At 41.4% G+C, this 127,930-nt stretch overlaps 1 protein-coding gene across 7 annotated transcripts; it reads right to left on the bottom strand.

Annotated features, from left to right (window-relative positions):
* Positions 1-6,400: 6,400 nt before the first annotated feature.
* Positions 6,401-94,780, bottom strand: CHST15 (carbohydrate sulfotransferase 15). 7 transcript variants are annotated; one of them, XM_054035896.1, is made up of 8 exons: positions 94,453-94,780; positions 39,054-40,131; positions 36,083-36,422; positions 31,824-31,970; positions 27,758-27,914; positions 14,530-14,686; positions 8,533-8,680; positions 6,401-6,632 (listed from the first exon to the last, which is right to left on the bottom strand). In XM_054035896.1, exons 2-8 carry the CDS (start codon positions 39,594-39,596, stop codon positions 6,442-6,444), a joined length of 1,683 nt encoding a protein of 560 aa, XP_053891871.1. In that variant the 5' UTR covers positions 39,597-40,131; positions 94,453-94,780; the 3' UTR covers positions 6,401-6,441. The 7 variants fall into 7 exon arrangements, with proteins under 7 accessions (XP_053891871.1, XP_053891875.1, XP_053891872.1 ...); XM_054035900.1 differs by lacking the exon at positions 94,453-94,780 and adding an exon at positions 93,691-94,333; XM_054035897.1 differs by lacking the exon at positions 94,453-94,780 and adding an exon at positions 93,559-93,678.
* Positions 94,781-127,930: the final 33,150 nt, after the last annotated feature.

The raw sequence follows: 127,930 nt of genomic DNA, 5'->3' as shown, positions 1-127,930 counted from the left end.
CCTCTGATCTAGGCTGACCTCCTGCCCATCACAGGCCATAGAACCTCACCACCCACTCCTGCAAGAAGCTCATAACCAAGTCCTCAAATCTTGATTTAAAGACTTCAAGTTACAGAGAATCCACCATTTACTCAAGTTCAAACCAGCAAGTGACCTGTGCTGCACTCTACAGAGAAAGGTGAACTACCCCCTCCCCCCCCCCCCCCCCAAGAGTCTCTGATTGGGGAAAATTCCTTCTGACCCTACAAGATGGCATTGTTAGCCCCTGAGCATATGGGCAAGACTCACCAGCCAGACACCTGGAAAAAATTCTCTATAGTATCTCAGAGCCCGCCCCATCTAGTGTCCCATCTCCGGCTGCTGGAGATATTTGCTAATAGCAGTTGCAGATAGGCCATATGATATTGCAGGCAATGTCATCACAGCATCCCCTTTGTAAACTTATCAAGCTCAATCTTTAAACAAATGGAATCTTTCCATGGGCTTCAATGGGTATTGAATCAGGGCGATAAAGAACAACATAGTTTGCCAGTGGAAGTGCTGACAGGCTTCTTACCAGAGGTGGCTTTAGGATTTTGCACCACCACTCTCAGAGGCACAAGAATATTTTTGGCAACTGCTCTGCTCCATTCATTCTCCTCTGCCTGAAAGTAAGTTGGGGGTTGGACTAGATGATCTCCTGCGGTCCCTTCCAACCCTGATATTCTATGATTCTAAGTGCATCTCCAAGTATCGCTTACTATTACTAAGCAGCAGACTTCACAGTCCTATGTTGAATTAAGACTTTTGGGTCCCTGGCACAGGTTTGGCAGTTGCCAGAAGTTGGCTCTACCTTTAATTAGATCTGTGCTAATGAACCCTTTCGACATTTTATCACGGTCTATTATTTGAACTACGGTAAAAAAGGATCTTTTAGAATGAGGCAACATGGTCTACAACCTCAGTTTCCCCACTTCTAAAATGGGGATAGCAATGCTTTTCCTCTAAGAAGCATTGTGAAGAATAATTCGCTAGTGGACATAACCCCGAAAGCCACACATACACGGAACTCCCACTGACTGGACAGGGGAGCTCGGTGAGTGTCAGTTGCTGCCAATGTCAAAGCTCCCACTGACTTAACTGGCGCTGGAACAAAGTCATGGTATGCTTACGGGATCAGGTCCTATGTGTGAACAGTGCTCCATAGCTGGCTTGGCTTGGGCTCACAGTGGATTGTACCAATGGACTCTTGGGGACAAGGGCCTCTGGTGGGGGAAAGCCCACTCGGAAGGCATTTGTTGCAGCGTGATGTGCCTGCAGTGACTTCTTTGAAGGGAACCACCCATGGACAAAAACGGACTCAGCTCATCTCCTAGATAGTATCTCCTGGCAGGGTTAAGAAGCAGCCTGAACTAGAATGTAAAGCTATCTTCCCTGCGGAGGAGCCCCTGGGGAAGAGCAGCTGTGCAAATGCTGCATGTCATTCACCAGTGCATGGGTCTCCATTATTGGAGGGATGTGAAATTTGAATCTTTCTGCACCAGCAGGGCTGAATTAAATCCTTGAAATGTTAAGCATCATTATCGTATCAAAGACTGAAAATGTATCCATGGAGTGGACGTTAGCAAATTTGCATAAGACCTCATGACAGTAATTAAAAAAGGTTTAGCACTTCTTTTCCATCCCCTGCAGACACAGCGTTGAGAAATAAATTCCTGTTTTATACAGTAGGACAAATATTTGTGTAACTGAACTATTCTGATTCTACTCCTTATATTTTCTCTACGTTAGTTCATTGGACAAAATAATATTTCCCCACATTGACCACAAGGTGGCAACATAAGCATTTTTTTCCAAACTAGGAACCCTAATATTTCAAAAACATGACAAAACACAGTCACTCACACAGTACAGCATGTTAATATTAAACATGCCTGTGTTAGATTTACATGTTGTATCTACATGAATCATTTTCTGCCACACAGTTTTGTCCTGTCTGTTATAGAAGACCCTTGGCTTAGTTGGAAACTATATTAATTCTTGGCAGGGAGACATTTTCAAGCGGTAACAACGTCATTGTTTATCTCCAGTTTATTAAGCTGAAGCATACAAGCCTATATAGTGGAATCAATAGACAACAATGTATCATTTTCTATGTAAATAAGAAAGTCTGTTTATCTTGGTAAGAGGCTTTTGTTATTGTTGTGTTTTTACTTCATTTTTTCCACCTATCAAAAATTCTTGGATTTAATGCCAAGGATCTTACAGAAAACACATTTTGCATTCTTCCACCATGTTGCTGAACTACAGTGGAGACAACATTTGGAAATGGACCCTCCCTTAGTGACTCTGGGACCAGAATATCTACAGCTTTCCTGATTACTGTTATTCAAAAGGAATAAGTGAAAACAGTGGGTGAGACATATGTATTCCATGTTCTTCAGGTTGTAAAGAGCCACTGACACATTTTGGCAAGCTTTAAAACACACTATACTTAAAATATATACACATTTTAAACAAAAGTATCATTATGGGGATGCTGGATGGCTCTGTACTAGAGCAAATAGCATTAGTACTTATGGCTTCCCCAACTAGTTTACCTCTTAGAATCCAATCCACATCCAGAGTGTCCAACAGTTACCATCATTGAATTATTGTCCAGCAGAGGAACAAAGGGTCTTGGGAACTGAACTATCCATCTTCTGACCCATAGAGGGCTTCTTGCCAAGTCAGGCTTCATGTCCCTGGATAGGCAGTGCTGGGAAGCTTGCATAATGCCGCCCATACTGTACCTGTTCTCTGGCTAAAAAGAGAGGGTTTGGATCTTGAGAATGGTCAGTGTGGTATCTTTGAAGAGCACTAATTTACCAAATGCTAGTCTACTGTGAGAGACACTAGTTTGATATTTTCTTTCCAATCCTGGGAATAAATAGTGATATCTGCACATAAATGGAAAAGTCCCACTTTACCAACCTGCTCCTGCTGTTTTACCCAGTGATGTCATAATCCTGTATTATGATGCCACAATTTGTCAAATTGTGATGTCACTTTTAGGTGGCACCTGAAGAGATGGCGCAATAAAATCAGCCTCATTAGAAAGAAGGTCGCTTCCATTTTCCTAATGACTACAGTAACCTGAGAAATCAGTAATAATTGGCATTTGATAAAGTATACAGTTTGTTGGAGTGCAGCAATACCTCTTAAATGCAGCCTTAGGACACAAAATCATGAACAAATGCATGATGATAACCTTAAAACATCCTAGCTCTTCTCAGATATTTTTCTTTGTTTTTACATTAAAAAAGGCAAACTTAGACAGAGATCTAGCTTGTGTACATTTAGCAGCACTTCTTTTGAGCACAAGGGAAATATGATCTTTCCAAAACTTTATCAATAATTTTTCGGAATATACTATTTTTTTTTCCTTGTCCATTTTTGAATCAATAACCTTTGTACCAATTATCAGCTGGCATCCTTCCGATACGTTGCTGTACATGATCTGGTTGCGACCCAATAGGTCTCTGGCTGTGGTCCCATTATTGTCCAAACTTGAGTAGGTATCCTCTGACACAAAGTAAGGGTGCAGTGGGAAATAATGTTGGTGAACAGGTAGCATGTGTTCTTCTGTACTACGAGTTAGAATTGAGTAATGCCCCAGCATGGTGCTGGGGGCAAATAAGACTTAATACAAAGGTTTTGATCCCTAAAGGTTACTCTGTGATTTGGGCTATGCCCCACAGATTGGGACTAAGCCTGGAACGCAGCATTCCCCAAGGACGGACAACGGCCAGCTGGAATACAGAAGGAGGTAGGAAGTGACCCAGGGAAGTTGACTTGAGGCTGACACAAGATACCACAGGGTGAGTGAAGGTGGAACCCGGTGGAGCGGGAGGGCCCGGGTTCCTCTTCCCTCGCCAAGAACTGTATCCATTCGGTGGAGCTGCTGCCTGGAAACTGAACCCACTAGGTAGAGTTGCCACCAACAACTGTATCCATTAGGCAAAGCTGCTGTTCGTGGACTGCACCACTAGGCGAGGTTGTCACCAGAGATGAAACATTGGGTGTAACAGCCACCTGGGGCCCTAACTGCCTCCCACCCACAATCCCCTTTGCAACCACTGAATTCAATGGGACTAGTCATGGGAGCTAGCGCTGCTCAACATGGATGAATGCTGTACAATCTAGCTCAATGCAATTTGGTCACGTAGTCATTCCTGATACAAAGTGCTAACAAAAAGATCTTTAGCATTTAGCATTGGTAAATCTGTACCACCAGTTCAGGATCTGCGCTATTGACAACTGAATGGAAACCAGTGAAAATGAACCAGTACAATGAACTCCCACAGAAAAATGCTTTTGGTAGTTTTCATCCACCTTTCCTGACTACTAATTCTGGTATACAATAGGGCTGACCACAGTGTAAATAATATTTGTTGAAAATTTAGACCTTATTTCTGTTCACAGAGTGTTCGAATCAATTCTGATTTCAGCAAATATGTCAAATATTCATAAGTATTCACTGAATAGTTCTCATGAACAATTTTGAATATATGTTTGGAAACTATTTTTCCCTGACCTAAAGACGAGCTCTGTGTAAGCTTGTCTCTTTCACCAATAAAAGTTGGTCCAATAGAAGATATTACCTCTCCCAACTTGTCTCTGTAAACTATTAACATTTGCGGTGTGAGAATGGGTCACCTGAATCCCGTGGTATTGTTTCTGCTCCCAGATTGGATGACTGAATCTTTTTAAACAGGAGATTTGCAAATAGTGAATACCCAATGATGAACTTCTGACATGAATTTTCACATGAATAATTATTTGTGAAATGTTCAGAATTTGTGAACAATTTCCACACTATATGTCAGTCAAGGGAATACTGGTAAATAATAAATAATATGACCCCACAGACAGCAACGCAGTGAAGTCAGTACGATTATTTGCAAATATGTTTGCGCATCTGTTTATTATTATTATTATTCAGCCAGCTCTACTATAGACACAGGCACAAGAGCAAAATGATAGTATCCAAAACTAAGAGCACAATATACTAGTTAGAACTGGTTCTTTGGACGTTGGTGCATCAGCTGTAGTTGATCCAGTTTGGATGCATTTCAGTGAAGGTATCACCTAGCCCTTGAGAAGAAACAATACTGAAATAAGTGTCTTTATTTGGCTATAATCCACTCTAATTTAAAAAATAAGTCAATTTTACAGTTAGAACATACTGGGCCAAATTCTGCCTTCAATGAGGTTGTGTGGGTGTAACTGAAAGGTGAATGTAGCTTGCTGTATTGTAAATAAAAAGCATGAAATATTGTACAGCTGAACTTACTTCGGACTAGAGGCATACAAATTGTCCAAACAGGGAAACAAAGAATGTGTGCAACTTCATCAGTTTATCTGTACCGATCCTACTAGAATGTAAGGAATTATACTGTCATGCATGATACTGTATGGTACCAGTATATGAATTTAGTGATTAGGTTTTAAATGGTTTCAGAAATTCAACATGTTTCTTTATAATGGAAAATGACACAATAATTCATGTAGGGCCTGATCCAAATCCCACTGAAATAAAAGACTTCCACTGATATCACTGGACTTAACGTCAGACCCATTATTGGTTTCTTGGGAAAATATATAGATGAGTGGACTTTACATATGTGCGTTTAAATAAGTAAAATTAAAAAAAAATCAAATAGAAACTTGTGTATTTCTGTTATTCTATATTATGCCCCAAAATATATAGCTTTTTCTTTAACTTAATACTTTCAAATTACTCATTCTTGCACTGAATATGCAATTCTTCTTTTACTACAAACTGTAGCATATTTGGAGGAGTTAATTAGGTTTGGGAATTACTTAAATGCAGTAATACATTGAAAAGTCACTTGGTTATGTTTTTATATATCAGATTAGTTAATTAACTAAAGTAATGCATTAATCTGGGTGAACAGATTCTGCACTATGTGTTGATGCGGTGTAGTAATAAAAAAAGAATTTTGGATTAAATTCAAATAAAGATTTTAATGGCTAATGGATATTTTTTTATTACTTTGGAATGAATGAGGGGAGAACATACCTTGAAAGTGATGACGTAAGTGTGGTTTTAAGAGATCAATGCTAATTATGTATTGTACTGTTTTAGAGAAGATTAAACTTCAAAACCACAGCCAGACAGTGTAAAAGAACTCCTTCATTCCAATGCTATTTCCGTACTGCTCTGTTGCTGGGGGGGAAAGAAATGGCAAGAGATTGATAAGCAGGATGTTTTACATTCTGACAAGGAAAATGTGATCTAGCTTCAGTGAAAGATCATATGCTAAGGGAAGAGAACTCTCATCTCATTAGATTTGCTTCTCCTTGGAATGGATAAAATGTAAATGTGTGCACGCAAAAATAGACTTTAAAAAATAAAAACTCCTTAAAGTAGTGTATTTGTGGAAGTGAATTTACATATTATGTCTTTTTCCATAAAAAAGCATCATCAAAAAGAACTTGCGCCAGTTTTGTATTAAAAGGCCTATAGAAGTCTCTTAGAATTGCCTTTGTCGTTGGTAACATGGGTCCCAGATTTCGGTCTTCAGGACGTCTAGTGTTTGATGCAGGACTCTTTGTAATTAGAGCTTCTTGTTTCTCACTTATAGGCCCTGCAGTCAAAGAAAATTGTTTTAATGTATTCCTTCCCAAAATGTTAATGTTAAAGAATGTAAATGGCCAAGTAAATAGGTTTGTCAAGAAAAGATTAATGGAATTTTGCTAGCAGTGGTTATGTTCCAGAATATTGGTTACGGGTTTAGTTTAGTAAAATAAATTTCAGTTAGACAACATGGAAATATTTAGTTTTCCTTTCATATCAATTAATCATCTGTGCAATAAGCAACACAAATCATTTCTAGAGGTAGATACATGTTTTCAGAAAACAAATATGACAGTAAAAATAACCATTAATGTGCATTCTTCGGTAACAATTATTTCATTTTATTTCCTAATTTTTGTTGTTATGAAGGAGGCACCTGATACCTGTTAGGGTGAAGTTCACCCAGTCAAACAGTGCAGCACTTATATCTGACTTCAATCCTCTTTAAGGACTTCAGTGGGATATAAGTAGTGTTACGATGACTCTCAGTATAGGAGCAAACTTTACCCCTCCTGAATTGTACTTGTGCACTGACCTCTTTCAGTGTAACTTAGATGGGAGGAGCAGGGGCCAGGCTCCTTATCTGTTCAATCTGCTAAATCTAATTACCTAGGCCAATGTTTGGATTCAACCAGGTTAATAGAAGAACAGGAGTACTTGTGGCACCTTAGAGACTAACAAATTTATTAGAGCATAAGCTTTCGTGGACTACAGCCCACTTCTTCGGATGCATATAGAATGGAACATATAATGAGGAGATATATATACACACATACAGAGAGCATAAACAGGTGGGAGTTGTCTTACCAACTCTGAGAGGCCAATTAATTAAGAGAAAAAAAAAAAAAAAAAAAAAACTTTTGAAGTGATAATCAAGCTAGCCGAGTACAGACAGTGTGATAAGAAGTGTGAGAGTACTTACAAGGGGAGATAGTCAACGTTTGTAATGGCTCAGCCATTCCCAGTCCTTATTCAAACCGGAGTTGATTGTGTCTAGTTTGCATATCAATTCTAGCTCTGCAGTCTCTCTTTGGAGTCTGTTTTTGAAGTTTTTCTGTTGTACAACAGTTTTTTTTCCTCTTAATTAATTGGCCTCTCAGAGTTGGTAAGACAACTCCCACCTGTTTATGCTCTCTGTATGTGTGTATATATATCTCCTCATTATATGTTCCATTCTATATGCATCCGAAGAAGTGGGCTGTAGTCCACGAAAGCTTATGCTCTAATAAATTTGTTAGTCTCTAAGGTGCCACAAGTACTCCTGTTCTTCTTTTTGCGGATACAGACTAACACGGCTGTTACTCTGAAACCAGGTTAATGTGCAGCCACATCTCCATCCTCCTCCTCCTACTGTCTAACCAATATCAGGCATTGTTCTGTCTGTCAATGTTGTTCTGACGATTAGCAACAGATGTCTCAGTCAATGACAGTCAAAACATATTCCCCAAGACACTAGAAATGCTGCCTTTTATAATACTCAGATTCTGGATTTGCCGATTTGGCAACGAAACACATCATACCATTGAAGTATTTCACCTGGCTGTTTAGATCGCATGGGCCAGCTCTTGCTCCTGCTGCAGTCCATCACGAAAACTCCCACTGACATCAACAGAAGTAGGATCAGGCCTTACATGCTCAAACACGTGCATGAAGTGCCATGTTTCTGAATTTATAACATAGTTATTAATTCTTTGTTCACGCTCTTGCACTGTCCTTACTCAGACAAAACTCCCATTGAAAACAATGGGGGCTTTGGAGCCAATGGTAATTTTGTTTGAGTGAGGCCAGCACAATTTGCCCCTCTATCAACACAGATTCACATCTTCGATGTTGTCTCTCCATAAGTATTAATAATCCAGAATGTAAGCATGACTTTTGCACTTCACTCAAACCAGCGAGATGATGCCTACCTAAATCCAGAAACTGGAACACCATATGCATGGTGTATTTAACATTGGATGCATGATCCTCTAAGCGGAGAACTAGTATCTGACCCTTGTCGAAAACAGTCAGCCAGTCCAAAAGATACACAACATAAAGGCCAACCTGTAGCCTCACCTACAAAAAACAAACAAAAAAGTGGAGTTAATTCATTTATTCTATCTTGTATCAAAAATAATGAATATTCATCCCACTGTTCTCCACGGGAAGGAAAATCTATTTTGGATTTGATCTAGAGTAAGATTTTTAAAATATGATGCCTAGAAAAAGTTTAATCATGTAGCTCTTATGCATGGAGTAGCGCTATTGACTTCAGTGGGGCTACTTACATAGTTAAATCCTTCAGCGTTGGACCCCTATATTTGTAAATTACGTCTCAATTTAGTAAGGGCCTGAGCCCATGTGCTTAGGGCCCTGTCCTGCTAAGTGCTGAGCACTCTGACCCTCAACCACTGAACTGAATAGATATTCATGGAGATATTTAAAGCTAAACATATGTGTAAGTACATTCACCTTCATCAGGGCCAAAAGGCACAAGGCTGAGCACAATGGTTGCTGAAGGCACTCAGCACCTTTCAGAAATGTCTTACAAACCTTATGATGTATTGGGGTTAGAATTTATTCCTCTATCTTATCAAACATGCATTCTGTAAGGACACTTCATACTCACAGCATTACCAAAGAGAAAATACTTCAATAAAACCTCTTATAATCAAAATATCTGCACCATCCTTCAGCGGTTGGACTATTCCGTAGAATGGCATGAACTGCTATGGCACACACCTCGTTTTTTCAAGCCAATTAGAATGTGAGGAGATAATCTGTTAGCTTTTGCTTTACGAAGAATGAGCATTGGATAGTTCGGCCAGGCAGATTCAACTTCACAAATGTCCAGAAGGAAAAGGACACCAACGTTATCTTAAAATGAAGATGGTGGAGGACTTTGTACTATTAAACTATACTCCTGTTAGTCAATATTAGTAATTCCTAGAGAACCAAACAGATGCTCAGATGCTAAAGTTAGGAGCATGGCATAAATACCTACACAGATTTAGGAGTACACCGTCTAACTGTTCAACAGAAGACTTACACTGTAGTATACCATAGAGGAAAAGATGATCGTTCTCTTTTATGTGAAGGGACAAATTTTCAGTCTGGCGTTAACCTGGTCTCCATTTTTGCTCAATTTTGCACAACAACAGGCAACAAACATTTAAGGGTGCAGTTTAGGCTTCTTAAAACTCCAAGTTCCTGTTTGTGCCTGTGTTTGTTTCTTTTTTACCCATTCAGACATAGAAACAGAAAGGAAGACTGCCTTTGATAAGAGAAGCTTGGTACATCTTGGAGTCACATTCAGTATAGAATTGACAAAAGCAGACAACGATGTCTTGTGCTCTTTTAGTTGACTTGAGTAATTGCAGTAATGGCCTAAATACTTCTGAAAGAAGTCATGTTTTGAATCATTACTACAGCAATGGACAGATTAATTTTAATAAACTATAAAACAATCTTCCCGTCAATAAACAACATGAAGTCATTTGAAAAGAAACACTCTGCTTTCTGAATTGCCAGAAAAGCACAGAACATTAATCCTATCCTCCAACTATTGTCAGATCATTGTTATTAAATTAAAATTCCAAATCAAGAACACAAATGGAATATTTTGGTTTCTACTTTTATGAGATGACAAGTAGAGAAACTAATCTATGCAATCTGACTCAAAATCTATTCAAACTTAAAGAGCCAATTTTCCAAAGCAACCTCTGCATATGTACTTTCAAAAATGCACATCTAAATTTTTGGGCACTTAAGTTTTAATGCCTGAGTTTTTGCATGCGAAACAACTTTTGGGCTCACAGATTTAAAAACCATGATTCAAAAGTTCTCTCAACAAATTCAGTCCTTACTCTTGGCTCAGATGTTACGTGGAATATTTCCTTTCTGAGTAAACAGTTCCCACAGTTTTATTAACTCCTTGTATTATTATTATTATTTCTTTGTACCATAGTAGTGCCCAGAGGCACAATCACGATCATTATGACCCATTATGCCAGGTACTGAACAAACATACAATAAAAGACAGTTCCTTTCCCAAAAATCTTACCATCTAATAATTATGGTTATCTTAGAAACTGTGACCTGACATTGGTCTTGGGCTGCTTGTCAGTTACAGGGTAACCTATGTAGCAAAATTCCTTATGTACATATTGAATATAACGCTATAAGCTCTAAATACTTTCTTTTAATTATTAACCTAACATATGATAGTATTACACAGGGCCACCCAGAGGATTCAGGGGGCTTGGGGCAAAGCAATTTCGGGGGCCCCTTCCATAAAAAAAAGTTGCGATACTATAGAATACTATATTCTTGTGGGGGCCCCTGCGGGGCCCGGGGCAAATTGCCCCACTTGCCCCTGCCTCTGGGCAGCCCTGGTATTACAGGATCAGAGCCACATTATGCCATGCACTGTACAATCTTACAGCAAATCATCTATGTGTATTTCTCAACTTTATTCCTCTTTCTCCCACCAGGATGGTACTGGGGCAAGTAAGAAACCAGTATCAGTTGTATAATGTAGGTTGGGATACAGTATTTTATAGCATTACTGAGCTTCTACCCAAACAGAGAATTCTGAGATAGAATCAACACTCACTTCATCCACACTCACTTCATCCAGCAAGAACTTCAAATGTAAAAACCCTTTGTTGCCCAGGATAGTCACCTTCACTTCTCTTGGGACGTCTGAAAAATGGCACGATATACAGGCCTGTGTTTTGCCACTGTTGTTCAAAACAAAATCCCCTTTTCAGGAAAGTCATTTGCTTCCCCCCTATAAATTATGTAATGCAACTGAGCATTTCCCAAAGAATCCTCCTTGACTGCAGTCTCTCCAATGTTAGTTTGACACCCCTGGCTCTCCTTCCCTTTCTTTGGTTAATACACTTTCTATTGATGGTAAGTGAAGATAAATGGATGAACGCCCCTTCTCTGTACAGAGGGTTACCTATCAGCAGTGGCAATCTCTATTCTACTTGTTTTTCTTGTCTCTTAGGAGTACTTTTTTCTGCTGTAGTCACACTAACCTAACGTCCAAGGTCACAGAAAAAAATCTACTCTTTCAATATATAACAAATTACACATATATAGACTTTGTCAGCTATGCTTGAGAGGAAGCTGAAAAGTCCATTCAGGAGCCTGGATAGAGCTCCATGCTTTATTAAGGATACCCACTGGTAGCTTTCTGGAAATATAAGTGATCTCAAAAGAAAGAACAATGAGTTAATTTTCAGAAGTACCTTCTTCAAAATGCTGTCTAAGAAGAGGAATAAACTGTGGGACAAATGACGACAGGCTAGGCACCTGGGGGAATACAAGGGTCTGAGCAAGTGTATTCATGCCACAATGCAACTGCGTTTGTGCAAGGGAGACAGTTGGCAAGCACTGCATTATAGTGTGCAATTCCCAGAGTGGGCATGACTGGAGATGCTCAGAGCATGATAGTCGGGTCTCTGAGGAGGGAGGAGACTGTTGTAGCCAATGATTTTAGTTTTTTGTTCATTTATTGTGTGATGTTATGATTAACTAATATGTTAGGTCATATATAATCACTGTATGCTAAACAGAGTTAAGTTGTAGGATTATAGAAGTATAAGATGGATCAGTAGTTAGAAGTGATAATTATGTATTAGGTATCTAAATAAGTAGGGCTGAAACACAAGGCCTACAGGCTGAGACCTGTAAGATGTCATTTTAGCCATACTAGGCCATAGGCTTAAGAAATGCTTGACATAAGTAAGTGACCAAAGGTACTGTGATACTGTGAAAAATTAACAGCAAAAGTAATTTTTTGCTTACGAGATACCCGGTAGTCACATTTTTCTAACACATGCCTTAGCTGCAGGCTACACTATGTGCATAAATGCTAATGAGGTTTAGTCAGCATCACATTATAAAAAGAGGGTGTCCAGATTAGGAAAACTGAGCTCCCTATGGGAAAACTCCAGCAGGAACCATCCCTATACCAATGATCAACTGGCAAGGCAGCCATCAGACCTTAAGGATATCATTAAGGATGTGAGTATAACTATATTTGCAACTTGTGCAGACGTCTTCATATGCATGGGTGTAGCAGGGTGCTGGTGCAAAAGCACCTACTTAGCCCCTGCCCAGTCAGCTCCAATCAAGGGAAGCAGATTGGGGCTGATGGAAAAGGCCTGATGCCGGCCTGAGCATTGGCAACACCTGCTGGCCTGACAAGCCAAGGGCTATAAAGGCTGGGAGGGAGCCAGAAGGTGGGGGGCAGCCAGAGAGAAGTCAGTCAGGGAGGGAACTGGAGGCCTCCTAGCTGAAGGCTGACTCTGCCTGTAAAAGAGGTTGAATAATCCTGTAAAGCTTGTAAATAGACAGACATTGGTGGTGGGATAACTGTAGGTAAATAAAGACACGGGTGTTGCACAACCCTGAAGCCTCTCTCAGCCTTATTGGGGCAGCCAGTGGGCCCCAGGAAGGGGGCGGGTTGTGGGTAATCGTAACTTTAATTGTAACTTTAATAAAACTTGTAAAACAGACTAGACCTTGTACTTGTAAATGTGGGAGTGGTCCAGATCCTTGGTCTTTGTGGTCCTAGAGACTCTAAATCTGAAACAAGTAGCAGAGGTGACTTTCACTCTGTTGAGCTTGAAACTGTCACCACTAGAGCCAAACCCCTGCTGGCATAATACCACATTACAAAATTCATTTTAAATAAAATAAAAGGAGACACTGTCTCTCTTTCAACTTCCATTTCTGGATGATCAGTATAGCAACGCTCAGGAACACGGGGCTTGAATCCCATTCCCAGTACGGGAAAGACTCCCACTGACTTCAAATGGCTTTGACTTGGGCCTATGATGCATGATTTCCTCTGAGATTACTTTAGTAACTGGAGGAAATTATGATGAGATGAAATTTACTTCAATCTGGAGAGAGAGGAGGAGGAAAGTGTCCTTCCACCCAAATCAAGAAAATGGGAGGTAAAGGGCTAGATCACAGAGACCTGGTACTTTACAAGTGCATCCAACAGTAAACATGAGATACTGCTACGTATCTCCTGAACATATAATAATTTTAAAAACCCTTTTATCACCCTCAAACAAAATATAAAAACAAATCAACACTAAAGGGAGGTCTAGGTTGGACATTAGGAAAAAGTTCCTAACTGTCAGGGTGGTTAAACACTGGAACAAATTGCCTAGGGAGGTTGTGGAATCTCCGTCTCTGGAGATATTTAAGAGTAGGTTAGATAAATGTCTATTAGGGATGGTCTAGGCAGTATTTGGTCCTGCCATGCGGGCAGGGGACTGGACTCGATGACCTCTCGAGGTCCCTTCCAGTCCTATAATCTATGAATCTATGAATAAAAATGTGAATTTTGGAACAATCACACTGAGATTTAGCTCTGTGTTCTTTGCCAATATCTTATGTAATAGAATTCTCCCTTTTCTGCTGTGTACGGCTTAAAAAAGTGAGAGAGAGCATTTAATCTACCTATCAATAGCCTTTTCTTGAGGAAAAAAAACCAGCATAAATGGTGTATTCTTACGTGCAGTTCGGAAATTGCCTTATCTTTGCCAGAGCTATTTTTTGGATAGGTTTGCAAGTAAAGATTAAACTGTAATCTTTGCTAAATGTGCTCTTCATGCTCCTGAACACTAGAAAGAATGTATTATTACTGTTGGCATTCATCAGGGAACAGACTGAAGAGACAGCTGAGCCAGCACATCAGTTTTTACATGCATGAATATATTTTTATATCACCAACTTAAAAAAAAAAAAAAAAAAAAAGGAAGAAAGCTTATTGGGAGTCACAAACTAAACCATGTCTTGATTATAATTATTATTGCGAAGGAGCCTGGCATTTTAATAATCCTGACAAAATAGTCTGTTTTTTAAGCAAGGAATCAAATGTTATTGGAAATACATACAGGCATGGCATTGTTAAGGGTGTTGTTGTAGACACAGGCTCTCAGTGAGTAATCCAGCATGCAATTTTCAAACAGCTGCAGGGATTCTGCCACTTTTTCATGAAAGTCTTCGGCGGATTTATTCGCACTTGCAAAGTACAGATAATCTGAATACAATCTGTGAACAAAATACACGTGTAAATGATAAATAAAATTAAAGAAAATCAACTTAAATGATAATGAAAATAAGATAGCAACACTACTTGAGAAAACAGGGTGTGAATATAACCTTTATCCATTAGCAGCTGATCCAATACCTGCTGAAGTTGATTTCAGCGGGCTTTGGCTCAGACTTTACGGGTCCAATTAGGGTGACCAGATGTCCCGATTTTATCGGGACTGTCCCGATATTTACTTGTTTGTCCCGCGTCCTGACAGATGTTCGGTCGGGACGTGAATTGTCCCGATACTTTGCGCTCTGGCGCACAGGCAGAGGGGGCTCGCACCCCCCCGCCCCAACTCCGCCCTCTTCCTCCCCCATTGGATCCCTCCCCAAATTCCCACCCTGGCCCCGCCTCTTCCCCAAGCACGCCGCATTCCTCCTCCTCACCCCTCCCACCCAGGCTTGCGCTAATCAGCTGTATGGCGGCGCAAGTGCTTGAGGAGGGGGGAGAAGCAGGATGCGGCAGCCAGCTCAGGGGAGGTGGAGGCGGAGCGGAGGTGAGCTGGTGTGGGGGCGTGGAGCTGCCAGTGTTTGCTCAGCCCCCACCAATTTTTCCTATGCTCCGTCTTTTCTTTCTTTTCTTTTTTTCCCCCTCCGCCGCCGGCTCTTGAGTTTTTTTGGTTTTTTCTTTTTCTCTCTGCCGGCACCCCCGCATCCCAAAATTTCAGATCTCTCATCTGGTCACCCTAGGTCCAATCCTGTGAATTGTTAAGCATTCTCCACTCTTATTAAGGTCAGCATCTAACAGGATTAGGCCCCAAGTAGTTAGGAGCCAATCCTTTTCTGAAGAGAAATTCTTGAAATATTTGTTTTTTGTTCATTCTGTATTAATTATTATTATTATTATTATTCTGTATTGCAGTAATGCCTAGAAGCCCCAACCAAAAAGACCCCCATTGTGCTAGGCCCTGAATGTACCCATTGTAAGAGACAGACCCTCCCTTAAACAACTTACCGTCTAAACAGACAAGATGGACAAGGAGTGGGAGAAGAAACTGAGGCACAGAAAAGTGGAGTGGACTTTTCCAAGACAGCCCGTAGGAGAGCTGGAAATAGAAACCAGGTTTCCTGAGTCCTAGTCCACACTGCCTCTCTGTATGCTTGGTATGCAGCGTGGTGAGGAGCTGTATCATGGCAAAATCTGTGGTCTCACTCCTGCTGTCTCTATTCAGGCAAAGTTTCCATTTAGTTCAACAGGAGTTTTGTCTGAGTAAGAACTACAGGACCTACGGTCCACATATATATGCAATACCAATATTATAAGCAACCATGCTGCACTATCTTTCTCTGCAGCTATTTCCTAGCCATCTCAGCCATACAAATCTGAATTACAGTGCAAATGGCAGGGCACACTCTCATTTCAAATATGAAATATTTGTGCAAATCATTTCAAACATTTATAGTTGCTTAAATATTACAAGACAAAGATGACTTAAATTCTGGTTCATTTGGATGGAAATAAAAGTGTAAAATGAAATATTTATTTTATTTATTTTTAATCCCTGGGACTCTGATTAGAATCTCTACATGTCGACATCATTTTAAAACAGAACATAAGGGAAATGCCAGGATGTGACATAAACAGAAGATAGTGTGTCATCCCTGGAATGAGATACATAAGTAATTTTCACTTGTTTGGGGCTCATGAGATATATCCAGAGTCCTGAAAATTCTGCAGCACTTCAGAGCCAATTTCTGCAGCAAGGGTGAAAGTGCAGAAGTATTATGAGCCCAAAGAATCCATTTTTGGACACACCATTCCAGAGACCCTGAATACACTTCATTCTCCATAAGTGCATATGTTTATGTAAATCATTATCTAAATGTAAAAGTGGGCTTTATTTCACAGCTATAATGCCGTAGGAACACTGAATCCACTTCCATCTTCAATGCCCTTCCCATTTTTATTATACCAAAAATATCAGGCTGGCCATAGATTTCCACAGAAGCTTTTAAAAAAAGAAAGCTTTAAAATACTACTATTTATTTAGAGAGGTTAGGCTCTGCTTCAGCAAAGCACTCCGCACGTGAGCAGTTCCACTGGAGTCAAGCATGTGGATCAGGGCATTTATTACAATACGAGTATCAGAGGGGTAGCCGTGTTAGTCTGAATCTGTAAAAAGCAACAGAGGGTCCTGTGGCACCTTTAAGTCTAACAGAAGTATTGGGAGCATAAGCTGTCATGGGTAAGAACCTCACTTCTTCAGATGCAAGTAATGGAAATCTCCAAAGGCAGGTATAAATCAAGTATGGAGATAACGAGGTTAGTTCCATCAGGGAGGGTGAGGTGCTCTGCTAGCAGTTGAGGTGTGAACACCAAGGGAGGAAAAACTGTGAATGGCTTTCCAACTACAGAAGCAGTCTTTGTTTAATCCTGATCTGATGGAGCTCAGCAGTTTCTCTTTGGAGTCTGGTCCTGAAGTTTTTTTGCTGTAAGATGGCTACCTTTACATCTGCTATTGTGTGGCCAGGGAGGTTGAAGTGTTCTCCTACAGGTTTTTGTATATTGCCATTCCTGATATCTGACTTGTGTCCATTTATCCTCTTGCGTAGTGACTGTCCAGTTTGGCCAATGTACATAGCAAAGGGGCATTGCTGGCATATGATGGCATATATAACATTGGTGGACGTGCAGGTGAATGAGCTGGTGATGTTGTAGCTGATCTGGTTAGGTCCTGTGATGGTGTTGCTGGTGTAGATATGTGGGCAGAGTTGGCATCGAGGTTTGTTGCATGGGTTGGTTCCTGAGTTAGAGATGTTATGGTGCAGTGCGTGGTTGCTGGTGAGAATATGCTTAAGGTTGGCGGGTTGTCTGTGGGCAAGGACTGGCCTGCCTCCCAAGGTTTGTGAAAGTGAGGGATCATTGTCCAGGATGGGTTGTAGATCACTGATGATGCGTTGGAGAGGTTTAAGCTGAGGACTGTAGGTGATGGCCAGTGGAGTTCTGTTGGTTTCTTTTTTGGGGCTGTCTTGTAGCAGGAGGCTTCTGGGTACACGTCTGTCTCTGTTGATTTGTTTCTTTATTTCCTTGTGTGGGTATCGTAGTTTTGAGAATGCTTGGTGAAGATCTTGTAGGTGTTGGTCTCTGTCTGAGGGGTTGGAGCAGATGCGATTGTACCTCAGTGCTTGGCTGTAGATGATGGATCGTGTGGTGTGACCGGGGTGGAAGCTGGAGGCATGAAGGTAGGCGTAGCGGTCAGTGGGTTTTCAGTATAGGGTGGTGTTAATGTGGCCATCGCTTATTTGTACGGTGATGTCTAGGAAGTGGACCTCCCATGTAGATTGGTCCAGGCTGAGGTTGATGGTGGGGTGGATGCTGTTGAAATCATGGTGGAATTCTTCCAGGGTCTCCTTCCCATGGGTCCAGATGATGAAGATGTCATCAATGTAGCGTAGGTAGAGAAGGGGCATGAGTGGACGAGAGCTGAGGAAGCGTTGTTCCAGGTCAGCCATAAAAACGTTGGCATACTGTGGGGCCATGCGGGTCCCCATAGCGGTGCCACTGGTCTGGAGGTATATACTGTCACCAAATTTGAAATAATTGTGCGTGAGGATAAAGTCACAGAGCTCAGCAATAAGTTGTGCTGTGTCATCATCAGGGATACTGTTCCTGACAGCTTGTATTCCATCTGTGTGTGGGATGTTTGTGTAGAGAGCCTCGACATCCATGGTGGCTAGGATGGTGTTTTCTGGGAGGTCACCAATGCATTGTTGTTTTCTCAGGAAATCTGTGGTATCACGAAGATAGCAGGGAGTGCTGGTGGCGTACGGTCTGAGTAGGGAGTCCACATATCCAGACAGTCCTTCAGTGAGAGTGCCAATGCCCGAGATGATGGGGCGTCCACGATTTCCAGGTTTGTGGATCTTAGGTAGTAGATAGAATAACCCCGGTCGGGGCTCTAAGGGTATGTTGATTTGTTCCTGTGTTAGTGTAGGGAGTGTCCTGAGTAGATGGTGCAGTTTCTTAGTGTATTCCTCAGTGGGATCTGAGGAAAGTGGCCTGTAGAATTTGGTATTGGAGAGTTGTCTGGCAGCCTCCTTCTGGTAGTCAGACCTGTTCATGATGACAACAGCACCTCCTTTATCAGCCTCTTTGATGATAATGTCAGGGTGGTTTCCGAGGCTGTGGATGGCATTGTGTTCTGCACGACTTAGGTTATGAGGCAAGCGATGTTGTTTTTCCACAATTTCTGCCTGTGCACGTCGGCGGAAGCATTCTATGTATAGGTCCAGGCTGTCATTTCGACCCCCAGGAGGAGTCCATGTGGAGTTCTTCTTCCTGTGTTGCTGGTGGGAGGGTATCTGTGTATCAGTGCACTGTTCAGTGTTATCTTTAAAGTATTCTTTGAGTCGGAGGCGGCGAAAGTAGGCTTCCAGATCACCGCAGAACTGTATCATGTTCGTGGGGGTGCTGGGGCAAAAAAGAGTCCCCGAGATAGGACAGACTCTTCTGCTGGGTTGAGTGTGTAGCTGGATAAATTGACAATATTGCTGGGTGAGTTAGGGGTACCCCTGTTGTGGCCCCATGTGGCAGGTAGGATTTTAGACAGCTTACAGTCCTTTTTCCTTTGTAGAGAGGTGAAGTGTGTAATGTAGATCTTCTGTCTTATTTTAGTAAAGTCCATTTGTGTGGAGGGTTGGTTATTCATGAAAGTCTCCAGGTTGGAGAGCTCTTTCTTGATGTTTTTCTGTTTGCTGTATAGGATGCTGATCAGGTGGTTCCTCAGTTTCTTTGATAGTGTATGGCATAATCTCTCACTGTGGTCTGTGCAGTATGTAGATAGCAATGGATTTTTCACCTTCAGTCCATTTGGTAAATTTGACACCATCATATCAGGATTAAACAAAGACTGTGAATGGCTTTCCAACTACAGAAGCAGTTTCTCCTCCCTTGGTGTTCACACCTCAACTGCTAGCAGAGCACCTCACCCTCCCTGATTGAACTAACCTCGTTATCTCCATACTGATTTATACCTGCCTCTGGAGATTTCCATTACTTGCATCTGAAGAAGTGAGGTTCTTACCCACGAAAGCTTATGCTCCCAATACTTCTGTTAGTCTTAAAGGTGCCACAGGACCCAATGTTGCTTATTACAATACGAGTTTATGAACTCCTGCCTCATCTAAAAAATGGAAAGACAGAAAAGACAAATAAAAGGGTGAGACTGAGTAGAGGAGAGAGAAGTTGGAGGAATAAAAGGTTAGTGTTTCATATAGACAGAAACTTAATTACTGAACTTTTATGTTTATTTTTAATTTCATTTTTACATATTCCAAAAATATTACTGAAAACTGTTGAGAAACTGATGATGAGACACTAAGAGCTTTGTGCAACCTTTACTCAAACGAGTGAATATGGACTCATGCAAATAGCCCTCTTGACTTCAAAGAGTATGTCTACACTGCAGCTGGAAGCGCGCCTCCCAGCCCAATTAGACGGACTTGCGCTCGGTCCGCTTGAGCTAGAGTGCAAAAAATAGCAGTGTGGACTTTGCATTGGCAGCGGCTCAGGTTAGCCACCCGAGTCCAAGCCCACCCGACACCCTGGATCTGAGCTCCGGTGGCTAACCCAAGCCACTGCCCATCCCACAATGTCCACATTGCTATTTTTAGTGTGCTAGCTGGAGCAGAGCTAGTGCAGGTCTGTCTATCTGGACTGGGAGGCTCTCTCCTAGCTGCATTGCAGACCTACATACCCAGTGCTCGCCTAAATAAGAGTTCACCAGCATGAATAAGGCTTGCACAATCAGATCCTTAGCTAGCAATGTCAGGAGGAAGGACATGATTTGTATTTATTTCAAAATAATAGCCAAGCAAAAGATAACCTGTAGCTGTCTGTCACAGAGACCCAATTAAGAGCCTGGTCCTGTATGGTTTCTAATTTTTGGCCACTTCCCAGCCCAGCAATTCTGTTAGCAGATCGCAGAGAATTTCCATAGAGAAATATAGGTCTTGTTTGGAAAATTTAACTAGTAGGCAGTCAGAGCTTTCTGCTATTACATTTCTGCTCCTTGGCAAAATTTCAAGTGTGCATCAATTCCTCTAGATTTATCTGCAGAAGTGGTCTGGGAGTGGGCCTACATTACTTGCATCTTTCTGTTTATGTACTGAAACAAAATTGGTTCATGTGTGTCGTTGAAGTTAAGTGTTTAGCAATATTCTACTACAACAGGAGGGAGGATTAGAATTCAAAATGATCTTAATAAACTGGAGAATTAATCTGAAAACAATAATATGAAATTCAATAATGACATGTGTAAAGATCTGCACTTAGGAAGGAAAAATCAAATATACAAATACAACATGGAGTATGCCTAGTTAGGCAGCGGTACTGCGGAAAAGGGGCTTTTGGTGGATTACAAATTAAATGAGAGTCAACAGTGTGATGCTGCTGTAAAAAGAGCAAATGTCACTCTGGGTTGTATAACAGGAGTGCTATATGTAAGCCATGGGAAGTAACTGTTCTACTCTACTCGGCACTAGTGAGGCCTTAGCTGGAATGTCCAGATGTGGGCACTATACTTTCAGAAAGATGTGGACAAACTGGAGACAGTCCAAAGGAGAGCAATAAAAATAGTAAGAAAACATGACCTATAAGGAAAATTTGAAAAAATTGGGCTTGTTTAGTCTAGAGAAGAGAAGACCGACAACGGATGTAACATCTTCAAATATGTAAAAGGTTGTTATAAAGAGGACAGAGATTAATCACTGTTCATGTCCAAAGGGGGTAGGAAACGAAGTAATCAGTTTAGTTTGCAGCAAGGGAGATTTAAGTTAGATACACCTCTACCCCAATATAACATGACCCAACATAACACGAATTCGGATAGAACGTGGTAAAGCACTGCTCTGGGGGGGGCGGGGCTGCGCACTCCAGTGGATCAAAGCAAGTTAGATATAATGCAGTTTCACCTATAACATGGTGAGATTTTTTGGCTCCCGAGGACAGCGTTATATCGAGGTAGAGGTGTATTAGGAAAAACTTTCAAACCATAAGGATAGTTAACCACTGGACCAGCTTACCTAGGGAAGTTGAGGAATCCTTCTTGGAGCTTTTTAAGAACAGGTTAGATACACATCTGTCAGGAATGATCTAGGTATACTTAACTCTGCCTTGACGTAGAGGGACAGACTAGATGGCCTCGTTAGGTCTCTTCTTGCCTTACATTTTTGATTGTACACAGTCATAGACACATTTCAATGCTCTGTTTAAGGACTGCTTATAAAATTTCTCATGGCCACCAATGGATTTAGTCCTGCTATTTTTGATTATAGGAAATACTGACACTTTTTAAAGTATCAAGCTCCTCAGCCTCTCTACTTCAAAATCATTCTTCTCTTTAAGGAGAAGGCCATAGAGTTAAACGTGAGCAATAATTGTAACTGTATGATTCTCAGGCACATTATTCCAATCCAGTTGTGGAAACACCAGGTCTCTTCTAAGGAATGTGTTGACAAGATTCCATCATGAGAAGTGAAGGGAACAGGCTTCTGGCAGGAAAAATCCTACTATCCATCCTGAAATGGCTCAATTCCCCCTCCTAGCACCTGAGAGAGAGAGAGAACCAAGGCTCTACATATTTCCCATCCATCTGCACAGGTGAGGAGGGAAATACCAGTTGAGCAGCCAAATGTTAGAGATGGGTTGTAGGAAAGCCATGAGGATGTAGCGGGGTGGGGGATCTTACTCTCTCACAGGCCTCCATGCAGTCCTGTAGGGTCAGGCCACAACCTGCTCCTAAATAAACTGATTAGTGTAATCTGGTTTTCTTAAAAAAAGAAGTGCGGTAATTGTCAGAGTAGAAGGTACCAGCTCTTAGTGTTTGGCTGATGAAAGCAGGCAGGGAAATGTAAGCCCCTGTAAGCCCCTATTCACCTACAAGAAACAGCCACAAAGTATTTGGCTGCCCCTAATATTTTGCTGCCTCAGGCATCTGTCTGTTCTGGTGTCTGTGGAATATCTGGCTGCAGAGTGGAGGATATGAGAAAAAGATGGGGGATAAGCTGAGGGACAGAAACAGCAGAGTTTAGTTAAATGTGGTAGGCATTAAGCACACAGCAGTATCTTGTCCTTGCAGAAATACAACATGTGCGTGTTAAGACCGCTGTTTGCTAATGGCACGTTAACAAAAACCTAAATGAGAATCAGGCTGGAAGTATTTCTCTCCAGGAGAATAGGATCGAGCTGACAGCTCTTGCCATCCAGGGTATGGAGGACAGGCACTCGCAGGAGGAACTGAGAGAGCAAGAATCATTTTGAAGATGAGCCATAACTGCAGTTTGTTTAAAATGTTTAATTTTTCTGATAATTTGTTCTAATCAACCAATTTAAAAAAATATTATTTTAAAGAGCTGCTGACACCTTATGGAAAGCATCTCTCTCTCTCTACTCGACTGCCTCCATCTTCTGTATTTGTTTTCCATCTGTTTTTCAATTCTAGGGACATCTGCATGAAAATAAAATCTTTGTTGATTAGGATTTCAGCTGCTCCTGGTACTTATTGCTCACTTGAAGTCATTATCCTCAATCATAATCTAACACAATTAAATAATGTGGCGATGACCATCATATCACCCACAAAGGATTATGAAACAAGTCAACCCTGATATAAGCAGGTGCGACTCCTATTGAAGTTAGTGGGACAGTTTCTGATCTCAATTACACTGGGAATTTACACAACTGATGTCACTGGGAGTTTTCCCATTGACTTCATTGGAAGCAGAATCAGGCCCTAAATGCAGAATGACTGAATTGAGCCAAACTCCCCGCCTTCCGTCTCCCCCACCCTCCCCCCCCAGCCAAAGGACAGAATAAGGGGCTCGTGTGCTGGAGTAGCCCTAAATTGTACTGGTTGTCCAAGGCCCATATGAGCCTTGCAGCAGCTGAAGACAAGCCTGGCCATACCCCTTCCTGTGACCCTGACTGCACCAACATATTCCAGAATGCCCTCTGTATCCGCAGTCTCTTAATGTAATTGACAGCAGAATCTGGACCAATGAGAGTTGCAGCCATTTATGACAAGGCTTAAACTTGCTCCTATGATTTCAGATGAGGCACAAGCAAAAAGGGCAAATGAAATCCTAAATATACAGAATCTAGTTCCCTGTAAATACAGAGTTAGTGAAATGGAACTCACTTTTTGTCTCACCCATATTACAACTGGGAAAGTGAAACACCCATATTACAGAGGGTGATTAAAGTAATGAGAGAATTGTGGATAATTTACCTGAGGGAGGTACTTCAATGAGCTCTCTTGCATAAAATTACCATGTCTTAAACCTAAAGGTCAGGAGGCACATTTAACAGTTGGGAAATGCATTTCCCAACACAAAGGATAGGAAGATCTGGCATGGCTCTTTATCGCTGACAAACAGGGAGGGGCCACTCTGGCGGTTCCTGTTATGCAAAGCCCTGATGTCAGGAAATCTAGTCAAGAAGAAACCACAGCAGATGACCTGCCACCTAATACCCATGCAACCTGACTGGATATGCCAGCATCAGGGGTGGAGCTCATGTGGTGCTCCTGGGTTAAACATTTCAGTGCCAACTCCCACTCTCCTCCACAAGAGAAAGTGGAAGGGATGTGCCCTGCTTTATTATGAAACATGTTCAGAATGCCTGCCTGGGATGACTTCTTATTAAATATTTATATGTCGATTGATGTAAATCAAAGCAATTTAAATAACTGATTTTAACCATGATTTCAAATCAGCAAGCAGGAAACCTTGATTTAAGTCATGCTTTGCATTTGTACTTTAGTTATTTTTCTAAAGAGAGTTTGATTCTTATTGGTTGATACCAATAAACCATATTGTTTTGCAATTAAATATAGGCTTCACACTAATTTGGGTGCTTCATTTAGCTAACAAGAAGGACGCACACAGAGACATACATATACCCCCACACACAATTATTTAAGTAGTTATCTCACTTATTTATTCAAATTCCTAAATATTTAATTTGTTATAAAATGGTGAATGATGCATTCTTTAGTTACTAGAAGGTGATTAATTTTTAATTAATTTTGGTATTTCTGTCAAGTTATATTTAGATGGAAATTCAATTAAATATGCACAACAGCAGTATTTAATGTTTTTTTATTAAATAAAAATCTTGTAAAAGAGCTGGATAAATAAGGGGGGGGGAAATTATCTAGAAGCTTATCAAAACATGTTTTGCATTTAAAACTAACTGATTTATTACACAAAAGGAAGTATTATCAGTAGTTAGTGAACTGAACGGATTGTTCTGATTAACATGTCCTTCAAGATGTTAGAACTAGTAGATCTCATCCTCTCACAACTAGTTTTTATTCATATGCTGGGAAAAGGAAGCAAGCATTCCTGCTTTTTCAACTCCCAATTGGTCTCTTAACTTTTAATGAACTAGTCATTGAACTCAGCTTGTTGAATAAACTGAAATAAAAAAAATATTCTCTCTGCAGCTGCAAGAGGCTACTGTTGTGAAAAGCCGGTTTTGCATTTCAACTAACTTTGGTTCCAAGTGCTTATCTAGTGGCTTCCACCAGTTCAGTAGTTCGATAATTATTTTATCAACATTGTGCTAGGAACCATGCACTAAACTAGATGTGGAGGAAGGAGGTGATGGGTGAAGACTAGCTCTTTAAAAATTGGCAGCACACATGTGTTGCTTAATATTTTTTGTATTTAAATGACTTTAATAGATTATAATAAAGTTTAGGCCTTAGCATAGGTTGTCAATTTCCAATTGCATTTTAATTGAATTGTATTATGTTAGCACCCAAATATCCCAATGGGGACCCATTGTGCTGGGTGCTACACAAACATACAAGAGACATTCCTGCCCTGAAGGGCTAGTCTTCACCTATCACCTCCTTCCTCCAGATCTAGTTTAGTGCATGGTTCCTAGCACAATGTTGATAAAATAATTATCAAAATTTACAGGACAGGAGAGAAGTTGAGGTTTGCTCTTCCCGCTGTTGATTAACTGGAATTTCACTGTTGAGGTTTATCTATGACTTAGTTAAAATGGAAGAAAACTCTGCAAGGGTAATAACAGGATCCCACCCAGTAATCACCTAATAACATTTAGCTAGTTCATGTAGATACAGGAACTGATTAAGACATACCCATAGTGACTATGTCTACAATGCAATTAAACAGGCACGGCTGGCTCATATCACCGACTCAGGCTCGTGTTTAATTGTGGTGTAGACATTCAGGCTCAGGCCCCTAATTAAACAGCTCCTTAGTCCAAGCCACACAAGCCTGTCAGCTTGCACAGGCCAGCCATAGGTTTTTAATTGCAGTGTAGACATATCCTATGGGGCCAATCCAATGCCAACTGAAGTCAATGGCAGTCTTCCCACTGGTTCAATGGGTGTTGGATCAGACCTCAGAGGCACAAGCCTAGTGTCTCAGCTCAAGAGTTATGTGATGACATCAGCTGATGAGCCTCAAAACGTGACCCAAGTGATATCAGTGCCTGAATCTGTAGACAGCCTTGAACTATAGTTCTTCCTCTTAAATGGGAGAACTGCCCCATGCATTTTAATGGGTTATTAATTCAGTATTCTGCTGTTCGGGGGGGCTCTGCCAACACTCATCCAGAGGGACAGTATGCATGGGTAGCCCTTGCTGCCATCACCCTATAATGTTGTTTCTGGGGTGATAGCCTGCCCAAACAAACATGTTTGTGGGACCCCACCAGCATAGTACATGCCTTTTATGTGGGTGAGCCATGGCAGTGTGGCAGGACACACTGTAACCCATGAAGCAAGCGTCAAGGGCTGGAATGACTTGGTGCAGCCCTGTTTTGGATAGCCTCTTTAGAATTATGTGCTTCCCCTAACCCCTATTTTTACAGCCCTCAGTATATTGCCTTTATCTTTAGTGCTACGTATCTGGCCAGATGTGTCTAAATCAGTAGTAAAGGAGAACGAACGTCAAAAGTTCTCCAGTGCTATAGAAAATGGAGAAAGTACACCACTGTAGAGTCTCTCCACTTGTGTGTGGCATTAGAGGCTGCCCAGAGAGGCATGGCCCACAACCACAAGCTACAGCATACATGGGAAACTCTGGCCCAAACTGTGTGGTTCTTATAGCACCAGTGAAGACTGTCTACTCTTTCACTAACCTCTCAGGTCCCCTCACCACTTTCCTGGGCAACTTAGGGACCTTGTCCTTGAAGGATGGTGAAGCCCTAGCCTGCAGATGGTTGAACTGCCCTGAAAATGTATATTTGACAAAATGTGTTGTTGCCATGAAGGGACTGTTAGCAAGAGGATCATGCGGCACAGCTTCAGATCTGATACCCAGGGCCTCTGTTCTTTGCTTTTGCTACCCTCTGAACCACACAGAAAACGGGAGCACACTTCATAGACATCCCCCTCTACTGACAGCCTGCTAGGGCATAGCTGTCCTGGGAAGAGCTAAAACATAAATGGAAAAAAAGACTGTTTGTATCTAATACACAGGAAAAATAGTTCAAGAACAGTTTATCTTTGTAAAAGTTCAACCCCATACCACTGCCAAAATCAGCAAGACCGAGGATGACCTGTTAAGTAAGTGTTAGCTATGGAACTTAAATATGCCCCAGACATTTTAGCTTAGTACTGTACCAAGTCTTTCCAAGATTTTAAAAAACAAAAGAAACAAAGAAACGTATTTAATTTGCTTAGTTGTGGGCCATTCCCAATCTTCCTTTTAAATATTCTGCCCCTTTGGAGATGTAAACCCTACTATCCATTGTTCCTTATTTGAAGTGAAGCACTACACAATGCCAGTAATATTTTTTTCAAATGTTATTAAAATTGAAAATTCCAAAACACTTGGAATGAAGCCATAAATATTTACAAAATCTAAAGTTAATTATAAATCAATAAAGCTACAAGGGTATTACAAGTATTAACACTTATACCAGAAAAGAACTAGACATCAGGCATATAAACAGTATAAGTACATTTATTACATCTTAAAAAAAAAAAAAAAAAAACACCCTTGTTTCTAGTGAGAAAGAATTCCATGCACTGCTTTATTGCTAACCTTTCAACAGGATCCCTCAGCATGACGATAAGTTTGGCATGGGGCTGGAAAGCATGGATGAAATCCTGGATTAAAAATGGAGGTTCTCCATCAGTACTGTTGTCATAGAAGAAAACCCAGGCATTGTTATCCCACATTGTAGAAGCACTGGCCTCTCCTAGAAATGACAAGTATTTACAATGAGTATCTTTGAGTAATTTTTTTTTCTTTACATTGGCACAAAAGATGTAGATCCTGATCCTCAGATGGTGTAAATCAGTCTGGCTCCATTGACTTTCATGGCCTTATGCTGATTTACACTGCCTGAAAATCTGGCCCATATTTCTGCAGAATCAGGAAGCTCTTAGTTAAAGACACGTTTATATAATTACACAAATTATCACTGTCATTATGCTGTACTTCTGAAAATGGTTGATGAATATGCAAATATATTTAACTTTAAAAGGGTGTGACCAATTATGTAATGGACAGAATTTGTACTCTAGTGGTAGTAGAGCTATTTCCTACCGTCCAGACAGGACGAACTTATATCCATCCCATAGAGATTTTCAATTCCACCTTATCTTTAAGGTACTTTCTGAGAGTTACTTTTAACACTTCCCTAATTGCAGGGAAGTAAGCCCTAAGTGAATGACATCATTTGTAATGGCCAGCCTGATAAAAAATGTAAAGAACCACTCCAAATAATCAGTATTGCTTAGACCAGTGGTTCTTAGCCCCTGGTGGGCCGGGCCGGTTTGTTTACCTGCCACGTCCTCAGGTTCCGCCGATCGCGGCTCCCACTGGCCGCGGTTTGCCGCTCTGGGCCAAGGGGGGCTGCAGGAAGGGCGGCCAGCACGTCCCTTGGCTCGCGCCACTTCCTGCAGCCCCCACTGGCCTGCAGTGGCGAACCGCGGCCAGTGGGAGCTGTGATCAGCCGAACCTGCTGTTGCGGCAGGTAAACAAACCGGCCCGGCCCGCCAGGGGCTTTCCCTGAACAAGCGGCAGCCCAAGTTTGAGAACCACTGGCTTAGACCATGAACTGAGGATTTGAGAGATACAGAGGCAATGTGGGAATAAAAGCATCAGTCAGCTTGTCTGTGTCACAGTGTATTGAATCTTTCCTTCTCTTCAGTTATTATTGGAACTTTATTATACACCATCAGAGATACTGTACCATAGCATCATGTCCCATTGTCTCAAGTACAGATATGCACTTAAAAGAAAGACAAAATCAACTGATTTCAGAATGAATAATAAAATACAGTTAAAGACCAGATTCTGATGTCTTTAGGTCAAGAAAAACCTTACTCTGAAAGTAGTATTATTTTAATAGGACTACTCCTGGAGTAAATTACTACTCAGTAACTACTCAACTGAGTAAAGGATATCAGAATCTAGCCAATAGTATCACATACTGCATCTATCTTTTAAACTGTACTGTCTCCTTCTGCTGAGTAACACTAAAACTAATGAGACAAAATTTGCTTCAACAAAATGTATGCTTTAGCCTTTTTCAAGCTCTCTTTTTGCCAATGTGGGAGGCACTAATTTCTGTTAATGAGTTTTTGAACCAAAAGGGATGAGAAAAAAAAACCCTTGTAATTGATAGTTCTGTGATTTAATCATGTACAAGTACATATATGCAAATATATTCTTATTGTAGGGAATTTTCTTTTTCTCTTTCTTTGCCTCCTCCTCTTCTTTGTATTTGAATCCTCATTTTGGAAAAATCCAATCAAGTTTTTAAATTTAAAATAAAAATTGCCAAAGCCTTCATACTAAATAAGCATTTATCAATTCCTTTAGGCTCCACTTTTACCTACTGTACTTCACTAAAAGAACCTGGAAGCCATTAGAGACCAGAATTATTTACTGATATTCTCATTGTCACTGTCTTGAAAGGAGAAATTGGGGCTCTACAGTCTAAGACTGGAAGTCCAGAAGATCTGTGGTTTCTCTTTCCAAATCAATTATAAACACCATTACATGACCTTGAGCAGAGCATTTGACATGTTAGTTCAGTACAGGTCAGTTCAGCTCAAAAGCTGGGTAAAGTGGAACCGCAAAAGACTAAATGTAGCATTGGAGCAAAATCCCCACACCAAAACAGGAGTGAGAGTCTGTATTTGTATTACCGGTGTAACAAACAAGATCCAGTGCTGTAAATATGTGTGAAGGCATGTGTGGAATATAAATCTTGCATGGACTGAATAAGAGCAATGCATTTAGATATATGAGTACTCTGACAGTCCAGATTGGCACAGCTCCACTGAAGTCTATGGAATTACACCAATTTACACTAGAGAATTTGCCCCACAGCCTGCATCCAATTTAAGAGCCGTGTTAGGCCCCAGATGCATCGGAACCAGTGTTGTCCTGCTGTGTGGGAAGAGGGCAGGAAATGAGGAACCCAGACAGACAGTGGGCTCCATCCATCCTATTGCACAGAGGTGTTTGGGGGGCCAAGCAGCTGTCTAGGGCATGGGCGCAGGCACAGGCATGAGTCCATATATTCATGAATCTACCCACCAAGGAAGCAGTTGACAGCAGCTACAGAAGCTACAGTAACTGCGACAGAAAGCCTCTGAAAATAATCTGCAGCCTTTCATCTATCTAGGCAGCCAGCTATCCTGCAGACCTAAGCATGGTGTCTGAACAATTAAGATATTCCTTCTCGCCTTTGCTCCTTTGGAACTCCTCTGAACAACAACCCATATAGGACCAGATTCTACCATCCTTACCTACAAGAATAAGAATAGTGGAGTCTAGTCCTTACTTTGGCTGTGGATTTGGATCCACATGTTTACTTTTGTATACATGCTCTCAGTTTCCTCATTCAGGAGAGTGAACTTTAAGCTAAAGATGCTGGTTTTGTGCAGTTAATTTAGTATAGCTTGTGTTCGGAACCAAAACAGGATGACTGTGAGGAACTAAAAGGAAAAAGAAATTAATTCCTACCCATTTGACAGTGTCTCTTTACACATAATACAGATTTAATATCTGTAAAGAGGGTACCCTATTCAACACATGTTGAATTAATCACTGTTATATCCACTGCATTTATATATCAAATTATCATAGCACAATCAAATATGTACTAATTTTTCATATGGACTTAAAGCACATACTTCATGATTAAACTGCCTACTTTCATTAAAAGAATAAATTTACAATGTCCTTATCCTGAGATTAATGGAATAAAATCATGTCACGTTTTCATAAAACATTCTTGTGAATTTATCAGATTAATGATCGTAAATAAAAAAGTCCTGCTTAGAATGCCTGAAGCTAGAACAGCAGTGTACTCTACAGGTCTTCTAAAGATCTACTGTTTTATTTGCGAAAATATATTACCTAATAAAGATATGACTCAAAGATTGTTAGAATTTGAAAATACTGTTACATGACAAAGTTAAAGGAAGGTTTATAGTTTTAATTAAATTTCCCTTTTTAATAATCTGAAGTTTAACAATGCAGCATTCTAAGGAAACCTGATTTTCATACATAATGTAGACTGTCTCTAGACTAGATTGTTTTTTACTGAGGTCATAAAAAACTGATTTAATGAGCATAATAATTCAGAAATTTTCCTGCAAACTTAATAAGGGCCAAAGTAACCTTGGCGATAAGGGAACTGAGACTACAGAAAAAACATGAACTCTAGAAAAAGCTATAACAAGAGGTAAAAGTATTAAAAATGTACTCTGCTAATTTAAATAAGTGAACTGGGTTTATCTAAGCATTTCACCTGTGAAAGTATTGTAATACTGTAATATACTGTAGTACTGTAATATAAATAGCAGGAATATCTGCAGATGTCTCTGATGGCAGAACTTCACAGGACCCAGTACTGCAATCTTGCCAGGCACAGAACATCCATTTAGGTAAAGGAAAGCAACCTGCCTCCAGAGGAAAACAAATAATGCACCTATCTGTAGACAGGGGCCTTACCGGACATCAAATGGCCCTCTGCTATGATTAACTTACCGCAGACATAAAACACTTTGATTAAGCTTATTTTACCATTGCTATAAATGTTACAACTAATTTAGGACCATATTTTCGTAAGTAGTATTTGCAGTACCAACGATGATGTGGTTCATCTTGCTGCGCCCTTTTGTTACATCACTCTGTAACACACCCTGAATCTGATATGCAGCCAAGTCAAACAGATCAAGGTAATCTTCCACTGGGTAGCGATCATGAAATCCATCCCTCAGACGAATTATTCCTAAAAACAAAACCCTAATGAGTAAAAAAGAAGCTAGAAAATTAAACTCAAGAGCCAGATCCACAGTTGGAGTTAATCAGCAAAACTCCATTGACATCAATAAATCTACAGCATTTTACACCAGCAGAGAATTAAGTCAAGGAGCACAACGTTAAGATAAAATGGCAATTATGAAGTAGTTGTGATTCAAGATACTAGAATACTAAAATATAAATTCATGTCGAGAGGAAATATTTTAAAGTGCCATATTTTATAGAACCTGAATGAATAGCTTGAACTTTCCTCTAAGTTTAGCTTTTGAAATGAACATAGAAGGCCAGATTCTGCTCATTTACACCAGTGTAAACTGGAGTGACTTCACTTTGGATTTACACTAGTCCTGAATCTGTCAATTACACCCACACTTAACAAATCAGAAAATCAGCAGATTAACAACACTGTCTTCCAAATTTGAAGAAAACAGCACCTTTCTGCAATTCTTGGCTTTGACAACAATTGTGCCTGAGGGTGAATGGATTTCACAGACACTTTCAAACAAGATGGGAAGGGGGAATTAAAAAATTTGGAGGAGATGTTTTGTTTATTAATGCTTTTCACCTACCAATCTAATTAACAGTAATAGTAAATTGAACTGGTAACAAAATGATATCAAGGTATAATTCCTATTTTATTCTTTTGGGGTGGATCCAATTTCTGTGAAAGCCAATAGCAAAACACTGTAATCCCTATGCTACATTTTCCTCTACATGCACCTTGCAGTATCACCAGCCCTCATTCTTCATCTCCAGCAACACCAGCTGCTCTTAGGTATCCTCTGCTCCTTTTTCTTTTTTGTGCCTGCTCTCTCCACTTGCTCCTGATCCTCTTCCCATTTCCCTATTCCATCTTGTGTGTTCCCCCCATTCTCTGCATTCCTGTTCTTACTCTAGAGATTAGTAAGGCCCAGCTCTGAGAAGCTGCCCTTAGCTTACTTTGATTTATACATCCTGGCTCTTCAATTGCAAATTACGCCAATTTAGATCTATGGGAGTCTGAGTGCAAGGGAGTCTGTTAATGTAAGGAAATCTAACGTTACACTTCACCTCTGAATTTGGCCCTGTCTCTCCCATATGCGCCATCCTGGCAGACACAATCAGCCAAGATGCTTTGGCTGACAAGCCCTACATTTAAACATCTGGAGATTAGAAGCAGGGTATTCTCTGTGGAAGGTTCTAGGAACTGAAATTCACTCCCTCCATTGATCTGACAGAACTTGAGCCTATTAACCATCAGGTCATGATATAAGGCTTATCATTTATTTCCAGGCTTTTACCTGAGGGGCTGACTGTGAAGGATGAATTTGATTTTAATAGATTTTTAAGACTAGGAAAGAATGCATTATGATCATCTACTCTGACTTTCTGCTTTGTACAGCCCATAGAATTTCACCCAGTGATTCCTGAAGTAGAAGGAATTGTTTCTTTCCTATTATGTCTAATTTGGTGGGGAAATCTATTTGAGGGTGACATTGTACTTGTGCTATACTGTGTGATTCCTAAATTATGACTGTGCACTCAAAATATCTGATGAGCACATTTTAGAAATCTAAATATAATAATAAATTAAATACATTATTTATGGTAACAGACAAGAAAAACTAATGTGGAAAAGGAGATATCTACCTATCCTTTTCTTCATTTGTTTTGTGTGTGTGTGTGTGTGTGTGTGAATACACACAAATATAAAAGGTGTGTGTAAACAGATATAGATACCTCCTTTTCCACGTATGGGTGGGGTCAATATTTATATGTCTAGCCAGAGAAATGCAGAGCGTCTCCAATCTCCATTCAGCCAAATACTGAAATCCTAACTCAGGTTTTACTCAGTCGTCACTCAAGGATATTTATATAAATAAACCATCTGTGGTATATATATGAACATTAAACAAAATATCACAGATGTTATTAGAAGTGAATCAGGAAAGTTGGGCTTTTCTAAGGTCTAGTCTACACTACAGAGTCAGGGCCACGCAAAACAGCTTACATCGACCTAACTATGGAAGTTTCTACACTTAATCTCACTCCTGCTGACGTAACTGCCCTGTTATGCCGTCTTAATAACTCCACTTCCATGAGTGGCGTAGAGTCAAGGTCAATGTAGTTAGGGCAACGCACTGTCAGTGTAGACACTGTGTTGCTTATGTTGATTGTTACTAGCTTTCAGGAGCTGTCCCACAATGCCCCACACTGACAGTACAATTGATACAAGTGCTCCTGGTGAGGACGTGCACTGCTGACACAAGGAGCAAACTGCAGACATGCACAAGCGATGTAATTACTGTGGTGACTGTACGCCAATATATGTTAAGGCAACTTAATTTTGTAGTGTAGGTATGGCCTAAGTCTGAGCCAACTTTCTACTGAGCTGCTGCTCCACAAATGAAACACTTATGTGTTCACTAAGGGCTACTTTTCCAAGGAGTTTAAAGAAGAAAACAAGTAAAATCTAAAAAGGGCTCATAACCATTTCCCTGTGCAGGATATAGAACCCCAGCAAAATAAAAAGATAAATACATTAGCAGAAAAAGGATATGCTTTTAAACCAAACTAAGGAATACAATCATAGAATCATAGAAATGTAGGACTGGAAAGGACCTTCATAGGTCATTTGGTCCTTCCCCTGCATTGAGGCAGGACATAGTACTATGTAGACCATCCCTGGCAGCTGTTTGTCTAACTTGTTCTTAAAAACCTCCAATGACAGAGACTCCACAACCTTCCTAAGTAATTTATTCCCATGCTTAACTACCCTTACATTTAGGAAGGTTTTCTAATTTCCAACCTAAATCTCCTTGTCTGCAATTTAAGCCCACTGCTTCTTGCCCTGTCCTCAGTGGTTACAAAGAACAATTAATCACCCTATTCTTTATAACAATTTTCACATACTTGAAGATTTATGCCCCCCCCCCCAGTCTTCTCTTCTGTAGACTAAACAAAACCAGTTTTTCCCTCGTAGGTCATGTTTTCTAGGCGTTTAATCATTTTTGTTGATCTCTTCTAGATTTTCTTCAATTTAGCTACATCTTTCCTGAAGTGTGGTGCCCAAAACTGGACACAATACACCAGCTGATGCCTTGTCAGTGCTTTTCTTGCAACAGTATTAAGTTGTTGATCCATATTTAGTTTGTGATCCACTATAACCCCCAGACCTGTTTCTGCAGTACTTCTTCCTAGGCAGTCATTTCCCATGTGGTATTTGTGCAGTTGACATTCCTTCCTAAGTGGAGTATTTCAAATTTGTACTTATTGAATTTCATCCCATTAAATTCAGACCATGTCTCCAGTTTGTCAAAATCATATTGCATTCTAATCCTGTCCTCTGAAGCACTTACAACCCCTCCCAGCTTAATATCATACACAAACTTTATGAGCGTACTCTCTATGCCATTATCCAAATCATTGATGAAGATAATGAATAGAACCAGACCCAGGACAGACCTCTGTGGGATACCACTCGATATGCACTTCCAGCGGGATTGTGAACAATTGATAACTACTCTCTGACTATAGTTTTCCAGTTAGTTGTGCACCCACCTTGTAGTAGGTTCATCTAGGCTATATTTCTCTAGTTTGTTTATGAGAAGGTTATGTGAGACAGTACCAAAAGCCTTACTAAAGTCAAGATATAACACATCTACTGCTTCTCCCCCCCTCTGCCTCCCAGCATACACAAGTCTTGTTATCCTGTCAAAGGATATTAGGTTTGTTTGACAGGATTTGTTCTTGACAAATCCATATTAACTGTTGCTTATTACCTTATTTTCTTCTAGGTGCTTGCAAATTGATTGTTTTGATTATTTGCTCGATGATCTTTCTGGGTACTGAAATTAAGCTGACTAGTCTATAATTTCCTGAGTTGTCCTTATTCCCCCTTTTTTAGATGGGTACTATATTTGCCCTTTTCCAGTCCTTTGGTATCTCTCTCCTCCTCCACAGATATACTCCTCTATCATTTTATCAAAAGTTAATGAGGGACTTACTTATAACTTGAAGAAGGCACTACTCTCTGAAGAGTTATGCTTCCATTTCAGTAACTGCGGTTCTTTTGAAATGTTAGAATCTATGTTTACTCACCAAATCGCTTCCTTGTCCACCAGTGTGGTTCTTTAATTGCTGAGAATCTAACATCTGGGTGTAACCTGAGCCTGTCATAAAGATCGGTCGTTCCACATTTTGGCTGGCCTATTATGTAGAAATGAGGAAGACAGCGCAGCCGATAGTGCTTATCCTTATAATGATACAAGTGGTTCCAAAATACTTTTCTGAGGTAATCAAATATGGTCCGAAAACGCTTTGAATACAGTGCATATGAGTTTGTTGTGTAAGGATCTGTTGTAGTATTTCCTCTATATTCTTCATACCAACAAGGATTCTTGCTATTTGGAAGGAATTTATTAGGAATTATAGAAAACATCTGCAACATAAAGAACAATAATTTCAGTCAAGCAAGGTTTATAATGACACTTTCTTATTTAACACAATTAGTGAGAACAACGCAACCACCATCATTTTTCTACATTTTTTTTTTTTGCCAATTGCACAACTCTGTTATTGACCAAACTGGAGCCAGACCCTGCACAGCTGCATGAGGTGGAGAGAGGGTGCCGAGCCAGATGGAGAAGGGAGAATATTCATACACTCATCAATTTTAAGGCCAGAAGGGACAACTATGATCATCTAGTCTGATTTCCTACATAACACAAGCCATAGCATTTCACTCAGTAATTCCTACAGTGGAGGAATACTTCCTCCTGAATCCATAAGCGAATGTGATAAATCCCAGCAATTTATGGTCAAAGTACTACACTTAAGCAAGAGTCATACAATGCCTCTCAGCTCCCCTCTGGAATATGCACCTCTGTACCAACCCAATGGCTGCTGGCACTTTTAGAGTCCAGCCCAATTCCTGTCAAAGACAATGGAAAGGCTTCCAGTGACATCAATGGGGATTGGCTTAGGACCTAAAGAAACAACTGAGCCAAGAAATATTTAAGAATAAAACTGAACATATTTTCCATTGTATCACTTAATACCAGAAGTATTTTTGGGGAGGGTGCTGGGGGGGGGGTTAATGAAGGAAAAGATTGAGGACAAAATCAACACAGTAAAAAAACACCTTCTGCTGTTAGCTCTATTAGGGCTATCCAGAAGCACTGTATGACTCTTGCTTAAGTGCTGTACTTCAACTACAAATTGAGCGCCTCTAGCCTCCATTTAGCCAAATCCTGAAATCCTGTCTCAAGTTTTACTCAATCTTCACTCAGGGATAAATCCCATTTCTGACTTTAGTGAAAGACTTCCCAATTTAGCCCATTGACTTCAATGGGAGTGGAGATGTTCAGCCTTCTCAGAATCAGGCCTTATCTTTATGCTGCAAGCATCACTAAACTCTATGAAGCCTGCTGGAATTTGTAGTACTACTTAATTTAAGGAATCCTTAAAATAAGCTTGCAAAGAATAATAATTAGTAGCACTGAAAAAAAAAAAAGCCAAAGATAAAATAATCAGATGAAATTAACTTCCAGTTTTTAATTCTGAAATACAAGATTTGCATGAGTGTTTGGAATACCAATTACTAGATTTCTGGGAAGGCACACTAGCAATCAGTTATTAAGGGAGGCTGTTTTTTATTTATCAGTTAAATGTTTTGGCACATCTGACTAACTCCTCTGAATTATTTTGTATAAAACGACAAGGAATAAGATCAATATAATTGTACTACTCATGCAAGATTGTCAGACTTCTTTTCTCAGATGTTCAGATCATTTATATAATTCATCTGTTTTGCCTATGGCTCAAATACAAATCACACCCACACACAGAGAAACGTGCATGGAATAACAACAAATTATTGACTAAGGTGAAGATGCAAATTTACGAGACTTGTGAGCGGTCATCCCTGCTTTATGGTTCAGAAACGTGGACTATATATGCTAGGCACATCAGGAAACTGAATAGTTTCCACATGAGATGCCTGCACAAGATCCTGAAAATAAAGTGGGAAGACAAAATACCAAACACAAGAGGTGCTGGAGCGTGCAGACTGACACACTTAGAATCCACTATCCAAAAGAAGAGGTTGCAATGGATTGCTCATGTCAAGAGAATGGGAGAAGACTGTATTCCCAAGAATATTTTGTACATCAAGTTTCGAGACGGCTCTAGAAAGCGGGGTCACCCTTTATGTGGTACCACGATATGTGCAAAAATGACATGAAGTTGTTCAGCATCAATGTAGAAAGCTGGGAGGAGCGCGCAGAATCCCAGTGCAGAACATCTGGCACTGGGTGCAGCTCAACATGAAGCAGCTTTGATCTAGAGCAGGAATTGGCAACCTTTGGCATACGGCTCGCCAGGGTAAGCACCCTGACAGACCGGGCCGGTTTGTTTACCTGCCGCGTCCGCAGGTTCGGCTGATCGCCACTCCCACTGGCCACAGTTCACCGGCCCAGGCCAATGGGGGCGGCGGGAAGCAGTGGCCAGCACATCCGTCGGCTTGCGCCACTTCCCACAGCCCCCATTGGCCTGGGACTGTGAACTGCGGCCAGTGAGAGCCGCGATCGGCCGAACCTGCGGACGCGGCAGGTAATCAAACCGGCCCAGACCGCCAGGGTGCTTACCCTGGCGAGCCGTGTGCCAAAGGTTGCCAACCCCTGATTTAGTGGATGGAAGCAAAACAAGAAAGAAGAAAGCAGCGTGCAGTAATCTTAGACTACAACTCAGACAACACATGGAACTGTGACATTTGTAACAAGCTGTGTCACTCTCGTTTTGGGCTTGTCAGCCATAAGTGGATTCATCAGGCACTTGATTAGACCTCTTATGCATACACCATGGTCCAGTGGATCGACAGTTGCATATTATACATATACAGATAAATATATTTATCTGTAGGGAAAAGACTGCAGCAGTTGGTGTTCCAGATCCATATCGACTTCAATTAGCTATACTGTTTTACCTCATCTGAAGATCCGGCCCAGAATACTTGAAATAAACAAACATACATGCATACATCAGTTTCAGGGGGAGTTTAGTTTATACTTACATGCAGTTCTTGTTTCTTCAGATCTTCTAAATCTGGACGTTGTCTGTTTATAAACTCAATCTTTGAAGTAATAGTGTCAATAATTAATTTAATGCTTGGATAATCCCTTACATATGAAATATTAATTTTAGAAGACTGGTAATGGTCTTTCGTCTCACTAAGGCTTTCATTGTCCATTAAGTTTGGGTTGCCAGTAAAAGCTCCATAATGGAATGGCGAAGGTATTAGTAATAGGCCATGTTTGGCTCCAGTCAGTATGTATGATGCCATCACTAAAGTCATTATTATCAACCCAAATATCAAGCTGCATAGCTTCCCTTTCCTCAAGCAAAAAAATCCATTCCAGCTTTCATTATGATCAGTCCTTACTTCCAAAACCGCTAGCAAGTTCATCTGCTTACTATCCACATACAAAGGAATTATATTTCCTTGTTTGCACACAGGACACTTCTGGTTAATATGATTAGACCCACGGCATCTGAAACACTGTTTGTGCAAGTCATTTGGTAATAACTGTATGCAACAATTAATGCAATGCCTCATATTAGTACCGTTAAACTGCTATATTAATGAGCCATGAATAGCCATAAAATATTTCTGATACATACAAATTATTTTCTGAAAACTTGAAATAATTTAATTCCTTGCATTATGATATATGCTGTAATTCAGAAAGCCAGGTTCAAACCAAAACAGCTAAAATATGCTGAAATTAATATACTGTCTCAGTCACAAATGAAAAAAATACAAATAAAGCTATGGTGGACATGTTTCATAAAGACTTGGCTCCTTAAGGGAAATCTAGTAAAATAAAAAGCAACCGCAAGTCTTGCTCAAGTTTTTCCCATTGAACAAAATGAGATGGAAGAAACTTCACTATATAGTGTGAAAATACACAAAAAATAAAAAGACCTCATTGTCCTCTGATGTACTTAGGAGTAAGCAATATATGTAGCCCAGACAGAAGGTGCCTTGGAAAGTCCAATATGCTCTCAAAAAAGGTAGGTTCCAAAATGGAGTGCTGCTTCTGAAAGTTTCATCTACATAAAGGTAGCTTCAAAGATCTGTGTTGCATAACCTAAAAAAAAATAAAAAACAAAAAATATATATGGGTATATGCCAATAGATAAGCCATTACATTAATCAGCTGCAATACAAGTACGAGCTATCACTCACAAACACATTCTTAGTTAATTTAGCAACCTTAATTGAAAGGTATCTTCTACTTAAAAACAAAAAAATTATAGTTACAAAATTTAAACACACTGAAAATTTGGAAACTCAGCTAAAAGCTCTCTAACCCATAATTAGACTCAGTTTGAGAGCCCTTTGCTCACACTCTTAACCTGTTACGCGCGCACAAGTTGCACAATTTTCTTCAGTAATTACAAACTGTTTATTTACATTGGTGAGCCAGCTGGCCCTTTCTTCGGTGACTTCTTCGATTGAATACATGAAGGCCCTTAGGCATTGCAAAGCAAAGTGTTCGGGCACCTAAGGTGTGGAGATTAATGGAAGGAGGTGGCACACGTCAGGACCCTAATGGGTCTCTGGGTGATCGCTACTTCCCACCACAGATGTAATGAGGTTGAGTAGTGTCCGCAAAAGAGAAACTAAACAACGAATTATTTCTCAAGAAAGGTTTTTACTGACTTATGACTATAAAGGCAACACAGACAGAATGTGCCTAGCGACTTCACGTATACTGTAACCATCTCCAACCAACACAAATTCATATGCAATACTGATACATTAATCAACTATAGTTTACTAATTTTAACCTACCTATTAACTAATTTAACAATTTATAAACTTTTACAGACTTTTATGATAAACTTGATGGTAACTTTTACTGAAGATGGGCACAGCGACATGCAAAGCTATTATTGTTTACAAACTACTAGCTTCACCAACGCTGTACCAGTTCCCAGCAAGGCACAAAAACATATACAGTTATTATATATTGATTAACTATTGACTACTACTATCTCTAAACAACTTAAACAATTTACTAATATAATTAAACTATAGTATTAATACAGACTTAAGATTAACTAGCTCGAGCACAACCAGACCTCTTCACTTCAAAACCTTACCCTGCATTCTTCCAAAGATACATTACCTTCAGTTGACCATTTTCTGCACTGGCCAGGCACAGATAGTCAGTGAGGCGCAAGTCCCTTTGGTTCAGGGGGTGTATGTGAGCCTGACAAAGAGCGATCTCCTTTAGGTTAACACACACACACACACACACACACACACACACACTTGCGTCTTTACACCTATTTTATACGGTATTTGCTGGCCGTGTTTCAAAACAGGTCAACCAATCAAGGTGGCCAAATGTTCTAGGGTGGTATTTGCAGTTGTTTTGATCTTATGAACTGTGCACCTGTACTCAGCTCATCTCTTCTCTATGCGGCTAATGGTGGTCAATTTGCTAGACTCAAAAATGCTTGAGTTAGCTTAAAGAGATATTTGGTTGCAGAGCATAGTAACCACAGGTCTGTATTTATCTTTACAGAGTTTCCTTTTTAGTTTATAAAGCTTCCTAGCTAGATTATGCTTATGCTTGCAGGATTCAACTGTACTCGCTTCTTACAACTTCCAGAAGTTTTAGGCCTAACACTGCTTAGTCTGACACTACTTGACAAGGCTTATGCACATTAATCACATAAGGTACCTAGAAAATCATAGGAACAACACTGATCCACAAACCTAGGCTCCCTGTACGATGAATGGGAAGAGATAAGTGCCTTAGAATATGATTCACAAAAGACAGCATGGTAGAGGGCTCCCTACCTAAAATAGCCAATAGGAGATGCTGATGTGCTAAGGCCACCACTTTCTCAGAGATAAGTGCCTAAGTCCAGGCTGCAGGGAGGTGCCTACCTCTAATCACTATCCATGTATGGGAACTCCTCTCCTGGCTTAGGTCCCTCATCATTTCTTGTAGGAACGAATTAGGTGCCTGACTCACTCCATATGAAACAGCCAGAGCCACAGATAGTAGTGGTTTTTCATAGATTCCAAGGACAAAAGGGACCACTGTGGTCATCTAGGTTGACCTCTTATATAACACAGGTCATAGAACTTCCCCAAAATAATTCCTACAGTATATCATTTTGAAAATCGTTCAATCTTGATTTCCAGGATGTCAGTGATGGAGAATCCACCATGACCCTTGGTAAATTGTTCCAGTGGTTATTCTCTGGTAAAAACGTATGCCTTATCTCCAGTTTGAATTTGGCTAGCTTCAACTTTCTGCCATTGGATCATGCTATACCTTTCTCTGCTAGAATAAACAGCCCCTTATTAAATATTTGTTTCCCAGGTATGAACCTATAGGCTTAATCCAGTTACACCTTAACCTTTTCTTTGTTAAAATAAACAGATAGAGTTCCTTGAGTTTATCAGTATAAGGCACATTTTCTAATCCTTTTATCTTTCTGTGGTTCTCCTCTGAGCCCTCTCCAATTTATCAACATCCTTTTCGAATTGTAAGCACCAGAACTGGAACAGTATTCCAGCAGGGTTTACACCAGTGCCATCATGTCAGTGGTGATGACCTAATAACTTTTAGCCAAGGGGTTAGAGTACTCACCTGGGAAGTAGGAAATCCAGGTTCAATTCCCCCTTGCCTGGCAGAGGGGAGAAAAGATTTGAACATGGTTCTCCCACCTCTCAGGAGAAGTCTCTAACATCTGAGACTATGGGATATTCTTATGGGGGTTCCCTCAACCTGTCCTGTTGAATCTGTTTCACTGCAGAATAATACTTAAACAGTCACTGGGATGGATGGACGGACACACACAGGTTAGGGCAGCCACCTGGGGGGCAGGAAACCCTGGGCCAAATCCCCCTGTTCCAATCACTCTTTATTTATTCACAGTGGTACAGCTTCAACAGGATCATAATGAGGGACTTAGGCACCCAAAAAACAGAACTTATTTGCCTAAATCTGGGTTTAGGCACTAAGTAGCATCCTGGATTCCACCATTCTGTTCCGTCCTCAAGAGTCTATTATGTGAACACCCAACCCTCTTCCTGCTCACGGAAACTGCCTCTGCTATATTCCCAGACCAGAGACCGCATAAAACAAAAAGCAAACACACACAACTTGCACAAGCCCTTGTGCTGCTCAGTCCTTTCACAGGGCACTCACTGCAACCAGAGCCACGGCCGGCTCCAGGCACAAGCCCTCCAAGCATGTGCGTGGGCGGCATCTGGAGGGGGGCAGCGCTCACCCGGGGAGAACGGGGCCCCAGCCGGGCTCGCCGCCCTCCCCTCAGCGCTCCGGCCGGCTGGGGAGAGCGGGGCTGCGGCCGGGCTCGCCGCCCTCCTCCCGGCACTCCAGCCGGCCGGGGAAAGTGGGGTCGCGGCCGGGCTCGCCACCTTCCCCTGCCGCGCTCCCCGCTGGGGGGCGGGGGGCGGCGGGAGGCTTTTTTGCCTGGGGCGGCAAAAAAGCCAGAGCCGGCCCTGACCAGAACTGTCCCCTTTGACCTCCTCAGCAGCCTGTCAATCCTTAAAGGAACAGAGCAGAGGTAAATCTAACCCTGATATTCCCTTACCAGTGCTACACATCCATTTAACTTGGGGGGGGAGGGGTAATAGAAGCAGTGGTTCAAAAGGTTGGATAGGGGTGTTTCTGACAGTTTCTTTCAATGCTGCAGGGCCTTCTAAAGACAGAGTGAAGTGTCCAGTTGAGTGAAGGTTGTGGATGTGCTGGTAGTCGAGAGCAAGAACTCAAGATAGGAGCTCTGATGGTTGGACTGGGTAGCTCTGGGATGTTGTGGGGGGCTACAGATGGCCCATGATATACAGAAAAATCACTCAAAAAGAACAGGAGTACTTGTGGCACCTTAGAGACTAACAAATTTATTAGAGCATAAGCTTTCGTGGACTACAGCCCACTTCTTCGGATGCGTGCAGCGTGGGCTGTAGTCCACGAAAGCTTATGCTCTAATAAATTTGTTAATCTCTAAGGTGCCACAAGTACTCCTGTTCTTTTTGCGGATACAGACTAACATGGCTGCTACTCAGAAAAATCACTGAGAAACTTACCATTAGCAGTCAGTTTACATTTTGGAAGGGCACTTTTGCAATGAAATGGTTAGGAATGTTGTGTTTCTTTAATAAAAATATATATTAGCGGTGCCATTTGACAGCTAAGGCCCCAGCAAAAGCACTTAAGCATGTACATATCTTTAAGTATGGGAGTAGTCCCACTGAAGTCATGGTAGACTGAGTTCCTTTGATCAGGGTTAAAGGCTGCATACAGTATCTCATGCAAAGACTTCCAAGCACTGAGAAGACTTCAATGACACTACTCACAAGCTTAAGTTTATACAGGTGCTTAAGTGTTTATCTAGACTGGGGCCTAAATCATTCTCAATTAAATACTTCACCACACAGTTGCTCATGTAGAACCAGGAGGCAAAGTCATTAATAAACTTCTTTATTTAAAACCAGTTTTGTTTGAAATTACCCTATTACAGGAAGAATTCAGAGCAGGGAAATCAGAAGTGATAAATCCAAACATTAGCTTCCCAAAAAGAGTTAGATTCTTTGAACTAAGGTCAGAAACTTAAATTTTTAGTGTCTTAACTCAAAATCAGATATGCTGATTTGCTTCAAAGTTTTTATTTTATTTATTCATTTAGTTAATATCTTCTTTTAAGCTAGGCTGACCAGATAGCAAGTATGAAAACTCTGGACAGGGGATGGGGGGGTAATAGGAGCCTATATAAGAAAAAGCCCCAAATATCGGGACTGTCCCTATAAAATCGGAACATCTGGTCACCCTATTTTAAGCTTCCACATAATCAGGGGGAAAAAATTAATTTGATTTGTTTTGTTTTTGAAAAAGTTCAGAGGGCAGAGGTGTCCAACATAGAGCTTTTGGGGTAACAAACAAAATATACCAGCCTCCAGTATCTTTAACATCTAATAATCCTTTGGTTTGGGCAAAGTAAGCCAGAAAAGCTTTTAAAATAATTTGGAAAAAAAATTGAACATAACAGTGAATGTAAGGTGAGAGGGATAGCAAAATGATGAAGGAAGCCAAGATGGAAAACAGCTGGGATACATCATTATCAATGGATAATGTTTAATTTTGTTTTTAATATACCAGTAAACTGTGTAAACATCTCTTTACAAAGTGAAGGGGATCTTACTGAAGTCCATCCCTTTCCCACAGACTTCAGAAAAAAGATACTTATTGGTATTTGATTCTTATTTAGAGCTCAGTGCAAAGCCTACTGAAGACATTGGCAAGACCCCCATTGATTTCAATGGGCTTTGGATCAGGACACCATGTGGTGGAGATGTGGACACTGAAAGAGTTATCACTCTGTAGTATGAAACAATACCAAAATTACTGCTTTGATTAAATATATTTTGACATACAGCATGAAGCCAATTATGGCTTCACCACTTCTTAAAGAGCTGAAGATTAAAACCTATTTAAATACTCAGTCTCCCTGCAAAGTGATACCATGACAAGGATGTGTACAACCTGGATACAGTACTCCAAAGTAATCCGATGCTGGGCAAGAACAAAGATGCCTACTTCCAGGGGATGAATATGCTTGGTCTGACCTAAGTGCTCTATGAAGGTGAATACAAAGTAACAATTGAAGACCTAATACCTCTCTACAAATCTCTGCTACTGAAGTATTTCTCCCTTGAGCCACTGTCTCCATTGTCAGACAGGGGAATAACGTGACTCACATAAATCAAAAAGTTGCACGCTTAAGTAGGTAAAATGTGATCGATGAAGGAGAAATAGTCTATTTGACTGAATCTGTGACAGTGCTTAAAAAGCATATTTCCTATACAGGATTCTCAAAAAGAATTACACATCAAGAGCCAAATGGTCTAAACAATGAGCAGTGAGGTCCATCCTGTCCCATAGCGAGCTTGGGAGGCAAGAGGTTGTCCTTATTTAGGAGGGTGCAACCTACTCCCCCGCAGGTGACTTGGGAAACTATAGTTCTCAATACACACACACACACACACACACACACATGCTCACAATGAAAATAACTCTTCAGCTAAGCAAGTAAAATGAGGAGGAAGGGGCATATGAAATGGGAAGTACTGAATGCCTTATGGTTCTGAAATACAAGCCAAAACATCCTTATCTTGGTCCCTGTTTTCTATTTCCCTCTTCTTGGCACATATGAAAAAAGATGGCATTTACTCTGCATTGCTCTAGCACTAAGCCATACTGCATCGCCAAGCATCGTGCACCCGTCATATATAGTTTTTATTTCAAAATCAGGGAGTTACGTTCCAAAATAGGAGTTGCAAGGAGAAAATGGAAACTGGAGGCTGAACCACAATGGTGGGTTGTGCTGGAGATGAGATAACTTCCCCATAAATAAAAGAGCATTCTATTTTCTAGTCCCTGCATGGGCAGCCTCAGTATTAACCGGAGCAACAGAAGGATCATTAGCAAACCATTTATAAAAAAATTGTAATTGAGAAACCCTGCAGGTTAGATAATTGAATGTCCCTTCCGTGCAAGATCGATAAAGGGCATCCAGTTTCCCCATAAGAATCATATCAAATTATTGCAGATAAAAGCTGAGATGGCAGAGAAGAGAGCGCCTGAAGAATTCAAGAGAACATTAACTTTAATCCAGCAGAGAGAGAGAGAGAGAAACACTAGGTAATTAAATTATTGTTTTAATGAAATTAATCTAAGGCCTTGACTAAGACAGAGAACCTTCTGCCAGCTTTTATGGTATCCCTAAAGGCTCAATACCATTGCCGGGGACTTTTTAACCCAGACGGCATGGTTCGTTGTCTGACCGCAGAGTGAGAGACAGGCAACACCAGCAAGGTCCAATACAAGCTCTTTATTGAAGAGTGCACACAACAATAGAGAGCGGCCCGTCTCCTGAGAGAACCAGCCCCGATTACAATAACTAGTAAGGTTATATAGACAGTTCCGTCGCGTCATAGTTAAAACAACCTAATCCCCCCCCCTTACTAGTTAAAACTTCTAATATTCATGCATATCTATGTTTTTTGACAGTACAAACAGTTCATGATGCCTTAGCAGCTTCTTATTAGCTTTTTCGTTATGCACCAGAAACTAGGAGAAAGGAGGGAGTTAAGAACAGAAACAGGGAGTGGAGACTGCAAGTCTTCATATGTCGAAACAAACCGTTCCTAGTACATTTGGTACAAGAATACGGCCTCCGCCCCTTATCTCATTCTTTGAAGCCCAAGCAAGCATGTCCTCATGATTCACAGAGAGACAGGAATGGCCCAGCAACTACAGTTAGCCTAACTTTGGCTAAACTGGCTAAACAACCTGTTCTATGCTTCATTTTTTTTGGACCTAACAGTCCCCCCTTTGTCCTTGGAGTACCTCGAAGGGACTCCTGGGACAACTAACTACTGTGAGTGGTAAACTTGGGAGTTTGTTACCTTTGGACAGAACACACCTTGGCGCCCATCCAACGTCCAACTTTTATCATAACATACAAGGCCAGTAAGCCGCATATAATTACAACTGCGCTTCGGAGTACATTATGGAGCCAACCACCTATATCTGGAATTCAATTGAACAGGTTACTCCACCAGGATTCAATTTGCTTCCCTCCGTGGTCTTTTGCTACTTCTATAAGGTGGTTTTCTCTTTCCCAAGTGGCATTATAAACATCTGGGACATACACACAGCATTCTTGTTTAATTAATGCACATGTTCCTCTCTGAGAGGCCAGTAAAATATCTAGAGCCAAGTGGTTCTGGAGAACCATTTGCCTTAGTTTTCTCTGTGCGGTTGCCAAGTCCACCAGGGCATCAGCGTTAGTCTAATTTCCCAGATGTCTCGGTGAATTACCCAATCCTACATGCTTCCTCTCTATGGACCCGGCAGGATTCGGTATGTGGGAGCCCACACCTCCCTAACCGGTCCATATGCTTGGAAGGAGCATTGAGAATGTCCGCACTTCCACTAGGAAAGTCTCCAAGTATTTCTTTATGGCCACAGATCAGATGGTACTCCTGATGTGTCTGTAAGGGCAGTGGGCCAAGCCTGAACATGCTAGATCCCACTGCAATGCCTTCCCAGCCTCAGTGATATTCAATACCATCTCTGTCAGCAACTTCTGGGTCATAGAACTAAGGGCGGAGATAACATGTAACTTACCAATTCTAGCCTGTACCTGGGTTAGCTGTGCTCCACAAATAAGGCTTGTGGCCTTCTTTAGTTGCCCTAATTTCTTATTATGTTTTTGGTTCTTAAAAATATTTTGAACTGCTGCTGTACTATTGGCCTTATTTTATAGGGATCCGGTTAAGTCTCTTTTCTTTTTAGAGGAAATAACTTAAGCACTTTGTTGTGCTAATCTAATAGCAGCCCTTTTTGCATTTAAAATTCAATTAGGGAGGGCAATACATGCTGAAGGACTCATTCAAAACACAGGGCGCAGCCTGTAGAATAAACTCCAAAATCCAATTAAAACTACATTTCTAAGCATGGGTCCCACAAGTTTTTTCCTGCCAGTGTATAATTCTTTGTTTCTTTACTAGGGTCAGTTCTTAATGTTTTTTTTTTAGTCAGGAATTCCTGGACTTTGGTGGTTTTAATGGAGCGAGTGTTTCTACTTCTCTTTTTCTGAAACAGTGTGGTTCAGCATCATACAGGGGAGAGGTTACTAGCACATTACTTTGTAATGGGTTTTGCTTCTTTTAGAAAAAAATCCAAAGGCACAGTAGGTCTGTCAGTGGACAAGGGAGAGGTTACTAGCACTTCACCTTGTCTTTTTTTTCCCTCTACCCTGCTGTCCAGAAGGCACAGCAGAGTTAGGAGGAGGAATAGGCTGATCATCAGTCGGAGAGTCCTCCCGTGGTGGAGGGGTCTTTTTGCAGTGAGAAGCATGAGTCCAGGTAGGCAGTCCTTGGCACTTCACAGCAGTGTTGGTGGTTAACAGGACTTGGAAAGGGCCTTTTCAGCATGGAGTCAAAGCAGTCTTTCGTTGATGGACTTTACGTAGACTCAGTCTCCTGGTTTCAATGAATGGCAGGGCTGCTATGGTCTTTAGGTAGCACTTCTTTACTTGTGAGAAAAACTTAACACATTTCATTAATGCCTGGCAGTGTTTTGCAGATTTTACAGCTGCTTGGGCACATTAAGGCCCCCCTTTTCTTGGCTGTCAGCCAAGTCTTAGCTGTGGACAGTGCCCTTGGATGGGCCAGCATCTTATCTTTAGACTGAGCTTGCTAGCTATTTTTTTTCCAGTTAACTTGTTCTGTTCTTTTTTCTTCTTTCCTTTTTGGCTTCTTTTAACCTACAAAGGAAACTTCCACTTTTCACTTATACACTTTTTTCCAACAATGAACACATACACATTGCCATTATACAGTACATTAGTCTTATTATTTAATGTATGCCATATACACCTTTCCAGTAAAATAACTTCTATACAGAGCTTTGGAGCAACAAACCAGGACAAGCACACCCACCTTTGAGGAGTCCACTCAGTACAACCTCTTGTGTCCAATAGCTTTCTTCCCTCCCCAGCCCTCTGGCTAGAAATCTGAGGTAGCCAGAAGGATCCCATGTACAATATGGGGAGTGGGTTAACTTTCTATGTCCTTGCTTCTAAAGACTGTTGATATGCAAATTTTAACAACATTTTTTTAATTAAAAGATTTGACTAATGAAGCCTTTTTTTTTTTACTTAAGCAAATGTATTAGACTTTAGTATATCACATTTTTTTTTATTTATTTAAACACTTTGTATTTTAAGTTGAATAAAACAAGTATCTGCTTTTTTATTTAACTCTTTTATTTAATTTTGAACTAGACTGTCTTATGAAAATATTAAACACAACAATTCTGGCCACAAAACAAACACCACAAGACAGGACATAGAACACAAAAATAATTCCTATTGTACCAGTAAATGCATGGTACGTTGAATGCTGTTCAGCTGGCATGCATTTTCTTTGATGATTTGAAAGACATTATTTACTTAAAATATTTTTTTTATATACACATACTCTTGTTGATTTTAGGCAAAACAGAGGAATTACTCCATATTTTTTTGTATTTGTTTTATAGGCAGCCCAGGTTTCAGTGGCTTCTACCTTATTAGTAAGATAATTTGCATTAATACAAATGTTTTTTGGCTTGCTTCTAGATCCAAAGCTATCTACAGCTTAAAGATTTACTTTTAAAAAAAGGACACAATTAACTTTCCCAAACTTTTGATTGCCTTTTACTTCTAACTCCTGCTTTCAAACACCCAGTGATCTGAAAAAGACAACACAACCTATATTGGTAGGCTTGCATTTCTTTTACTTTTACTACAATATACACTGCACATGTTTTGGGGAAAATGCACATCCTCTTCAAAATTCAATTTCCACAACGCTAGCCACATCAATTTCTACACAAGGTGTAACTGTTTCTTTTATGCTTACAAAATCTCCATGCACCCACAGCAAAGTGACAGCTCGACCACACAGAGCCAGGGGCACTGTCTTTCTCTCTCTTTACTAGATCTTTTATCGGCTATTTTGTTACCCAAAAACAAAATTTAAATCTTTTATTCTTCTGGCTTTGACTACCCTGCTGCAGCCACAACCTTTGGTCTTTATTTAAAACATTTCAAATCTTGTAGCATTAAGTCACTTTAAGGATTAAATGCTAAATACTTTAAACAACACTAGTTTCCTGTGCCTGGCAAAAGTATTCTCGGTTTTGCAACTTTAAACAATACCAATTCATCTTAAACTTATAAAATACAGATTGTACACAGCAGGAGTGTTCTTCAGCAAATTAGACTAAGGTATTCATAGTCGAATAATTCCACTTAAATAACTTCTTTCCTGGATTACTTACAGACATTTTTACTAAGTTTTACTGCTTAACTCCCTCTAGCAACTATAAAGTTAACATTTCACTCTTGGGGGGGCTGTTCTTTTACCCCCTGGGGTCTCCTGCGACGTCTCTTTCAGAGATTCCAGTCCAGGCCGGCTGCCTGTGGCTTCTTCAGCGTCCCCAAACCACACCAGCTCCAGGGTCTCAAAGGCAGACTGTTGGATCTCACTGGATAGTTAAGCTTTGCAAATGTAATCTCAGCACTGTAACTTGTACTGCCTTTGGTTTGCCTCTGTCTATATTTTTTCACAGCCAGCTGGGGCCGAAAGCAATTTTTCTTTTGTTTTATAGTTATACCATACAAATAAATAATCCATTTGTCCCGGTCTAAGATCAACCAGGATATTCCTGAGGGAATCCATCCTGTCAACAGAAAAGGTTCCGCACCTTGGCCAGTCTTTAGTCGGGGACAAATGAGTAGTAAAGGAAGGCCATTGAATTTGGCATAAGTTTCTCATTTAGATTTAGTCAAACCGGTTGTTCTAGAGATTTCTTTCCAATCTTTAAGTACCAGAGACAACGGGGTGTCCTCCAGGCACTTGCTGCCAAACTGTCCCATTTAGCCTGTAGGGACTCTAACCCTACTCCGGGGACTCCAACCCCTCACTGGGGACTCTAACCCCTCTCCGGGGACTTTAACCCCTTTCTCGGGGACTCTAACCCCTTTATGGCGATCGCTTACCTTATTCAGGGACTCGAACCCCGAAGACCTGACCTCCCCAGGGACTCAAACCCCGAAGACCTGGATCCTACTCAACGGGTAGGTGGACATTGCTGGGTTTCTACGGGCTTCAGCTGGTTCACAGAACTCGCCTTATCGCCGGTGCAGGGATCAGGTTACCGGGCAAGGCTCCTCGAAGCCAGAGAATGCGCGCTGCGTTGCTTCGGAGTCTGATCCCGCACCAGAGAGTCAGACGTGTCCCGGCGGAGTCGCCAAATTTGTCGGGGACTTTTTAACCCAGACGGCATGGTTCGTTGTCTGACCGCAGAGTGAGAGACAGGCAACACCAGCAAGGTCCAATACAAGCTCTTTATTGAAGAGTGCATACAACAATAGAGAGCGGCCCGTCTCCTGAGAGAACCAGCCCCGATTACAATAACTAGTAAGGTTATATAGACAGTTCCGTCGCGTCATAGTTAAAACAACCCAATCCCCCCCCTTACTAGTTAAAACTTCTAATATTCATGCATATCTATGTTCTTTGACAGTACAAACAGTTCATGATGCCTTAGCAGCTTCTTATCAGCTTTTTCGTCATGCACCAGAAACTAGGAGAAAGGAGGGAGTTAAGAACAGAAACAGGGAGTGGAGACTGCAAGTCTTCATATATCCAAACAAACCGTTCCTAGTACATTTGGTACAAGAATACGGCCTCCCCTGTCTCATTCTTTGAAGCCCAAGCAAGCATGTCCTCATGATTCACAGAGAGACAGGAATGGCCCAGCAACTACAGTTAGCCTAACTTTGGCTAAACTGGCCAAACAACCTGTTCTATACTCCATTTTCCTTGGACCTAACACCATCTTCTGACTATTTAAATGGAAATACATTTTTCAAGGAGCCTTAATCAAAATATGAAATAAAATACATGTTTGGCTATTCATATTTAAGATAAAATGATTCAATAATATCAGTGTGGCACAGAAAATGTACTAAGGAATCGCTACAATAAAGAGCAACATGTCACCTGCAAATAGGTCCAATTTATAAACAATGTCCCCAATACAGACATGCCTTGGTGAGCTCTGACTTCAACTACTGTGATGGTCTCTCTGGCCTCCCTGCTTCCCGACTTGCCATGATCCATCTATCCAAAAAGCTGTTCCTACGATCATCTTCCTTGCCTGCTGCTGCTATCACTACCCTTCTCTAGTTTCTTTTACTACCAAGATCTCATCCTCACTTTAAAGGCCCTGTACAACTTTTTCTGCCTGACTTCCAAACATCTTTGTTCTCTCTTCTTCCTCCTAATACCTCTGGCTTCCTTCATTCCATCCAAGATTCCAGCCTAATTCTTTTGTTTCCTTCTCTCACTATTGCCTTCCTCCATGCTAACCATTATGACCAGGAATAACTCCCTCTGCTGACACATCAAGGAACCACCATGTCTTTCAAATCCCAGCATAATACACTTTTCCCACAAAGTTTATTACTGTTAATCCACCAAGGAAAGAAAGGTCACAGAAAAAAAATATTGCTATATTTTAAATCTACATAAATATATATGTACACATGCATTTATAAAGTGCACATTTTGCACTACTTTAAGATAAACCTACCTTCTGATCATCTAGTCTAGTGCAGTGGTTCTCAAACTAGGGCCGCTGCTTGCTCAGGGAAAGCCCCTGGCAGGCCGGGCTGGTTTGTTACCTGCCGGGGCTGCAGATTTGGCCAATCGCGGCTCCCACTGGCCATGGTTCACCACTCCAGGCCAATGGGGGCTTCAGGAAGGGTGGCCAGCATGTCCCTCGGCCTGCGCCACTTCCTGCAGCCCCCATTGGCCTGGAGCGGCAAACCACGGCCAGTGGGAGCCGCGATCGGCCGAACCTGGATACGCGGCAGGTAAACAAACTGGCCCGGCCCGCCAGGGGCTTTCCTTGAATAAGTGGTGGCCCTAGTTTGAGAACCACTGATCTAGTGTCTTATTTATTATTACTGAAGTGTCATAATCTACGAGTCCTGGCACTTAAAAATAACAGGTCCCTACCTTGAGGAATTTGAAATTTAACTAAAAATATTCAACAGCAAGGAATGACAATATACAAAGGTTGGAGAAAAAGGTAAGAGAGGACAAGGATGAAAGAGCTGAGATATACTTGCTTTCAAGTATGTTCTTGAAAAATTTATTTTTTTCTGATTTTAAAAAACTGTATATATTTATCTTAAACAATACATACTGAAACTCAAAGCCGTGTCCAAAATGAAGTCTAAGGTGAAGATCAGTGATGAAAGTAAGTTCTGAAGAGGGTTATGTCTACACTGCAATGAAAGACCCATGGCAGCGAGTCTCAGAGACTGGGTCAACTAACTTGGACTTGTGGGGATAAAAACAGCAGTGAAGATGTTTGGGCTCAGGCTGAAGCACAGGCTCTGAAACCCAGGGAGGGAAGTGGGTCTCAGAGCCCAGCATCCATCTGGGACTGAACATCTAGACTGCTGGTTTTAGCTCTGCAGCCGCGGGCCCGAATCAACTGATCTGGACTATAAGACTCACTTCCACCTGTTTTTTATTGCAGTGTAGACATACACTCTGATGTTGCATGTTATGTAGGGTTAGGAGGAGGTGTTTCAGGCGTAGGAGCAACATATGAAAACAATAATTAACAGGAGCTTTAAAACCCCAAACTCAGAATGATGTCACAGATGAAAAAGTGCACCTTGGGATGAATAAAGAATCAAAATACTACTAAATTGTGACTGAAGGGACAGCAGTGGTGTACTTGAAAAAAAGATAGTCTTAGTGGCTTGAATAGACTTGATCTCATCTAACTATACTGCTTCTTTGATGGCTGAGGAAAATGCTTTAATAGGAAGTTGAGATATGCAAAAAAAACTAAGCTAATGCCACTATAAGATTGAGATTTAATCAAACAAGTAATGAAATTGAGAGTTGAAGGTTCCATCATCAACCATAATTGCCAATTTGTGCATATACATTACAATAGAGCCTTTTATTACATGATCAATTTGAAGACCCACCCCTGGGCAACAGGAAAGACTACTCAGCAAACACAATAAAAATAAACTGATCTTTTTTTTTATAACTGTTAGATGCATTTTATATTATTACACATTTGTCATGTTCATGTAATGAAATACCCATCTGTAGTGCACACATAAAAGGGTGGAGGTAATTCCTAAATATAATTCTCTCCTCTTTTCTTGCCAAACAATGATCTCAAATTTAATTAAGTTCATACTACAATCTTTCACTACCCAAGACAGGAAAAAAAAAAAAGTCAGAACAAATGTTACAACTAATCGAGCAGCTCCATGTTATACAATAAGCCTTGGACTATTTTCCTTATGTGACTTCACTATGTTTTCCTGCTACATATGGATGCCTTCCTTCACAATATGTATCTTATATTCTGCGATCTAACATTTAGCACTTCCAGTACACAGCCTTGATCACAGATATACTTTCATCTTTTACGTTTGCTATATTTCAGGAATGAAAGTAGGATATGACTCAAAGAAGGATGTGAATTTTAACCAGAAGAAAGACCATGAAACATTGGAGTTAAATCAAATAATATTCTGGCTGAAGTTTTAGAACTGGGGACATAGAAAAAAAAACTATTTTGTGGGGGTTTTTTTGTTTTGTTTTTTAATGTAAGGAGCAGTTTATATGGATATTCTTGAATAATAGCATGTAATTTCCTGCTGTTGAAATTAATGGTACATTATTTATGGCCACCCCCATACAGTGTTTGACAATTGTATATAAACGTTTACCCGTCTTAACCTAGTCCACCAGTCTTTGGGATTCAGCATCGAACTTTTGCAGTCCCCTTGGCCAGCAAATGGTCCTCTTCATAAAATGAAGGAGGAGCTGAGACTCTAGAGCAGTGGTTCCCAAACTTGTACCGTCACTTGTGCAGGGAAAGCCCCTGACGGGCTGGGCCGGTTTGTTTACCTGCCGCGTCCGCAGGTTCGGCCGATCATGGCTCCCAGTGGCTACGGTTCGCTGCTCCCAATGGCCACGGTTCACTGCTCCAGGTCAATGGGACTGCTGGAAGCGGCGGTCAGTACGTCCCTCGGCCCACGCCACTTCCAGCAGCTCCCATTGGCCTGGAGCAGCAAACCGCGGCCACTGGGATTGGCCGAACCTGCGGATGCAGCCCGGCCCACCAGGGGCTTTCCCTGCACAAGCGGCAGAACACGTTTGGGAACCACTGCATGGATTGGGTATAAGGAATGATACGGAGGAGCAGAAAGGGGGGAAAAAGAACTAGGTATTAAGACTCCCAACCCAATCTCACAGAAGTCTATGGGAATTGCTCCACTGATTTCAGTAGAAGGATCATGCTCATGAACACAATTGTTGGTAATGGGAGAGCTTTCTCAAATTTCCCTTTTTATATTGCTTTCGCTGGCCTGTCATCCAGGGATGAATTGGGCAGAACAGGTAGCAGATACCAGAGAGACAAATGTGACAGGTAATACTTATCTGAGGCAAGAAGCTAACAATGTATGGCAGATCTGCTGTGTCTAAGAACTTTGAGAGAAACATAGTAATAATCCTGGAATATCCACCAGCTTCTGCTCCAAAGCTATTTAATATAAAACAAATGAGATCTTCTATAATTCCTATATTTTTGTATTCTGATATTTAGAAGGAAGATATTACAAGTTTCTATTTTTTTTAATTAAAAATCAGAATAGCTCAAATAATCCCCCCCCCATTTTTTTCCTTCTTCCATCAATGTAAAGGAAGCAGAATACAATAAATATATGGCTACTAAAAATTGCTTCCATATGCTAATAACTAAATCACTCCTCATCTATAGAATGGCAGGAGATAAAAACAGATGGAGTAGTTCCCATTTTTCAAAACATGATAATATATTTCTTTTATTTTTCAGTTCTCTAGTCTTAATATTTGGTTTTATCTCTTTCATATAACTCTGTAAAATACACCAATAGGGAGTGAGATGCCCCTCCCAGGGAGTTCAGGAGAGGGGAGAATCCATTTTGGAGAGGCTGGAGCCAGCCAGGGCAAGGGCAGGACTGACTCATAGACTCATAGACTTTAAGGTCAGAAGGGACCATTATGATCATCTGGTCTGACCCCCTGCATGCTGCAGGCCACATGACCCTTCCCTGGACTCTGCCATTGAAGTCCCCAATCCTGTGTTTTAGTGACCTCAATCGGCAGAGACCCTCCTGCTAGTGATCCCTGCCCCATGCTGCGGAGGAAGGCGAAAAACCTCCAGAGGCTCAGCCAATCTACCCTGGAGGAAAATTCCTTCCCGACCCCAAATATGGAGATCAGTACTACCCCAAGCATGTAGGCAAGAGTCTCTAGCCTGGCCCTTGTTGGCCATTATGCTATTTACGTACCATTGCTTGGTTTTCCTTGGCTACTATGTTTTACCATTAAACCATTCCCTCCATAAACTTATCTAACTTAATCTTAAAACCAGACAGGTCCGTCGCCCCCACCGTTTCCCTCGGAAGGCCGTTCCAATATTTCACCCCTCTGACGGTCAGAAACCTTCATCTAATTTCAAGCCTGAACTTCCCCACGGCCAGTTTATATCCATTCGTTCTCGTGTCCACATTAGTACTAAGCTGGAATAATTCCTCTCCCTCCCTTGTATTTATCCCTCTGATATATTTAAAGATAGCAATCATATCCCCCCTCAGCCTTCGTTTTGTCAGACTAAACAACCCAAGCTCCTCTAATCTCTTTTCATACGACAGGTTTTCCATTCCTCTGATCATCCTAGTCGCCCAGAGAGACTGGTTGTGTGGGGAGCTGGTGAGTCCCAGGCCTGCAAACAGGGTTCCCCCTGAGAACTGGCCTCTAGTCGATCCCTCACCTGGGTTTTCTTTCCCCACAGATGAGTCCCAATTGGTAGAGTTTGCTGAGAAATTTCCCCAGCCAGGCTGAGTTCACCTCCAGCCCCCTAGGTGAGACTAGTCACCACATGGTCAGCTCTGCTAGTCCAGGGAAGCTGCCTGCTGAGTGTGTGACTGGAGGCTGGGCTAGGAGACTACAGTCTGGATTCATAGATTCTAGGACTGGAAGGGACATCGAGAGGTCATCGAGTCCAGTCCTCTGCCCACATGGCAGGACCAAATACTGTCTAGACTATCCCTGATAGACATTTATCTAACCTACTCTTAAATATCTCCAGAGATGGAGATTCCACAACCTCCCTAGGCAATTTATTCCAGTGTTTAACCACCCTGGCAGTTAGGAACTTTTTCCTAATGTCCAACCTAGACCTCCCTTGCTGCAGTTTAAACCCATTGCTTCTTGTTCTATCCTTAGAGGCTAAGGTGAACAAGTTTTCTCCCTCCTCCTTATGACACCCTTTTAAATACCTGAATGTTAGGGTAGTTGTATAATTTACACCTTCCGCCTTGCACCCCTTTGTGGTGAGGGGAAATCCTGGGACCAACGCAGCCAGATTCCTGCTTGAGGAGGATCCCTGACAGCAGACAGCAGCCCCTCTGCAGTGACTGAAGAGTCCAGCGTCATCTTCAAACCTGATGATCATTCATGGAGTTCGTGAGTGCACCGTCTTTTAGTCAGTCAGTCAGGGAATTTGTTTTGGGGACCCCCTACTCCCTGAACTGTGTCCTCAGGCCAGGGAGTAAGGGTTTGAGGATTTTATAACCTGCTGCTTATTATACCTGTGGAGGGATTCACCACCTTCTCCCACTTGTGGATCCTTTGGGCTGTACTGAACCCAGTCAGCCACACTGCCAAACCACTGCAGAGAATTTTATAGGTCATCAAGGGCCCAGCAAAGTACGCGTACCAACAGGACACTCATTTTACATTTGTTACATCAAGTCACGGGTATTTTCAGTGTGGGCACCGATGACCCTAAAAATAGTGTTTCACCCTGTTATGTTGTATTTGTTGCCTGTTAAAAATATATTCAACACAATAATTATATTAATGTGTTGTGTTATTTCTTGGAAGTCTCCAACTATCTGGCAAGTAAGTGGGGATTACTCTGTAGTTAGAATTTTCCGCCCAAGCTTCCCTGGTGACCCTGCCAGGAAGGCGCGAGGAGGGTAGAGGCACCGCTAAATAATTTCATAGGAAAAAAAAAAAGAAAAAAGATTCACCCTGCTGAGTGGGTGGCGGGATCCAAAAGAACCCAGACCTGTCCATCAAAACCTGTAAGCGGATTGCCATTAAAGGAGGTAACCAGGTGGAGAGGGGCGCTACATTAGTACCGCATGAAAGAGCAGCATGCTTTTAACCTATTTTAAACATATTTAAAATATACCAAATATATAGTTGGCCAGTCATCAACTGGCATAAATTAGGATAGCTCTTTTGATGTCAATGGAGCTACCTCACTTGACACCTCAGTGTCAGTCTAAATGACGATCTGGCCCCAAGACCTTTTAATAAGAAGGATCTCTTTTTGTGCATTTTAGGGCCAAAAACTTACCTGTCATGGAGAAGAGAACACACAAATTTAAAATAAGCTAAAATCTAAATATGAAAGACAGAATTGTAGATGCACTCCACTTACAAACACCATGTAGCAGATCTTGTTTAAAATCCAGCCTCAACTCTGTGGCCAGAGATCCTATCAGCAGTGGAAACAATGTGGTGCTGCTGTGTAAGGGAGTGGCCTGGATTTGGATTGAGGATATACAGAGAATGGGCAACCCAACTGCAGTGGGCTCCTGCTACAGAGTTAGGGGCTTCACAGGACTACTCCAGCCACAGAGCTTAAGAATGGTTGAGGAAGGGCTCTGTGGACTTGGGGAAATGATGCCTTGTCCTTTCTCCCTGGATCCTGGGCTTGTGCATTAGAGGTTGAGGATTTGGCATTTGATATTGTTACTAAAGCTGTTTGGAAAATGGGCTCTTTTCCAAGGAAAATTTTGATTTTTTTTCAGGGAAAAAAATGGAAACTGAAATATTTCCATATGGAAATACTGCCACAGTGCCTCATACTCCCATTCTCCTCTACGGGACAGGCTCTCTCACCAGACTTCTCCCATGATGCTCCATGGTCTCTGCTCAAGGTAAGGTGAGATGTCCCTGGCCATGGTACATTGCAGAAGATGTAGTCCAGCTGGGAAGTACTGCCAATAGAAGAGAATGGGGACATGGGGAAACCAAACTACACCTCCATGTGGCACCATGCCATGTATATGAATAGAAATATTTAGATCTTCAGGCTTTTGGTTTTCTGATGAAAAAAAAATCAAAAATTTCAACAGAAAGCTGATAGTACCATGAAAAATTTCCTTGAATCAAAAAATACTTTTGATGGACAATTTTTTACGAGAACCAGTGTTTACATTTTATTCCACAGCTGCACTTTCTAGGCATGATAGGCCTGATCCAACTGTCACAGAAGACAAGAGAAAGATTCTGACTGACATCAGTGGGAATTAGATTAGGTCCCTTACTCCTTAGCCATACTTAGCCATTAGTATATCCTGTGTGAGATGTAACATTCCTATTTCAGTCTGCTCAGTAGTTTCTATGGGAACAAATGGCCTCTAATATAATAAACCTAATGCCCTTCTTCAGGCCTAAAATATGTTGTTTTTATCAATAGTTTCATAATTGTTTTAAGCGATCTGGACAAATGTTTTCAATACCTGCTTGCTTTCCATGACAAATCAGGAAGATTTATGCAATTCTCAACTTGGGCTAGTGTTAACGTTTGTTTTGTCAAAGTCTTAAAAGTAAAGCAGACTTAACATATTCCACTACAGCAACTCAAAAATGTACCTCTTTTTTATTAATATTTTACCCTCAAGCTACTGTGAATTCAATGTTGTAAGCAGTTTATAAAAAAGCTGTGGGTAGCCCTAAGTGAAAAAGCTATCTACAGCTATATCAGGATAAACTCTCTATTAGTGTGAAGGCAAAAAAGGAAGTAAGTTGGTTTTTTTTAATTGAGATCTTTTAAACAATTGAAAATGTTATAAAGAATTTCAGTATCCGTGCAGAACATCAATAATAATAATATAATTCCACCTTCCACCCACTGCACTGCATTTCCAATTTACTACATGCAACCAGGTCCAGGTTAGTAGCAACTTGCCTTGTCGTTGTCTGGTCATAATTCAGTGGCATTTTTAAAATGAGTTGATGGACTCAGTTCTGCTAACAAGTGTAGTAAGACAAGTGTTAATAAGAAAATCCAGAACACCATCATCACTGGCCCTTATTAGCTAATGATTTCAGCAGAAAGTGAAAGGATTGAATGGGAGTGGACACTGAATTATGTTTTTTCTAGAACAGGTTAAGTCATTTTGGCAGGGCAGTATGAGGAAATTTACACTACTGCTGCACATGCTGTACTTGCTCAGTGAATAAACATATAAGCAATTAAAAATCACTTTAAAGAGGAAAAATGGGGGCAGGGGGAACAGAGGAGAACTAATTCTCCTTCTGCTGGATGATGAACATTTTTGGCTTCTCATGTTAACATTCTGATAATAATAGGGTTACCATACGTCTGGATTATCACAGACATGTCCAGATTTTGGGGTTTTAAATAGCTGTCCGGGAGGACTTTGTAAAAATCTAAAAAGGTCCAGGATTTCCCTCCCAATGCAGAGCGTGGCGTGACTGACAGAGCGGCCGGGCCAGATTGTGCCACTCGCATCGGAGCCTCCAGCAGCCAGAGCCCCTCCCCTGCTCCCCGTTCCCCGCAGCCTCAGTGCGCCACGCGAGGAAGCGTGTCTGTGGCAGCGTGTCTGGCTCCACATGGAGCCAGTCACGTTGGTCTGAGCGTCACGGTAAGGGGGTTGGAGAAGGGGGAAGGGGCCCTGGGGGGCAGTTAGGGGACAGGGAGCAGGGAGGGTTGGATGGGTCAGGGGTTCCTGGAGGGGGCTGTCAGGGGGCGGGAGTGTGGAGAGGGGATGAAGTAGTCAAGGGACAAGGAGCAGGGGGGGTTGGATGTTCTGGGGGGGCCTGTCAGGGGGCGGGAAGTGGGAGGGAGTGGATAGGGGGCATGGCTACCCTCCCCCCATGGAGTGTCCTCTTTTTTGAAAGTTCAAATATGGTAACCCTAGATAATAAAACTTTGCCTGAACTCACAACTATTTACTTCTGAGTAATCTACTATCTGCTCCTCTCCCAGGTGCAAAAAATTAAATGATATGAGAAATTGTTGATATCTGTAATTTCACCACAAAAACTTCTTGTAATGGTTTTGAGAGCCAACGTAACTCATTATGAAGGTCAGCACCCTTCTGCAGAAAGCTTACTTCCTCACCTGCTAAAAAAAGTCTCGAAACTCAATCCACAGGAAAAAAAATACTGTAAAAAAATGCTTGTCAAATGATTTCCTTAAGGGAAGCACTAACATATTCCTTTTGTCAAAAGCTAGAACATTTGGTAACAGTCAAAAGATTATATACACAGCTTGCATAACAGTTGTTCAAATCTAAACTTGCCATAACTGTTTTAGAGCCCAATCTTGAAGTCTTTAGTAAAGCCAGAAAACTCCTACTGAAGTCAGTAGTTTTGACAGTAATAATGACTTCAGGATTGTTTAGGGTGACCAGATGTCCTGATTTTATAGGGACAGTCCCGATTTTTGGGTCTTTTTCTTATATAGGCTCCTATTACCCCCCACCCCTGTCCCGATTTTTCACATTTGCTGTCTGGTCACCTTAGGATTGTTCTCTAACACTTAAAATTTGCCCTACCAGATTGAATCCAAACATGTTCTAATTCCTACTCATCAGCATACTTATATAAAAAGTGCACACACTGAGCCACATCCTTATTTTGTGCAAATAAAGTAAAGTAAATGGATCTACAGCAACTTAAACCAGAGGATTGAACCCAGACTTTTTGTATTTATTTCTTGAAAGAACCTTGACAATTTTTGAGCCTGGTTCTCTTTTCACTTACACTGGATTTTAGAGCTGGTCAAAATCTGTGGGGGAAGGATCCCCACAATTATATTTTATTCTGAAATTTCCCATCGAAAATTATGGTTACAGAGGACATTCACATGAAAATTTAAAAAAAAAAACACCTCCATTTTTAAGTGGGAAATATTTCTGGTCAAAAAACGTTGCCCAGCTCTAGAGGTTTTACACCTGTGCTGCTCCAATTTACTCCCATGTAGAAGTAGACTGTCCATTTCTATATTTTATTTTCAGAATAAAATTATTTCTAGTCAGAAAATACAGTAGAAATCTTGTGAACTGATGGGAATCAGGCCAATGGCTTCTATGGTATTGACACTGAAGATAGGCCAAGAAAGATTTTAAGGCTTGCCTGGGAGCAAGACTCCCTTGATGCTTTGCAATTAGATAAAGAAGTCTAACGAAGAATGAAATTTTACTGAACAGTAATCCTTAACCTATTTTGACAGCTGTTTTAAGACATATATTTTTATAATGTGCTAACCACAAGATGTATAACCAATGAAATTATCCAAAAAAGGACAAACACTGACTAACCATCAGGTGCTAAGACAATTGGAAAGTTGCAATGGAACAGGGAACCTTGGAAATAATTTAAGTATGCATCAGAAAGAGGAAATAGATAAGGATCAGAATGATACATAACAAGGGTAACAAGATCACAACAGCCCCTAAATTATAGGGGAACTAAAATTATCAGCATACTTTGGATGCAAGCTGTCAGAAACTACAGGGAAGGTCTTCCATAGCTGTTGGCAATTGTATGCTTCTCTATGTGCTGTCTTTTCTAACTGTTTGATTAATAAATCCAATCAACTTATCGGTGTTCTGTTATTATTAAACTAAGCTGAACTGGAGAGAACATTCTCACTAAATGTATAATCACAGTTAAAATGCCTATCAATTCTTGATTTACAAATGATTGATAATTGATTGATTATCCACACAGGTAAACACCGTGCTACATCAGAGCATCACCACGCTACAGTAGAACCAGCTCCTTAAACTACCATTAGCATTTAGACTACATTGTTATTGATCTGTATTTGGGGTAGATAGATTGTGTGTTTGGCTAACAACAAAAAAGACCCACACAAGAGCCTTTCCCAAAACTGAATCCCATTTAATATTCACATCAAAGATTTTAGTAGGGTTTAAGTCGGGCAACAGAGCCTTGGGCAAGGGCTCTGCCCTGAAGTGAATTGGACCATAGACTATTTCCAAAGAAAGGGAGGAAAAAAAAAAAAGGCATTGACAGTTACCTGGCCCATGAATATATCTCAGATGACGAGAATGCTTTGACATACGTCAATTCAGAGCCCATTGCCAAGCTAGTATACCTGAGTCCTTTACCTCAAAAACACACGGTGAAATTCTGTTCCCACTCACACTTTTAAAAAACATTGTGGCCCCCGATGTGTAACATCTCCAGACATTCATATTTTAATATAATTTAGTTTCTATGCATCTCATAGATTTTCACTCCAGAAACACTGACTCACATTTATACTGAATAAGAAACAAATTGCACTGTAGTAAAACTTCATCTTTACATAAATTACTCCAGCACAAGGTTCCACAGAAGGAGGTGCACAAAAGTGGCCACACTTAGTACAAAGTTGCCAAAATTGTTACGTGTGGTCAAAACTTAATATAGCTTTTTCATTCTCACAGCTACTCTTAGCAAACCTTCCTATATGGTCCTTGAGGTCATACCACAAAACTAGAGATGGTTTAAAGGATGCATTCCATTTGGATCCCAGTCAGTCATTCTTTTCTCAAAAAAGCAACTTGGAAACATATTTAAAACCTCAGGTATTCAGAATAAAACTAGAAATCAAAGCAGTGCATGATGCATCCACAATTCCTCATTAGCAGTGAGGATTAGGGCCAATCAAGAAATGTCACAAATGCTACAAAATGCCACTGTTTATAGTAATTAAGTTTCATCCCTAATCAACAGAAAGGATATAGTATTCTCTTGATGATCCAGAATGACAGCCAGCTTTCCTAGTTAGAGTAAAGGGACCACCTAAAAAGAAACTATACTCACATCAATTTAATTTGCACATTCACTGACATATTACTACTATTGAGGAATTTTCAAGTTAAATTTACCATATTTATTTTTCTTTGGTTATATTACTAAAGGAAAAGAATCAGCTTTTCCCATGATAAGGACAAAAGGAGTCTCCAAAATGCAAGTCCAGTTGGGGCTAAGAGAAATAGTGTGACAAGTCCAACCCCTATGCAATTTATTTTAATTAATTTTAAAAGGGTCTAATAATCAATATGCTTTTCTAAAGAATAAATCACACTATCATCCCATGTTAAAAGGAATACAATAAAGGGGTGATTTAAAGTCTCAGTAAACATGAAAACTGATTCTGTTATGGAGCTCTTCCACTCAGGGTATTTTTACCATCACAGTCTATGGGGTTTTGGGGTTGGCAGGCAGGAAAGACTATTGTATCTAAATACAGCTCCCCTATGTCCTGCAGGCATGCTATAGTCAAAAATGAATAATGAGTACTTATCCTGAGAAAACTCCAAAGGCAAAGAATTGGTCTAGTATTAACAGAGTTCCCTTATCAAATACAGACTGCTTTTCATCATACGTTTCTTTCTGACAGCTGAATGTCCCACTTTATTTTCAAGCTTCCAAGTCTCCTTCCTCATCTGAGTTTCTGGACAGATATTGCTTGTAATCAGCTAAAGTAGCTCTTCTGCAGCACCTATTTCAAAAGAGGAGCAGCTTCCCTCCCACCCCCACCCCCACCCATGTAAAACTTAGTTTGGTAGGAGAGATGATGTATTTGTTCCCATTCCTTTATCTGAATATAGGGAAATACACCTTCCTTATTTGTTCTGCATGGCTGGATTGCTTAGGTCTGCAGAAAAACAACATGCCAATCAACATTAATGTCCTTGATATTTGCAGTTGACTGCAGCATTCAATACCTGCCTTGGGAATCTGGAAAGGATATAGCAACTGTGTTCCCTTCCCCTTGTGCCACACTGGTTTGCTGCTGGGAAGTTCTACTCATGTTCCTAAATGTTCTCTTTAAGACACATGAAGTCTTCTTGAATAATTAGAGCCTAATTTTCAGAAGTTCTGAGCTCCCAAAACTACAACTGAAGTCAATGGGAACACCAGGTGCTCAATATCTCTCAATACCAGCCCCTTAGTTTCAAAAAGTTTGGCACCTCTTCCTCTGCAAAAGGAACTGAGAATTTAACTTTGCTTTCAAATATATACATGCAATTCTCATTTGAGACAGATGTAGTACTGGACACATATTTAACTGGTTGGGGCCAGATTGTGAGCCCCTTACCTACAGTGGCAAGCAATTACTCATACGAGTAGTTCTAGTGACCAATAACAGGCTCACAACCTGGTCTTTGTTACTACAGTAATAAGCATGATAGAACACTCATGGAAAGAGTTCTCAAGGGAAAATTTGGCCTTGAATCTTTTTTTGTTTTTAAATCAAGAGAGTGCAAATTACAACTGTGTCCAGATCCCCTAATTCCCTGGTGATGAGCATGTTGCAATAGCCTAGACAGGCTTCTTGTTCATCCCTTGAGTGAATGTTGCAGAGGCTAAACACAATCTGGCCCTACAATGTGTAGAGATTAAAAAAAAAAAAAAAAAGTCTCGAAACAAAAGAAAAGATGCCATTTTCCCTGTCATTACCACTCCTGAGATGAATTAACATATTTTCCTACTTCTTTTTATGAATTTACTAGAAGATCCATCCTTCCTCTCAATTCACAGCAGATGTGAAAACATAACTATTCGACCCTTAACTTTTCAATGCCGAAATGTTATAGAAAACAAAGGCTCCTTAACTACAGAGGTACACGAGCACAGATCATGATGCAATGTAATCTTCTACGATCTACTAAAACTGCACTTAAACTCAAGAATATGATTAATGTAGCAAGGGTAATAGAAACCGCATCTCTATCAAATTAACTTTTTGAATTGCAAACAGGAGAGTAATTACAATTCTTCTTAAGTGGCACGTTGCTTCTGTAGCCTAATTTTCAATTGATATTCTTGTATCTGCCTGCATCAATCTAGAGTTATTCAACCAGACGTGTTCAGATTTCTTGGATCTGTTCAACTAAACTAGATTGACATCCAATCCAACATATTTGTAATATTTTGACTGGATATAAGGTTATTAAAACTCACATTCCAGGAACTTGTTTTGCAAGCAAAAAAATCACATGAATTCAATGCCAGTAAAGCTTTTAAAATCTCAGTGTGAAAAACAAGGGAGAAACAGGAAAATACTGAAGAATTTACATCCCGGGTGCTATGTTGGATTAAGGGCTTCTGCATCTGGCCTTTAAAGAAAATAAGGACCTGAACCAGTGAATGTTGAAATTAATGGAAAGACTCCCCCTTGACTTCAGTGGGCCTCAAGTGCTTGTAGTTAATTCACTAATACAGCTATAATTTCCACTACACTCTGTCTCCCTTCTTTGTTAACGGCAAAAAAAATTCCCTTCATCCAGTCCTCCAGCCAATTCCCAGTTATCCACACATAATTACAAATTGTCCAAATAAGATCACTACTGAACTTTTTAACAATTCTGCAGGCACATTATCTATCCCTGATGCTTTCTCAGGCTTCATTTTCATAATAGCATACACCACTTCCTCTCAGAGGATCGATGGCTCCGGCTCCCATGCTCTCTTTTCTGTCATCCTGCATTATGAGTGGCTCTGGTAAGGCATAGAGATTGGCACAATAATTACTCCACCTGAGTTTAATATCATCAGCGAGCATTCTGCCATCATGATCTCTTATTATATCTGATCACAGGGAAAACCTTACGGTAAGAAATCTTACCACTGTGAACATACCTTTTGGATTATTATTCTACTTTAAAATTCTCAAATTCCATACATTTTCGCTTCATATTTGCTCATCTCACCTAGAGTGCCTCTGACTCTGTGTGTTCACTTTCTTACATTCTTCTATCTCCAAGGCATTCTCTTTCACTCTGTCACTTTTTTTGCCAGTTCAAACAGCTTCTCAGTTAACCATGATGCAGTCTGATGCTGACCTTTCAAAAAGTGTGTTTTGGTGGTTTCAACAACAACAGTTTTTATTTTATTCCACAGTTTGTAATCACGTCAGCAAAGTTCTGCTCTACATAATTCAGGATCCCAAGAAACAACAAATACAAACAGAACTATCACTGCAACAAACTGGTTTCAAAGACGCTAAGGCATGCATGACCAAATCATGAATACCCATCACATGACTGAAGAACGCAGAGAGAACAATCACCCACTGATCATGTGCTTTATTGACTACTCAAAAACATTTGATATTGTCCAATATGTCTATTTTGGGAGGATACCGGCAGACATGAAGTTTCCAAAGCATCTCAGTGAACTCATGACAAGTCTCTGCCGCCACCAACAGACCACAGTAAGAACAGCAGTTGGAGACAGCAAGTGGTTTTCCACCAGTCAGGGTGTGAGACAAGAGCATACTTTGTCACCAAGTCAGTAAATTCCGCATACATGTTAAAGAGAGAGACAAGCCTTGAAAGGTTTTGACAAAGTGGAAGGAGTTGGGATTTCTATGGTGGACACCTCTTAACCGACCTCAGACATGCTGATAACATGACATTCTTTATTACAACCACCAATACAATACAACATATATTGGAATCTGTAAAAACAGTTAGTGAGGAACACTGACTATTCCTGACCATGAAGAAATCAAAATGCATGTATGTCAACATGACTACCAAAACAGAATGCAAGAAGACATCACGATAAATAGACAAACTTAGAGGCAGTGGGTTAATTTAAATTATCTGCGATCATATATATCCAAACAAGGAGGCTGTTCCAAAGAAATCAGAAGACGACTAGGAATGGCTCATTCAGCTATGGCCTCCCCTAAGAAAGTGTGAAAAAAGTAGTATCTGGAAATGTACAAAGGTGCAACTGGTGAAAAGCCTAATTTTTTTCCATTCATGGATGTGAATCCTGGAAAGTTAAAGCTGCTGACAAAAAAAACTGAAGTTTTTGAAATGTGGTGCTGGTGAAGACTTTTGCATATCTCCTGGATGGACAAAAAGGTGAATGCTTATGTGAGAAATATTATTGGACAGAAGCAGACCCTGATGCTGGAAATTGACACAAGCTTATGTACTTTAGTCACATTAGGAGTAGAGATGGAAATAACCTAGAGATAGTCATAATGGAAGGAATGGTGGTGCGTCATTGTTGTAGGTGTGGCTAGCAAGGAGATGGATGGATGGTGTGCGGCAATCACTGGTAGATCAGCTGCTGAGTGCTCAAAGTTAGCGATGGATCATGAGGGCTTCTGAAAAGTCTGCTGCAATGTCACTGATATTCCGACATGAATAACTGGATTTACCTACTTAATTTCCATTAAAAACTGCCTTTGATATATTGCACAATATTATAGCCTAATATTCGGCCCTCAGTTAAATCCATGCAAAACCACTGAAGTCATAAGAAGCTGTCATAGGTGTAACACAGCAGTGTTTGGCCCACTATATTAATAAGCAATGTAAAGGGAAAATGTTAAAGAGTTTTATAAAAGGTTTATCTTTAGCACCATAGTTTAGAATCAAAGTGCTGTAATTTCATGGCATGAATAATCTTTGCTTGTCTATTTCTCACCCAAATTATTGTAAGAATATTGCACTAGCACTACTGGGGCAGCACCTTGTTTAGAAACTGGCAACAGTTAAATGTCAGGAGAGGTAGCTTCTTTAATAATATACATTTACAGGAAAGAGAGAACACCCTGTACCTTGTTGTCAGTGCTTCATTAACTGGGTAATGAAAAGAGTACAGGAATACACCCATGAAGATGCCAGGTTAAACATGGCTCTAAACCACATGTGACCACAAGACTACTTCAGTTACATCTGCAATAGACACAAGATGGAAGTTAAGCCAATTATACAGTGATAGTAAGGTTTAATGAGTATGCTAGTAAAACAGAATAAAACTCTCACTGACTGATATCCTGTCTGCAGGATTAAAGATGTAGGCTGAATTACTGTTTACCGAAGGTGTATAACAGTAATGAGGATTGGAGTATGCTGACCTCAGAAAGATACAGGAATCAGTCTTCTGGGACAGGAGAGCATGGCTTACGGCAGCTAACTAGCAATGAGTCACACCTTGATATTGCACCAAGAAAGAGTAGTATCCTCCCTCTGTCCCCCCCACACACTTTATTGCACACTGCCAACTTCAGCCTATTCTCAGCAATGCGCAGCCTAAACTCAAGGTCAGACTGTCACCTTTCACTCCCTTTGGCTGCAATATGTAAGGGCAAAGAACAGTGGCAGGTCCCCCAGTCTAGCACTATTTTGAGTGCCAGATTGCCATTCAGCCCTGCTATTTCAGCAATGAGAAGGTGAAGGTGTCTTTAATCTTAAAAATTGAGTAGTCAGTAAATGTTCCTAGTTTGTGCAAGACAAAAATCATTCCATTACTCTTCATTACATGAGACATCAACTCATCTTAGATATTAATTCACTTCTGTTCTACAGAGATATAAAAATGCAGCATAACATAGCTGAGATTATAGAAAATGTTAACACTAAATGAATCAATCCTTCAGTCACTTTAAAAAGAGATTTATTTCTCTCTATTGACTATCAATATAGGGCCAGTGCTTGGAAAAATTTTGTCCTAAAGGTATTTGCACAGCCCTTGCCAAGCGTTTCTAGCTTTGGCTTATTGCAAAATGATGGACATTAAAAAAAAAAAATCACATTATTTTGATTACCATGTTGCTCTTTTTCCACTTCATGTCTTACATGATTTTACCAGCTGCTATCTCAAGAAAATTTAGAGCTGGAAACTAATTCTTTACACCATCTGAAAACTAACGCTTTATGCCATCTTTTAAATGGCATAAAGCATTAATCGCTAACTGTAGAGGTTTTTGAGTCATCAGCTGCTAACTTAAGGATTCTTTAGATGGATGAATACAGTTATGAGTAAAAGGAATAAATGGAATGTGAACAACATAACATTGCCATTGCCTGTTTATTCTGTGCTTTGGTAAAACATGTTTTTTTCATACAGCCACATGTTCCACTGAAATAATGCAACAAAATGCTATCTACTAGAATTTATTTGATAATACTTTCCACTCTGCAATAAATCAGTGTTCTTGGCGTAGAGGGCTGTTTTAAGGTAGATTCTTAATATTGGTATAATGTAGTTGTGACCGGAATCCCAGGGGAGCCAGTTGAGGTCACTCAATTAGGGTGCACTGCAAAGAATGGGGCAGGCAATCCCCAAAGCTGGTGGATATTCCAATACTTACATTTACCAAGCCAGCACAAAGCAGCTTCTATTATACCTCACTGGTTACTCAGAAGTCAACAACACAATTCCCTTAAAGTAACACAAGCTCAGGCCTCCACCTAGACACCCCAGTCAAAATGATGAGGTTTACTGAAAATCTTATTCATCGTATTAAAAAGGTTCTAACCAATCCCAAAGGATCGGACACATCACCTCCCAGGTTAATGAATATTCCAGACCTTTCCCAAATACACACTTACAGCCAATTCTTATTAAGAAAACTAAAATTTATTTCAAAAGAAAAAAGAGAGAGAGAATTGATTAAAAGATCAGTGTATATACAGACATGAGTCAATCTTGAGATTCAGATTCATAGCAGAGATGGAGAGCTTTGTAGATGCAAAGAGTTCTTTCAGAAATAGTTCATAGGTTATAATCCAATGTTTGTATTCAGGGTGGTCCAGTCAGAACTGGGACCTCAGTCCTTGTGGTTTAGGCTTCCCCTGCATGAAGCCTCAAGCAGATCTGAGATACACAGGAGGAGGAGGACCCAAGCCATTTTTTACATAGTTTCAGGCTCTCTTTGACAGGTTGGAGTCCCTTAGCAAACAACAGACACATTTCCTAAGCATCACTGGTAATTATTCACACAGATCAACATAAGGCAATTGCCTGTTTTTCCACCATTCACAGGTGATTTGCTATACATTTCAAAGAAAGATGAATACAGCAATATCCTATGTTTACAGTTCATTTAAATGTTAAGATGTTCTGTTGATCTCTGAATTAACAGGATACAGCATAGACAGGGACTGTTTGATTACATTGTTGACTTCTACCAATATATATGTAAATACACAAAAACACAAACATTATCTCCCCATATGTTTTTAAGGGTTGAATTTGAGTCATTTATCCTGCAGGATGCTTAACACTTTCTGGTCATGAGTCACAGTAGCATGTGTGTGTGACAATTCTAAATCCACATGTATTTTAACAGCTGCCTACCTGATCATTACACCTCAAGAAAAGGGGTTTTCTCCACATCCTGAATTGATTTCTCTTAATAAATCTCTGTTTGCCTAAACCACACATCTAAATTAGATTTATCTTTATGAATCAAGTATGGTATCTTCTCCAAAAGACATGCGTTAAAAATGGGTGGAAAAAATGTCTCTAGACTATACACGACTACTGTGTAAGTATTTTTTTCATGAATAGGGCACTTCATCTTTCATCTACTGCTGAGTGGGTGAAAGGAAACATACACAGCTGCATCCTGAAAAGACAAACTATTAGAGTCTATCATTAAAGTTTCTTGTAAATTCAAACAAAAATTAGTCTACCAAAACTAATCATTGATAACAAATGACAACTTTATATTTTTTGCTTTAATAATTTAAAAGAGTGTTCCATGCTCAGCAACAACTTTTACAAATTTTCAACAACTTACGTTTTTAAAATATTAACACAAGGTACAAAAATCCATCTAATTAAAACAGTGGATAACACACTCATTCCATAGATAGATAGTTGATTAGTAAATTACAGTCCAAGGATTGGACTAAAGCAAGATCTAAATATTCATAAGAAATCACAATAGGGAAGCTCCTATTTTGGAATGTAAAAGTAATGTGGCATCACTGGATGAAACCCAAACAGCCTGCAAATAACTTCTGGCTACAACCAGAAGCAAACCTTTCCTATGGAATATGTGGCTTGCAAAATCCAGACAAAGTGTTTCTATTCCAGCAGTCATATGACATTTATTTCCAATGTCTCCTTCGTCATTCAACAACTACACACCAATGAATCTAAGGCTTGAACTCTACCACTTTTCTCTTATTCTTTCACCCATCCCTTAACAAGTGTAATGACTTTATTGACGACTTTATAAAATACTACTACTCTCAATTGTCTCCATATGGATATGCTTAATTCGTGTCACAATTAGTACTTTTCTATGCAGCTTATGCAAGAACAAAGTGTCACTCACACTTGATATAGTACCTACGACACATTCATAAAAACAAAATCACAGTTGAAAAACTAATCACTACCTACATCATCCACTTCCACCAACACACACATGCACTACAATATACAACTCATCCTTTCACCAGCCTGTCAGCATTCGGGATTCTCCAACATAGGACTTAAATCACTATGGATATGTCTACACTGTAGCTGGGAGCAAGCCTCCCAGGCCAGGTAGACAGACTCGCACTAGCAGGGCTCAAGCAGTGTGCTAAAAATAGCAGTGTGACCTTTGTGGCTCAGGTTGCAGCTCGGGTTCAAGCCCACTCAACCAGGGCTGGCTCTACCATTTTTGCCGCCCCGAGCAAAAAAAAAAAAAAAAAAAAAAAGTTGCCCGGACTCTGCCGCCCCAAGAATGGACGGAATGCCGCCCCTTAGCATGTGCCGCCCCAGGCACGTGCTTGCTCTGCTGGTGCCTGGAGCCGGCCCTGCACTCAAGCCCCAAGACTTAAGAGCCCAAGCTGAAGCCCAAGCCGCAGCATCCACACTGCTATTTTTAGTGTAATATCAAACCTTGCTAGCATGAGTGTGTCTACCCAGACTGCTCCCAGCTGCAATGTAGACATACCCTATGAGACCTGGTCTATCATACCTATAACTTGGTCAGGGGACCCATTTATAACACAGCAAAATGTTCTAGCATACATGGGCCCTAACCAGGCCCCAGTAAATAGGGTAAAACTCAGAGAAGCACAGGATAGTCCATACTACAACTGTGTGATAAACTAAGACCCTTGACTTTAACTGTATGTTTAGTACAGACATGTCCTCTCCTCAATATAACTGTGTGTGTGCTTAGTATCAAACTCCTAACTTTGCATGTGGAAAGAATACAACCAAAGATATCTGAACATAAATTATGATGTACATAACATGGACTGCACATCAAACAAATAAGATAAAAACCTCACACCTTTCCCCACCAAAAATTCACATGGAAAGAAATCAGGAAAAAACACCAATTTTGCATAATGATTAATGAGCCAAGAAGAATCTGGCATGCACTCTCTCTGCTGAAAAGGCAACATTTGCCAAAGCACAGCAGACAGTGTTAATTTGTAGTCAAGAGCCAAGCCAAAGCAAGCGCTTCAGTCGATTTTTATTATTGTTATTTTTCAACACAGGTGTTAACTACTTAATTCTTATTGTATTAGAAATAGAGACTGGCTCAAACTAAACCCAATTTAAATTATAAAGGGCTCAAGTGTGCTTTTAAGGCCCAGTCATGTATTGAAGGGGCGGAGAATGCCCCCCACCCCAAGAAGCAGAATGCTTTCTGAAGCACCATAGGGTGCAAAGGAGCATGCCTGATACTACGCTTCTTCAGGGCGTTTTGTCTACTCCTCCAACATGCTAACTGGTGAGCAGTAGGGAATGGGGCTGTGTCCCTGCCGACTCCCTGTTCCCTTTGGGGTGTGTCTTGTGTCTCAGAGGAAGAAGTCACTGTGGGAATGGGGACTGCAATTTTCCCCCAGTATCCCGTAGAAACACAGGACACAAATCTTTCTGCCCTCTACAAACCCCACCTGCCCTGCAGAGCAGCAGTACACGCTATGGCCCAAAGTGAGCAGAGGAAATGGAATGATCTCAGCCATAGGTGCTTATTTTTATATAATAGTTAACTGATCATCAGCTGTAGACATTCAGTTCTGTACAAACATATTAAGACACAGACTCTTCCCCTCAGAGGTCACAATTGAAATCAGACAGACACATATAATACGGAGTGTTTTCGTTCAACTAACAGAGAGATCATTTGCTGAAATGTTTCTCACGGGGAAATGTGTTTTTAGGAAAATGGAAAGAAAAAAAGATGATCATATTGTGAGCAGTTAAACATTTACATTTAATGAAATGACCCAAATTCTATCAATTACTGTAGGCAGCTAGCCTCTCTCACAAACACAGGCATAAACCTGTCTGTTGGTGAGCATTCAGAAACTGAGTAAGCTATGGTTGTTCTGTTGAAAAGGATTCCAATTACAAACAAATATAGGATCAATTCTACAACAATTTACCCGGTTAAGGGCAGCTTGTTTCCAGACATCCCTAAATTTAGTTGTTACATTTTCTTTGGAGATTTTGCTTCAACAGCAAAACACCAAAATATATGGAATGGGTTTAGTTTGTTGTAGCCACCCATGATTTCAGTCTTCACCCTATGGCATCAGCATGAGCAATCAAGGCCCACTGTCATCACAGTTCTATGAAAATCATCAGGGACTCTCAAAGATGCAAGGAACTTCCCCTCGGAGAACATAGTTTCACTTCTAATCAACTCCCTCAGCATTCACTGAAGGAGACATGGGACCCTTTCATGAAATATTTAATAGAGGAGAAACCAACAAAACAACCCCAAAACTTCAGTCCCTGATGCCAGAGTAATTGAGTTAGAGCATTTGACTTAAAAGATTCTATAGAGAACTAAATAAAAATCTCCAGCAAAATTCCAAAAACCACTCAAGGTCCTGTAAACCCAAACTTTAGTATTGTGAAAGTGTTTAATACAAGAACCATCTTTGTTTAATGGAATTCTTAAGTATTGCAATACATTTATCGACTCTAGCTCATCTTTTTCAATGTGCCAATATTATTCATTATGTCCCAAATCAAAGACATAAATCTTTAATTGCTTGAAATTTAATTTAATAACTTGGCTTTGGCTGCAAACACATTCTAGGCACTTAGAAGCACATGAGAGTAGAATGCACCACGAGCATACAAAAGTATTCAGAGAATCACTCTTGAAATAAAATGCGAAAAATAAGTTGCAGTTTGAAGACTTTTTATGAATTCTTTAATTTACACATGTAACAGGAAAGACACCAAAATAAAACCTTATCAGAAGTCTCTTAGGCCTGGTCTACACTACAGGGTTAGGTCGAATTTAGCTGCGTTAGGTCAATTTAAAAATGAATGCGTCCACACAACCAACCCCGTTCCATCGACCTAAAGGGCTCTTAAAATCAACTTCTGTCCCCGGGAAGGGGAGTAACACTAATATCGACTTTGCTGGGTCAAATTTGGGGTAGTGCGGACACAAATCAATGGTACTGGCCTCCGGGAGCTATCCCAGAGTGCTCCATTGTGACCGCTCTGGGCAGCACTTTGACTCCGATGCACTAGCCAGATACACAGGAAAAGCCCCGGGAACTTTTGAATTTCATTTCCTGTTTGGTCAGCGTGGCGAACACAGCAGCACAGGTGACCACGCAGTCCCCCCAGAATCGTATCATCTCCGTCCCTGAGGTTATCGCAGATTAGAAGGCAAAAAAAAACACACTCATGATGACATGATTTCCAAGCTCATGCAGTTCTCCCACACTGATAGGGCACAGCTTAATGCATGGAGGCAGTCAGTGGCAGAGGCCAGGAAAGAATTAAGTGAGTGCGAAGAGCAGAGACAGGACATGATGCTGAGGCTAATGGAGGAGCAAACGGACACGATGAAGTGTCTGTTGGGGGAGCAAACGGACATGACAAAGTATCTGTTGCAGCTGCAGGAAAGCCAACAAGAGCACAGACCCCCGCTGCATCCACTGTATAACCGCCTACCCTCCTCCATGTTCCATAGCCTCCTCACCCAAGAACGCAGTTTGGGGGGCCTCCGGGCACCCAGCCAACTCCACTCCAGAGGATGGATAAGTGAAAAGTGATATAAATATATGGAGATATACCTATCTCATAGAACTGGAAGGGACCCTGAAAGGTCATTGAGTCCAGCCCCCTGCCTTCACTAGCAGGACCAAGTACTGATTTTGCCCCAGATCCCTAAGTGGCCCTCTCAAGGATTGAACTCACAACCCTGGGTTTAGCAGGCCACTGCTCAAACCACTGAGCTATCCCTCCCCCCATGATACTTGTATGTTTGTTAATATCACTTTTCAAAACAGACTTATTAGCTAGCAATAAATAAATTACAATGATTTGGACGTGTATATGTGCATCTTTATTTGTTTTTCCTAAAACACTTAATTAGCTTTAGGAAAAAGTGTGAGAGCAGCCACCAGCATGAGTGGGTGGTCGCACTCTGAGGTCACCAAATAATTTATCCGAAGAATCCCTACTGTTGCACATATACATAGTAAGAGACTCTCCCCGCCCCGAAGAGCTTATATTCTAAATTGATGACACAAAGGGTGAGGGAAAGGAAGTATTATTAATCCTATTTTACAGATGGGAAACTAAGATACAGAGAAATTAAGTGTCTTGTCAAAGGTTACAAAAAGCCTGCGGCAGAGCAAGAAACTGAAGCCAGGTCTCCTGTATTTCAGTTCAACGTCTTAATTGCAAGCTTATTCTTCTCTTTTAAAAAATGTATATGGCAGCCAGATAAAGATGACAAAAACAGCTATAAATAAAATATCTGTTTTTTCATGCAGACAATGCTATAAAAATGAACATGATATATTTACCAGTACTAATAAGAGTCCAGATAATTAGTCACATTGCAGTTCTAGAGATGTTAGAAATATGTTATTTTGGTAAGTGCCTCACAAGAGTAGACAGGTTTGAAAAATGGATTCCATGTTCATTTGTTTCATAAGCAATACCACGATGATGTATGTGCCAATGTTTTTATGTGATATGAAGAGCAGCCTTACAGTCACAGAAATATCTCTTCCCGCATCATGATAAAAGCTCAACTTCTTTTTATACTTTTTGCTTTCCTTCCCAGGAATGCTCTTGTCCCTTTGACTATGTATTTTATTGCATAACACAATGACTTTCATAGCAGCCTTACTTAACTGTTAGTTTCAACAGGGGGTCAACATGGAATACCTTCAAAGCTAATGGCTGTTGAGCCAATTATAGTCCCAAGTGCCTCTGGCATGCTTCTTCATAAAACTGATCCTTGTAGCCCTTGAGAAACTTTAAAACAAACAAACTTTTCCTGCAACTTTACATAAACAAATTTCTCAGGGCTGTAAGGAACATTTTCTTTAAAAAAAAAAAAAAAAAAAAAAACAGAAGCATTTGGGTAGATGAGGAGCTTAAGATAACAAACAACTTGTAAAGTAGCTCACTTTGAGGCCAAATGAAGTTGACAGTGTCTCTTTTACCAAGCTTGTTGAAGCTCTTAGGGATAGCAGCCATTGCTGCAGGGATGTTGATGTCTCCACAAACATGCTCCCTTTACCTGCAGAGGCAAGGAGGTAGTTCTTTTCCTCTCCTATTTTCTGTAAATAATAGATATAAATATATTTTTTTTAAATATGTTTGCACAAACACCATAGCAAACTACTATCATTCCCTCTGTGATGCGAACTATGATCTAGACAGAGAGCAAAGAAAATCTGTATTGGACAAAGCAGCACCAATTCCCAGACAGATTTTTGCCCCAAAGGATTGAGCTCATAACCCTGGGTTTAGCAGGCCAATGCTCAAACCACTGAGCTATCCCTCCCTCAAAGGAGCCCTCCCCCAATCTCTTTTATCTGTGAGAATTAAGTGGTGTACACTCTGGTATGAATGAAAAACTCTGATTTACTATATTGCTAGTGCCTCCATCTTGGCCATTTGGTCATTTTATTTATCAAGATTAACCCCATTTATTTATCAAGATTAACCCCATTTTCCCTACTCTATAGTACACTGTGAAACAGATTACTTAGAAAGACCCATGATAAATTAAAGAGATGTTCAAAAAGTAAAATAGATTAGCAGTGTCCTGATCTGGATTGCTTGGTAAACTGGGTGCAAGCAAACAATGTCTGTTTTAATATGGCTAAACATAAATGTATGCATCTGGGAACAAAGAAGGTAAGTCATACTTACAGGATGGTGACCTCTATCCTGGAAAGCAATGACTCTGAGAAATATTTGGGGGGTCAGGGTTGATAATGTGCAGAACATGAGTCCCCATTGTGAAGCGGTTGCCAAAAGAGCTAATACAATCCTGATGTGCATAAACAAGGGTATCTTCAGTAGGAATAGAGAGGTTATTTTACCTCTGTATTTGGTACTGGCGAACCAATACTGGAATACTGTGTCTATTTCTGGTGCCCACAATTCAAGAAGGATGTTGATAAATTGGAGAGGGTTCAGAATAGAGCCACAAGAATGATTAAAGAATTAGAAAACATGCCTTATAGGGATAGATTCAAGGAGCTCAATCTATTTAGCTTAACAAAAGAGAAGGTTATGGGAGACTTGATTACAGTCCATCAGTGTCTACATGGGGAACAAATATTTAATAACAGGCTCTTCAGTCTAGCAGAGAAAGGTATAACATGAGCCAGCGGCTGGAAATAAGACATACATTTTTAACAGTGAGCATAATTAACCATTGGAACAATTTACCAACGGTCATGGTGGAGTCTCCATCACTGACAATTTCCAAATCAAGATTGGATGTATTTTCTAAAAGATATGCTTGAGGAATTATTTTGGGGAAATTCTATGGCCTGTGTTATACAGTAGGTCAGATTAGATAATCACAATGGTCCCTTCTGTCCCTAGAATCTATCAATATACGTAATCACAGTTTATCTTAACAAAAACTACTACAAATTATAGACTAACAAGTTGCCACACAGATTGAGTTTCAACTTTGAGTCCTTTGTTTACCAAGGGCACACACTGCATGGAGTTCTATATACCACACAGAAACATCAAGTGGATGAATAATATACTGCTAATAAAGAAGTAGTTTCAAACCTAAACTTCAGACTACCTTTTTCTCTGGTTATTTTTAATTTGTTGTTTCTTAATAGAGATTTGTATATTTATATTTATTTTATTATTAAGTACCATGATCTATGAGAATGGTGCCATCTAAAGCATACAATAGATATGGGAGTGAAATATGCACATCAGGGGGAAAATATGCTTCAGGTACACTTTCAAAGCACTACACAGGTTTAGCCAGGCAACTCCGATGAAAGTCAGTCAATGAGAGCAAAGAAAATTTTGAAAATTTACCCCTGAATAGTGCTATTCAGGGGTAAATTTTCAAAATTTTCTTCCCTCGGTGGACAAGAACAATTGATCGCCCTCCTGTTATATAGCTGTGACTGCGTAAGAGGATAACCTTTGTAAAGTGGGGGGAATCAGCCAGGGATGCTGCCCCAGCTGTAGGGTGAGGTCATGCTCAAAGAGATGGACTTATTGATGTGTGGAGGAATATGATGAAATTGGCCTTGTAATGAAAGTACAAAATAAAAACCACAGAACTGCCCTGCTGACAAACTCCTTGATGTGTGTTCTCAACTAGCCATACCTTCATGCAGAAGGGCACTTACTGTGTAAGTGACTTTTGGAGAGGCTAGGTTAGCTTTCTACTTGGCAGAGCAACGTCTTCTGCTCTTCTCCAAAAAACAGGAAACTACTCTCTCGCAGACATTCGGTGCCTAACAATACTGAGCAAAGTAATTATATACCACCCAAAGAAAGGATGGATACGGTCTCATTTTCACCAGTGCAAATTCAGAGTAACTCTAGTGACTTCAGCTGAGCTAAACCTGATTTACCGAAGTGCAACAGAGATCCAAACTTGACTTAAAAGATGCCAATATATATCCATTTCTCAGACTAAATATTCTCAGTTTTTGCTGCTATACTTAGTAAAGTACAAAGTCTATTCTGCAAAGAACATAAGTATTTAAAATAGTCTGGTAGTGTGCAAGTGAATGTTTTCCCTTTCTGATAATGGGACTCATTTAGCCTAGGTTCACCTTCTCACATCTAGTTTCTTGTTAAAACTATTTTAAAGCTGGTATAAATAGCCTTGCAAAGTAATTCTAACACTAAATGTCAAAAGTGATTGTGGTTTCATCTTGATTTATTCTTCTATATCCCCTAGGCAGGTCAATCCTCAATCTGAGATACTGAACTGTTTTATAGCATTATTATTTATAAAATTTCTCATTTTTTTTAACTTCAGGAAAGGCTCCAACGAGACACTCACAACCTCGACCAGAAATACTCAACCTTGACTAACTGCTTTGATAGGAAGAGAGTTGCAAAAAAATAATAATAATAATAATAAAAAAATCACACAGTAATTGTGAAGTAATCCTTGTATTACTGTTCTTTCACACTGAAGTTGAGTCATTGTGACCGATCATTACATATGCAATAAATAGAATGCCACGACACAAACATCACCATGTAATCTCAGCCAATCTATCAAGGATTTATTGGCTTTCTAAAGCCCCAATGCCAAAGTAGGGTCTGCTGGCATAGATCCATGCTCCTGTGCAGAGTCCAATTGACATCAACGATGCAAGGGTCCAGCTGCTGATCCCAATGCACAAAGAAAAGGTTACTTACCCTATGCAGTAACTGAGGTTCTTCAAGACAGTTGTCCCTGTGGGTTTAGTTGAACCTGCATCCCCGTGCCTGCAATCAGAGAATTTCAGTTGCAGTGCCTGTTTTGGTCACACATGTGCTGTCCCCGTCTCGTGCCACCTGTCGGTTATGTAGCACTGTGCGAACAAACCCCACTCAATTCCTTTCCTACCACAGAGTCCCTAGCAGAAAAACTTCTGAAGTAAAGGGGAGGAAGGTGGGTAGTGGAGCACCCACCGAGACAACCATCCCAAAGAACCTCAGTTACTGCACAGGGTGAGTAACCTTCTCTTCTTCAAGGGATCTGCCTGGTGGTGTTCCACTTTAGGTGACTGTAGAACAATGCCCTTCATTGGATGGGAGGGACTTGGGAATTGAATTTGTGAAGGATGATAAGACAATAAGTCTTAAAGAGGTAAACAGTGAGGTGGAAAGTTTGCAAATAGTAAAGTCCAAAACTGACTGTAAAGAATTACCAAGGGATCTCACAAAACTGGGTGACTAGGCAACAAAATGGCAGATGAAATTCACTGTTGATAAGTACAAAGTAATTCACATTGGAAAAAATAATCCCAACTATATATACAAAATGATGGGTTCTAAATTAGTTCTTACCACACAAGAAAAAGATCTTGAAGTCATCATAGATCGTTCTCTACAACATCTACTCAATGTGCAGCAGCAGTCAAAAAAGCTAACAATGTTAGGAACCATTAGGAAAGGTACAGGTAATAAGGCAAAAATAGCATAATGCCACTATATAAATCCATGATATGCCCACACTTTGCATACTCTGTGAAGTTCTGGTCACCCCATCTCAAAAAAATATACATTAGAAATGAAAAAAGTATAGAGAAGGGCAACAAAAATCATTGTTAAAAAAACAAAGTACTTGTGGCACCTTAGAAACTAACAAATTTATTTGAGCATAAGCTTTCATGAGATACAGCCCACTTCTTCAGTCAGTTCAAAAACAGACTCCAAGGAGAAACTGCTTGTCAGGGCTGTATCCCCACTTTGAACTTTAGGGTACAAATGTAGGGGCCTGCATGAAAACTTCTAAGCTTAACTACCAGCTTAGCTCTGGTCCGCTGCCACCATCCCAATGGATTCCCTCCCTGGGAAGCCTTGAGAGACCTTCACCAATTCCCTGGTGAATACAGATCCAAACCCCTTGGATCTTAAAACAAGGAGAAATTAACCATTCCCCTCCTTCCTCCCACCAACTCCGGGTGAATACAGTTCCAATCCCCCTGGGATCTAAAACAAGGAAAAATCAATCAGGTTCTTAAAAAGAAGGTTTTTAATTAAAGAAAAAGGTAAAAATCATCTCTGTAAAATCAGTATGGAAAATTACTTTACAGGGTAATCAAACTTAAAGAGCTCAGAGGACTCCGCTCTAGTCTTAGGTTCAAAGTACAGCAAACAAAGATAAACACTCTAGTAAAAGGTACATTTACAAGTTGAGAAAACAAAGTAAAACTAAGACGCCTTGCCTGGCTTTTTACTTACAAGTTTGAAATAGGAGAGACTTGTTTAGAAAGATGGGGAGAACCCGGATTGATGTCTGGTCCCTCTCAGTCCCAAGAGCGAACGAACTCCCAAACAAAAAGCACAAACAAAAGCTTTCGTCCCTCTTCCCCCCCCCCCCAACCTCCAAGATTTGAAAGTAGCTTGTCCCCTTATTGGTCCTTTGGTCAGATGCCAGCCAGGTTACCTGAGCTTCTTAACCCTTTACAGGGAAAAGGATTTTGGAGTCTCTGGCCAGGAGGGATTTTATAGTACTGTACACAGGACAGCTGTTACCCTTCCCTTTACAGTTATGACACTGCTGAACTTGAATTAATATGCAAACTAGATGCTATTAACTTAGGCTTGAATAGAGACTGGGAATGGCTGAGTCATTACACAGATTGAATCTATTTCCCCATGTTAAGTATCCTCACATCTCATCAACTGTCTGAAATGGGCCATCTTGATTATCACTACAGAAGTTTTTTTTCCTCCTGCTGATAATTGCTCATCTTAATTAATTAGCCTCTTAGAGTTGATATTGCTACTTCCACCTTTTCATATTCTGTACGTATATATCTCCTTATTATATGTTCCATTCTATGCATCTGAAGAAGTGGGCTGTAGCCCACGAAAACTTATGCTCAAATAAATGTGTTAGTCTCTAAGGTGCCACAAACACTCCTGTTCTTTTTGCGGATACAGACTAACACGGCTGCTACTCTGAAACCAAAAATTATTGTGTGCAAGTGTATGGAACAGCTTCCTTTGGAGGAGATACTAAAAAGACTGGGACTGTTCATCTTAGAAAAGAGATGACAGGGAGGGGAATATGACAGAGGTCTATAAAATCATGAATGGTATGGAGAAAGTGAATATGGAAGTGTTATTTCCCCCTTCATATAACACAAGAACCAAGGGTCACCCAATGAAATCAATAGGCAGCAGGTTTAGAACAAACAAAAGGAAGTACTATTTCACACAATGCACAGTCAGCCTGTAGTACTCATTGCCAGGGGATGTTGTGAAGGCCAAAAGTATAACTTGGTTCAAAAAAGCATTGGATAAGTTCGTGGAGGATAGGTCCATCAAAGGCTCTTAGCCAAGATAGTCATGGACACACCTCTATTCTCTGCATGTCCTTACACCTATGACTGTCAGAAGCTGTGACTGGAGGACAGGGGATGGCTCACTCAATAATTGCCATGTTCTATTCATTCCCTCTTAAGCATCTGGCACTGGCCACTGTTGGAAAATAGAATACTGGGCTAGATGGACCATTGGTCTGACCCAATATGACCGTTCTTATGTTGTTTTACAGACACAGTCTACTTGGAATTTACATCAATTTCACTCAACAACTTCTGAGGAGGACACATCAACTATGTATGAGAAACACTGAGCGGGGGACCCAATAATGTATTGTTCGTTTTTATTAACATTCACAATACCATTTTTATTAATATTCACAATAATATCTTGGATCCCTGGCCTCTGGCCACAGTGGAATGAGCACAACTACACTGTTTCTTTCCTCATCGGCAATCATTATGATTTGGCATCTTAATTCTGTTTGTTCTTATTAAGAATCATGCGTTAGAACAGGGGTCGGCAACCTATGGCACGAACCCTGGCAGTGGGCTGAGCCAGACCCCAGCAGGCAGCAGCGTGCCATTAAAAATCCTGCCCGACCCAGCCTGCTCTTCTCCACCCCCTGCCTACCGCTCTCCCTGGCGGGAGCGGGGGCCAGAAGCAAGCTTGCTCCTGCCGGCTGCTGCTGTAGGGCAGGCTCTGCCGGCAGCCAAGCTTCCCCCTCCCCCGCCTCTTCCCCCAGCGTGCTGCGTGGAGCCCCGCCTCCTCTCCCTCCCTGCCGCCGATGGCCCTTGCGAGGGAGGGGAGAAGAGCAGCCCCAGCACCCTCGCTGCTCAGACCGGTAAGGAGGCGAGGAAGGGGGGTAGGAGCACCCCCCTGATCCCAGCCCACCCCCCTAGCCCTCTGCCCTGACCCCTGCATCCCAGCTCCCTGCATCCCCCCACGACCCCATTCCTGTCTCCTACACCCTCCACATATACTCAGTCCCCCGACACCCCATGCTCTGACTCCTGCACCCCCTCACATGCCCCCAGCTCTCTGCCCTGACTCCTGCACTCCCCACACTCCCTGACCTGACTCCTGCAACTCCCCACACATACCCAGCCCCCCCACACCCCATGCCCTGACTCTTGCACCCCCCACATCCCCACCCTCCACCCTGAGCACCAGGTTGGCAGCAGGCTGAGCAGGGCCGGCGGCTGGGACCCCAGCTGGCAAGGGGTCGGCAGCCAGAACCCCAGACCGACAGTGTGCTGAGCGGGGCCGACAGCCGGGACCCTGGCTGGTAGGAACCAGTGGATGGAACCCCAGACTGGCAGCGGGCTGAGCCGCTCAGCCCACCGCCAGTCTAGGGTCCCGGCCCCGCTCAGCCCGCCGCCGGTCTAGGGTCCCGGCCCCGCTCAGCCCGCCGCTGGTCTAGGGTTCTGGCTGCCGGCCCCTTGCCAGCTGGGGTCCCAGCCGCCGGCCCCGCTCAGCCCGCTGCCAACCTGGGATTCTGGCTGCCAGCCCCTTGCCAGCCGGGTTCCAGCTGCCAGCCTCGGTGAATGGAATCCCAGGCCCTCAGCGGGCTGAGCAGGCCAGCGGCTTAAGATCAGCATTTTAATTTAATTTTAAATGAAGCTTCTTAAACATTTTGAAACCCTTGTTTACTTTACATACAACAGTAGTTTAATTATTTTATATCTAGACTTATAGAGAGAGACCTTCTAAAAAACGTTAAAATGTATTACTGGCATACGAAACCTTAAATTAAAGTGAATAAATGAAGACTCGGCACACCACTTCTGAAAGGTTGCCGACCCCTGTGTTAGAAGTTCTTCATTTTATGATCATTATCTAAACTATGATGAAGGATGGTGGGTTCCTTAAAGCTAGCATTTATAAGCAGTGTTCAACAGTGGCTAGAAACTAGGCATAATATAAATGAATATTCCATGCAAAAGCTACATTAACCCTTTGCCCCTAAAGCGCTATTCATTGCCTACAATGGCCGTGTAATCAAAGACTTGCAGTGCTCTCATTGCACTCAAGTTCCCAGATAGCCTGCCTCTCCTGCTCATTATGTAAAAATCAGATCAAGCAACCAGTCCAGAATCATGATCATATTTTCAGTTATTTGGTCAAAAACACACAAGTGAAATGGTCATAAGGACAAATAACTAGTGTGACTGTAAAACATACCCTTAATTAAATAGAAACATTACATTCTGCCATACATACACTAGACTGAATTAACAATCTGTACATAACTGTGCAATACTGATAAGTGTTCAATCTTATGGACACATCAGCGGAATCTCTACACTTCAGGTTGCATGGAGATTTGCACTTTAAAGCACTATTAAAATCTCTCCGTTTCACACTTTAATTGTTGAATTTAATTTCCAGTTTTGCCACAATGACCTTTCAGACGACAATGGAATTTTAGTTTTTATTTAGTAAAGTATAAAATTTAGTATATTTTTTGTAAAATAAATTAAATTTGGACAGGATATATTTTTAAATGCTCCCTCTTGAAAACCAGAGTCCCCATCAAGGAACATGATGGGACTCAAAGTCATTCGTCAGCTGTTCGGGATGAGAGGAAAATAGTCCATCTATGTGGGTGGTGGAGGGAGGCACTGAAGGCTGAGAAGGGGAACCGATGAGTGCCATATAAATGGGAGACAAACCCTCAGCTGGTGTACATTGTTGTATTTATGACAAATTACACCAAAGAATCTGCCCTGGGAGTGTTGAATCACTTAACTGCATATTTCCTCGCAGTTTCTGATCTGTAGGCTATAAAGTCTAGTAACCTTATTGTTAATGAAATTCTTGTGTGAGAATGTAATGGCACATATTTTAGGTCTGGTTCTTTTCTACTGAGTTGAAGTATCTGTACAAAGGACTAAAACATTTGGATGTTCTAACTTCCTAAATCAATATATCATTAAACAAGTACAGACCATTAGAGTTAGTTTAAATCTAAAGAAAGCACATCTGACATTATTAAAGCTAACAATGTAATTGCAATGGAAACCTAAATACATTGCTAAGTACAAGAGCTACAACTTTGTTTTTTTTATTTGATTAATACACAAATGTGAGGAAGCATTAAATAATGCATGGTTTGTTTAAGACATAATAGGCTATGTTTACACCTGTTGTTTAGCAGAGAAATTTTGGTAAGATCTCCAGTTATTTTTTAATTTTTGTGTATTATTATTTTTTCAATGTGGAATGACTAACACTCCATCCACTTAACAAACAGGCCCTAGATATAAATAAATAAATAAATCCTTAGAGAAATGTATGAGTGTTGTTAGGAACGTCGATCATCATTGGAAAAAAAACCCTGCATATATACTGCAAATGTCATTTTCAGAAACAGAGGTGCATTTCTCCCCCTTCCTCCCCCTCCCTCTCCCCCCCAGTTTCTGCCATATGCTGCCTAGTGGCATCAGTATTTAAAAAAATCCCCAATATTTCACAGTATTTATGGCCATTTAAAGGACACTGTGGTTATTGTGGGGTAGAGATTAAATGACTTGTCAATTGATTTTGAAACTGTCTACATATGTCAAACTGATTGGTTTCGCAACTGGTTTTGAACTCTGAATAATATAAAGTGACATTTTCTGTCTACCTTGCGGATTTTGTTTCTCAACAAAAAATGTATCTCCAGCTTTGATTACGCTTCAGACATTACTTTTACGTAGTGTTCCGCATTTTCAGTTTCCTTTTATCAATCCACTCAGTATTTTTGGGGTACTTATTTTTGTTAGACACTAAAGCTTTATGTGATTGTTCTGTCCTTCAGCTCTGACACTGAAGCAGTTCCACAATGTAAAACACAGAACACATACACAGTGGAGGTCAGAAAACCAAACAACATTAATATTGCGCTATGATTGGCTCACAAGCAGACGCTGCCTGCCTATCTCTTTGCATCCGTTTAGTTTGGCACTGAATTTAAACAATCAATCCTCCACAGATAAAGATATGTAATGCCCTCATCCACCCGGTTACCTCCTTTGGGTGCCAATCTCCTTTCAGGTTTGGATGGATGGGCATGGGTTCTTCTGGATCCCCACACAGCTAGTCCTGCCCTTTCTTTGGCTGGGTCCAGATTTCTCCCAAAATGGCTTCTCCCGCCTCCAGGGCTCCCAGGGAAGGGCTTCTCACTCCCTATTGATCAGGCTAGCTCTTCTTCCTGGGCTTTCCCTTGTCAGAGATGCGACTCTGCCCCTTCGTCTGAGCTGGCACACCTGCAATCCTTCCCCAAACCAACAGAGGCCCCATTGTTCTACACAGTGTTTCTCCTCTCTTCCTCTCGGTTGCCTAGCAGACTGAGTCTGCCTTTGGCTCCCCATTCCTACCTGGGACTGTGTGCCTCTCCCAAACTACCAGCACACAGAGCCCCCGGAACTCAGGTAAGCTTCTTGGGGTTACAGATAGATAAGGTAAAACGGTAAACATGGGGCAAAAACGCAAATCTATCAAGAAAATCAGCGGTTAGAAATTTTCAAGAAAAATAAAAGACAGGAGCGATGCATTGTGCTGCAAATACTGCAGCATTGAGGTCAGTGCTCGCACTGACAGAATAAAGGAGCATGTTGAAAGCAAGCAACACAAGAAGCTTAAGGAAGAAAGTGGGCTTCAGGATAAACAGTCAATATAAGGAGCTTTCACCAGAGCTTTAATGAAAGAGAGGACATAGCACAACTGTATCAATGAATTTGTGCATGCTCTTTGTTTCACCAGACAACCACTGTTAATAGTAGAGGGACCTATTGGTGACTTTGTGCATCAATAATGTCCAGCAGCAAAAACCCTTCCTAATCCAGACAACCTCACTAGTAAGTATCTGAAAGAAAAAGACAATGCTTTAATATCTAAGCTGATGGAATGAACTGAGGGAAACGTGGTGTCTAGTCTGATTTTTTATGAGTTTCCTGATGCTTTGGACCGTCCAATTCTTGGCCTTTTGTTTTCATTTTTTTTTTTTATTTCAAAGCGAATAAACCCACATTGTTTTGTGCTGATATGACAGTCATCCCCTCTGCTGACAGACATTTTCTTGACACAGCAGTAACTGACATGTTGGAGATGTACCAACTAACTTGGGAAAATGTGGCCATAACTAACACATATTCTGCTTCCTACGAGGCTAAGTTTTCCCAGGAGATTAAACTCAATCAGAAACCAGCGCTGCTGTGTATTACCTGTCCTGCTCATCTAACTAACTCTGCATTGTCAGCAGCTACTGCTACAGAAGAAATGAAAGACAAGAAATCTTTATCATTGGATTTGGGGCCATTTTCAAGCATGCGAACAAGTCGAAGGCTTTGTTTAACACAGTGCAAGATGAGTGCAGAGCCAACTGCCAATTACCTACCCCTGTTGAGCCACATCTGTGGATGAGCTTGTATTTCACGGCCTGTCATGTAAATAATGCGCGGACTATGCTAATATGTCTCCTAGATCATCCAGAGTTTGTTGGTTCTAAAGCAGAAACTCTAAAGGGACTGGTGAATCCAAAATAACTGCCAGATTCTAAGCACCAAGGTAATGTTAATTGCTGAAAACTTGGAATCACTGTGTGACATGCAGAAAACACTGGAGTTTTCGCTAACTACTGCCCACATGTTTGCCAATACAGATGTTTACCGGATCCTGACAACCAAAATCTCAGCTGAACTAAGCACAAAAGCTGAAGGAGAAACACACAGCAAGAAAACTCATCTGTTTCTGGAAATCTTTCACACCCCGGAACATGTTGTTGGGGTTACTAGGCCTGCCTGAGCCAGAGTTCTTCCATGTTTAATCTCTGTCCTTCCATATTTAACTCTAATCGACCTCAAAAGCCAAGGATAGGAATTGGAAAGTGTAAATAGCCAGTTAGCAATTACGACCTTGCTCATGCCAGGTACCAAACGATAATGATGAGGTTTGCATGTTTCTAGCTGGGGAAGGGGTAATAAACTAAGGGTAAACAGGACCAAATAACAGTTTAGGGAGAAGTTACTAACAAGCTCGATTTATAGCCCTAGAATGATTTAGTTGCTTAAATGTATAAACATGTCTTCGGTAGAGAGGGGAGGGGGGAGGGGGGTAATAGAGAGGGGGAGAGGGGGGGGCTTAGTTGTAAAGTGTATAAAGAAGAGAGAAACTGTTTTTGCTGGTGTGCTTGATTTGAGACTTGCCTGTCTCCTTGCACCACTTTGAGATCTCAAATAAACTTTGATTGTTTCTCCACCCCAGTATGTTTATTGGCGCGAAGCACTCCGGGCAACGAACCCCACTGTTGCTGTCCTCGGACCCCTGTGCCGGCAACAATGTGAAAACCAAAAAAGCGTTCAAAACCTTTAACACAAAACTCAGTGAGAAATGGGAAACAACCATGGCCCATAATATGAATCCCCAATATCCAAAATATTTTTTTGAATGTCATCCACCTCTTCCTCAAGGTGAAATTTACAGCAGACTATGGTCTTTATGCCAGAGTGTTTCAACCATTTGCCACTAAAGAAATTTCAAATCTGAAAGGGGAATTTACTACATACATGAACTTGCCTAATCCTGACAATACAAAACTGGATGTGCTGGTTTTCTGGAACAATCATCAAGACACACTTCTCAACTTCAACAAAGCAGCACAGCAAGCTTTGAGTGTACCCCCTGGATCTGTTGATGCAGAGTGCTTATTTTCAAAGTTGGACTACCTTCAAGCAGCAAGAGGCTCAACACGAGTAAGGATACTTCGAAGAAAATTATGCGAGCGTACGCAAACTAGGATTTCTGGAAAAACTACCAGCTCTGAGAGAGACAAAATATACCTTTGTACATTAAAAAAAGTTTCAATTATACTGTAGTAAAATGTATATATTTAAAAAGTTTTTGTTTTCCTTTGCCCCCTCCCTTCACCTAATTTTTCCCGTTTTTTTAATTTTTAACCGATTTCATCCCAGTTTTAATGTTTGGAAAGTAAACACTGAAAAAATCCCAGATTTTTTTTTCTTACAAATAAAAACTGAAAATGTGAAACAGTAGTTTTATTTTAAAATTACCAGCCTGTCTCAAGCAAAGAAATTAAGATCTGAGCAGCTTCCAATTTCTATCTTGACAGTAATTTTAGGAAAAACTCACGTCAAAAATTAACAGGTAAGAAAAGCAAGAGTAAAATTTGGCTGCACTAAACTGTTTAAGCAAATTGCCTGTATTGATTAAATGAACTGAAAAAAGTATCAATAATATATGATGCATATATACAGTACTAGACTATGCATCTATAACAAGAGTCTTGTTAGTACTGGTGATGGATTGTCTAGACCAATCCTTGTATTCTAAGTACATGAAATAAAAGCAGAATGTTGATATTTCAGTTATCTTTTCCTTTGTACACTTTCCAACCATTGTAGTTTTAGCTTAGTAAAGACAATTAAGTCCATTATAGCATCTTCAGTTATAACAGCACAATTATAAGTATTTTGTAATGCAAATTTCAACTGGTTAGTCACATTCCTATTATAAACCCTCATGTAAAACATTTTGCATTTGTAACTGGACTTTCTATCACAATTCTTGAACCATAAAATCAATTTGTGGTTGACTTCAGAATATAGCACTGGGCTCCATGTTGACTAGATTTACAAACACAAGTATGTTGTTCTGGCTCCCCCAGGTTCCAGTGTCATCAGAAATCTGGTAGTTCACTGACCTTTCATACAAGTTGTTCCTTCTTTTCAGCATTTAAATTAATTTTCTTTTTCTTAGCATGTGAAGAGCTAATTGACTACTTTGACTCAATGCCCAGGAGTGTGAAGTGGCACCAGCAGCAGAGAATACAAAAGGAGCAATCATGGCATCAGAGGTGACACCATTTGCATCACTAACATGAACAAAACATGTTAAGACAGTTATACCATAGTATAGGGTGAAAAATACCAATTTTTATGATTAGTGGTTCAAGGAGATGTTCCCTTTTTGGCAAAAATCAAAAGTAGTCTATAGTCAGCATTAACCTAGTACTATTCAATTACTCATTTGCGTCAACAAATGTCTAAACGAGGGCATTTTTCAGGTACTCCTTCAAAATATTTACTCTTCATGAGTAATTCCAATGAATACAGGGCTTTGAATTTCAGCCTATAACTTGTTCTTTTGATTACTCTGGTTTTATAAGTAGATGATCATTTTCTGGACACAAAACAAAAGGTATGTTTGAGCGGCCATCAGATGATAAAGATCTTCCAGGGCTAATCATTCCAACTGATTCTATTTTAATTCACATTTACAAGCAAACTAAAGCACTGTCTCCAAAGCAAGGGTTACAGAATGAAATCTATATCTGAAGGTTTCATAACTATGTAGACGGTACCATCCTAAAATACTGTCCTGTTATATTCAAACTGGAATCCCTGCAGAGCAAGGCTGTAGTATTATGATAAAACAAGGAGTACAACAAAAGGAAGATCACATGCGACTTCTCCAAAGTTCCAACTGATTCATAGCATAAAAGAGTCAACCATAATAAGCAGTCACTAAACCTTGATTACATTCTCAATAAATGCATACTATGAAGCTATTTTGAATTGTCAACCACTTGCCCTTAAAAAACATCTTTCATCATCTAAAAATATGCATCACTGAATGAGAATAGCCATCCACAATTTTATTCAAGGTACGTGCACACTGTCTGAGTTAACTGAAGGAAAATGCTCCAGATAAAAACAGTTTTACAAATGTCTTCTCTTACAAATCACTGTAAAACTACTGTAATTAGCCAATTGGCAGTTCTCAGGCAGACAGGCATCAACCCAATAGGCAGCCCAGCACAATGACAGCAAAAATTGCATTATTGTAGTAATTATGCATTTTTCCAAGGCCTCGCTACAGCTGGCTAACATTTTCACATTTTTAAAAAGTCAAGTACCCCTGATCTGTTTATAGGGTGGAAATGCTGAATAGCTCAACATCTAGGCTAAATCCCTGAGCATGCATATTAAGAAATGACTAACCAAGAATGTACATAAAGAAGAGTAGACAACACACCTTAACACATTACCTAGTATTTGTCCAGAGGGAGTTTAAACACTTCACTGTTAAGACTTGCTCAATCAAGGATGCTGGTCCTCCTGTCTTTGATACATAGATATTGAAAGATATTCTGGGCAGTTACTGTCATACTTCACTTTGCAATGGGGGGGAGGGAGAGATAAGTTAAAGCATCTTGCCATCACCAGCAGTTGCTACTGAAAATTGTCAGCAAGAACCACCAGCACATGACAAAATCTCTTTTTTTCCTTCTGTACGGAGACTGTGACCAACACAAAGAGCATCAAAACCAACAAGGATGGATATTTGCAGATGTCTCTCAAAGCAAATAACACACAAACTCTTTCTAGCAAGAAATCTGATCACACAAATCTACATACCTGCACACAGAAACCCAACTCCCCTACAAGTACCGCTTTAGCCCTCTCTGTTATAGACATAGCCCATAGAGATCCTCCCTAACTCCTGTATATATACACATCGCAACACACATTCACATACACACCCCTGTACGAGCACACACTCTCAACCCCCCTATGCATACACACCTTTAACCCCACCCCCAGCAGATCTTATTACAATACATAAAGTAATAGCTAAGCTTATCAAGCTGATCTTAATGTAAAGGTTGAAATATCACAGTATCAGCAAGTCATTACTGCAACAAAGCAAAAAAACCTACTACCTCACAGCTGTGTGTGGTTTCACGTCCTTAGGGCAGTAAACAGGAAACACAGATCTCGAAATAGCTAATGCAGTAATGAAACAGATGTGCAGAAACGTGTGGATGGTTATGTTAAATGCCTGCTTTACACACCTTATTGTGTATGTTCGACAAGTAAAATTCCTGCTCAGCCCTCATGAGTCCCGTGTGTGTGTGGTGAGGCTGCAATGCCTGTTCTGCACTCCTCAGAGTGTGTGTGTGTTGTGTAGGTATAATGACAGCTCTGCGCTCCTCTGAGTGTGTGTTGTGCAGGTACAATACCTGCTCTGCGCTCCTCAGTGTGTGTGTGTGTTATGCAGGCACAATACCTGCTCTGCAGTCAGTGTGTGTGTTGTGCCGGTAGGATGCTGGGTCTGCACTCTGTGTTGTGCAAGTAAAAGACCTGCTTTGCAGTTAGTGTGTGTGTTGTGCGGGTAGGATGCTGAGTCTGCACTCAGTGTGTGTGTTGTGCGGGTAGGATGCTGAGTCTGCACTCAGTGTGTGTGTTGTGCGGGTAGGATGCTGAGTCTGCACTCAGTGTGTGTGTGTGTGGTGCAGGTAGTGCGATGCCTGCTCTAGCACGCCGGATGCGAGGACAGCGGCAGCCCTTCTGCAGAAGTTCCCCGGCGCCTCCCGTGAGGCGAAACTTGGGGCGCTCCTCTGCTGTTCGCTGAGAAATGCACGTCGGGTCCCTGCCTCCCCCCTGCCCTGCCCGCAATCCCTGAGGCAGCAACTTCTCCAAGCGGAGCCGGCCAGAGACGTGAGCCGCTGCCGCCGCATCCCTCCTACCGCCCGCTACACCTTTCCGAGCTCCCCGGGCTGCAGCCTCCCGCCCCGCTCCGCTCGGGCGGGCAGAGCGCGGCACGCGGCACTCACCGCTTCTCGCCACACTTCCCCCCAGAGGGCGGCGCCGAAGACGCTCCGCCGCCCGGCTCCGCTCTGCCTCCAGCCCCGCAGCCGCTAGGCTGGACGCTGGGCAATGGGGTGGGTCCGACCTGCCCCCGCTCGGCGTAGCGACTGGTCTGCAGAGCCAGCCCGCTCCGGTCAGCCAGACACCGCCGCCCGCCCGTCCCCAGCAGCGGCGGCGGCGAGCCCAGCCGGCGCTGAGGAGCCAGGCAGCAGCGGCCACGTGAAGCTGCGGGCGGCGGCAGGCAGGGGCTTGCCAAGCGTGCTGCTGCCGCCGCTGTTCCACGAGGAATGGGCGCTCCCCCCGCCGTGCCCCTTCCCCCGGCCCGGGCTAGGGCAGGGGGCGGAAGTTTGCGCTTGGAGAGGAGCTGCGAAGCCCCGGCCTGCGGGTTGCCGCCCACGCGTGAACCTCTCGCCTTGGCCTGGGCATGGCGTCTTGCATGTGCAGCGCCAGGCGCAATGGGACTCCCAGCTCTGAGCTCAGGAGCAGGCACCCCCGCGCCCAGCCAGAGCTAGCAGCTCGCCTGCAAGAAGCGTCTGCTACAGAGCTAGGTGGGAAAGCAGCCTCTGAGGGGCTGCCCCAACCACTGCAGCTGCTGGCTCTTCCAGGGGACCTCCTCTCCTCTCCCCTCCCCTCCCCCAACACGCACCCACACCCAACAGAATGTGCTTTCCCAACAGGGCCCCTCCGCACAGCCGTTTGTACTGTGCTCTTCCATGGGGCAGACTGAGTGAGGTTAGGAGAAGAATGGTCTAGAACCGGCCCCTTGCCCATCTTTTTTCTGGGGGAGGAAAGCCTCAGCCCTGCTGCCCCCTCAGCTTCCATCCCCATCACTGTGCTTGTTCAGGTGGGGCTGGGAAGGCCCCAGTTCCATTGCACAGGCCCAGGTGGGCTAGGGAGGACCAGAAGCCTCGCTGCTGCCACCCACTTTAAGTCCAGGGAAGGCAAAAGGCAGTATCTGTAGCTCATCCAACCAGTCCTCTTCCTCTCCAGGATTAGAAAGGTCCCAACCTCACTGCCTGGTCTAGAGACCAGAGAGGTAACACAGCTTTCGTTGTCAGCTCAGCTTTCGTTGCCAGTATCTCAGAACCGGGCCAATCACATAGTCCAGGGGATGGATAGGCCAGGAAGGACCTTCAAACCAGCAACAACATCAGCCCCTGAGGAAGGCTCTATTACCCTTTTAAACAGATAGGCCTTTCCCAGAAAATGGGCAGAAAGCTGCCTGAGCAATTTATGGAGCACAAGTGTAATATGCTCCTGAGAAGAGGCTCTACTCCCCAAGCAAGCAACCACCTTTTACAATTGCTTCCAAATGATGTTGGATGTAGACTCTGTAGTAAGATGACCTCTTGTGTCAGAGGCCCAGTCTGAGGCCTGAAGCCTGAACCAAAGTACTTCCAGGCATTGCCAAGCAAAAACTGGGCTGTGAGCCAGAGGCAGGCCCCACTCACAGAAGTTGGCAAGAAGAGGGTTGTTTGAAGCAGGTGCATCCACACATAAGTGCTAATAAGAAGAACTTGTGCCAAGATGACATCAGAACACTCCACAGACATAACAAGGAACAGGCAGGTGCATCTTAAAGACAGGGTCAAAAGGACAGCCTGATGGATAGATCTGTTTGAAACAACATGATCAAAGGAGGAAACAGCACCCAATAAGTCAGTAGGGATGAGTAATCTGTCCTGTAACTGTATAAAAGTAGGTCCTGGAGTGCGCATCTTTGTCCAGTCTAGGGGGCAGTGGAGTGTCCTGCCACTGACTGAGCTGTGTCCGTTGCCAGGGGGCACATATTCGTAGTATGTCCTGTAGAGTCTATAGGAAACTATTACTGTGCTTCATTTGACAATAAACCTGGCCTGGGTTCCTTTGTACCTTACTAGAGTCTGTGGTCTTTGGGGGTTCTCTCAGGGTTTGCTGTGTCAGGTATCTGCGCAGAGCTGGGGCAGCACACAGAGGGAACACGCATGCAGCCGATGGTTATCGTCATCGACCAAGAGCAGAACACCACACCGGTAGCTACTGACAACAGACTCACACCAAAGGGAACATTGCAATGGTTTAATGTTGAAGTCACAAAGGCTGGTAGCGAGCTCTGTGTCCAAACTAAAAGGCTGTATCCCTCCAGTCAAGTGTAGATGGGGTGGGGGGAAGCCATTTTGGCCATAGCTTCTCTTTAGTCATCCAAATTTAGCTGTTAATCCAGCCAGGCACTTAGATTGTGAACTGGTCAGTAATGGCAGGCACACCTTCCATCATGGGATTCAATATAATCTTTCACAACTTTATTCTCCCAGCCCACCAACATCACCTCTTTTTTATCATTTTGCTCTCACCCATGTTTCAGTTTCCATCAAACCCTAACTCAGTTGCTCTTGCTCATCAGTCAAGGTGAAGAGACAAAGCTATGTGTCATCAGCAAACAGAAAATAACTAAACTTCTGCAGCTTAATCTCCCTGCATATTCCTGAAGGCATCAAACCACACACAGATATAGCACAGCAGCAGAAGATGGAGACAACTCAAATGACAAAAGGCTCTTTGTGCATCTAACAAGAGATAATTCTATCCCTTCTGGCAAATCTTTCCTAAAAAGAAGATTCCCGTGTTCTTATATCAGATAATTTGTAATATTTTAGAGAAAGACTCTTTGCAGTTATGTCCTTTTGAGGGAAGAAGGTCATTTCCCTCATTCTTGAATATATGAATGACCTTTATTAACATCTTTTAAGACATGTTTAGGTTCAGAGGATGGACAACTTTACTCCTTTCCTAAATCCTGCCACAAGTACTCCTGTTCTTTTTGCGAATACAGACTAATATGGCTGCTACTCTGAGACCCACAAACTTACTTTCTCTTGGAACATGACCAGCTGAAAGAGCAAAACTAACATTAAGGCACCTGCAGTATGACGCTTACGTTGGAGAGGAAAAATACGAACTGCATGATAGGATTCACAGCAGCCTGAATGAGAGCTGAATGCCTTCAGCAGCACCAGTCCAATCAGGTAGATTTGCCTGCACTCCTAGGATTGGGGCCCCAGAAAAAGGTTTAGCAGCCAATTTAAATTCTGCCTGATGTGAGGAAGAGGGAGATGTCTTCCCAGCTTCTGTGGAGATCCCAGATTTATCCAGTAAGGCCCACCACATAGAAGGATTTGGGCTCTGTAGGTGCGGCACAATCTCAGCCATCACTAATTTAGTAAAACCAATTATTCTCAGTCATCATGATTAGAATGTTCAAACTCAGATTGGGGCACTCATCTTTCGGTTCATGTGCATTTTTCTCTTCTACTGTGGGCTACATGCTGGGCCAGTCTTATTTGAGCAGCAAAAGAAAAGGAAGTTATGCCCATACTGCTGTGCTTTATAGGGAAAGAAATTTCATAGCTCGTAGACCAGAGATTGACAGACTGGATGAGGATGGGATGGTTATATTGTATGTAATATATATATAAAATATATATATATGCACTGCTGGTACATACACCAGGGGAAAAATAAATGTTGAGAACATTTTTTTATTCTGCTGAGCAATAAAGGCAAGAATAGCTCTCAGTCCAAAGCCTCTGCCTTGATTTACAAATCACAGTGGAGGAGAGGCTTGTTACTGGATTATTCATGCAGTGTAACCAGGCACATTGTCTGTTGTAGACAGTAGAGTTACCTTTAAAAAGTGATGATCACCAAAAGTTGTGGTGTTGCTGTGAGTTGCATGTGCTTTGCAGAGGCTGCATGTTACCATGTAGCCCTTTGCATTTCTTTCCCAACAGTGAATGTGCTCAGTGATTAGCTTCAATGTACATGTTACTTTTAGCTAAGTGCAAAGCTGGTGAATAATACATCCTAGGGATATCTAAATTTGTGGGGGTTTCTTTTGAAGTGAAATCATTTTTGGTATAATAAGAGAAACATTCTGCTTTGCATTTTATTATTATGGAATCATCACTGGGAGCCAAGCAGTTTAAGTATTTCAAAAGAATGATTATTCACCCACAAGACTAAATTTAAGTAACTCTAAAGGGCTGATTTAAACCCATAGCTGCCTACAAATTCAGCTTTAAGGCCATCCCTGTGCCACAGCACATATGGCTCTGGTTGTATCAGACAGGCTCATTCCATGTCAGATGTGAATTTCTCCTAACCCTGGGATTAAAAAAACGTTTAAATAACAGATTCCAATTCACAGTTTACCACAACTGATTTTACCACAACTGGGTAAAACACCTGGGTAGATACATGATGAAGCCTGTAATTTTAAAAAGTTACATATTCTATGTTCCTATTCTGGGTTAAATATGACCTGCTTATGTCTCAAGGACTCTGAACAGCATTCTGCTTAGCAAGAATTTTGCATACTTATATTTTCAGACTTTTTTCTGTCTTTTTTATTGGTGTTTTAATATCTAAGACATTGCCATGAAAACAGGATTCATCTGCTCACATGGCTTACTCCCCACGAAAGTCATAGGGGCAGATCCTCACCTGGTATAAATTAGCATAGCTCCACTGACTTCATATTTACACTAACTGAGGATCTGTCCTGTAATCTATGTAGGGGCCTGATTCTGTTCCCCCTGAAGTCAATAGGAGTTGGATAAGTTCGTAGGTTCTAATGGTACTAGCAAATAGGTACTCCATAATGGTAGTCTTATCACTCCACAAATGTGAATGAATTTATGTTTGCAATACCCCAGTCAGGTAGAGGAGAAAAAATATAAACCTTCTGTGACATAATAAATCACCTCTGTAGCAACTAATTGTGATGTCACAGAATCTTAGGGCTTCAGAAGGGAAATAAACACCAGGAGCAAATGAATTCTTTAAAACCAAGATCCTGTTTTCACACAAATGAATCTAGTTATTAAAAGAAGGAAGAGAGAAGAGATTTATACTGAGTATCAGTAAAACGGTCTCTAACTAGATTGATTTTTATAAGACATCACCTCCTGGCTCCTCTCTTTGTAAATATAATGCATCGGTAGTTCCCATGTGCACCTTCCCCAGCACACAAAGAATGAAGTCACTTTTCAAACAAGTTTGTTCATATTGCTTGGCTCTGGGCAAGTTTATCTGCTGAGAAAAGTGATGTTTACCAACATCTTTAGTGATGTTGGTAAAAAGAAGGCATGTAACTGGCAGCATCAGTGTGTGGGTTCTAAAGGGGGTTTTATACACATGTAGTTCCCATTTATATTAATTGGACTTAAGTGTGCACATCTGGAGAAGAAAATAGACCCCTCGGCCAGGCAATCGGCAGTACTGATTTGTCGATTTTAAAATTAAGCTCAGTGTTAGTGCGCAACTGTAATGGGATTCTGATTTTGGGGGTGGGAGTGAAGGTCTGTTGTTCTGCGTGTCTATTATATTGTTCAGGTCTCCCTGTTATTCCCACACATGCGGATAGAAATTTGGGAGTTTCTGCCTTGTCATTTTTTTCAGGAGATGGAGCTTCAGAGAGACAATTTCAATCTCTCAAACGTGCACTACTCAGGAGATCCACTGAAGCTCTGGACCATCCATGCTTTGACCCTGTGCTTCTTTATACATCACGTCCCAATCTCACCCGCCTCAATGGTAGTACTGGCCACTGTCTCACAAAACCTTACTCATGGGATTTGCTGTAGGATAGGAGGACCAGCATAAGTTAACGCAGATAAAGGCAACACTTATTTATTTACACCAAAGAAGCCTTATGGTGTGTGTAGAGAGGAAGGGGACATAATGCCCCCAAAGCATCTGAGTCCTCTGGCCTGTCCCCTCCCCACAACACAGAGCCCATTGTCTTTGGAGCACCTCTGTGGATGGAGGAAAATTGGGGGAGGGGTATATTGTCAATGAGGCTGTACTTTCCCTCCTGAGAGTCCTTGAGTAGTATCTACCTGAACAAGCATGTCACAGCTCATGGAAGCAAAGAGATAACTGGGGGCAAAATAAAGTTAACACTAAACAGTAGTTCCTTCCAACAGGTGGAGATCTCTGAATGGGGAATGGGAGTTTTCATGTGGTGGATCCAAAAACTGCAATGTACTGTAAATTAAATTACACTCCTGAGATTCCCACTACACCACTGATCTATACCCCCCCAGCAGAAGGTGTGCATGCCCCCGGTGTCCAGCAAAGCTCAGCTTCATGGGGGCTGTCAAGGCTGGATCCCCACTTTGAACTTTAGGGTACAAATGTAGGGGCCTGCATGAAAACTTCTAAGCTTAACTACCAGCTTAGCTCTGGTTCCGCTGCCACCATTTCAATGGATTCCATTCCTGGGAAGCCTTGAAAAACCTTCACCAATTCCCTGGTGAATACAGATCCAAACCCCTTGGATTTTAAAACAAGGAGAAATTAACCATTCCCCCTCCTTCCTCCCACCAACTCCTGGTGAATCAAGATCCAAACCCCTTGGATCTTAAAACAAGGAAAAATCAATCAGGTTCTTAAAAAGAAGGTTTTTAATTAAAGAAAAAGGTAAAAATCATCTCTGTAAAATCAGTATGGAAATTAACCTTACAGGGTAATCAAACTTAAAGAGCTCAGAGGACTCCCCTCTAGTCTTAGGTTCAAAGTACTGCAAACAAAGATAAACACTCTAGTAAAAGGTACATTTACAAGTTGAGAAAACAAAGGAAAACTAACACGCCTTGCCTGGCTATTTACTTACAAGTTTGAAATAGGAGAGACTTGTTTAGAAAGATGTGGAGAACCTGGATTGATGTCTGGTCCCTCTCAGTCCCGAGAACGAACACACTCCCAAAAAAAGAACACAAACAAAAGCCTTCCCCTCCCAAGATTTGAAAGTATCTTGTCCCCTTATTGGTCCTTTAGGTCAGATGCCAGCCAGGTTACCTGAGCTTCTTAACCCTTTACAGGGAAAAGGATTTTGGAGTCTCTGGCCAGGAGGGATTTTATAGTACTGTACACAGGACAGCTATTACCCTTCCCTTTATAGTTATGACAGGGGCACTCACTGCTGCTGCACATAGCATCTCTTTTGGGCAAGCAGGGGTTGGGAACACCAGCAGCCCAATAACCACAGAGGATACTCCAGCCCTTAGTCTGCGTTATCAAGCTGGGCTCTGAGGCAGGATTTAGTGCTGTGGAAAGGGAAAGGATAGTCTCCTTAATAGTCTGTTCTCCCCTTAGTACTATTGCATAAGTCTCATTTAAAATAATGGGAGAGATGTGTGCTGCTGAGGATAAACTGTTGATTTTATTATTGCCATGGTACCATGGTGACAAGCACACTCCTGACAGATAGACCACTCACTTCAATTCTGGGGAACAAGAAGATGATCTCTTAAAGCTTGAAAATATATTTTGCTGTTTTCCTTACAAAGTTGCCCTTGGGAATGATGCTTATAGGCACATAAACTCCTGGACCATACCAGGAGTCCTTTACTTTGTCTGAATTCTCATTGAAAATAATGGGAGTTTCGCCTCAATAAAAACGGAGTGAGAATTGAGTAAACATGTCAGCATTTGGCCTATCTGAAAATACACCCCCAGATTTTAAATGTTCAGGTTCAGTTTTTTATTCCTAGTGGTACATCCTTGTAATACCCTTCAAGAAATACTTGAAGGACATAAACATCAATGAGGCAAAGGAATTATTTAGGGTATCATTTGTCTTAGTCGTGTTTTAGGCAACTTATACATATTTCGTTCCTTTAATCTTTCCTAATAAGTCAATCTCTTAATCATTTTTATTGCTGTTCTATGAATTCTCTTCCATTTGTCTATAGTTCTCTGGTGCCCAGAACTGAATGCAGAATTGTATATGTGATCTCACCACAGCGGCACAGAGAGGGGATATTACCTCCCTGCTACCTTTAGCTATCACTAGTTTAATAACTTATTGGAATCATGGAGAGCAAGAAATTGATTCAAATAGCTTTAAATGGATAGAGGGTTCAGAAATATTGTAATGCTTTTGTGGCACTGCTTACATCAAGAAAAACATCAAGCCAAGCCAAGTTTAGCATGCTAATCTACTACAAATGTACAACATTTTAAATGCTTGGGGAAATTAAGGCATTAAAACCTGACTCAAGCACAACCATGTGATTCTCTAAAGGAATATGAATAAAGAGTGACACAATTTAGAAGACAAATGAATAGGGTTCAAATTAGTACTACAAATAGCTCACACATGCCCATGTCCTTAGGGTTTCATTACTGCACATTCTATAATTCACAGGTATATGACAGAACAATCAAAGATGACTCAGAATAACAGACCAGCTGGAGCAGAAGGACAAGACTATGTCTATTAGGAACTAGGCCCTGCATTGGGGCTGGTGCAGAGCTGCTCTCCCTGAAGAAGGGCACCTGTATCTCAGGATGGCAGAGTTTCCAAGAGTGCAGGAGGCAGGGGTGCACACAACGCCTCAGCCCATATTAGGGTACACCATGCCTCCCATGATCTCGCTCTTTAAGCACCTCTGGCTAACTGGGTAGGGGCAAGCAAGGCCATTGCCTCATCTCCTGCCCAACCTTTTGGGGTGACTAGCACTCGGAGGGAGCAGTCCCTGTGCAGTATGCACAGTACCCAGTTAGTCTGATGCCAAAGAAAGGGGTGGGCACGGAACTCTGAATTCTAAGAGAGCTAGAGGGAATTAGAGAACTACTTATCTTCCTAATGAGGAGGAACCCCCATAACAGTGAGACCAAGAAGCTTGCAGATATTCTATGAGCCAGCAGCCAGAAGGGTTACATTTGATTGGCTCAAGCCCTTATTTGCATTGAACTTTTTAACATGGCAGAAAAGTCTGCAGAAAAGTTCCTGTTAAATGCATGAAATATCATAAGTATTTAATATGGCTGGATCTAGTCACTTTGAAAATAGTCTAAAGGAGGAAATTATGGTCTCATGCTAGATGCTGAAGAATAGAGTGGATCCCTTATCCATGTTGCATTCATATTCTGATAATAGGATATTAGGTTGGCATTCTTTTGCAATTATTTTGAGTCTAATTCTTGATTAGGAACCAAGAATCCCTTTCTGCTGTCATTGACGTCAAATGGTAATAGCACTACTGGTTTCATCTTACACACATGAGTAGCCCCATTGTCTTCTACTACTTAGATGAGTAAGGAGGGAAGGGCTTTTTTCCCCTCCTTGGAGGCATATAGTTTCTTGTTAACTGTTATAGAATAATCTATTCCACTCTACCTTGAATGGTCCCTTCGAATATGTGCTAACTACTTATGCTAAAACTACGAGGAGTCCTTGTGGCACCTTAGGGACTAACACATTTATTTTCATGGGCTTTATATTTATACCTGTTTACTGTATTTTCCACTCCATGCATCTGATGAAGTAGGTTTTAGCCCATGAAAGCTTATGCCTAAATAAATTTGTTAGTCTCTAAGGTGCCACAAGGACTCCTCATTGTTTTTACTGATACAGACGAACATGGCTACCCCTCTGATACTTACGCTAAGCAATCTGTTCCACTTTGCATTTAGCTGTGAGCCTTGGAGTACCTTTCCCAGATCGGAAGAAGAGTTCTGTGTGGCTCAAAAGCTTGTTTCTATCAACAGAAGTTGGTCCAATAAAAGATATTACTTCATACACACACACACACTTGTCTCTCTAATATCCTGGGACCGATATGGCTACAACTACACTACAAATTCCACTCTGTTATACACACAAAGAATATCACCTCCCAGAAACATTACATATGCTAATATATTTCATTGCTGTGCCACAGATAAGGAATTGTAGGTCACTGGGCCATTTTGTATGCACTTCAGTGCTCAGCATAGCTTTTCTTTTCATGTCATTTATTATTCCTCCCCCAGCTCCTGACTACAAAATGCAGTGTTTAAAATTTGATCAGTGATGTATCCTAACTCGTCCTTGAATTATACAGGTTTCTTATTTCTCTTTCCTTAACCCTCTTTTCACCTTAATTATCTCAAGAGAAATCAGAATGAAGTTTATTTTACAAGCTGCATTCCCCTCATACAGTACTTTTCTATCCCTTATCTCTGTAACTCCTCATTCAGAACCTGACCATGTGTTTCTTGCACACCCAAAGCCACCATTTACTTCGATGGGAGCTGTGGATGTTCAAGAAGCACAGATCAGGCCCTTTATACACATACACAATCTCTATCTTTTCAAGTGACTCATAAGAATTATTTATATTCTGGACAAATATTTTCAAGCTGCTGGACAAAAATTATGTCTCCTTAAGCCATAAATTGAAGATATTTTCAACTGTCAAGACCATTTGGTTAATATTGATTCAGCTGCTATCAGTGCACAGTTTATGGAACTTACATTGACTTCACTGGGAATTCTGTACATGAAGGGAGAGATTCATCCCTATGTAAAGAGCAAGCTTAAGGCCTGCTCAAAATGGGACTTAAATAGTCTTACGCAGTGCCTCTGTATGGGGTGAATTTTCCCTGGAGCACTTAACGGATCAAGCTCTGTATTATATTCCGGGGGGTGGGAGTTGCTCACTTTTAGGATATAAAAATACAATCATTTGATTTACCAGACACCATATGGAAATGTGGTTATGGAGTACCTCTTGTTTCATTAAAAAAAGAGATATAGATATAGATATCTATCTATCTATATCTATATATATATGAAAATCTCCCTGATACATACAAGCTCATCTCTTTCCTGAACCAATAAACTGAAGGGGGAGGGGGGGAGGGATGGGACAAGGGGAATGGCTAACTCAGCCTTCATCAGATAGTTGCGTCAGTTTACAACAGTTTTAAATACATTTTAAAGGTAATGATTAAAAATATGTATCAACATTATCATTTTCAATTACTACCATAGTTGCAATGAAATTCTGGCTTCAGGAATATTAAAAGAAACATTGGAAAGTAGACACAATAAAAGTTTTAGGCCAAATTCACTCCATTGAGAAATAGGCCAGGAAAATAGAGCTTAATCAATGCAGAACATTTGGGCCAGCATTCTGTATAAGGGTGAATTTCATGCTAAGTGCACAATCTTTGTTGTTACCCCATCATCAGTACATATTCTTCCTGGTATGTTTCTGTTCACATGGTTAAAATATTGGCATACTTGCATTTGCATGAAGTCTCATCTTACCAGTAACTTTCTGCAGCTTGGTTCCTCAAAAACAGGAGTATAATAGAAGAGCTTCTTCACACAATCTAATTTCTTGCTGACTCAGACAGTTTGGTGTGGAGCCAATTTCTCCAACTTCTGTGGCTTTGCATTGGAAATTACTATTGTTGAATAGATCTTTGCTTGTGATTTATAACAGTGGTCCCCAACGAGGTGCCCACGGGCGCCATAGCGCCCGCCGGAACATCTATGTGCACCCGCGTACTGGCCAGCGGATGAGCATCCACCGAAATGCCGCTGACAAGCAGCGTCATCCAGAGGCTGAAATTTAGACATGTTTTCCTTCTCTTATTCTCACTACTAGTGGTCTTAGGGCAGGAAGGAATTTAGAGGTAGTGTCTGTGAGTAACCTCACGCAGCTCATTTAACTTCTCTTTCTCTTAACTTCCTAGTTCACCCATTTGTACAATGGGAGTGATAAATAATAGTCATCATAATAAGCACTTAGTCCCTGACTTCACACTCAAATACTCCCATTGATTCCAGTGGGACTACTCACTTGTGTAGAGTTCAGCAGGTCTGTAAATGGTTGCAGGATCAGGGCCTTACCACCCATCCAATGATTTTTGTGAGGATGAACTAGTCATTTAGTGTTTGAACAGTGCTTTGAATGTGTAAAACACTATACAAGTGTTATTAATTATTAATATTGTTAGTCATTTATTAGTGGTTAGATCAAGGAACTATGAGTCAGAATCCCTGCTTCTGAGCCACGAATAAGAGCTCTGTGTAGCCTGAAAGCTTTTCTCTTTGACGAAACGGAAGTTGGTCCAATAAAAGATATTACCCCACCCACCTTGTCTCTCTAATATCCTGGGACCAAACGAAACTACAACACTGATACTGAACAAGTCATTTAATTTCTCTGTGCCTCATTTTTCCTGTTAGTGCCTACCTCTGTGTGATGAGAAGTTTAATTATGTTTGGAAAGTGCTTTGAGAACCTTGTATGAAAGGTGATATATAGATGCAAAACATTATTATACAACAGAGACAAACAGGTTATTTCACTTCTGTACAAAGGGTTAGCACTAGTCCTATGCACCATTTCATTGATAGTGGGGCTTTGTACTAGGCCTCTGTAGAGGGGTGAATTTCATCCACTAAGTAATGAGATACATACTGAGCCAGAATTTCTCACAGTGAGAGTCAAGGTCCATGCACTTTTGCATTTCATTTGGAAACCTTCTTTATGCCACTGCAGGAACTTCAGGACACTGGTTTGCACAAATGGGTATTTAAGCAGAATAAAAGTGGAATTTGTATGTTAACTACAAAAGAATGTTGACATAGAATATCAGGGTTGGAAGGGTCTTCAGGAGGTTATCTAGTCGAACTCCCTGCTCAAAGCAGGACTAATCCCCAGACAGATTTTTACCCCAGTTCCCTAAATGGCCCCCTCAAGGATTGAACTCACAACCCTGGGTTTAGCAGGCCAATGCTCAAAAAACTAAGCTATCCCTGCCCCACTCATAAAAATGAGCCTCTGTTCTAGAAAATCTCATGTACGGTATTCAATGTTACAGGTAGTCTCCGTGATGATTATATGAATAAATCCATGTTCAGGATGATTTTAGTGTCCCCCTCTGAAAATGAATGTGCTGCATGCATAAATATATGGACCCAATAAGTTCCAGGTTCCATCATCAAGGTGTTTGCTACTATTTCAGGTTTTCTGACAATTATCAGATAATATATTTATTTTAATTGCATATTTCTGGAGACCAAAAGTTATGATTTTGGTTCTGGACACTTAATACTCTAGTAGCTTGACACAGTTGTTTTCCCAGTGCCATATTTGATCACACTGTTTTGGAACCTAACTACCTTTTTTTCACAACTTTGGTTGCCGTGATAACCCATGGAAGTTTTTAATCTATTCAGCTCACTTTTTGTGCTTGAGAAACTGGCTGCTTGTTTCTGTCTGTTGGAAAAAGTTGCAACTGGACAAAATAAAGAATGCTGCCAGCATAAACCCCAGTATAATCTGATTTTAAGGACTGCTGTAAATCAGAATGATTGATGAAGCTGCAACAGCACATCTAGAAAGTTGAGAGTACAAATATCTTTAATAATATTTATTATCTCACATCATATGTATACATATAGGATATAAAATGCATCTATTTATCATTGCAATAATAGATACTAATAGTGATGCAAAGCAAAGTTGACAAGTGGCCATTCTGAGAGCTACATAAAAGCCCTCAGGGCATATGTGACAATCCAACTGAGGTCACCGATCTAGTGAGAACACATTCAAATCCTCTTGATCCTTCCCACATAAACACTCCAAAGAGAGACATGTATAACTATTTGCAGCTGTCAGAACTTCCCAGCCCCATGGACAAGTCTTCTTCCAACTTTAGGAGCTCTCAACTTTCATCCTCAAGAAAACTGTCCTTTCCCAATGTAAAACCCATCTGGCTTCCTTTAGTGACATCCATACCCCAAATGTGTGAACATGCTACCCTTAGATAATACAGTACCATGCTCATGTATTTCATCATTTGTTTAGTCCCTTCTTGTCACATTCAATAGTTATGAATAATCCAGTGGCATAATCTTCTATAGAATCTCAGGGAATTTGACCCACAGTGTTTCCCTGGAAGTTGCTGGGAGATATTAAAATGCTGAATGCTTCTCACTTCCCCCCCCCCCCCCCACTTCCTTCTTTCTTTACAAACACAATGGCCCTAGGACAATGAAATGCAGAAACATACTGTAATGCAATGTCATGGCTGAGCTTTTCACTGTGTTAAATGGGGAAATTTTAAAGATCCTCACTACAACCGTAGCTTGGCTACTTTTGCACATACTGTATGAATTATTTTCTAGTACCATTTATGCTGTTAAATTTATGCATTAGTATATAAAATGTCTTTGAACTATAAAAAAAATATATGAGCAGTGTGACAGAGTTCAGTGTGGTAGGTACAATAACTTTAAAATACCTGACTTCTGTATGTTGAAAAGAAACAGTGCCTATCCTTGATTAACTAAGTTTTTGCATTTAAAATATCTGTGCTTGACAACAGAAACCTGGAAATATCCTTTGATTGCACTTTCAGTAGTATGGCTTAACTTCCATATTAGGCTAATAGAGTAGCCTATTTTTGATAGCTCTTTTTCATAACGGATTATGGTGTCATAATAGATTATGGAACATACTACTTGAGTGTAATTGCTCACGTAAGAGATTTTAGCTCAACGGGGTTTATAATAAACCTAAGCAAAAAGCATGCATGCCATTTCACACACTCATAAATCTGAATTTGGCCTTCAGATGAATATACTGTAAATATTTTGGACATATGCTTAATTCTCTTATGCTTTAATATTTTAAGTATTTATTTGGATGTGACATTCTCTTTTGTTTAAAATAGACGTGTGAAGGGGCCTGTGACAGGGCTTTCTACTCACCGCTAGGATGGCTCCTCCTGCTGGCAACAATGGGGATTAGCATCGTAAGGTCAACACCCCCTCCCAAAGTTGCATGCTGACTCTCTGCCTTTCTCTCCCCCTAACTCCTTCAGGACAAGTGTGGAGTGAACACCCTACCACAGGGTCTCTAATATCACACCCTTACCACAAGGTTGCCCCATTTCCCCATCCCTGGACACAGCATTGCAAGGGGTCTTCATCGCTGGTGCCCCCTCACAGCCACCACTTTGGCTTTGCAATGGCCTGTCTCTCTCTGTCTTCTCCCAACCATCTATCTGGGTACTCCAGGACTTGGTCCTTTGGCCAAGTCACATAAAAGTTCAGACCCCTTCCATGGTAACAGAGATCCAAGCATAAATTGGAATATTATCCAATTAATAATGTTTTAGCTCCTCTTGGGCTACTCTGAAATTCTCCACTTATTGGCCCCTGCAGAGCTTCCCCTATGCTACTTACCCCAGCAGGTTTTTCCCCACTGCCTCCCCTCCCCAAGGCCTCTAGCAGCTTCCCTTCAGGGCTTTCCCTGCTCCTTGTAGGACCTAGCTCAAGGATCCCCCACAAAAACCTACACAGATCCCTGTGGGTCTTTGAGGCTGGTTTCCCCAGGTCTTTCCCCAAGAGATAGAGAGCTCTCCTTATTCCTTTCTCCTGAGTATTTTCACCCAGACCAAGTTCATAGCTCTATCTAAGTAGTCCTGACTCTGATCCATGGCAGCTGGGATCTCTTCTTATAATTAAGTTACATCACACCCAGCGGGGATCACTACTGACCATTCCATTAACACCTCACCAGTGAGGGTGAGGGATAGCTTCTAGGTCACAGGCAAGGCTGAGCCTTAAAGGGCCACCAGCCTGTGACAGGGCCCAATACAAGAAGGGAAATGCTGCTGTTAGATGCAGTGATACTGTGAGATACATGCAGCAGAGGTACATGATTCATCATCTTTGACTCTGTTTTCTTATAAAAATTAGGACCAAATTCACTACTAGTGTAAGCTGGAATAGTAAAGTCAACAGATTTGTGCCTTCTTATGCCGGTGGTGAATCTGGCCTGCAATGTTTGGATTATACCTCCTATAGCTGTATGTTAGCATATAAATTGCGAGGCAAATTTCTGCATGAAGAAACGCTGTTAACATAAGAAAACTCAGGACTTCATAGAACGGTACATATTGTCGCTCAGGCATGGATAGCATATGTAGATTCTTTTTACTCCTGAATCAAAAAGAAATATTAGCATGACCCATGTACCAAAATTGTTATGGATCCATTACAAGGCAAGAATTTACATTTTAAAACAGCTACACTGGAATAAATTCATCCTTAGTGTAACTCCATTAAATTCAATATTGAAAGGCAATGGAATTACCCCAGGGAAGAATTTGGCCCAAGGCCAATAAAAGATTGAAGTGATCTATCAGTGAATATGCACTGTATCTTTTTCACAAATGCAGAAATTCCTCTCCCCTTGTATTTTCATTTGCAATGCTGGCAGCAAATAGGTAGGGGAAAAAGGGTTTCCTGTACTAATAGAGTATGAAAATCTTCCCAGCTTTCTATCATATCAAGGTGACTGTTAACTTTATTAGTATTCATTTTCATTTACACTATTGAAAAGTCATTAATGTGATAAGAGTCTTATTATCTTTATAACAATGAGTGTTTATTAAAAGCATGTACAGTGAAAATCAGTACTATGATGCAGCATTGCAAAGTACAATGCAATGGATCATCTTAAGAAAAATAATATAGATTTCTAGTTCTTTTTTTCAACAACTTCACAGAAGAAAAAGCAAGATAACAATGATGAGTTGAACTTATGTAACAGAATTTGCAAGTGCTTTGAATGCTTATACTGCATGCAGAGAGAGACCTGGAGGAATCATTTCCAGGAGATGATAATTGTCTGCCCTTTTAGCCAGAAACTGTCTAGCTGTTTAGTTTAATTAAAAATGACACTGTCAATTACTACCTGCAAATAACAGAAAAAAGTTGAATAATTAATTTTATGGGATAATCTATCCAGTATGCAGTCACAAACTGGATATGCCTCATCTTATAATCAGTCCACACTTACTGCAAGTGGCAGGTCTCTTATGTATGTATTTTGCAGTTTTTACTTAAACAAAAGTGATCCATAAATGAGGCATGTGAGAAATTCCTAGATTTTGAAATTTGGTTCATCCCGAATCAGGATGAAAAATTGAAATCTCAGAATTTTTCACAAAACAAAATATTCCAAAATATTTCATTTCAACCTTATGAAAACATTTTGCTTGGATAAGGTTGAAATGTTTAGGCTTTTTATGTTATATAACAGTTTATATTATAGATTCTATTATGTTATAACCACAGTTGTGAACTTTCACGTGGTAAATAAGCACCCTGACTTTCACAATAAGCCAAAAATCAAGCTTATCCCATTTCAAAACAAGCCAATCCCTAAAAACCCCAACACTATGTGACTAGATCCCCCCAGCATGTGGTGGGCCGGTGTGCACCCCTGACTCACTCCCCTGCTTGCCCCTTGCCTTTGCTTGCCAGGAGCCAATCAAAAAAATAACAAAAGAAGCAACAAGCTACAAGCCAAAAACTAGCCAACAAGCAACTCACAAGCCAATTAAGCCAAAAACAAGCCCAATTTCTGCATTTTTTTTTCCGCATGTTTGGTTATAACACATTTCATTTTGATAAGTTTGAAATGTTTAGTCTTTTATGTTATATTATGTAACCATTTATATATATTATTGTTATGTTATAATATAAAAGCTGGTTTCAGCTATTATAAGAGTTGAAATAAACAAGTTAAAACAAAATGTTTCAATCATTTTTTGTCAAAAATCTCAATGAAATCGATACATTAGTGTGAAACATTTCAACTTCGTTGAATAAGCATTTTCTGACACCAAACTGATCCACTGGGAAATTTTCTACCAGTTGTACATGTGACTAATACACAGGGATGTTCTGTGTCCAGCCCCGTATAGATATGTAAAGTAAAATGTGGGTTCAAGGATACCATCCGGATATTGCACTATGTGTGCAGAAGAAGACAAAATGGGAGCCTTTTCACTCAGGGAGCACAAGATCTTTGCAATGAAGGCAGGTAGGAGGCAGGGAGATTTGCTCACACATCTCTCTGACTCTCTGTGGAGGAGAGCATATGCAACACTGGAAAGTATTATGGTTATATTAGGTACATTGCCTTCAAGATCTCATGTTGCAGAGATTCACTTCTACAATGTCCCTTCTCTTATCCCCCAACCTACAGGGCTTTAGCTAACTGCTACATGCCACTATGATTTGCTTACTTCCTCAAGTCACATCTACAGCATATAGAAAAACAGAATTTCCATGGACACTCATGATGCACCACAGTAGCTCAGCAACAGGGAAGATCATGGTGCCTCATGGGAAATGGAGACCTGTTGAGGAGAACAGCCCATAGGGCAGAATGGGTTATAATGTACCCAGAACTACAATTTCCATGAGGCACCATGGTGGCTCAGGCAAACATTTTGTCATGTATTTTGTCATTCTATTTGGGTTGTGCAACACCCAGGTGATCTTCCAACACATTTTATAAATTACATCTTTAGGGACATGCTGGCTTAATTTGTCATCTTTAACTGGATCACATCATATTTTTTTCCAAAAGTCAGGCCCTCCACAATCATCACTCTGCCAAAACCATCTATGCAAAACTTGAGAAATGTGAGCTCAATAAAGACAAAGTGCAATTCTTGGGATATACCATCTCACCTAAGGGACTTCCCATTGATCCATACAAGGCGGTGGCAATATCTGACTTGGCCACACCCAAGAACATGCCTACCCCTCAGAAACTGGGGTTTGCCAGTTTCTGCAGGTGATTTACTCCCAGTTCCCAGTTCCTTCTTTCCTCCAGGCTCCTGCTCTTCTGCCTTACCCTGGATGCTATCTCCAGCTCTGACCCCTGACCTGGCACCCAACTTTGTCTCCAGCTCTGACCTTCGGCGTGGTGCTTGATGTTGGCTTTGGTTTTGACCTCTGCTCTGACCACTAGGCCTGACCACCCATTGCCCAGTCATTGCATTGGGCATGGCTGCTGTGTGTCTGTAGGCCTTTAGCACTAAGGCTATTGGTCAAGAACAGTGAGTCAGCGTACAGTCATGGTGCAGCAGCAAAGGATACTGCCTAGAGACCTGGCAGGCCTGGGTTCAATAGCAAGGTCCTGACAAAAATGTCTTCCATTACTATGGCTTACTGACAGGCATTGTATTGGACTGGGGACCACAATCCTGGTGGGAATTTCTCAGACTACTTGGTGTTGAGTCTCTCACTTTGTCTGCCTATCACCCACAGACTAATGGGCAAACAGAGGCAGTCAAGTCTTGGAGCAGTATCTTCACTGCTTTCTGAGTTACCACCAGGATGACTGCCTCTCCCTGCTGTGCTACGCCAAATTAACATAGAACAATGCAATCCATGCCTCAACCCACCATCGTCCATTCTTTGCAAACTATGGCTTTCACCCCTGCCTCCACTCAGATTTACTGGAAGTTCAGCAGCAACAGCTGCTGAGAATTTAACCTTCCACATGCACTGGGAGCTCACGAAACTCTTGCTGGCCATCAAAGAAACCTATAAATACCATGCGAACCAAGACTGTCAGGCTGCCCACAATTTGACCATAGGGGATAAGGTGTGGCTCTCTGCCCAGAACCTTAAATTAAGCCTCCCAACTGCCAGGCTAAACTAACAATAATGGGCCCCTTCAAGATTATAAAATGTGTAAAGCCGGTGACCTTCTGATTGCAGCTGTCTGAATCCTTGATGTACCTCATCTTTCATATCTCTCTTTTAAATCACTACACTGAGCACACATACCCAAAGCACTACCCATAACAATCTGTGGACAGGAGAAGTACTTGGTCCACAGAATCTTCAACTCTTAATGAGTTAAGGAAAGCCTCCAGTACTTTGTGGACTGGGAAGGCTACAGTCCAGACCTATTGCAAGAGTGCCACTGGAAGTATCCTGAGAAACTGGGATCTGAGGCCTAGGAGATGCCTTCAACTGGGGGGTACTGTCAGGAATCAGGGCCTGCAGCAAAGCCAGTCTCCGGGCCACCAGATAAGTACAGCTGGTGTGTAGTAGACTGCCTGATTGGATACAGCTCCTGACTGGTGGGCAAAGTCAACAGAACAGCTCCTAAGCCCACAAGCAATAGCTTCTGGATGGCTGCTCATAGCATTTGTTCATGGCTATAATAGCTTCTGAACCTGCTTGTTCCCAGCCCTGATCCTGCCTTGTCTCACTCCAGGTAACCCAGCTTTGACCTTTGGCTCCAATTCCTCACTTCAGACTTCATATCTGACCCTGGTTCTGATTCCTGATGGCTGACTCCTGCCCCAACCACTAGGCATGACCGCCCACATCCTGGTCTGTGACAGGTTGGGTTTGATGACATCCCAAGGTCCCTTCCGGCCCTACATTTCTATGATTCTATGATTTTGGGGAATAACAAATTACCTATATTCCATGCATGTATATCTAAAGTCCAGCAAGAGAGAATCCAGTAGCATAACAGTAGAAATAATAGACCAATGCATTTATACTAGCAAGTTGCTATGAAACATTCTGCCCATGGATATATTGGCCTCAGTTCTCTACTCAGTGACACAATCTTTATGCCTGCGTAACTCCTCTAAGCCAAGGCTATCGAGTTTTCCCCTGGTGCATTTTGATACTTCTAAACCATAGTTTCAGAAGCCTTCTTCAAATATCTGGGAGATGAAAAATCATGGCATTCTATTTTCTTTACAGCTGCATCAGTCATTTTGCATCATATTATGTTTGCTCCTTGAACAGGCTTATAAATTCTCTAGCCAGTTCCTTAAATATGTTTGTGTGATCCTTTGGAAACTACAGACATATCATTACAAAACATATTGTGATATGACAAATATGGCTTTCCATCTGCACATAAAATTGAATTTTCCTCTTCTACTTGCAAAGATTTGTTGAGATAGTTTCAGATAAGGTGCATCAGGGTTTATAGGATCAATGACTACATTGTCCTAATATAGTAAGACACTGGCTGATGCACAAACAGGTTATAAATGCATGGTCTGAATGTATTATAATTACACTCTATGGGCCAGATCCTCAACTAGTGTAAATTATGGGCTCCCTTGATCTGGCCCATTATTTCTGTAGTACCAAATGAAAGAAGGAATAGTCACAATTACCATTCTCACACACTTAAAGTTAGGCACACATTTAAATAGATTGCTGATCTGGGCCATAAATCTCCCTTTCAGACCTACACTTGCTGCGATGCCTAGAAATTGCTACCATCTGGACTTAATTTGGCTGATGACCCTTTGTCATGGCTACCACCTGTGGCCACTATGCACTCCTCTGAGAATATGTACTAATGGAAATGCTCCTGTTCCTGCTGTTATTTGTTGTGCCACCGGCTTCCACCTCATTTGTCTGTTTATTCACTAGTTGCAAATTGTCTAAATCCTAGATAGTGAGCTGTCTGGGGCAGGGACTGTCTTTGTTATTTGTGCAGAGCCTAGCACAACGGACCCTGCTCCCCGTCTGAGAACAATAGGTGTCACCACACTTTAAATGATTATTAAAAGAGACTGCAAGACTGGAATTTATTGATCTCATCATGATCACCTTAGGTACTTACATGGTCCCCTTTACTATAGTGTCTGAGCTGAGTGTCTTTCTCCTAAAAATCTTCTAACCTGAGGTGGAACCCCAAACTCATTCTCAAAAATGCAAAAGTAGCTTCTAAAAGACAAGAACTAATAATACTAATAATACTTAACATTTATATAGTTCTTTTCATCTTCAGTGTACAACCACTGACTGGTATATATGTCCCATCCATCGTGTAACCATAGTGTGTGGTGGTAATGTCTGTGTTCACTATTAAGGGTGCACAAGCCATGATTCTGGTACGTATGTGCCCTTTTTTATTATGCTGCTTTTAATTGCTCATTATTCCATGAGGTCAACGCTTTTAGCTTCTGTTCTTTGTTGACAATGCTCCTGATGGGTTTTTTTCCTATCCTGCCCTGCCACTTTACAAGACGATCCAACTTACCTGCCTGTATCCTTTCTTTTCCATTTCCTCAAAAACACCATTCTTGCCACCCTTGTTGGCTCTCAGTTTGCACTGACTCCTAACTCAATAACAGCCCCTGCACTGTCCGCCTCTTTGGCAGCACTGACACACCTGTTGGTCTCAATAGATTGGAATCCATTTACAAAGATTTCTCTAGGGACCATTCTGTGTGTTTTGCAGTATTGTGCTTCCTGAATTATACGGCACAATGGGAAACACTGGCTGGCTGATGCTGTGATATCATCCCAGAAAATCTGCTTCCCTTGTAGGTTTGCACCGAGTGCTGCATTCCAAGTTCTGAAGGAAGATTTTAAGTGCCTTTATGACAGTGGACAGGTATTTTTTCTTTATGTCTTTTTCCACCCTAAAAATGTTCTTCTGTGCCCAGCCCCTACTTAGGAGTCTAATTAGTGACATGATGTAATTTAATTACCATCACTATGTTGTGCCCTGACTGACCTTTATCTGGCTCTCTCACTCTCTCGCTCTCTCTTTGCCAGTGTATTTTGATGTCATAGGTCTGCAAGGTCGATGCTTCTTCCGCTGTGCATTGAAACTTCTCTGCATCTAGATGACAATTTTCTTGATCCTTTACTGAAACAAAATTGAACCATGGAAGGACTGTGAATTTTCAGCCCTAAGTGGCTCTTCATTAGGCAAATTTAAGCAACAGATACCATTCTACCTACTTTATATTATCCGCCTATTAGTTGCTATGGCATATAAGTTCCACTCAGCTTGCATACCTGATGCATACTAGATCGGCGTAAATTATATTAGTTTATTATTTACACCTGTTTTTTGATGATCTTCCACTGAACATATAAGCTACACCACCATTTATGTCACGGCTGAATTTGGCCCAAGAACTTGCATCATTTTTTCATAGCTCTGAATGTTTCCTGTGTGTATGTATTTTGATTTTAAAGGATGTGCCGATCCCTCACTCTAGAAGTATGTACTGTAAATAAAACCTCTTTGCTGCAGATTTTACCAAATATATCAGTGGGTCCAGATTCAGATCCCCTCCCCTCATTCATGTTGAATGGCACCTTACAGTATAAACAGTACCCCTGAAGTTAATGGGACTACAGATGGAGCAAGGTGCTATTCAACGTAAGTAAGGGCATCAGAATGTGGCACTTAACTACAGTTATGGGTGTTCTTGTTTTCTAACCCAAACTAAGCTGGTCCATGAAATAAATCTTTATTGTCTCAAAGATCAAGAGACTGATGTTGCTCTGAGATACATTCATGTAAATCCAGAATAACTCCATTGGCTCTAGTGCAGTAACTATGGATTAACACAGATGTAAACTGAGACCAGATTTTGACCTCACATAGTACTTGCGGGGAGGAGAAAGCTGCTTTTATACATTGGTTTGTGTAAGTATTCTTGCATATTCAGGTATACTTTTGTAATAATTTTATTCCCATCAGAAAACAGAGGTGCTTCTATCCACAAACAGTTTCAGATCACGGGCCAAATTTATCCTTAATGTAACTCCACTGAGAGCAATATCATTTCAGTAGATTGAATCTGGCCAGCTGGTAGCATGATGGGTTGGTCTTAAGAAAGTATTTCTAGCTATTTTTGGTTACCTTCTGTAGCAAATATATGGGTCCTTCCATATTGTATTTTTAATTTTCAAGGTGCAACCTGTAAATACAAGCCCAGCACCAGGAAGTGTGCTGTAAAACAACTCTCTCTTTGCCACTGAAGTGTATTATTAAAACTGCTGCCCCATAAATCTGAAATAGATAACTCTCTCCATGTCATCTTGTAAAATAAGCAATTTTCTGCTACTAAGGAAACATTATTTTCCCTCAATCACATCTAAACTCAGCCGCGATATTGACAGACACAACATTACACCTAAGCTTGTTTCTGAGCACTTCGTACACTTCTAACAGTCAAAAATCATGAATTTGTGAGGCTTTTCATTTTAGAAAGATAGAGTAAAATGTGCTTTCTAGGGACGTATGAAGGCCATGTCTATACTACACTTTGTTCCCTAAAACTTCCCACGATTGCTACCCCTGATTTAATCCAGATGCCCAGAACTGGTGTGTGTGCGAATCAGGTGGAAGATGCTGACGATTAAAGGGATAGATCTCCTAAGCTCCCATGAGGCAGCACAGAGTTGTCAGTCAGCATGAAGTAGCTCATATTGCATACATCACACAGTGTTGGAGCACAAGCAGACAACTTCATGATAGCATATCAAACTGTCCCTGCTGAGATGGGACATCGTGAGCCAAGGACTTCCCATGACTGCTAGTTCGACAGCATTCGCTGAAATAGTCATCAGAATAGTCTAAAGGACACATTCAAGTCCGTATGTACCATGGCAATCGCACTCCATACTCGATAATAGAGCAGGTCGAAAATTTTTCAACTCAGTTTTCTGGCAGGACATGGCAGTTTTGTCAAAATTGAAACGTTTCATGGGAACTTCTCAATTTTCAACAACATTTTCTTATTTCATTTCAATAATGTTGGAACATTTTGTTTTATTGTGGTAAAAATGTTTCATTTTGACTTTATCATTTCAATGTTTTGTTTTTACTTTGATAATATAATGAATATAATAACATATATATTGTAATGTTTTGAAATTATCAAAATGAAATATTTCAGTGGTTCCAAATCAATTTTTTTTAAATTTCTGTTCTGCAGGAAATTTTTGAAGTTTCAACTTTTCATTCCGATTTGAAAACAACATTTGAAACGTTGGAATATCCTGCAGAATGGAAATTCCATTTTCTAACCCACTTTACTTGATAGCCAATAAGCGTGAAAATAATATCCCATTTTCACCTGTTGCAAATGTATATATGTATGTATGCAGATCTCTCTCTCTTTTAGAATAATATATGGTTGTTCTATGTATTTATTTATCTCAAGGAGCTATTTAATTTCTCTCGCTCCTCTTGATTTCTAGGACAATTGCAGCCTGGGAGATAAACTTAATTGCTAAGTGTTATTTTTATGCATTTCTTTGCATACAATGTATCTTTTGTATCGTGAGCACTTGCCAACAAAGTATTCAGCATCAACAGAGTTTACCAGATCCATAGTTGACCATAAATTTCAAACACAGGCATGTCCTTTTTTAACTATATAAAGTCAAATAAACTTTATATTATTGATCCTTCAAGAAGCAGCCTCCCCCCTTAGATAGTGTTAACATAACTTAGTTACTGTTTAACATTAAACAGTGTTAAATAAGGTTTGGTATACAGAGACTTTAGCCTACTTAATACTATGGTAAACACACAAACATTTTTAACTGTGTATTAAAGACTCAGAACAGAAGAAAAAACAGTTAAAGTGTTTGAAATGTCAAACATGAAATAAGGCTTTTCTTTTAATCACAGTTTTTATTTTCTTTTTTGTAGCTGAAGAGTTTTGAAGGAAGACAGTCTCTAAAATGGTATTAAACATGGTAATAACTGTCCTTTTGGGGAAAAGAGAAGAAGTTAGTTGAGATGGGCTGGAGCTGTTGTTGCTGTAAGTCTCATTTTATTTCATTCCAGGTAATGTTTGGGATTCAGCTGGAGCCAGTAGACGTGGGGATGTCATCTCAGTCCCTCTCTTTGAACCACTGACAGTCAATGGGATTTAGACTCCCAAGTGCCTAAATCAGTTTGAAAATGAGATCTGTGGTCCTAAGTTATTTAGGCTTACAACACTAAGTGCAGCAATACCTAAATACAATTAAAAATCTGGGCCTTTACTCAGGCAAATTCTTATTGACTTCAGTGGGGGGTTACCCATGCAAGAACTAAGTAAATGCTGGATAATGACCTCAGTGAATAGTTCTAGGCTAAAAGTAAAATAAAACATTTGCATAGTGAGTATTATTGTTAATTATAATTTATCCTGCAGTAGTGCCTAGGAGTCTCAGTCATGGATCAGAACCTTGTTGTGCAAGGTTCTGTACAAATCGTGATATTGAAAGGTTTTTGCATCTGGTGCTCTACATTGAAAACTAGTTAGAGGGAGGCCTTAAAGCTTGGGAGACCTCAGATCTAATCTCCCTTCATTGTTGATTTTGGTTTATAAAGTTTGCTGTATGCTATTTTCCTTGTATCTTAAAATAAATGATTTCGTGTTCCATTGTCCTCCCAGGAAGAACTCCCACAGGCCAGTGTACATGAGAAAAGGCCTCGGTGTCACCAAACCCTGAAAGGACAAGCAATTAAAACTCTTTAAGGAGACAGAGTTAACTTTTCCAAAGGGTTATTATAAATAATGAGTAACAACAATGTTTTTAATCTGTGGGAAATACTTTGACAATGTCCTCTTCATCTTGATATAAATATTGTTCCTGTCTTGCTGCCAAGGAACAGTGTTGGACCATATCAGGAAATTTCTGTATTGCAGATACAGACTAACACGGCAGCTACTCTGAAACCATAAAGTGTATGTGTATAACCAGTCTGAGGCCAAAAGAGACAAGGGGTAAGATTGAATTCAGTTGAATTCCCCACAGCTTAGGCCTCTTGCTTTTTCCATTTCTGTGTCTCTCTCTCTCTGTGAGAAACATGCAAGGCCAAACTGCTAATTGTGTTAACGCATCCTAAGACAGTAGGGTTACCATTCGTCCGGATTTACCCGGACATGTCCTTCTTTTTGTGCTAAAAATAGCATCTGGGGGGAATTTGTAAATCACTCAAAATGTCCGGGATTTCCCCCCTCCCCGGCAGAGCAGAGCGAGCGGCTGGGAGGGCTGCAGGGAAGTCCCGGGCTGGACTCCGGAGCAGCTGTAGAGGAGCTCCACCCCCCCTGCATTCTGAGCCGGCAGCTCTCCCCTGCAGCCCGGTCTGGCAGCACTGTGCAGGGCCAGGGACCGGGTTTTGTTGTGCTGGGGAGCGCAGCCACGTGTCCGGCTCGCACAGAGCCCAACACCCTGTTCTGAGCAGCAGGGTAAGGGGGCCAGGGGGCAGGAGAAGGGGCAGGGAGGTTCTGGAGGGGGCAGTCAAGAAACGGGGGAGGGGGTCGGGAGTTCAGGCGGGGGCTTTTGGGGGGGAGTGGAGAAAGTTTTGGGCAGTCAGGGTACAGGTAGGGGGTAGGGTCCTGGGGGGCAGTTGGGGGGGTCTTAGGAGGGGGCAGTTAGGGGACAAGGCACAGGGAGTCTTAGGTAGGGGGTGGGGTTCTGGAGGGCAGTTAGGAGCAGGGGTCCCAGGAGGGGGCAGTCAGGGGACAAGGAGCAGGGGGGTGGGGGGCTGGGAGTTCTGGGGGGGAGCTGTCAGGGGGCAGGAGTGGGGAGAGGGATTGGAGCAGTCAGGGGACAGGGAGCAGAGGGGTTTAGATGGGTTGGGAGTTCTGGGGGGGGCTGTCAGGGGGTGGGGAGTGGTTGGATGGGGCGTGGGAGTCCCAGGGGTCTGTCTGGGGGTGGGGGTGTGGATAAGGGTTGGGGCAGTCAGGGGACAAGAGGCAGGGAGGCTTAGATAGGGAGTGGAGTCCTGGGGGGCAGTTAGGGGCAGGGGTCCCAGGAGGGGGCAGTCAGGGGACAAGGAACGGGGGGAGGGTTGGGGGTTCTGGGGGGGCGGGAAGTGGGAGGGGCAGGGCTAGGGCGGGGCTCCTCCCGTCCTCTTTTTTGCTTGCTGAAATATGGTAACCCTATAAGACAGAAAGTCTGTTCTCAAAAACAACTGAGGGTCCTGTGGCACCTTTAAGACTAACAGAAGTATTGGGAGCATAAGGGTAAGAACCTGCTCCCAATACTTCTGTTAGTCTTAAAGGTGCCACAGGACCCTCTGTTGCTTTTTACAGATTCAGACTAACACGGCTACCCCTCTGATACTCAAAAACAACTGTAATTGTTCTTCCAAACAGAACACAGTTTAGTAGCTTTTAACTTCTTTGTTATGTATGTTAAAAGTAAGTAAATTTGCAACATCCTGAGAGTTGCTCGAAGTTAAGAAATAGTAAAGTAATAAGTGATAAATGTATGTTAAAATAGAGGATGTATGTGAATGGATGCTTCATTTAGATCAAGGATAAATTGACTTAGATAAAGAATGAATGGTCAGGGAAGTGCCAGCCTAAGAATTACAACTTCAATCTCGATTGGCCAAAGAATGCGCAGACTAGAGATAACTGGATGACCCCCGGAGGGCAGGCCGGAATCCACCCAATTCCCCTCCCTTCCTCCCCCTCCCCCCATGGAGGGCTGAAGACTCCGAAGAACAAGATAACACTCAGACATTCAGCCATCAGGGATGTGCCACCTGATTGATAATCACCTCAAACAAACATCAGCAGGATGAAGCAATTCCCATAGACTTGTATAAGGATAAAATCCTATAAGAACAGACTCTAAAGACTAAAAACTTTGAGTCTAGTTCTGCAACCACCCTCCAGGAGCATCAGATGCGCATCTGACAAGGACTCGGCTCCACCCTCATGTGCAGGCTACCTGGCCAGTACTCTGCCATGAGCAACCTCTAGGCTGGTAACTATAACAACTCTGAAGAACTTGTATGAATGAGTGTGTGAATGAATAAGGAATGGCAGTGAAATAATATTGAATTGCATATCCTGATTTCTCGCTCTCTCTCTGTATTTACAATAAACCTGGCATTTTTGCCTCATCCCTCTTATAAGATCCTGTTGGTATTATTTTATTAGTGTAACAACAGCCTAAGCTGTTTACTGCTTGTACAAGGGCTAGCCAGGGTTCAACCCTCTCCAGGGCGTTGGGGAGCCACACCGGCTCACTACATACAGTTGTCGTTCGGAGGAATTAGTCTGTCCGCAGGGGTCTCCCTCGGCAGCCCTTGCAGTAACTGAAATAAATACCGTAAGCCCAGGCTCTCAGGCAGGGCTGAGCAGTGACAGTACAAGCAATAGGAAGCCCAGGCCCGGGTCCAGGCAGGGCAACAATGAGTCAAGGGCTCAGGCCCTCAGGCAGGGCTGAGCAGTGACAATAGGCCCAAGCCTCCTCAGACCTGGGAGAGGGGGAGACTGTCACCCACGAATTGGGTGGCAGGGGGGACGCAGGCCCGCCCACTCCACTGCGTTCCAGCCCGGGGCCCTAGCAGCAGCAGAAGACCTGTTGCTTAGTCAGTGCGGATCCTGGTCGCAACACACTGACATGGGCTCTGGCAGTGCTGCAGCCAGACTAGGGTTGGCTGCCCCTGGGCTACTTCCAAACTCCCCCTCGGGTCATACCTGGATCAGGGTGTTGTCCTCTGGGGGGGCCAGGACCATGGGTTCTTTGGGGCAGTGGGCAGGCCCGGCAGCTCCTCCGGGTAGCGAGCGCAGGGCAGGCCCAGCAACTCCTCCAGGTAGCAGGCGCAGGGCAGGCCCGGCTAGTCCTGGCGGCCACTTTGAGCCACGGGGGTTTCCCAGTTGCGGGCTAGGCTAGAGACCTCTGGCCTCTCCAGCAGCTGGGCCTTACTGAGCTCTGAGGGCAAGCCTTTATACTTCCAGGTCGCCACCTGACCCTCTGAGGGGCGGGCTCAGAGCTCCCTAGTTCCGCCCACTCCGGCCTCCGGACGGGCTCTTCCCTCTCCAAGGCGGCAGGGAGTCACACGGCCTCACTACACTGCTGAAAAACCCATTCCTGTTCATGTCAATGGGCCTTAAGTATTAAGACTCTTTCCCTTGAATGCTGTAGAAAAAGCCAGGAGCACGGAACTGCTAGCTTTCCATCCTAGGAGACAGATTATTTAAAGTGAACTGTTGATTTAAGAACAGTGAGCTGATGAACCAAGTGGGAAATTTGGCCTGAATCACAGATGCTTATCCATCTACAAATACCATTTGTACTTCTTGATGTATAAGGGACTTAACTTGGACCTAAAGGATAGATATCCATACGTATGACTAATTGAAATAGTTAAACTATTCTGGTTTCACAGTTCTATTATTGCAGGAAAACATATTTTACATTCTAAATCCTGCAAACCAAACATTCTGAGATTGGCCTAAAAGAGACCAGTATCTCTCATCCCATTCCAAGGGAATCTAGAAACACACATATTTAAACTCTGTAAGAAATAACCATCCCTTCATGTCTCTTTCCTCTCCTTCCTATCTACTGTTCTCTCCCCACACTATTATTTCCTGTTTGTTAGTGTCTTATGTTAAAAGCCATAAAGAGAGAGACTTAGCTCTGTTTCTCTCTCTGCATGGACTGCTTGGTTAATGGCGAAATTAACAGCAAGGTTAAAATGAGAATATCAGTATCTGTGTGACATTTCTTCTCTCCATTATGGTGAGGTACCTGCTAAACCTGTGAGTCACATGGCTAACCAAGGAAAAAGCATGATTTCATTAAATCATTAATAATATGTTGTAATATTGGCAATACAGGCAAGTCTCATCTTATGCAGGGGTTCTGTTCCGCGGTTAGCGCGTAAAGGGAAAACCACGTATAGTGAAACACTCATTGAGTTGAATGGCGGGCAGAATTGCCTGCACTACAGATGCAGTTTTTATATTGTTGTTTTTCTTTTTTTTCCCTGTTTTTGCCAACCGCGCAAAGCTGAATTTGCGCATGTTAAATGCACCTAAGGTGCGACTTGCCTGTAATTTTAACAGTTATATGGACACTTTGCATCTACAAAGTGGTTTACTCTAACTACTTAATCTTCTTACCAACAAAACAAAGGAAATAAGTATTATTACTCCCAATTTACATGGGGAGGAAGAGATAAAGCGCTAGATTCTGTGGCATGTCTTGTTTTTCTCTAGTGGTGTAAAAGGGGTGGAGCCAGCTGCTGGGGAAAGCCAGAGCTAAAACAATGGGTCTCCACTTTCCCCATTCTCAGCTGCCAGCCTCCTATAAATTCTATAGCTATAACTGATCAGAACTTAACAAACAATCCTGTGGTGATGTACAAAATGGGATCGAATCCAGCATCTTCTCTTTTAGGCTAACCAGAGTGAACAGCCATGAAAACAAAGAAGGAAGAAGAATATCATTCACAGTAGCACAAAGTAACTGATACCAAATGTGATGGGGTGTATACCTGGCTCTGAAAGGGTTAATGTTGGCCTGAGAGGCCAATTAACTAACCTGACTGCACCTGGAGGAGGGTGGCAGTCTTAATGAAAGCTGAAGTCCAGGGAGGGAAGGAGCTGGATAGTGACTGTAAGGAAAAGAAGCACAAGAGAAGGAACTTGTTACAGCTGATCTTTTGGCACTAGAGAATGGAGAGTCTGGCAGGGTCCAGGAGAGAGCTGGTCCTAGGATCCTCTCCTGAGAAGAGAAGTCTGGTAAGAGGCCAGGAGAGATGCAGAATAGCCAGAAGGCAGAGCAGGCTTTAGTAATGAGACATAAAGAAAAGGTTTCTAGGAACAAAGTCCTGGGAGGTGTCTGAGGAACAGACCAAGGGAAACTTCAGAGGCATGGAAGGCCAAGCCCTGAGCAGGGTGGGAGTGGGGTTTTGTTTATATTTTGGTTTGCGATTTGTTGGGGGATTCCAGGTGTTGCCGGCACAGAGTGCCCGAGGACAGCAACAGCGGGGTTCGTTGCCCGGTGTGCTTCGCGCCAATAAACACAGCAAGGGTGGAGAAACAAAAAAAGTTTATTTGGGATCCCAAAGCGGTGCAAGGAGACTGGCAAGTCTCAAATCAAGCACACTAACAGGAACAGTTTTTCTTCTTTTATACATTTTGCAGTTAAGCCTCACCCCACCCCTTTCCCCTCTAGCCCTCCCTTTCTCCCACCCCCCCCCCATTCCTCCCTCTACCCCTCCCGTCCCTGGTAATAGTTACTAAGCAAATAACGATTACATTTAAGCAGTTAAGTAATTCTTGGCAGCTATAAGCCTAGCTTGTTAGTAACTTCTTTAAACCGTTATCTTGTCCTTTTTCCCTTCAGCCAGAAACATGCAGGCCTCATTATTACCGCTTGATATCAGTGTGAGCAGGAGGTTGCACACAGATAACTGGTTGCTTACATATTCCAATTGCACCTGGCTTTTGAGGTTGATTAGAGTTTAAACATGGAAGGATAGAGTTTGGTTCACTTAGGCCTAGTGCAGGAAGGCTTTATTGACACTTAGTGGTCTTCCACCCTTCCGAATTACCTAGGGTTATGCCTAGTGACATCAACACAGGGGAGAGCCTTAAGAGTCCTGGCCCTAAAAGAAAGGTGAACCACAAGAGGCTGTGGGAGAGGCCTGCTGACAAGCTATAATAAGAAGTCTGGGAAGATAGCAGCAAGGGAGTCTGATGGAGCAGATCTTGGCTGCTGGTTATAGGATTTCTGGACTGGGAACCCACTCTAGTGGATGGGCCTGGGAATAAGGATGACTGAAAGCTCTAAGCAGGGGGGTATAAGGACCTCAGAGCCGGAGTCAGTGCTGAAGACCTTTTGTAAGGACACTGGAGTTTTATTTGTTAGATTTTGTGTTACCCCAAAAGGGTTGAGACTAAAAGTGACCAGGCCAGAAACTGACTCACAAGAAGAGGCAGATCACTGCAGGCTGGAGTGGCTGTCAGTGGGGGGCCAGTCAGGGCCGGCTCCAAGTTTTTTGCCGAGAAAATGAAGAAAATGAAGAGCTGTGAGAGAAGGAGAAAGAAATGTATGAAAGCAGGAAAAAGAGGGAGAGGACAAAAGAATAGAGCAAAAAATGGGAATGACAACAAAAGGAAAGAAAGCAAAAAAGAGAGGGAGGAACAGAAATGGGAAGGTAAAAAGAAAGAAGCAGGAATTCTCTTTAACTAGTATCCTCTGTTTTATTGTTGATGTGGGAGCACAAAGGCTGTTGAATCTATCATTAATTGCTGAACTGGCTAACATAGTCTGAAGGGCACCCACAATCTCCAGGCCATTGGGCAACACGTTCCTCCTTCCCTGGAACTTCCTTTTTCTTTTGAAATGTGTCATCATAAGTTACAATGCAGCATGTACTCATGAGTATTTCCACTGAAGTCATGCAATTTTGTGCAATTTTGTGATGGTCAGCAATCTAGCCCTTAAGTTTTCCCTTTAGAAGTAGTCTCAACCTCATCGTCACATTTGATACTAATGCTTTCAGGTAGAAATCTCCGCACTTATGTCAGCACATAGGTTTTACAGGAGGACTGAATTTAAGGGAGGAGATCTTCTCCTCCCCGCAAGCAAGAGGCAAGTTGTGGTGCCTGTGAACCACCAGCAACTATCCTGCTTGCTTCACCCCTCCTCACTCCCTCACACAGCTGGGGTGTGTGGCTAGTGTAAACATAAAGATTTTGGGCCCCTTGTTTCTGCTGCTTCTTCCACCAGCCTACCCACCATCCTCCCCCACCCCCCATGTTAGGCCCAGTAACTGGTTCCTTTTTGGATAATGATTCAATATCCTTGTTCCATCGATTAAAAGTGTTAGAGCTCACAGTAAACATCCCTAAGGGTGAGACCGCTGAGGTTCTCCAGCAAAATGAAAGGCCCACACAGCAGAGTTCAGAGGGATGCAGACCTTTCTATGGCTTTTTCACCATCTAGGGCCTCTTGTGTAGAAGAACTGTAGTGTTCTTGCTATGTCTTTTCAATTTCCTCTCTGACAGGAAGGATTTTGTCCTCATTGATCACTTAGGATCAAATTTGTGACATCAGTGGATGAGGACAAAGTGGAATTAGCATACACAGGGAAGAATTTGTCCCCTGAAGTTTAAGTATCAGATTGCACCCTTATGACAAGACACTGACATTTCTGTACAGTCTTTCATTAACTGAACATAAATGGACTATCTTTCATAAAAAGACTCAAGACTCCAAGTATCAGACTCTTTGGTGTATGGCTTACTT

The sequence above is a fragment of the Malaclemys terrapin genome, chromosome 7 (assembly GCF_027887155.1).
Source record: "Malaclemys terrapin pileata isolate rMalTer1 chromosome 7, rMalTer1.hap1, whole genome shotgun sequence".
Lineage (NCBI taxonomy): Eukaryota > Metazoa > Chordata > Testudines > Emydidae > Malaclemys > Malaclemys terrapin.
Note: the sequence above shows the minus strand (reverse complement) of the source record. Positions and strands in the feature narration are given on the sequence as shown.

Excerpts from the sequence above, each read along its gene's own strand:
- CHST15 (XM_054035896.1), bottom strand. The coding sequence starts at position 39,596 with ATGAGGCATTGCATTAATTGTTGCATACAGTTATTACCAAATGACTTG. Across the intron at positions 36,423-39,053 it reads TGAAGAAACAAGAACTGCAT|ATGTTTTCTATAATTCCTAA; the intron begins GTAAGTATAAAC and ends TTTATGTTGCAG. Across the intron at positions 14,687-27,757 it reads CTGAGGGATCCTGTTGAAAG|ATTGTATTCAGATTATCTGT; the intron begins GTTAGCAATAAA and ends TTTTGTTCACAG.